General features: G+C 38.9%; 8 protein-coding genes across 12 annotated transcripts in view; 3 read left to right on the top strand and 5 right to left on the bottom strand.

Moving 5' to 3' along the window:
* The window catches only part of calm1a (calmodulin 1a), a 19,556-nt gene extending 4,947 nt beyond the window's left edge, over positions 1-14,609 (bottom strand). The window contains exon 1 of the mRNA XM_041812340.1: positions 14,481-14,609. Within this exon, the coding sequence (XP_041668274.1) occupies positions 14,481-14,483 (3 nt within the window). The 5' untranslated portion in view covers positions 14,484-14,609. The remainder of the gene's footprint in view (positions 1-14,480) is intronic.
* A 3,506-nt stretch (positions 14,610-18,115) lies between these two features.
* nrde2 (NRDE-2, necessary for RNA interference, domain containing) lies at positions 18,116-34,365 on the bottom strand. Its single transcript, XM_041813517.1, has 19 exons — positions 34,253-34,365; positions 33,319-33,424; positions 32,128-32,331; positions 31,872-32,012; positions 29,801-30,066; positions 29,186-29,412; positions 27,653-27,880; positions 27,343-27,532; positions 26,976-27,109; positions 25,535-25,655; positions 25,212-25,384; positions 24,926-25,097; positions 21,851-22,071; positions 21,210-21,708; positions 20,696-21,111; positions 20,413-20,552; positions 19,338-19,479; positions 18,628-18,699; positions 18,116-18,461 (listed from the first exon to the last, which is right to left on the bottom strand). The coding sequence occupies exons 1-19, from the start codon at positions 34,311-34,313 to the stop codon at positions 18,336-18,338; spliced, it is 3,639 nt and encodes a 1,212-aa protein (XP_041669451.1). The 5' UTR covers positions 34,314-34,365; the 3' UTR covers positions 18,116-18,335.
* A 2,042-nt stretch (positions 34,366-36,407) lies between these two features.
* Positions 36,408-40,646, top strand: LOC121526033 (tubulin beta-4B chain). The gene is made up of 7 exons (XM_041812306.1): positions 36,408-36,541; positions 36,751-36,859; positions 38,261-38,371; positions 38,578-38,822; positions 38,924-39,246; positions 39,337-39,681; positions 39,862-40,646. Exons 1-7 carry the CDS (start codon positions 36,485-36,487, stop codon positions 40,007-40,009), a joined length of 1,338 nt encoding a protein of 445 aa, XP_041668240.1. The 5' UTR covers positions 36,408-36,484; the 3' UTR covers positions 40,010-40,646.
* A 7,686-nt stretch (positions 40,647-48,332) lies between these two features.
* Positions 48,333-88,637, bottom strand: si:ch211-266o15.1 (zinc finger MYM-type protein 4). 3 transcript variants are annotated; one of them, XM_041812273.1, is made up of 30 exons: positions 88,505-88,637; positions 88,261-88,375; positions 85,777-86,317; positions 83,191-83,243; positions 82,963-83,106; positions 82,651-82,717; positions 82,227-82,423; positions 81,859-81,983; positions 81,245-81,467; positions 80,930-81,145; positions 80,576-80,726; positions 74,954-75,069; positions 74,496-74,849; positions 73,974-74,124; positions 72,137-72,312; positions 71,800-71,971; positions 71,209-71,322; positions 70,575-70,618; positions 67,158-67,296; positions 57,485-57,630; positions 57,245-57,365; positions 56,853-57,104; positions 56,376-56,449; positions 55,281-55,395; positions 55,005-55,156; positions 54,792-54,906; positions 53,086-53,343; positions 50,821-50,935; positions 50,656-50,724; positions 48,333-50,275 (listed from the first exon to the last, which is right to left on the bottom strand). In XM_041812273.1, the coding sequence occupies exons 2-30, from the start codon at positions 88,297-88,299 to the stop codon at positions 50,161-50,163; spliced, it is 4,554 nt and encodes a 1,517-aa protein (XP_041668207.1). In that variant the 5' UTR covers positions 88,300-88,375; positions 88,505-88,637; the 3' UTR covers positions 48,333-50,160. The 3 variants fall into 3 exon arrangements, with proteins under 3 accessions (XP_041668207.1, XP_041668209.1, XP_041668210.1); XM_041812275.1 differs by lacking the exons at positions 88,261-88,375; positions 88,505-88,637 and adding an exon at positions 87,999-88,034; XM_041812276.1 differs by lacking the exons at positions 85,777-86,317; positions 88,505-88,637 and having other exon boundaries at positions 88,261-88,345.
* A 4,778-nt stretch (positions 88,638-93,415) lies between these two features.
* Positions 93,416-99,085, top strand: adprs (ADP-ribosylserine hydrolase). The gene is made up of 6 exons (XM_041812622.1): positions 93,416-93,860; positions 95,393-95,489; positions 95,621-95,828; positions 96,374-96,561; positions 98,043-98,143; positions 98,228-99,085. Exons 1-6 carry the CDS (start codon positions 93,674-93,676, stop codon positions 98,611-98,613), a joined length of 1,167 nt encoding a protein of 388 aa, XP_041668556.1. The 5' UTR covers positions 93,416-93,673; the 3' UTR covers positions 98,614-99,085.
* A 92-nt stretch (positions 99,086-99,177) lies between these two features.
* Positions 99,178-116,135, bottom strand: zmp:0000001267 (b(0,+)-type amino acid transporter 1). 2 transcript variants are annotated; one of them, XM_041812621.1, is made up of 6 exons: positions 115,366-116,135; positions 105,952-106,085; positions 105,400-105,529; positions 101,961-102,085; positions 101,775-101,862; positions 99,178-101,679 (listed from the first exon to the last, which is right to left on the bottom strand). In XM_041812621.1, exons 1-6 carry the CDS (start codon positions 116,062-116,064, stop codon positions 101,449-101,451), a joined length of 1,407 nt encoding a protein of 468 aa, XP_041668555.1. In that variant the 5' UTR covers positions 116,065-116,135; the 3' UTR covers positions 99,178-101,448. The 2 variants fall into 2 exon arrangements, with proteins under 2 accessions (XP_041668555.1, XP_041668554.1); XM_041812620.1 differs by lacking the exon at positions 115,366-116,135 and adding an exon at positions 109,758-110,523.
* Positions 116,136-123,925: 7,790 nt separating this feature from the next.
* utp25 (UTP25 small subunit processor component) lies at positions 123,926-134,734 on the bottom strand. Of its 2 annotated transcripts, none has more exons than XM_041812618.1 (12): positions 134,597-134,734; positions 131,269-131,308; positions 130,982-131,168; positions 130,651-130,899; positions 130,405-130,493; positions 129,899-130,309; positions 128,673-128,889; positions 128,309-128,511; positions 127,693-127,875; positions 127,222-127,331; positions 124,880-125,125; positions 123,926-124,580 (listed from the first exon to the last, which is right to left on the bottom strand). In XM_041812618.1, the coding sequence occupies exons 1-12, from the start codon at positions 134,695-134,697 to the stop codon at positions 124,325-124,327; spliced, it is 2,292 nt and encodes a 763-aa protein (XP_041668552.1). In that variant the 5' UTR covers positions 134,698-134,734; the 3' UTR covers positions 123,926-124,324. The 2 variants fall into 2 exon arrangements, with proteins under 2 accessions (XP_041668552.1, XP_041668553.1); XM_041812619.1 differs by having other exon boundaries at positions 130,988-131,168.
* An 8,914-nt stretch (positions 134,735-143,648) lies between these two features.
* tmem151bb (transmembrane protein 151Bb) overlaps positions 143,649-143,867 on the top strand; it is a 7,126-nt gene continuing 6,907 nt past the window's right edge. Inside the window, exon 1 of the mRNA XM_041813390.1 lies at positions 143,649-143,867. This exon is cut by the window's right edge and continues 59 nt beyond it. Coding sequence (XP_041669324.1) covers positions 143,849-143,867 — 19 coding nt within the window. The 5' untranslated portion in view covers positions 143,649-143,848.

Here is a 143,867-nt window from a genome sequence, read left to right as displayed (position 1 = left end):
GTTGGCTATTTAATTCATTTTGATATGCATCTGTGAATCAGAGTACAACCTTTATATCATCAAACTGGATATCTGTAAGGTCTGCCACCAGCTTCATTGCTTTCGGTTCTGGTTTTTTCACATGTCCACCTCTGCCTCCAATCCCTCGTCCTCCTCCATCTAGCCTTAACCCGGCACCTCCTCTGCGCTGCTTCAGATCCACACCTCTTCCTCCTGAGCCTCCTCCAGTTGCTCCTGCTTTTACACTGAGGCCATCCACCGCCCCCCGCACCATCACCAAGCCTTCAGCCAGACACTCGGTCCGCTTGCTGTTCTGGACACCCTGTTTTTTAACCTCTGCCAGCTCGGTCTTAGTTGTCTGAAGACAGTTCCTCAGGTCCTGCATCTCTCTGACCAGACTGTCCATTCGGCTGGATGATGTGTCCATCAACATCTGCAGGAAGGCTCTGTAGTTCCTTTCCTGCTGCTGAAGGAGCTCAGTGAAGTATTGCTCTTGTTCGTCAAGGAGGTCATAGACAGTGGACAGGCTCACAAAGTCATCCTCAGCAGGAAAGAGAGCAACTTTTTGAGGCAGCATAATGTGGGGGTTATGGCAGTAAGGGCAGGAATGCTGTCTTAGGATGGGAGGAATAGGTGAATGAAAAAAATTATAGCCAGACATCTATCAGTTGCTCCTGATTTGAAAGAGAATAAAAACAGGAAGGTGAACAGCAGATTCTGACATCTCCAAATAGTCACATTATTGGAGAAGCAAGGGAAAATATACTGACTTAAATTTAATAGTCCTCTAAAAAAATACAAAAATCAGCTGACTGGATAATTGCAGGACTTGTCTTTTGATTGGTCCAGAGTGAGTACTGCTGGATAGGTATCAGAAGTTTTCACAGGTCCTCCAAAGAAGCAGTGGACAGTGGATCGGGACCGACCTGACAGCTGATGTCTCTCTGCTGGAAGCAGGTCCTTCCATGGATGTCGTCCAGGTTAGTTGTCTGTCCCTCAATAACTCTGTCTGCTGTTAAACCTGGCAACCTGCTTAATGGTTAATCTCTCTTTCTCCTGGTCTTGCAGCAATGTGAGTGTACGTGACCAGACACCCTTTCTCTCCGACTGTACCCGATTCCAACAGAGTGAGACCTTGGAGGACTGTGCTCCCTGTGCCTCCATGTCAGTGTGAGTGCTTAACTGTCACATGTACAGTAAAGATGGACACATGAAGAGGTAACCACCTCCTGCTGTAGTTCAACAGATGAAGAGCCTTCAACACTTTGACAGCGGAAGAGAATGCGTGTGTGCAGGGGCCAGATGGCCTTGCCAGTGGAGGTCACTCAAATGTGTCATGAAAATTAATTGAAGATGTGTGAGAGTAACAGTGTCCAGACTTTGGGGGGTCACAGGGGTTTTGTGTGCGTGTTTATAGGCATACGTTAGCTGGTTGCCTTTCATCCAAACACTACAGTTGCCGCTCCTAGGGGGGATCAGTTGGCTGGTCATCTGTCCCCCTAGATCATCATGGGTCAAACCAAATGCCCCCCACCCTGACAGGGGCCCCTATAAACACTGTTTCACCGATTTTCTTACGAGGAGCACACCAACTCAAACAAACAAATCTTTCCAGCAGGACATCTGAAGGAAAAAATACATCAACTGGGCTGTGGAAGTTCTTATTTAATGCTTAAATCAATGTGTATTTTTTAAATTATTAAAAGTTGTCCTACATTTAACACACAAGGGTCCGTGTCCACAGACAGCCCTTTCTACGCTGGCAGAGCCCACAAACTCTGTTTCATAGTACTTCTCACCAGTAAATTACGACAAACATCAGTCAGATAAATGCATCAAGTCATGTCACAACAAAGTTTTTTGTTCTCCTAGTTTCCCTCTTGTTTCAAAGGTTGTACCAACTATCAAAGCTAGTTTTAAATACCACAACATGGGAAAAAACTTTTAGCTACACTACAGTCCGTTAAAAGCAACAAATTTGGTAAACCTAGGACATTAAGTCTGGGTTTTTATGTTGCGTTTTTTCAGCTGAACTGGTCCTGTACCAAAACATGACCCAAAACTGAGATATGAGCTGTGACCTTGTTTTGTGAACCGTTACACCCCTACAAGCCAGGTTAGTTCACTTCCCACCACTGTTGTTATAAAGGTAGCATTTTAAGTCCCATCTCATCTTGATTTTGATTGATCAGTGAGGCAGAAGTGATAATGACAAGCCAAAGTGCTTTACCCAAAGCTGAGCTTTTTTCCAACTAGGAGTGTAACCAGCTGACACTGGTTGCATTTTTGTACTCAGGACAGTGAGCAAAAAAAAACAAAGGAAAACAGGGAATTAAGCTAACTGGTACTCATATGTAACATTGCCCAAAGGCCTTCATAATCAACACTCGGGTTTGATGTACATTTCACTTTCTTATGAAAAAAGCACTTCAGTCAAATTAAGTCCACATTTAACAGTAGATTCTGTTTTTATTTGTCAATTCTGTGGTTCTGTCTGCAATTCCATGATTGCTGAAATCATCGGGTCCTGCACACAAGCCTTTTTTAAATAGCAATAGTTGCAAAACTAACATGAAATAAGTTACTCAGTTATAAAAGAGGATCATTGCCTTGTACTCATCACTGATTGAATCAAGCTTTCACCAGTCTTATTGCTTGTTTACCTTGCCACGGTAACTTTGCTTAGTATAGCCACATACTGTGCTCATGGTGGATTAAAGTTTTATCTTGTTTTGTAGCTAATATAACAGAAAGGTGATTCTACACCTGGCGTTTTTGTAAAATGTCTTGTGAACATTTAGTATAGAATGGTGCTTTACAGTTTAATAAAAAATGATTGAAATTCAATTCAGAATAGACAGCTATAGTATCCTCAGCCACCGGCAACATTTAATATTCAAAAATTACACTGAACTGTGAACCTTCTCCTTTCTTTCCATTTTGAAATAATCATCAACTTTATCGATATGAGTAATATTTGCAAATTAATTGCTGAGAAAAAGAAGCCCCACATTAAAGTATTTGTTTTCACAATGTTATATCATTAAATAATGACACTTAGAAACTTGAGAATGATTTCTATATGTCAAAAAAATATAATAACTGTACTGTTAGAATAGATGTCCGAACCTTGTAAAATTATGTAAGCTATTTTTCTGACCTAAACAATAGAGAAAATTCTTGTCAAAAATCAAAGATTAAATCTATAAAGCATTAAAACTGTCAGGTAATAATAAAAAGGCTATAAGAATTTTTCTAATGATAATGACATGGATGATCTGCGTGCATTTGTGTGCTTTATCCATGGTTAACAAGCTGCAAACCCCTCTAATACCCTGGCCAAATTCCTCACAAGCCGCTCTGATGCCTAGCAATTCAAACCATGTTCCTGTTAGTGCAAGTGTGTCATGGAGCCCCTTAATTTACTCTTACGAAACTGAACAGAATGTAGAAGATAAGCCTTTGACTTGGAAATTAAAGGTCTTTTTAAATGTACTGATCATTACAGCTACTATTACTGATTGGTCATTAACAGATCAAAATGTGCTGACTCATTGCTATGATCACATTTATTTCCTTATAATCACTGCACCATAAAGAAGGTGGAAATGTAGAGACAAAGGGAAACCTGCTTTGTGAAAATGTACACATATGTTCAATCAATCAGCACTTTCTTCTTTATATAGTACAAAATCATTACATTATCTCAGGACAGTTTATGTAGACATGGTCTAGATGACCCTATTTGCTCACATTACAGTTATCAAAGCTGACTGCGCAAACCATACAATTTCTGGTTGGTTTCCAAAATATTCTCACTTAAAATTGGCTCCACACACACCCAACAACAGTAAGGCAAGCCTCCCTTCTATAAAACAATCTCACAGATTAAAAGGAAACATGATAAGTGCAGCAGGGATGTCTTTAATCCTACTGACTACTCCAAAGTACGGTCCTTTTACAGCAACATTGCTATAGCAACTGCACACAATCTGTATCTAGGGTGGTTTATTTAACCAACAGATAACTACAAAAATGTATACTACAGGTTTGTGAATGACCAAAATACCAAACACAAAAACATTTTAAAAAGGGCTCTTTGAGTGAAATAATGTCAACTTTGGCCCAATTAACTTGATAGAGCGTTACTTAAAAACTCCAATATCTTATTTGTATAATCTATTGAGTAGCTAAAAAAAGGCCATGAGTCACCACCTTTTAGGATAAAAGGAGCAAATAATTAATGGGGTTCTAGGTTGGACCAATAGAGCTAGGTCAGCTGAAGTCTTTTTCTTCATTCGTCATCATTTCTTACACTTTAAAGACATTTGTTCATCCTCAAATTTCAAACTGCATGTTCTAAGGACTGAGGTTCTGGTCTAAATGACATAAATATCAGTATCAGCTCAAATGAATTGTAAATATACTATCAGACATCTGCAAAAATCTATGGTTGCGCATCCCTTCTAACCAGCTATTCTCTAAAAATTTCGGGTGGCGTCACTGTCTCTTTTCATTCAACGGACATCTCAAACTCCACATTTAAAACAGATTAAGCATGTTAGTGAACAAACTTCTAGAGGCAAACAAAGACTTTAGATTAATACTCCAGCAGGCCAAGAACACTGGAGAAGGACAGATTTAAAAGATTTGAACTACTGTGTTATTCAGTTGGTTTGAATTAAAGGGTGTTGGTGTTTCAATTGAAATGGCTCACAACACTACCTTGAAGGTGATGAAAACTGACGGACATACAAATTTTAAATCGGGCGAATCTCATCAACAGCAGCTCAGCTGGCTGATACACCAACTTAAATCATGAAACTAGGGATGCACCATATTGGATTTTTGCCGATATGTTGATATTTTAAAACTCATTTTGGCTGATACCGATGTTTAATTGTATTTTTTCCACTGTAAAAAACACCAATTCCATCCTGTAATACAAGTATTTTTTAAAATATTGGTCTATTATTTTGGAAACAGACAAAACATTTGATTTTTATCAGAAATTAAGGATGCATTGCTTTTTTACACCAATGAAAACTTACAGTAATGTCTTTGGGTTACATGTGCATTAAATGCTACATGTATTTTTAACAGTACAACCAAAGTCATCTGCATCTTTGAGGGCAATGAAAAGCAGCAAAATAACCTCCTGACACTGAGCTCCACAGTGCAAAAAAGAAATAGCTTTTAATTTAGATCGATTCTAAATCAATCTGATTCTGCTTTAAACAGCACTAACTAACTAAGCAACCAAGTTTAATGGGTATTTCACTGTAAACAGCTCTGTAACAACCCAGTGACACCCACATTTCCAATGCTGTAGACACCTTCATGCACCATGCACAGGAGACTTGGCACACAGAAGTCCGTCGTTACTTTTGCCATGTTTCACGCACTGTCATGTAGCACGACATGCATGTTCTTTTTCTCTATTTCCACATCCGAAACATGTTCAACATGTTCATGATCAAAAACGGCTGCAACTGCGGCTGCTGAGTGAGCAGGACTGTGAGTGCAGGACAGGCTTTTTAAGAGTGAAATTCTAATCTATCCACTGAGGCAGTGAGGCTCAACATGCTAACAGGATGGACACTTGATGTCCATATATCCATGGTGAAGCTAATATGTTCAGCTTTAATGAGGAGCTTCTCTACATGACTGGAAACAAAGCTTTGCAGTTCAGGTAAGGCTATAAGCGCCTGCTAGGTATAACGTAGTGGGGCTTTAAATGCATCATTAGCCCGTGGAAGCCCGTATATTCCACCACGCTGAAAGGCTGATTATCAAGAACTATAAATTCAATGATTTTCCTGTTAAGATCTTTACCTTTGGGTGGTCGCGCTGCATTTTTTAGCTTTGTTGAATGACGTTAGTAGAGACTGCTTATGCGCTTTCCCTTATGCTTATGCGCAAGTTTCGTCATTCTTTATCTTAAAGTTCTTGTACTCATCAGGGTGATGATTCTTTAGATGCAAAATTAAAATGGTGGTGTTAAAGGCGTGTTGTCGTGCTCCTCCTTGCACCACGTTTACTTTACAAGTGATGCAAACTGCTACTTTGCTGTCTTGTTCCCAAACCTCAAACTTCTCCCCCACAGCTGACAAGTTGAGTTTGTTGTCCGCGCACGTCCGGCATCATCACATGCACTTAATTATGGCGTCAAATTATCGGCCATACAGAACGGCATAAATTTTATTATCAGCCGATAACAATAATGAACTTTTAAAGCTATTATCGGCCGATACCACTATACTGCCGAGAATATCCTGCATCCCTACATAAAACATGCTTTACTCTAGAATTACGTTCATAATGTCCAGCAATATCAGATTAAATATGGTGATACATACCAGTTTTATCAACAAAATAAAAGTGATACAGATCTAACTTTCTCAAACCCTTTAAACTATAAAGGAACAGCCAAACAAGTTAACATAAAGACACATAAAATAAAGACATTGCACATTTCAATTGTAACAACGCTATTATACTACATGTATCAGTACTATACTGTTTGATAGCAACTAAAACTTTGGTTGAGGCAACCATAAAGCTATAAATTACAGCTGTAATTAAAAGATGGTACATTGCTAAACTCTGTAGCCATTAAAAAAGAGAAAAAGATGAAGAAACAGTCAAAATTGCAATCATTTCCACAAAATGGCATAAAAACCATACTGGTAAATAATTTTAGCAGTTATTCCTCTGTATAAATTAAAGTCTGGAGCCAAGTCCACAATGCACTAGCAATAGTGTTCAAATCTGGACAAAGCATTGGACACAAACCATTCTGTTATGCAGGCAAAGAAAATGTGTCAAGAAGTATGAGCCAGCAAATGAGAATCAAATTAAACTGAATGACCACATTTTACTTAAGATACAATCAAAAAAATCAACCAACTAAAAACAAGACTTTAAACAAATTGTTGCTATAGGATCTGTTTATTGGTGCCGATATGAAGCTCAAAGTTTAATGAAGCTAAAAGCTTTCATATGTAAGTGAAAGCTGCTTCTTCCACCCAAACAAACCACAAACCATGACAACACTCCCTGAGGACTTTTGCAGGGACAAACAAGATCTGGTACCAGAGGTAGGAAAGGGGTAAATATCTAAAAAAAAAATCTCTTTTCTTTAAGGAATGAAGAAGTTTCTGTGATAATGTTAAACAGTTTCCTGAGCCTTCATTCTCTCACTCTGGTTCAGGACACTCAATTCCAATCATGGGGAAGACTGATGGACTTGACAATCACTGATACCCTTTACAAGGAGGGTAAACCATATAAGGCAATTGCTAAAAGGACAATCTGTTTTTAGAGGTTGTATCAAAGCATATTCATGGGTAGTTGACTGGAAGGGAAAAGTGTGGTAAGGAAAGATGCACAAGTGTCATGGATGAGTGCAACTTTTAGAGGATTGTAAAAAAAAAAAGCAGATTTAAGAGTTTAGGGGAGCTCCATGAGGAGGAGTCAGTATATCAAGAGCCACAACACAAAGATCTGTCCAGGAAATGGGCTTCAAGTTTCCTTTCCTAGTGTCAAGCGATCCTGAATCACAGCAACATTATCAGCATCTCATCTGGGCTAAGGAGGAAAGGAACGTAGCTGTTGCTCAGTGGTCTCTCCTCTCCAGAGTCTCCTTTGTCTTCTCTGTCAAAAAAGAGTCCAGTTCCTCCAGATACTCCAGGGCTTGCTCCATGTTCATATTTCTCTGTAGTCCGTCTCCAAAAGTAAATAAAAGAGTCTGGGCAGGCACAGTTATAGACAGCATGGTGTGAGAGACGCACCACCTTCTGATTGGTTGAAAATCCTCCTAAGATGCATTGCATGACAAAATGACCTCTCTGCCCAAAACAAAGATGGCAGCCCCTGCAGAAGAAAATCAAAACACGATCGAAAAATGGATTAAAAATTGATAAAACAGCATTTATAATCGGCTCCAAAGTGGTGGATTTAATCTTTAAAGACTCTGAAAAGTCACCGAAGTTCCAGGCTTGCTAGAACGGCATCCTTTAGGGCTACAAGGATGTCCAAGGTAGCAAATGAACGGCAAAACTGTCAGCTTTCACGAAAAAAAAAACAATAAGCGTCTATCACTTATTGTTCAAAACCTATTAATGGTTTTATAAACTGTGCACTTTAATGTCGTATACGACACTGACGTTCCTTAAGAGTTTTAAAGTAAATTTTGCATTTCATTTGGAAATCAAGGTTCCTGAGTCTGGAGCATTGATCAGAGAGGCTCAGTTTTCACAGTCAGTGATGGTTTCAGGCAGGATCGTCCCGATCCTGATTGTATGTCTCGAATCGGAGCTGATATAAGCATTTTAATTGATAAGAGATCAGAAATTTGATCCGATCAGCCCAGCTGATCATTTACCTCAGCTGTTGTAGACAGAGCACAATTTATGACTAGGGACAGGGATTGAAACCCGGGTCTAAGGACCCGGTTCTGTGTTTTTGAAATACCTGAAAATCAATAACGTTTCAGCTTATCGATACTGCTATCGAGTCTCACAGGCTCTGTGATGTAACGTCATTTTAAGATATAACTGTTGTAAAAACATACATCAGTTCTTTCCAGGGGAACATAAACTAAAAGCACAATCAATTGTGCATCATCAGAATGAAGTACCTTTAACTGTCAGTTTGAGGAAAAAAGACGCTGATAAGACAAGACGCGTGCAATAATATCTGCCTGCGCTGGGATTAACAGGCTCTCATATCCCTCTTTTAGCTGCTTCAGGACAGTTTTCTTCTTCAGCTGCTCAGATAAATGCTTAAAGTGTTCCAAAACTTTGTATCAAGTCCTGTTTATTAAAAGTAGTAATCCAGTGTAGAGATCTGTGGTTGAATCAGCAGAATTGAAGTTAATTAGCGAACTTAACAGGCTGAAAGACAGAAAATATGATGCGTTCAGGTAACCTCAGTAAAGTAGACGACTGTATACTATGTGTTATGATGTGTTCAAATGCCTCATAAAAATGGAAAAATTTAGTTTTTGACGAGAAACCTTGATAAATACATTTGTGGATATGAAGAATGTTTTCATATTTGAGGGTTATACGATAGATGGTATAGACTGAATCATAGCATTTTAACTCAAGTGCTACTAAGCTAAAACCACTTCGAGTGTAAATATTTGTCTCCATTTTGTTTTTCCACCAAACTATAGAAAAGTATTGATAGTGGTATCGATAAAGACTCAGATCAATAAGGAGTATTGATAAGGGTATCAATATCAATAAAAATTACTAATCCCCATCCCTATTTACGACAGGCCATAAACACACCAGTAGCAGTAGCAACATTAGCATTCCTGTGTTAAAAATGTCGGCAGTGTGGAAAAACTTCAGCCGTGAGAGTGAAAACAGTTTAGTGGCTACTTGCAGCATCGGTAACACAGCAGTTTCACGAGGTGGTGGCAGCAGAGCTGCGTTTAATGCTACAAATTTGATCCGTCATCTCCAAACTAAACATGCAGCAAAATACGGGGACTTCACTATACCAACAGGCAGCTACACCGAAGCAACACACTCTGGACTCTAAGAGGAAGGACAAGTACCCTTGAGGGAGGGAAAGATAACAGAAAAGTGGTTGAATTCTTCACTATGGACAACCATCCCATCTCCATGGTGGAGAATTTGGGGTTTTGTCGTCTTCTTGAGCTTTTGGACCCACGCTATGTCCTCCCGTCTTGACATTACATTATTGACACTGTGTACAACAGATGTACAACAAAGTACGTGACAGCATACTAGAGAATTTATAAAAGCAACTGCGCTGCCGTTAATGTCACTACAGACATTTAGAGCTCTGATGTTTGCCCCATGTCACTGCTGAGTCTCACTACACAGTCCTCCACCCTCAAGTTAAAGTGTACAGTATTATTTTGTGGGTCTCACACAGCAGAGCATGTAAAGCAGGCCATGCTGGTTTTCCTAAACAGTAAGCTACACTTCATCTTAAAGTAACAGTGGGTAAAGAAATAAAAGTGAATCTCTTGAATCTGTATGATTCAACACAGCATTCAAACAGCATTTGATTATACCACAAATAACAGATGACTCCTTTTCACAACACCAACATTCAGTCATTAAAGAACTACATGAATTGCATGCACATTATATTCAACGTGTATTCACAGAAACGGTAAAACCAAACATTATCTGCCTGTTAGAGAGCCACTAACAGCACTGTAACATGCTGAAGACAGATAGTCAGCTCTGTAGAGCATTAATAAAATGCACTCCTCTCTTATGGAGCTTATATTTTCAAATTAAAATTAATTAACAAACAACTTTCAGGTGGTTCCCTGAAACAGTCCTGAAAAAGAGCTTGAACAACACACAAAGTCTGCCTTCAAGCTTCACAAGTGCAAAATATTAATCTAGCAGTAGTTCCAGACCTAAAACTTCAGTCCTTTGAACCCACTTTTAAGTAGAAAGAAATAGGATGATGACGAAGAAACTCAAGCTTAGACAGGTTTCTTGATTCCACTTTAAACCCTCTAAATCTGTTGATAGCACAAGCACACATTCTGCCAATATACCTCTGCTGTAAATATAGCCTAAGCAAAAATGGCCATATCTGCCAATGCCAATTAACTTCCAAACCATTATCTGCCAGTATCTATACTGTGCCAATTTGTGCATTTGTAAAAGCCTGCAAAGACGTGTTTAACCTTCAGGCATCACTTTAATTTACTACCCTTTAAAGCCATTATGGACAAAAATGTCCACTTCCAAAAATCTGCTATCAAAACTTTACAGATTAATATTTTTTCTGCATAAATCTCTTTAACAACTTAAGCTGTGCTCAAAACTACCAAACATTCAATCATTTTGAGGATTTTAACCCTTTAAATGCCAGTTTGATTACTTAAAGTCAATGTATTTTTTATGAAAAAAGTGAAAAAATGTGATATCTTCCTTAAACCAAATGCTGGATGGCTGGGGCATTATTTCTAAATCCAGCTTGGATATGTCAATGATTAGCCAAAATATTGACTTTGATGCATTATCATTTTTTGTGTAGTATCTGATTTAAAATTTACTACCCTTTCGAGTCATTAAGGACAAAAACGTCCACTTCCAAAAATTGCAATAAAAATAATTTACATTAATATTTTTTTCTGCTTTTTAGGGTCAAATCTTTTGATCAACTTCAGTTCTGATCAAAATAATCAAATAATAAGGATTTTATCCCTTTAAATGCCAGTTTGATTACAGGATGGTCATAATTTTTCTTTAAAAGAAGAAGAAGAAGAACACAAAACAGTAATTTTCGGCTAATCATTGACATGTCCAAGCTGGATTTAGAAATAATGTCCAAGCCATCCAACATTTAGTTTGAGGAAGATATCACATTTTTTCACTTTTTTTTTAAAACAGAAAACATTTTACGTAATCAAACTTGCATTTAAAGGGTTAAAATCCTCAAAATGATTGAATGATTGTTACTTTTGAGCACAGCTGAAGTTGTTTAAAAGATTTATGCAAAAAAAAAAAAAAAAAAAAAAAGTTTTTATAGCAGTTTTTTGGAAGTGGACATTTTTGTCCTTAATGGCTTTAAAGGGTTGTAAATTTGTTTCACAGTGTTCCCCTGACCTATTAGAGCAATTGAAATTGAAATTTGAAAATTTGCCAAGAAAGAAATTTGTCACAAATAATTAGACCACGTGGACTAACACAACCAAAATGGTGAGCAGATAAAGAGGAAAAAATTGCTCAAATGGACAAAAATGTCCCTAGTGAGGCCTGAGGGTTAAATAACGGGTTTGTACTGGTGAGGGCAAAGGTAGTTCAAGCCAATGTGGTTAACTCCGTAGTAAGGTGACCATGTTTGGGTTGTAAAACTGTATTTTGTGAGCCATTTATGACTGTCAGTTGCTACAGCTGCAGATCTGACAATGATTTCACGTTGTACTTTGATAGCTGTTATCTAAAATTGTAACACACAATGCATAATCCGGTATAATTGTTCATTGAAAGTTTACAATGTAATAGCTGAAGTGACGTGGCCAAAGGCAGAGGTCTTCCTGTAAAACCACCAAACCTCACTCATGTGTATTTTAAGAGTAACTAAAACCTCAGACTTTAGCAGTAATGTTGATCACTTATAAGCCCACGTGTTCACATTTAAGAACAAAGAAATAAAAAGCTACTATCTGTGTAAAGACTGTGCATGGGGACAGCCCTCTACAGGTTGTAACCACCTGCTGCAACTGATTTTTTTCCTGACTTTTTTCACAAAAGTTAGCTTCACATGTAGAAACAAGCAACTGAAATATGCATGTCACAGCAAGCTCCACCAATCAGAGATGTTTCTGTGACACAGAGAGATCATAAGTAATGCAGTGCTGTTGCCCAAGATTGAGAATAAATTTTCAAAATAAGGAAGATGATAAACAAACCTGTGTCTTGTCTATGACCATTATAACCAAAATCTTTTCCCTGCTTAAACCATTAAAAATACATGTTAATTCACTAGTAGCACAAAACGCCTTTGTTTCACAGGTAACAGCAGGCTCAACCAATCAGAGAAAATGCTGTGATTTTCCAGGATTGTGGTGAATTAGTAGTGTAAAGATAAACCAAACTAAATCAACAAACCAGTCCTCTCATCAAAGGTCCAAGTGCACCAGTCTGTGGAGCCCTTGCGCATTACGTTAGCTACAGGTGCTCGCTAGGTAGCTAGGTGTGTTACACGGAGCACTGCCAAAACCTCCTATAGTTCTCGTCTTCCTCAGAAATCATGTCATGTGGATTCTGTATGAAGGAAGGATCATGTTTGAAATGTCTGCCTGTCTGTAACGCTTTGGAGAAAAGCAATTAAGCACAACTGCAGAGTATAAATCTCACCTGTTGAGACAGCAGAGCTGACGTTTAGCTAAGAAGCAAACACTAGCAAACACCACAAACCCGCCTGAATATTAAATACTTTTCTCAGTTAAAATTTGGGAAAGTCTTCAGTTATTATGGTGTCCACATCCTGATTTGTCCCCCAGGCTTACAGCTGTAATGTGTTGAGAATGATTGATTTGGTAACATGATCAATACATCTGAGCTCAAAGATATGATTTTAAACATTCACCCCTGAAGGATATCAACTCAAGAAGGAAAACAGATACAGAGCAAGGGAGATAACGACGCCTGAGCGACATGTAGACTTAATATTCACAATAAAAGCAATTTTAAAAGCAGAGAATTTTATATTTAGAAAGGTGCTTTTTGGTTTACTGTTTACAATACTATTTTAAGCAATTATTCTCTTTGCTTTGCAGACATATAGAGCTCTCTCACTGTGTTTATTCTAAAGTCCTTTACTTGTTAAACTGACTTTAATTTCTGCTTCTTGGGAAAATTCAATATATTTACTTTAGCAGTGATAAAGCTAGTGAAAAGAGTTATGTAAAAAGTAAAAGCTTACTCTTATATTTTTGTGTGTGTGTGTGTATGAGTATATATATTTACGTGTTTTATGATGCCAAAAAGACGATTACATTTACTAGCAGCAGCATAACAGCCAAGTTTCTTGGGTAGCCGCAGATTCAGTCAGTCAGAGACGTCGCAGTGACACTCAAGGATAGTGGAATAAACCATGATTATTTTTAAAATAAAGAGGACAATATACAGACGTGAGTCTTCTACATGAGCATAAACCATCGTTTATGCTCCGGGTACGTCTACATAGTCGTCTGTGGTCATGGCATTATGGCTAACAATCAAATCTGAAAAAGCACTACAGACTGATGTTATCGCTGATGGGGACAGCAGGAAGGGGGGAGTGGGTGCGTCTACCCCCCCTCCCTCCCAGCCCTGTCCATGACATTATAAAGGCATTTTTGGAATTCCAGAATAAAAGCATCCCCACCTGAAACTCCGGGATATAGTTACTCTTCAATAACCAACTTTCCTTCCCTGTGCCGTAGACATTACATCAATCACAAATCTCGGCATCAGAAATAGACAGAGTCATCACAGGCAATCGGCATCACTGTCTGAACAATCTAACGACTCTTGAATAGAAAATGTGAACAACGTTGCAACTCCGAGATGCCGGAAAATCTGTCGTTGCGAATGTGACAGTAGCTGTGATGCTAACTTTGGAAGCTAGCACAGCCAATATGCGGCCACCTGTAACAGGAAGCATAATGTATTGCCAAGTTTAACCATCATTATAATCCCACTGGCGGATGCTGGCGTTATAAGTAAATGTAACAGGGACATGCTTCCCCTTCTCAGAGACGAGATGCACTTGTCTCACCACCACTGAGTTACCAGCTAGCTAATAGGCTAATGTTAGCCATCCCATCGGTACAACCGGGTCCATTCTACTCCCGCGCTCTGCAATGGATGCAACATTACCCTAACAAACCAACTCACAGAGAAACTAAAGAACCCCCACGTGACTATTAATCAACTCAACAAAGTTATAAGTCGTATAAAAACAACAGCTGAATATATACTCACCATGTCTGGTTAAGTAGGAAACGCTGGTCTGCTAACGCTACAGGGAGAGAGGAAATGGACGGTTGCCACTGAACAAGGGTTGCAAGAGGCGGGCGGGCGGGCAAGACGAACCACCGCTCTATGGTGAAGTGTATTCCTCCGCAGTGTGAGGAAACGGCTCCTTCGATGAGGTATGCTCAGGGGCGTTTTTGGCCATTTGAAGGCCCCAGGCAAAGCGCAATACGAGGACCTTCTCTTTTTTGCATAAAGCAATCAAAGCTAGAAAGGATATATTTTGAAGCACCTCTTTTAAGTTTAAAAATGTCATAACTACTTAACCGTAGTATGAAACCAAATATGAACAAACGGAATTTGTTCCTAACGTTATTTAAGAAACAACATCTGAATGGTCTAACATGTATCAGGACATGGTCTATCTTGTAGAAATAAATATAATATTAGCACTAGTGCGCTACAGTTGTAGTATCAGAACCTCTACAACAAATAATGTTTCATCAATTATTTCATGCCCATATAATAAATGTCATGGTTGTTATGTTTTTCTAAACAGTGGATGTATATTAGTATTATTTTCTTGATATGAAGAGATGGTGGGCCTCTTTCAGAGGCCTGGACCTCAGTAAAGGGGGCCCGGGAGTCCTTCACAGGGAATATCTACACAAACAAACCCTTATTTTGATTCTGTTTTATACACATGCAGGGGATCCAGGAGTCCTTCATGGGGTACATTTAGATTGAAACCTTATTTTTTGACAGAGTAGGCTCATATACATTCTCAATACCCATCTTAATTTTAAAAATGATTTGTGATGCATATATTACATTGAATGCACAACTAATATATCTATCCATTCAGGCCCCTTGGTGCACAAGGCCTCAAGCAATTCCCTACCTGTGCCTAGTAAAACCAGACACTCACCGGGTCATGCATGCAACCTTGATGTGCCTTTCTCTCTGGGCTAGTCAGGTTTCACATTATGAAGTTCATCTTTATTTATTCAGTTTGCAGATTTTTTAAACTAGACCCAAATGAGGAGCAGAAAAGAAGTATGATATATAAGTGCACAATAGAAATACGCACACAAAATTAAGGTTGGACCCTACACCTCTTCTCTTGCCTCTGCATGGGCAATAGCTGAGAAAGCCTTTATGTTTTCAGTTTGTCCATCCATTAATATGGGGCATAGTGAACACAATATCTCAAGAACGCTATGATAGATTTTCTTCAAACATTGAACAAACGTCCACTTGGACTCTTGGATGATTTTGATTGATTTTGGAGTTCAAAGGTCAAGGTCACTGGGCTTAATGTTCATCCCTTGCTTTTAAGATTCATATAAATCCCACTACCTCAAAAACCAACCCAACACCTCTTCTTGACAATTGCATACCTCACAGCAGCACATAACAGTCAGTTCAGGATTTGGTATTGGTTTTTAAGAGGTATTTGGAAAATATCTTGTAAGACATAAGAAATTAAACATAAGAGGTCAGTCAGCCAAATTTGGTATCCATCTGAAGGCTAAGCAATGCAAACAAATTAACCAAATTAACCAATCATCTACATTTTTCTTGTGATATGTTGAGTTGAACATCCCAGCACTACATACATGGCTATGGGATGCAATTCTGTATGCTACTCTTTTTAGGAACTTTCTATTATCAGTCTAACACATACAGCTTTTAAACCCATATATGTATGTGGTTATGACCTTAAACAGTCAAAAAGTAAAGAGGGTTTAAAAGTATTTACAATTTAGAGTGAGAAACCACTTGTTTATCCAGTCATTAGCTCAGTGTTTGCTTTCTGACACTGTCTCTACAACTTTCAATGACTGTTTACTTTGACACTAATTTTATCATCCTTTCTGTGGCCACATGTGCCATACACCTGTCACCAATTTTAAAATCTGCTGTAGCCTTGCCAGCTGATGGTTATTATTTCTGGCATTAAAATCGTCAAGTAAATGTGAAGTACCTAATGTCCCCAATAAAACGTTCTGATTTTACTTGTTTGCTTTAATAACATGTTGGCCCCCTGTAAAATTGAGTATCATCAGAAAAAATCAATCAACAACCCAATGAAATTATAGTTATTTCTATGTTTAACCACATAAAATAAGACTCAAAGGCCGTGCACACTGGTTTTGTAGTCATAAAATCTAGGAAAAAAATGAAGATACGATTATTGTTAGGCTCTTTTAACCAGTGAAATACTACAAAGCTGTCATTTAAAATAAGGGAGGATTTCGTGCGAGAAGTTAAAGCCTGAAAATATTTTTTTCTGTAATGAGTCTTTAAAATGGGACCCTTCTCGTCAAATGATTGATTTTAACTGCCGTAAGTAGTTTAGAAAGTGGCGGACTATCTTATGTTACACCGAGTCTTATGCAGGCGGAAGGATACATTCTAATCGTCGCGGTTGACGGCACTGGGGAAGTTGCGGTGGGCTTCTGAAAGACGGATCTTGATTGGACAGAGCAGAACCGCAATACTCTGCACGCTGTACTGCGTATTCTGATTGGCCAAGGCGGATCTGCAATGCGTCAAACCACGGCGCGGCAACGATGGAAGGAGGGAGCGAAGCCACCCGTACAGTGCTATGTGTGTTGGTTAAACGGACGGGGTTGGTAAAAGAAAAAGAAAAAAAAAGAAAAACTTTCAGGTAGTTCCCTGGTGAGGTGTAGTCGCGAACCACAGAGGATTAATGAGTAAAACTTGCTGCAAATATGAGGCTTAAAATCCGTTTAAATTCAAAGTTTTTATACTGATTATTAAATGGTGAATTAGTTTTAGCAGATTTAAATCAAGACGATGGACGCAGCACAATTAACATTATGAAACTAAAAAATTAACGTGGAAAAACGTGACAAGTGTTAACCAGGAAGTTTCCTGTTTTATTTTCTAATTTTGGTTTCTGGGTAAGGTTTATGTCATGACACAAGATGCAGGGGCACAATAACCTCGAAAATAACCATTTTCTTGGAGGGTTCTGAACCAAGGGATGCCCAAATATAGTTGCAAAAGCCCCTGCATTTGAACACTGACAGTAAAATTTTAAAAAATGTAAGCTCATCACAGAGAGCAAAGAGATTGTCAGCTTTTCAATGTGACTTATTAATCAAAGTTTGTGTGCTTTTCTGCTGAAACGTGGAATTATTTCTTCCACTCATTTGAAAAAACAAACAAAACCCCCCACCAAAACAGTTTCTATATCACAAGCCTGTAGCAGGGCTAGGAGGGTTCAAAAGAACCCATCTCTATGGCAAAAGGTCCAGTATTTCTTATTATTATTACTATTATGTCCTCATTTTAAATATTGAAAGCCATAATTCTGAACTTACCCAACAACAGAACACCAAAACAAAACAAAGTCCTATTCGAGTACCTTTGTGATTCTCCTTCCATTTATCATTGTGTTAAAAACTTGTGTGTGACACATCATACAGCCCAGCTGTGTCATCTGAAGCTCAAAACAAGTCTTTAAAAATGATGGGAGATGCTACAAAAAAGTCAACTACTTGGGGGGGAGAACACTCTCCACACGCCTGAATCATGATATTTCAGTGTGCATGAACTATAAGCTCATGTGCATAAACAAACCTGCAGCACACAACACCTTTGAATCATAAATTTATTAACCGTGTAAGGTAATCAAACTGTGTTTTTTTAATAAAAACAAATAATAGCTTTTATGTACAAAGGATAGAATCACGCCCAACTTCAGAGATCACTGCACACTTCACAATTAAACACTGTAGCTTTGAATGTTTAATTTTGAGTTTGAGTGTCTGTCCAGTTATGGGTTGGCATGCTGCCATTAAAGTAAACTCAAGTTGGCGTGTGTTTGTGTGCTCAGTCCTCCAGTAGTATATCCAGTTCTTCAAGTGGCAGTCGGAGTCGTAGTTCTTTTTCCGTCATCAGATCTGCAAACTCCTGGAGATGCTCAGGAAATAGCTGAACTGCATCCATGTACAAACCCTGATTGCACGTGTGCCATACACACACATTTGCATAAATGCAAATGTACATTCAAACACACCCCACACAAATAAAGGCAGAGAGAAAAGAATACATTTGCTAAGTAAAGTTGAAAAATGATGTAGACAAGTCAGCTGCAGTAAGGCAATATCACTCAGTGTCTCACCTTAGCCCAAGGAATATTTTGTAAGGCCTTGTAGAAGATCCCTTTGGCTTTATCCACCTTTCCTTCTGACACCTACAAAAGCACATGTACACATAAAGATTACACACATTAAGTGTAACCAAAAGGTTTTACTGCAGGTCAATATTTGTTTTTTAAATTTACACGACCAGCTTAGTTAGTTCTCATACTTCTTTCTCTAAGTAAATATTTGAAAGATGAAAAAAACATAGGCTAAGGTCAGAGTTCAACAAGCACACTAAACATGAGCACTAACTGAGGAGCAGAAGACTTTCCAATAATTTTAGAAATGCACATTTTTGTTTCAAAATGAATGGCTTTGATATGTTTGGAAAATATTTTAACGTCAGTATAATGTTGTATATTAAATGGTGCTGTAAAGCTCTCTGGTGCTCCATTCCTTTAATTTCAGTGGACTACTGTTCTAAAACCAACATCACAATCTACTTTTGCATACACCCTAAACATTAATATTTTTTTTGCATCACTGTAGGCTCTGATTAGCTTTTTGGATGGTTGTTTCAGACAAAAAGCCAGGCTAAATGAAGTTTTTATCTGTAATCTTATGTGTATAATCAAACTACAGCTAAGAGGATAATACATTTGCCCCTTAATTCTTCACTTTTCCTTAAACTCACCATTCAAGGACAGAAAATGTGATGAAATAAGATGATGATTAAAAAAAATCTTACCAGGAAGTGCATGTACATCCTCCAAAGTAAAGGACAATGAGAACCCAGCTCAGTTGTTATGGCGTTTTCAAACAGTCCACAGATACGGTTGCTGAGGCCATTCTCTGGCATGATGGGCAAGGCAGCGTCATAGCAACAAGATCTATAAAAATGACAAGAATAAGCAAAAAATATAGCTCTTAATCCATTCTTACTTAATTAGCCTTGATAATGCATTTTTATTATTATTATTATTTAAAATAACCTCTTGTGTGTAGAGATTTAGGCCAGAATCCATTAAAGCAATTGCATATCCACGGTTCCTACTCCAATTTTTCCAGGACATATTTAGTGATAGCTTAGTTGATATGACAGAAATAAATAATGCCTATTCACCAGTATGTTCCTTTCTTAGGGAAGTCACATTCAAAAATGTGCACTCTATAATAATGAAATCCTACATGCTGATAATAATGAGCATAACATGTGACTTTAATACTACTGTCCTTAGGCTTCTATAGTGCTTTTCTAGTTGCCTGACAACTCAAATGCTTTTTACAATGCAGGTCACACTTACCTTTTCACACATATTTACATATTGATGTGAATGGCTGTTACATAGAACGACCAGCAGTTTAACTTATCCCATTTCTATTCATTCATTCACATTCACAGGACGCTGATGCAGCAGTGAGAGTAATTTAGGTTAAGCATCTTGCCCAAGAAAATGTCAACAATTTCAATATAGTTTTGTATTTTCAAATGCAGAAGCTGAGGATTAAACCCAAAATCTTGTGGCTGTGAGGTGGCAAACTTGACCTGCTGATCTGCAATCGCCTCTCTAAGATCCTTAACAAAATTCACATTACTGTGTCGACCATTTTTGGTAACACTGATATAAAAATAGGAGGATGTTTGAATTCTGCACCTAGATAGAACAAGATTTTCCAGGACATTTTTTTCAGTCATTTATCCATGACTAGAAAATAAGTCTACTGTTTTCCAAGTCTTTCAGGACACATGGGAACTGTACATATTGTTTTCATACAGATCACCGGTGCAGGTTAACCCCATGCATCATCTGTTCGGCTCTTACCTCTGAGCAGCATCCACCAGCTGCTTCCTTTGTTGTTCAGCAACAATAGCAAAGAGGCGTGGTAGCACCCTGTTGTTGTCCCTGGATACAGAGTGGAAAAAACGACGTGCCCTGCCAGCACTATGGTAACGGTTCTCCACCTGAAACACAGGTTAAATGAGGATCATCATGAATGAGGAGAACAGAGAAGCTCAGAAGAATGGAGGAAGGGAAGTGACTTTCTGATGTGGTTTTGGCCCACAATGAATGTAAGAAGTCATTAAATGAGGAGACAGTAGCTTGCCTGTATGTAGATGCTCCACAGAGGGGCGCTACTTGACCAGGTAGAAAGGGCAGAGGTAAGCATCTGTCTTAATGTTGGCAGTGGGAAAACACGTTTACTCATGTGGTACTTGAGCAGCCTTGCCTGCTGCACTGCTATTTCTTCACACTCTGCAGCTAGCCTGTTGATACAGTGCCTGCTGGTGTGACCTGCATCAGCTGAGGGCTTGCTACCGTCAGTGCTAGTGTTGCTTGCTTCCTTCTCACTACTTAGTGGTTTATCCTCTGTCACTGTGCAGTGAAGATCTTCCATCTTCTCTCTAGCCTGGTTGTAAATGGCATTGGCTGCTTGGATGCCCATGGTGAGGTACTGGAACAGGGCGTAGCAGCCCACCAGGCCTCTCAGCCTCAGCTTCTGCCCTAGCAGGTCCTCTTCACCTGGTGATGGGATGAAATGAGGAGAATAATTACTACTGATCATGGGCTATATACTTCACATTTATGGCTATAGTATTGTTTGGATACTAAAGGTTAACCTTCTCTGTTGACCACAAAGTTTTGGATGTTTTCATCGAGGGCTGTCAAGCCAGCTGTCAAAGTCTGCTCATAAGACTTCCTGGCTTTCAGGATGGAGACTGTAGAAAGAGTCTGTGATGACGGGGATGACTGTGATGAAAAGCTTCCCTCTGCTAGCCTGGTTAACAAGCTTACAGCTGGAGACATGGTGACATCAGAGTGGCCTTCTTTTTGTGAACCCTCCCCATCCTCCACTTCCAGCTGGGCCCACAGCAGGCACAGCTCACAGAGGGAAGGGCTCCTCAGCCCTTTGGCTCCCCCTAATGCACAGGCCGTGGAGAAAACTTTGCGAGCCTCATCAAAATTGCCCAGCATCCATTCCAGGTGGGCGTACTCCCGCCAAAGCACCAATGAAGAGCGGTTGTCTGGTTCCTTGAGAAGTTGCTTGGCAATGCGTTTACTGCTCTTGCCTTGAGAGCGAAGGCGCTTTTTGTTGCTGCCACAAAGGCAGCGCAAAACCTGGGACACACACACAAACAGACAGAGGTTAATCAGTGCAATAGTTAAACCCCTTTAAGTACAATTAAGATCTTTACTTGAAACTATTACAATAAATATTCAAATCTAAATTCAGCATGATGACAGATTAACCAACCCGTACCTTAAGCTTCTCATACTGCATCCAGCTGAGAGACAGGATGGCTCGGTGCTGGGCAGGAAGAACAGGTTGGACCATCCTGAAAACATTGGTAACAAACCTTTCCCCCTGTTTTCCCAGCCCTGCGCACTTTCTTGTTCCCCGGAGAGTGGTCATGTGACCCACAGAGTTTACACCAAGGTCAGGTAGATCACCAGAGGTCAGAGGGCGGCACTGCTCGTTCCCTATGATGTGGAAAGTAAGACATGATTGTCAATGCTACAGTTCAAGTGATGTACAGCATTTAACAATGTGCATATACAACAGGAAACAAACACTGACATACTACATTCATGAGTGGAAGAGAACCAGGGGAGTTAAAACACTGTTTAAGCTCTTTACATGAAATCTGTTCCATGCAAGTTGATAAACTCAATCTATCCTTTCCAACATTCATCAAATGCATCATCACCCTGGAGTCTCAAAATAACATTACTCTGTGCATATTTGCTTTAGAAAAGCCCTGAAGATGAGGTGGCATCTTTCCCAGATACAAACTTTAAACCGTTTAATCTTGATTTTTAAAACTTTTCCCATGTAGTCTCTGATTGACTTCCAGTAATTGTTCATCTCAGAGCAATCCCAGAAGACATGGCAATGATTTGCTCTGACTATCCCACAGCCTCTCCAGCAGGCTGTCTGTCCTTCTGTGTGCTTAGTTCTGGTGTTAAATAAATCAATGGTTTTCCAATTAAACTCCCTCCAGGACACTAAGTTAGTTTTTAAAATATTTAAAATAACTGGCCCAGGGGGTCTTTCTCAACTTAATGTGTCTTGTTGAGTCTCTCACTTGTGCTGTTCTCTGGTGTCTTAGCTCTTCCCAGCAAGGCATTCAAAGAAAGATGCAGCAAGGACAGAGAGGGACAATTTACTAAATGAGAAATGCTTCACTCCACAGTGTCAGTCTGTGTAACATCAGATACTGATGAAAGCTGTACTGCAGAATCATCTCAAACCCAACCATACAAAGGTACAAAAACATTCTTTTAAAAATAATTTCAAAAACCTTGTAGATCATTTTAGATATACTATATATGGTTTGATATCTTAACCTTAAAATGTTTCTATACATGCAACAATCACTGACTTGTATGCAGTCTAAATCATTCAATGTGGCTTCGGTAGAGGTAGTGCTTTGGTTGTTGAATTTAATCATCCTCTGAAATCTGTCCATGTATAGATGCATGTTATTAAGTATGATAACTGAGGCTTTTTGTTGCATCTTATTTTGTGAGCTGCACAAAAATCCACCACAGAGCTCTGTCAGTTCAAATTGATATTGTTGTTCAAAACCAATAAATATGATGCTTTCTCCTCTATAAAACTGTAATGTTTATTATTATGTTTCACTATCACTGCATGTTGGTGGTTAAAAAAGTAATGATGACACCCATCATGTTATGAATTCAGCTAAAAGACTTGCATGAAGTATACTTCTGTACTCTGAGCTCCTTGAGAAGCCTCCCTTCTCCCTGATCCTCACCTCCTCTAGGTGTATGTAAGTATTAATTTTTGCAGCTATTTTAAAATGAGTCCTACTCTTTTTCATTAAAAAATGTCTTTTTACTCCTTATAGTTTTAGTCTCTATTTAGTTTTTTGGTTTAGTTTTTCCATTTTACTTAGCCAATAAAAAGTTGTGACATTTTAGTCACTACTCTCAGTCTTATGTTCTTATGTTTCTGTCTTTAAACCAACTTAATGAGCCAAATTGTAGAATTATTATGACTCTAAAGCACTCATATTAATGCACTATCAACATTTCATAAATTCAAAATAAACTGATATTAAATAGTGACCTTGAATAAACTTTTACATTTTGGGGAATACTTAAACAGCAGGGATGGGATTTTTATTGATGTCCTTATTGATACTCCTATCTTTAACGGGGCTGAACGATTTGGGGAAAATAATCTAGTATTGTAATTGCAATCTAATATTATTTTTAAAGTTCCTCATGTTGTGTTTTTTTCAACAGACAGAACTAATAAATCACGAGATATAACCAACACAATATTTTATAGATTAAACAATCTGGTCTTTCCTGTAGGCCAGGCCTAAGTGTTAAGATTAAATTAGATGATGCATACATCAACATGGATCACATTTTTTATTTATTCAATCACAGGAATGAATTGACCGATCTGAGTAACATACAGCCTTGTATTGAATCATCATGACAACTAGGGCTGAAAATAGTTTTGAAAAAATATTCAACTGCGACTATTTTGACTCGTATTGCAAATGCAGTATCAATTGTTGTATTGAAGGGATTGATCATTTTTATGCCATTCTCGCTATGATTAAAAAAACATAAAAAATAAGGAAAATTGAATTTTTTTGCAAACTTGTCCAGGAAAACGTGACACTTCAGGATTTGCATGATGTCTAGAGCATAACAACTCTGGTATTTTGTAACACGTCAGGTGAAAGCAATATTGCACCCTCTGCGATTTAAAAACTGCAGTAGGCCATATTGCAATGTAATCTAAATTTCAAATAATTGCCTAGCCTCAATCTTAATCCATTATATCAATACCCTAATATATTATATTGTTGAAGGTGAAGCCCAGTTTTAACAGAACTTGTATGACCATTGAACACATCATGTTGACATTCAACTTACCTTATTAGTCTTTTTTCTGAGTTGACTTTTAATTTCACATCATCTAATGAGCAAATGAGCTTTTATCTAGCTGATTTCAACATGGATTTCAATAGTGGATTACTATTCTTAACTATCTATACTGAATTTTAAGTTTAGGTGTGTCTACCACAGCAGTTTGGAGCAAGGATGAGGAGGACTGTCCTGCAGCCTCAGCTTATGTTTTGTGTTAGTAACAGCACTAGCCATGGAGTTTGTCAACTTTTCTCAGCCATTTGAAGGTAGCTACTGCATTTAGTTTAATTCAATGCAAAAACTATCACTGGCAAGAAGACAGAAGAATTACAGATTGAACCTACCCTGGAGTATAAAGTAACCGATTACATTTTCTCACAGCACTGTCACTCTCTGTTACTCTCACAGTTGTAATTTTTACCCTGAGTAAGGAGAGAAAGGTTCTCCAGGAGCAGGCCAGGCTGGCAGGGGGCAGCGGAGAGCATGGAGTCAACAGGCAGCCCCAGGAATGAGAAGAAACGGAGAAGAAGACGGAACTGGAGCTCGGGTGAAGACAAACAAATAAGGGATGGACCGATGTCGTCAAACAACACCTAAAGTTAAAGAGACACAATCAAACAGAATTCTAGCTTCTATTATAGCTTCATAACACCAGGTTGTATAACATGTAAACATCAAACATGAGCAGAGACACCTTGATTCAGTACCTGTCTGTCAGGGTCCTCACAGTCTTCTTCTGATTGACCCTTGGCTTTGTCAGGCCTCCAGGGCAGCCAGTGGTCTGCTTCCCGAGATGACTCCACATCCAGCCAGATTCTCCATCTTGGCTGGCTTCGATCCTTTACCTCCTCCTCCTCCTCTTCCTCATCTTCATCCTCCTCTGTGGACACAAAAGCACACAGATGACAACATGGAAAACATTTTTAAATGATTCAAGCCAAATTCATTTTTCTTTATTTACTGTTTTTCAACAATAAAAGAAGTAAAGGCAGTCTCATACTGTTAAAATGTTAGTGTGCCTGTGTTTTACCTGCACTGGGCTCTAACCATCCTCCCCGCTCTTGTTGTTGCATCCAAGCCTTCCAACCTTTGGCCCCAAGCTCTCCTACTCGCGCCTCCCCGCTGTCCCAAAATGGCTCAAAGAATTCAACCTGTAAAAGCCAACAGAAACACACACTTACTACAAACAATAATTCTTCTTGGTTTAATTTAAAGGGGATCTGCTGTTTGTTGACATTTTTATTGGTATTTTCTATGTCAGTGTTTCCCAACCATTTTTCCTTGGACCAATGTTGTGTATGGATGTTGTCTCAAGAAACAATCTAGGTTTCTATAGTTTTTAGGTAAATTTGAAAAATAATTTCTAAATTAAGGCTGGCATTTTTGTGCAATGCATTCTGGGTAGTGATGCCATCTTTTATTGCTTTTTGTGCCTCTTTCTTGTTTTTCAATTCAAATCATCTCTATGGTCAACTATAACATTTTCGTATTTTATTCTCACCTGCCTTTTTTTGTTTACTCAAAATGTGAATTGTCTACAACAGATTATTTACATGAATAAATAATGACTTTTTCCTGTTTATTTGTATGGTGCAATAGAGAGGGTGGGGAATGAGGGGTGGGTGCCCTCACTGAAAGGCAGAGCAGGTAGGGAAACCTCCTGGCATATATCTATATAGTCTTTTCATTGTCAGATTGCTCACAAATTTAATTCTTTTGGTTGACATTTATACTAAGTATGACATTTGGATGTTACTAAACGTCATAGCATATTATACAGTGTTAAACATTTTGTCTACCGGATGACTGGAAAAACGTTCCTTCATTGTATTTCTACAAGAAGCAATTGTTAAAATATGATATTTCATGTTTCTGTTCAAATACTCAATGAATTGCCAGATTAATGATTCCACATTACATCCAAAATTTGACGCTGCATTATTCTTTTAACTACAAGTGTCCCCTTGATTAAACAATCTGGCTCAAGATTCATTTTTGCTTCTTGGTTTTGCACTGCGCAGGAAAAAGAGATTAGATGTGACTTTTTAACTCCATCAAGTAAACATTACAGATTCAGCCCATGGTAATTCTGTAGGTAGATTTTACACAAATGACGTTTTTACTTTTTATTTCAGATTAACACTTTTACTGGAGCAAATTCAATCAGTTCAGTCACTTGTACTTTTTCCAACCCTGCAAAAAGATAGATTGTGGCATCTGCAGCAGGTCATATACTAGAGTATTCCTCAGGCTGATGTCGCCTTAAAGGCTCATATGGACCAAAAGACTACAGGAAGCAGACAAGAAAGCAAATACTTGCACTGTAGGATAATCAAACTACAGATTTTGATCCAGATTAATGGTCAAAATTATTTTTGGGGTTAGGATAAGTCTAACTATTTAAATCTTGAAATTAGAATAAAAGGAAGTGTCAGTGCAGTTTAGGTGCTTTTGTGTTTGTGTTGATTTACCTGCTGCTTAGTGGACATTTTTCGTACACTGTCAGGTTTGTAGAAAGTAAAGTCAATCATGGCCTGAAACAAAGCAATGGCCTTTTCTGAGTGACCAGCTTGGCGCAGGAAGTGACACTGCAGGGTGAAAATATCTGCACAGACACAAACAGACAACATGTAAGATGTACAAGTTTTCATAACTACTGACCAAACAACACAAAAGATTTCTTATTTAAAAAAGCAAGAATATCGTGTAGTACATGCACAAAAAAAGTGTCTGTGTTTTGAAGGGTGGTACACTTATTTAATGAGTATGTCACTGTCTTCCTTAAATGGCCTCTAAAATCAAACAAAACTGGTGAACATTGAACTACATTAGTGTTACCCAACATATCCTCCTCGATCCCTGGCAGAGCCGGATGAGAGACCATGCTGCCATCACGCACAGCACCAAGCGTACTGAGACATTTCCCATAGGCAGAGTTCACCTTCGACACAGTGAAGTTGCTGAAGTAGCTCTGGGTGAACAGCAGATACTTTCTCCACAGGGGGGCACTGTTTGGGTGTACAAACACCTTAATGCAATAGAAAAAACTTCTTGTTAAATGACCATAAACCAGAGACATAATCATACTTAGGCATTTGATGAACATGAAAGTGATTTAAATGAAGGCATATAAAGACAGCAGACATACCAGTTTCTTCCATTCTTTAGCCAGAAGTGAGGGCTCCCACAGCTCCTGACAAATACTGAGCCTCTCTAGTTGTAGTTCGATGCAGGTTGGGTTTGTGGCGACTGCGCGCTCTGCAATGCTCAGCTTTTTCTCCAGGACTGCTCTGTAAGAAGACTTGCGACGCTCAGCCAAATCACTGCCCTGTTGTCGCTCCTCTTCACCTCCAAACACTGTAGCATTCAGCTCCTCCTAAAGGAGATGATACAGATAGAAAGTATTGATGCATGGGAAGAACAAGGTACTAATATTTCCAGACTTCAGTACAAACTGGATGCAAAAAGTTTTTAAATTGATCTTGTTGGTCTCTTGAGCCTGCAGCCACGCAACAGGCTGTAATGTCTGTATGGCAATCTCTACTTACCTATTCTACAAAGAATTTTAGAATCTATGTTTAAGGGTCTGGATTTTTCAGCATCTAAAGAGTTCTGGTTTCTGTCTGTTGTACGTTTGTAGTGCTAGCTGTATTGACCAATTATGCATCAGCAAGAAAAACAGTCAGCATGGACAGCTAAAGCAAAGTGGAACATTAACCATACTTCGACCTACCAGCTTTCATAGGCAAAATTCTAACAATGGTTTATTAATCTCTTTAAATTAGGGCTGAAAACCTCCAGTTGGTTGGCCAGTTTGTTGGTCAATGAACTCTCGTCAGACCAAAATCTTGTCGGACAAGAACAAAGCTAGAAACAGAGAGGGTGCAGGGAGCAAGAGACTTGACAGAGGTGCAATCCAGTGGCCTACAGAGGGTGAGCATTCATAGTTAGTTAGTTAAAACAGTGCTGCAGTGAAATACGATGTTATTTTCTGATTGTTCCACAGCGTTTATGCAGTAAATGACTTCAAAACACATCAACAGAAATGTACAAGAAAGTGCAGGTGAGCTGTAGCAGTTGCTCTGTGTCCCTCTGCCCCATCATCTAAATACATTTTGTTAAGTCTTATTAAACTCACATTACAATGCACATGTCAAAGTTAGTGCCTGTTACAGACAGAGAGCACATGAAAGAGACAGCAATGGCTCATAGACTCATTTCCTGGACTTATTTTGAATTAACCTCAGTAAATATGTGTTTCATGCTGTCTTGACAGTATTTATGTTTGTAAATTACACAGCACACTGGAAAAAGTGGGTCCTGTTAATCGTTAATGTTATAAAATCAGAAAAAGAAAGATATTTGTTGAGTATAGAATTCATAAGTTACTGTGTCAGATCATGAAAATCACATTAATATCAGTGGATGTATGCTGGTCTGCACTAAGTCAGCTGTTATTACAGTACAACATAATGAAGATAAATATAAATTACTATGCTTCAGAGAGCTTGCCAACAGGTTCCAAGATCGGCTGAAAAGTAGCATTTTTTGCAAACCTACAAGTCTTCACGGATAAAAAAAAAAAGTTATTATAACTTTTTAAACAAGGGATTTCATGGTCTAAAGATTCCCATTTAATGTTAAATAAATGAATAAATAAGTAAAATAATGCTATGGTTACCTGGTATCTTATAAATTCTATCCATAGTTGTGTGTCTGCTGGCTGCTCTCTGAGTCGCCTGTTAAACTCCTCAGTCCTCCCGGTTGAAGGCGTAGCACCATGCTCAGTCTGTGTTTCCTGCTTCTGTTCTTCTGTCTGGTCCTGCTGTCCTTTCCCTTGCAGCCAAAGCGCCGTGGACGAGTCATAGACACCAAGGGGATTGACAAATGATGTCTGCACTCTGCCAACTGGAGCAAAATATTCAAAGTTTGATGTTTTAAACAAATAAATAAAAAGATCAAAATTACAATATACATTATGGCATACAATATCAAATACCTAACAGAAAATGTTCATTCAAATGCTGAAATATTTCAATATAACAGAAGACAAGCTTGATTCCTGGCCCCAAATCAGCGTTGCTTGGACATCTATTGTGGGTGTTTTAACTTATAATATGATAAGAAGGTGAAACCCTCAAGTGCTATGTTCCTTCTACTTTAGCTATAGCCATTAAAATAACTTACACAACCCAATGTTTTTTTCTCCTGGTGTTTATACTTATATAGATTTTATAAGCACAGATTTTAGTTCAATGCTGTTCATCTTCACCACCTGTCATGGCAAATCTCTTACCCATCTGCCCTCCTTTTTTCTCCTCATCATCACCCAGTGGGAGGAAAGAGGTAGGCTTTATATCACTGCTGCTCTCAGGAACAGTTGGTATTGCAGGAACAGGAGGCTCTGACCTCAGCATCTGGCGACTGATTGTAGAAAAGTATCTGTCTGATGCTTTTTTCTTGTCTCCACCTTTCTGTTTCCTGTTTGACTCCGAGTCCTCCCAACTTACTCCCTGTCTGTGAGGGACCAGACCCAGCGATGAGCTTCCTTTCCTCTTATACCTGGCACACAAAGACAGTTTAAAAATATCATTGGAGTGATATTAATAACATTTTGATCCAGGTAAACACCTGTCTTACAACTGTAGTCTGCAAAATTGCTTCAAGCACTGTAAAACCCAGAATATAAGTTGTACTTTCATTCAAGACTCAGTCTGATTATTTAGGGGTATACCGGTAGGTAAAAAGGTTTAAATTGTTGTCCTGTGTAAAGTTTTACATTGTGTTCAGCAGAGTTCACAAGGTGCAGTTTCTGCTGCGCCACTCTTTAAGTACAAATCATCTTCACTGTGTGGATTTTGCACATCTACTAAATGTAGAAAATAACTGAGCTCTCAGATTGAGAGAATGATTATTGTGAAGTACAGACCCTTAGCCTGAGAGCTTTCTGCCAACCTCCACTTATAGCATGTTGTCTTGAAGTCAATGTTTAGTTACTTGACATTATACAACAGTTTTCTTCAAATACAGACTTATATTTTAATGAGGAGGAAAAGCTGGTAAAACGTGGCACCAGCTCCACCAGCTTGGTCTGCAACGCTATGTTTCTAAGTACGTGGTTGTTGATTTGTTTGTTTGTTTTTTTGTTTGTTTTTTCAACATTTTGTCTTTTTTATGCCTTTATTGTAGACAAGACAGTGGACAAAGTTGGAAACTGGGTATAGAGAGAGTGTGATATCGCATGTGGGAAATAAGCCATAGGCCAGATTTGAACCTGTGCTGCTTGCATCAAGGAAAACAGCCTCAGTACAGGGAGCGTGTGAATATAACCACTAGGCTACCTGCTCCATCTCAACATGTTTTGAGAAGTGAAATTCTGCTTGCATTATGCTATAAATGGGAGCAAATTTTCAGTAGCATCAGGGTGTGACCACTGTGTGATACAGGCAACAAAATTTGTAGTCATGACAGGGCATCTCTTAGCATTTTACACAGGTATATTAGTCACATTTCTATTTAGGATGCAACCAACTTTTTGGATTAATTCAACCTTTGTTTAAATTTCAAGGAGTCATTGAGAGCATGCTGTCATTTTTAAATTATGTCAAGAGCACAATAAAGACAACCAGCATGACAGAATTATACAAAGTACAAAAAATGTTTACAACACAGGTAAAAGCAGTCACACACAAATGTGGAATAATTTAGAATCATGGTTTTAAATTAAATGATGGGAACAAAGATTTATAGTTTGAATGTTTGTTGTTAAGTGTCCATAAAGCAGAAAAGCTTAAAAGCAGTTTTTCAAAAAATTAATTGTTTGTCCGTGGAACTCTGAACATCAGCCAATCACTAGATTGTGCTGCGTAGTGATTATGAGGCTGATTTAACAAAGATATGATATATGATGGCATTTTGCCAATCTAGACTTTACAGAAAAATAAAAATCAATGCCTATTACATATCACAGTAAGAGATGCCCTGCCCAATTTTTATATAAAATGCAATGATGTGTAGAGTAACTGTCACCAGAAATAAATCTAAGGGCCGAGTGATAAATGGAATTTAGGAGAGCAAGAGTGGAGGCAGAGGCATTCCTGCCAATAAATAAATCTAGATCGGTTTAAAAAGAAAGCCTCGATGCTAAATTTTCTGCTGAGCATTAGGAAGATGGATTTGTTTCTGTAAAGGAGTTATTGACGTAGCTTGTTGGCAATTGTATAAATGTGGAATTTGAACATAAGATTTTGGTCAAGCCAGGTACCAAGAAATTTATATTAAGAAATTTATATTCAGATGGATGAAAGAGTAGGTAGTAAAAGTGTGTCTTGTACACTTGATTTTTTGATACATAGAATGTTATTTACTTGGCAACATCTCCTCTGTAGAGGGACTTGTACGTCCAGTTGGCTGGATCTGCTTTACGGTCAACACAGAAGAGCTGCTCTGTGGGTGTCTGGAGGTCATCCAACCAGGAGAAAAGACTTCCCAACGGAGAGGACTGGGGACTATACGGATGCAAACACAAACACACCACCCATAAATACATGGAAGAAAACAGGCAGTGCTTCTATGTGCATAATAAAGAGTGTCAGTATGTGGGGTGTGAGAGTGTGTCCCTACCCATCTTCCTCTTCCTCCCTCTTGAGGTCACTGGGATAAATGGTTTCAGAGTCAGAGCCGCTGCTGTCAGAATACCTTCCGCTTTTCTTTTTGTGTTTTTTCTTCTTTTTCTTCTTTTTTTCACTTTTCTTTTTTTTCTTCTTAGATGGCACATGGCTCTTTTCTTCTTCGCTCTGCTCTGCAGAGCTTACATATTTATCAACACTGTGGATAAGACATAAATCACAATTTGATCAAATTCTTTGCAACATTGCAACACTTAACATTGTTCAACAAAAAATAACTACCTAAAGACAAATTTAAAATGTATTTCACAGTTTTTTGAGTTCTTTAAATTAGGGATGGGAACAATTAATCAATGATTGATTGATTGGTTGTTAAGAAATTGGTCGATTGTGGGGAATTTACTGTCATGACATTGTGGGTGGGTTTTAACAAAAGCAATGAGACATCTCACCCATCAGGGGGCGATTCAACTTAAGGAGAGAGGGAGAGGGCAAACAGAAGAAGTACTCGAGCAGTGCAATGCATTATCTCAATTTGCACGAAATTCAAAATGAAGAGAGCGATGCGATAATGCCACAAAAATGGCAGCCAACTAAGGCTATTGTTTGTTGTGGTTGTTTTGGGGTTTGAATAGTTTTTTGAGATGCTTGCATATTTTTTTGCGAATCCCCGCAATAGGTAATACAATTGACCATGCCTTGTTTATGTTTAAGAGCCCTAGGCTTTCGAAGGGTGAAATAAATAAATCATTGGGAAACACACTCATTAGTTACTTGTTTTTGTTATATAGGGAAATGTTATACATATATATATAAGACCATGTATGTATGTTTTTATACATACATAATGATAAATCAATTAATTGATCGTTAACATTATAGATGCTCGAGTTGGCAGGTTTCTTCCAAACGCCCATCCCTTCAAATACAAGTAATCATAGAAAAACAATCTCTAATCAACATATTTTCTATCAGGGTTATGGTTTACATTTCGACAAAAAGACACAGCCTGAAAACAAAGAATAGGAACAAAGAAAAAAGGTGGAGAGCATGTAAAAAGCACCAGAAAATGTAATAAATGAGTAAAATATATTAATTAATTCAAAGCATGTGTTAAACTAAAATAAAAATCAAGAATAGGATGCAAAGTGGAGTGTCTAATGAGCCAAATGTTTTCGAGTTGTACCTCGATTCCTTCTGGTTGTGCCTGTCGATGGTCTTCTCAACAAGCCGATTATGAAGAGAGAGGGCATCTCCAGTCTTAAAACTCTTATTTTTCAGCCAGTCTAATTCTAAAAGAATAGGGAAAAATATACTGATGAAAACAGGGAATAAAGTATTTTGGTGGTGATCCATCATCCGCTGAAAGTCCTTTCAGCCTGTAGGGTGTCAGGATTGCAACATGTAGCCTTAATGTTGTGTGGTTTCATCATATATTAATAATGCCTGAAAAACAGAAAGCGTTTGACTGAAGCGTAAGAAGCTATGTTCTGAAGATAGATGGATGCAGAAGCCTGATTAAACTAAAAGAATATTTTTGATTTAGAGGTGAGAGTTTTGCAGCATATTCCAGCACTGTCATTGTGTACCAGGGAACCTGAGTGATTGTTACAGTTATGTCTGTCTGAGATTATCATAACAATCAAAGTTCTCTTTTATAAATGGAAAACTCTTTTCCAAACATGATCAAAGGCAAAACAACTGAAATACAAATAGAGCATCATAATGGCTTTGCTGTTACTTTGGGTTACTTTATCTTACAGACGTGAAGAAAAGCGACCTTTCATTGTTTTTAACCTGGTAGGAAGATGAATCTATGCTCACGCATTAAACATCGATTCGTTCATCATTTATCCCAGATATATTCTTTAGAAACAAACATTAGATAAGCAGATTCTCAGTCGGTTTCCATTCAGAAGAATAAGCCAGCAATTGACAGGTGAGATATGTAATTAAAGCTAAGGCATGTTACTTAACTACAACGACAAGTAGACGTTGAGGCAGCTAATGTCGGTTTACTTTTCAGTCTGTTGGATTTATCTCCCAAACAAAATGATAGGAACGTATTTAGGAAAAATAAAAACAAATAGAACAACTTTTTGGCTTAAATGAGGGACTACCTTTGGACGAATCTTCAACCTTGTTGGCCGCTTCTTCAGCAAAAGCTGGAAAAAGAGCCATGACAGTAAAGTCGCGTCAAAACAGTCGCACGCTTATGACGTCACTCGAAAAGGCGACAGTCGGCCAATTGAATTAGGGCTCTTTCTGTCTTACACATTTTAAAGTCAAATACTTAACCAAATTTTTAGTTAATATATCTCGATGTTTATCAATGAATAATAATCTTGTATTCTTTCGTTTCACTAATATGTTCTGTCTTTAAAATATTCTGTGAGAATAAGTCTAGATAGTCAGAGTAAGGGAAACAAATTTAGGAATTTTTCCATATAAAGCAGAGGAAGCTTTGAGTATACTACATCTTTCAGATGTATCAGTGTCACTTGATTCTGGGTTGTTGAACTGATATGTCTGTTTTTTTAACTGAGACATGACAGACTGTCCGGCCTTCTCTGGAAAGATTGGCCAACAAAAGAATCACATGCAGTTCAATATTCAGTGATTCACATCTGAATGATACAACAAAATGTTATGAATTACTTTCTTCTTCTTTTATCCTCCTTACCTCCACCATTTTACTTTTTACTCAGAATTAACATACTCTACAAAGTTGAAATGTTATACACAGAAAAATCAGGCTGCTTTGTGTTCTATAAAATGTGTTATTGGACTTCTTAGAACGCTATTTCTTTGTGACACAGGCTACGTAGGTGATAAGAATACAATCTTATCATATATACATACTAATTAACCATAACTTATTTGGGTTGCTGTTTTAAAGCAAAAATCATATTTTATGCTTTGATAATGAAAAACTGATATCACTTTTGGGTCAGAAAACTCTACATCTGTCACGTCAAGCTCCCATGTTGAAGTGCTCTCTGTTCTCAACTTGAATCAGACACATTCTGATATTAATAAACAAAGGCTTGGGCAAAATAGATTTTAAAAAAAGTCCCTGGGAAGGACCACCTGGCTCCAACAGTGACGCCAAAGACCCTCAAAAAAAATCTAAATGTCTTCTTGTCAAGCAAATCATGCAGGCAGAGCCCAGACATAGTGAAAAACCCCCATCTATCTATCTATCTATCTATCTATCTATCTATCTATCTATCTATCTATCTATCTATCTATCTATCTATCTATCTATCTATTCAAATAGATTTATTGAGATGGAAATCAATTGGTTTTATCGCAAAAGCAATTTATAATAAAAACAGTATTAAAAAGCATTAATTCTAGATTAATTAACATGGTATGGTAACATGTTTTTTTGTTAATATATCTTATCAATCTGATATATTTTGTTCATTATCTGTAATAATTCTTAGCTAAATGAGGAAGGGCCTTGTGTTGCTTTTTTTCCTAGGTGGCATTGTATCAGATAAATGCAGCTCTGTTGTAGAGATCAAACAGAGATATTTTGTAAAGGATTACAAAGATTAAAAGAAGAAGTGGTCTGTCAACTGAAGCCAGGGATTTAGACAAATAGACCATACTCTTCCAGCATAAAGGTAATGTCTGTAAAAGCTGAGGTATGTAATGTGGACACAAGTAGTCTAGGTGCATCTAAACCTAAAACTATCAACAAAATTCAGCTGTATGAATATGCCACTTTATCAACTTCAGGTTATTTTTCCTGTAGGTTTAAATCTTACCATTCACCTTCTTGTGGCTAAAATAAATATCCCATGCCTTCCGTGGTGTCCTTTTTTTGTAAAATTACCTAACAGGACACCTTTTAAAGCGCACTTTTATTATTTTATCTCCCCAAACTCGTTTCGTATGATATATCATTAGATTGTTTTGACGTTTTGATTTGACTTATCTCTTCAGTTTCCCCCCCATTAAGCACTGGTGGCTCCCATGCAAAGCTACTTCATGATATTCATTGTGTGTTTCTATTGGACTCAGATGTTTCATTCAAACTTGCATGAACACGCAAGAAATGCAACAAGGTGTGTCCATGTAGGACTACTTGTTTGAATTCTATTTGTATTACCAAGACAACAGAGCCCAAAAGCGCCATCCAATCAGAAGTCGAAAAAGTTTTCTCTTGACCAATCACATTGCTGGTAAGCTTTGACTGACATCCAGGTGGTCCAATCGCGTCTATCGACCGTTTGTATTTGGCACTGTTCCTGTCTTGTCAGGTTAGTCCGTTGCAGGAGTCTGAGAGCGGTGGTAACTTTTTTTCGCGTCAGTCGTTGAGAACTTAAATTTTTCGATTAAAAATGAGGGAAATTGTGCATCTGCAGGCAGGCCAGTGTGGAAACCAGATTGGAGCAAAGGTAAGAAGATATTATTTTCAAACTTAACAGTTAAAGTTATAGTAAAAGAATTTTTAATTTTATTTGGGCGGGCTGATAAACTAGCTTACTTGGCGACAAAGCTAATGATAGCCTGTAGGCCTGCCCAACCACTGAATTTCGCAAGGTTCTTACTGAGATAGACAGCTAATTATACAGTTGTCCTTTTTTTCTCCCTTTTCCTACTCCAGTTCTGGGAGGTGATCAGTGACGAACATGGCATCGACCCGACTGGGACATACCACGGAGACAGCGACCTGCAGCTGGATCGGATCAACGTGTATTACAACGAAGCAACAGGTTAACTCCACTTTGCTAAAGCTTCCGATCTAAACAGTTAGATTATCTAATTTCTAGGGGAGCCGAGGTAATTCAACACCAACTACACGGCTCGATAGTACCGTAGCCATCCAGCAGGGGGTCTTTTTTCCTGGTGGAAGTCACTGGAAACTATGATTGAATCCGCTTCCTGGTTACCGTCTCCATGTAACAAAAGAATCAACAAGTCTTCAGCTAACTAAAGATCCCAAACAATGCACCAGTGTCATGCTTACTTCTTGTCTAAGTTTATTTTATATTACCAGTAGATCAATTGCAAAAACTCAGAATAGTTCACCAAATTAACATGATCAGATCTATTGCCAAAGCAGAAACCATGCTTTACACAGGTTTCATGCCATGCATACATGTTCATAGGATCAGAAATTTGATGATTAATGGTTATTACCAAACAGAAAGCCCCGAATTAAAACTGCCTAACCCAGCTCAAATTCTGTGACATTCATATCTGTTTCCAAGCAACACTCATCTTAACCTTGTTATTAATGTATAAAAATGACAATAAGATTAAATATGGCATGCTTTGTTGACTGTATGTATGTATTGTGAGCATGTATGGACCCATTTCCAGTTGTTAAAGAGGCCTTTTTGTATTGTGTGGTTGCAGTAGGTTTGCTTTATACCATCTGGACCTAAAGCTGCCTTGATAAACTTCCTCTAAAACCTCTAAAAACCTGCACAGCATTTCAATGTTTACTTAGCTATTAATTTCTCAGCCTCTGAAGCAGATAGGGGCATGAAAAAAAACAAAAGACTTGAAGGCTTAAAACCCTAGCAAACTGTGAATAGTGAAGTTTGTTATATAAAGTTAATTTACATTTTTTAAAATCATTAACATCCTCCCTTATCCACAGAGTCCTGACCAGTGGATCCCCAGTCACATAATTATCTATTCTGTTGCCATAAAATGCAGCTGTGTTCAGCCTCTGTGCTGCCCCCTCGCTCAGCTCTGTCACTGCTCAACTTTTAAAACTTCAGCCATCAATTCTTCCATAGTGGAGGATTAAAGAGGCTAATAGAACCAAAACGTTTGTTATCCCAGGCACCTTCCAGCATTCATTTTAGCACATCATGTAGCAGTTTGTCAGTCACTCAACTTGGCATAATGAGGTCATCCAAAGCGCGCCTAAATTGCATTACGTCTTGAAGGTAGAAGCACACCGGCATCTCACCTGGAATAAATGGGTTAAAAATGAGGGCGTGGCAAGTGGAAGAGTTTTTGGAAAGAGAGCAACAAAGTGAGAGAAAAAAGCCTACTTTTATGATAATACTTGCAATAATAATGACTCAAATTATAAAAGTTGTATCACGCACAGTAATGGAAAAAAAGATAATTTAATTTTTCCCCCTTTTCTTCACCAGGTGGCAAGTATGTCCCTCGAGCAGTGCTTGTGGACTTGGAGCCAGGCACAATGGATTCTGTGAGATCTGGTCCCTTTGGCCAGATCTTCAGACCAGACAATTTTGTCTTTGGTAAGAATTTAACATGTTCATGTGGTGTTTTAACTTGAGCAATACTGTAATAAAAGTATTTTTCCACACTTCAAAAAAAGAGAAAAAAAATGCTTAAAGTTTTTATTCAAAACAAACTGGTTATTTGTAAGATAGGATCATATTTCAGATCCAGGAAGTGTTGACTCCGCAGCTGAGATAAATCTGTTTATTTGCATGTAACACAGGCCAGAGTGGAGCTGGTAATAACTGGGCTAAAGGCCACTACACGGAGGGAGCAGAGCTGGTTGATTCAGTCCTGGATGTGGTGAGGAAGGAGGCCGAGAGCTGCGACTGCCTCCAAGGCTTCCAGCTCACCCACTCTCTAGGAGGAGGCACAGGCTCTGGTATGGGTACGTTGCTCATAAGCAAAATCCGAGAGGAGTATCCAGACAGAATCATGAACACGTTCAGCGTGGTGCCTTCACCTAAGGTTTGTATAATATTGTTTAAAGTCACATGTATATCTTCTCTACCTAAAGCCACTGTAGTCTTTAAAAATGACCTCCCTTTGTCATCTCTCTCCCACTCCAGGTGTCAGACACTGTGGTGGAGCCATATAATGCCACCCTCTCTGTCCACCAGCTGGTTGAGAACACAGACGAGACCTACTGCATTGATAATGAAGCCCTGTATGACATCTGTTTCCGCACACTAAAGTTGACCACGCCCACCTATGGTGACCTCAACCACCTTGTCTCAGCCACCATGAGTGGAGTGACCACCTGTCTGCGCTTTCCCGGTCAGCTCAACGCTGATTTGAGGAAACTGGCTGTGAACATGGTGCCCTTCCCCAGGCTTCACTTCTTCATGCCAGGCTTTGCTCCTCTGACAAGCCGTGGCAGCCAACAGTACAGGTAGAGGAGCTTTTTAAAGGCTTCATTACACCTCAGGTTGCCTTTGAATTGAAATGAAATCAATTCTAATTGTGTTATTTTGTCTTCAAGGGCATTGACAGTTCCTGAGCTCACCCAGCAGATGTTCGATGCCAAGAACATGATGGCAGCTTGCGACCCACGCCACGGGCGCTACCTCACTGTTGCTGCCATCTTCAGAGGCCGCATGTCAATGAAGGAGGTAGATGAGCAGATGCTTAATGTGCAGAACAAGAACAGCAGCTACTTTGTGGAATGGATCCCCAACAACGTCAAGACAGCAGTCTGTGACATCCCTCCCCGTGGCCTCAAGATGGCTGCCACCTTCATTGGCAACAGCACTGCTATCCAGGAGCTGTTCAAACGCATCTCAGAGCAGTTCACCGCCATGTTCCGCCGCAAAGCTTTCCTCCACTGGTAAGTAAAAGATTCTTTCCAAGACAGTGAGAACGCATTTTTGTATCCCTTTATAAGTCAAATAACATTCAGGTCATCATCATTAATTAATACACGATCTGTAAGAAGCACCAACCATCTTCCCTCTAGACTGGAGCTCATTTTTCAAAGTGCATCTGAGTAAGAATTTTCTTGTTTCAGGTACACTGGTGAGGGTATGGATGAGATGGAGTTCACTGAAGCTGAGAGCAACATGAACGACCTGGTATCAGAGTACCAACAGTATCAGGACGCCACTGCTGAGGAAGAGGGCGAGTTTGATGAGGAGGAGGAGGAGGAAACTGCCTAGAAAATACCTTTTCCAACTATGCAACAGTTGAGACTGGGCAATGGGATTTTTAGCATTGTGTATTCGTTTAAGAAAATCATTCTGACAACATAGAGTGTTATCAGATGATAAAATTGAATACTTATCCAGCCTTAACTGTTGTAAATGGTTCATCAATAATTGTTTTTTAAATGTTATCTGTTCTGTTTCCACTCTTCCTTAGCTGTCAGGAGTTCTCTTCTCCTTACCTACTTTGGATATAAATGTTACAAACATCTCTTCTGTTGTCCTTGTGTTTATCCATGTTCAAACAAAATAACTTACGTTTTTAGAAGCTGACACACAACTTAAAACCAATTTTCTGTAAATGTAACATTTTCTAAATGTTTTCTCTTTTCATCTTTTTCAAGCTGCAGGTTTGAAATGTTTGTGATGGAGGATGTAACACTGACTAGCTAAAGACACACTTTGTTGGGTTTGACACTGTAATGTCATTTCTCAACATCTTTTAATGTTGAATAGATTAATAAAAAAAAAAACCTTAAAATGCACTTCAAGTCTGAAAGCTTTAAACAGTGCCAGGAGCTGGTTACTGTTACATGTTCCTCCGAGATTACTGACATGTCAAAGAGATCTAATAAAGATTTTATCAATTTGTGCTATGCTGTTTGAATCACTAATGCATTTGTCAGTGTAAAATACAGTTTTTTTTAATTTACTTAGTTTTTAGTTAGATTTTTTGGCTTAGTAAAACAAGATCAGAGACCTCACTAAATGTTTTACAGGTAAAAAACAGCCCAATTCTATGTACTGTAGTAGTACTGTATACTCGATCTTGATCAAAGCCTGTACTTTAATTACCTGTGCCCCTATGTCATCATATGAGGAAATTGCATTTTGTGTCCCCTGCACAGTTTTTCTCAATTTTGCAGAACTTTGACCTTTTAGCTTCATTCATGGACACTTTTATAAGGCAATTACAATATTAGTGTCCATACAAGATGGTTGCCATTCCATCCAACATGCTTTATAGCTGCTCTTGACGAAGCTGTTTAAGGTACAAGAACTTATTCAATGTTAAAATTGAAACTATTTATGTTTGGTAACATTGGCACTTTGCTATGACGTGGCACACCATTAAACAGGAAGTTCTCATATGAGGATATTGGGACTTTTGGGGGATATAAAAATAAGGAACTGTAGCTTGGGCAGATTTTCAGAAGAAACCAACAATTGACAGGTAAAGTGAGTATAAATGCTTATTGCATGTGGTAAAAATTAGTCTACATTGATTTTTGTTCATCTTCCAGGAAATATTTTTCTACCAAGAGCAGAGATTGATAAATGCAATACAAAAAAACTTCTGGTATCTTAATCAGGAGATAGTTCAAAGTTGTTTGCCATTTTATTTTTACACAGCCATTTTCATAAACAGTCCTGTAGACAAAACGAGCACTCGGGGGGTTTGATGTAGTCTATTTATTTTGCAGCACAGCCTAGTTTAGATATTTAAATAAAATAGGGTTGTCCAAAGATAAAACATTTTAGTTGCATTTAATCTTAGGATCTCTGTAGTTAATCACAACTAGTTGCACCAATTTTATCACACCCTAAAATTTTACTGTTTTGTGTTTTGATCTGTTTCTGTGCCAATTTGAATGTTGTTGTTTTTTTGTTTTTTTTACTGTCTTAAACAAATGGACTTCCAGTTTTGATACAGACCAGCATTTATAGGTAGATTAAAGTTTTAACATGAACTTAAACACAGATAAAGGAACTTGTTATATCCTGCAAAGGGAATACTTGAACAACAAAAGAGTCAGTGTTTGATAACACATTGTTCAGGTGTTTTTGGCATTTCCACTTAGTGGCTTCTCTAAACTGAAATGAGACACTGGGGATCAGCTTAGGACTTATTTTACATCATTGTGGCAGTAGGGAGATGCTGACGCACACTTTATTTTTGTTGAAGGCAAAAAATCATGACTTAGCAACATTTGCCCACTCTCCCTTTTAAAAAAAACATATCATTGACATCAGGTCTCCCACATGCATGAAGGAAATGGTCCCATGAGACCAAAATTGAACTTTTTGGCCCTCAGTCCTAGGGCAAAGGTATGTTTGACACAAGAACAATGCTGTACATAACAACCTGTCTCAACAGGCAAAATCTGCCCACTGTTTCTTGCAAGATCACTGAAATCCGTCTGATTACGGGGCATTTCCTTTCACAGCCCCGCTCATGTCTGCACAGGTTTTCAGTTGGACTCTAGATGGGCCAGTCCAAAACTTAACTCCTTCTACTAAAGTCATTCTTTTGTGATGTGAAATCCCTCCTTCCTTCCTTCAGCTTGCTAACAGACTTGAAGGTTTTTTTTCCAAAATTGACCAAAAATGTTTCTGGTCTATAAAATTTTGTTCCAGCTGAGAAAAACAACATCAAAGCACGATGCGTCACTGTGGGTATGGTGTTCTTTCGGTCAGTGGTTCTCAAGTGGTGGGTCGGGACCCAAATGTGGATCACCGAGCGCTGTGCAGTGGATCACGAACAAGTGCTTGGAAAAAAATAGTGACGAAAAGTCTGTAATGTATGGAAGCCCTAAGTGAATACAGATCCTGTGATAACAAGTACATTTCAGTCTCCAATCTCAAGATTTCCACTTATCTATCCAACTTTTTTGGGAAAACAAAGCTAGTTTTCCCAAGATTTAAAGGTAATTACTCACAAATTTACTAAAATTGCATGCAGTTCAGAAAAAAGGGAGTAAAAATAAAATGTATGCATGCATGCCTTTAGTATCTATGCACTTTTTAAAATGTTTGAGTTGTCCTGTCTCTCTGTTCAGTCGTATTTTGTTCTTTTAAAGGTCTTAACTAGAGCATTTTTTAAATAAATAAATTGAAGCAATTGAAAATTTTAAAACATTTGAGTCATGATTTCTGATAAGGGGGTAGTGGTGGGTCCTGATGCCTGACCAGTTGAGAACCAGTGCTTTAGGTGATTGTGCAGTGCTGTTTTTGTGTGAAGCATATCTAAGGATGGTGAGAAAGTTCAACTTTGGTCTCGTCAGAGCTTAACACCTTTTACGTGCTCTTTGGAGACTGGATGCAGGCTTCTGCAAAATTTAGTCAGGCTCGGGTGTTTTTTAATCAGAAATTCCATTTCCTCTCATCCTATAGCTAGACATGTGAAGATCACAGGAATAAAAGAAAAAAAAAGATATTTAAGTAAAAATACAACATACCCAAAGTAAAGCATTATGGGGGAAGGATCATGCTTTAGGGCTGTTCAGCTGAGACTTCTTTTCATCTTTAACTTTGCTATAAAATAAACCTCCATTAATATGTGTGGATGTGATCTGCCTTAAACAATTCTCCCTGGCCTTTCTCTCAGTAACATCAGGGCCTGTGTTGATAGTCTCACCAACGGTTAAATGGATGAAGAGTATCAGACAGCCAAGCACGCCGAAGGCACACCCTTCAAACTGGTTAGACTTGCTCTGTGCCCTCATTACTGGTGCAGGCGGAACTACATGAGAACAGTGTTCTCATTGCCAGCGACACCAGACATCCCGCTCACGGTTAGATGTGGTTAAATCTGCTCATGTGCGTTGGGTGCACAGTGTATGCAGAGGTAGTATAAGAAAAGAGGAACATACCAGCAGGGATCCACTCATTTCATTTAGTTCAAATGAGGTGTTGCAAACATTTTATGCCTGTTACAGCCAATTTGGAGGTCCCCGTCCCTTCTTATCATTTTGAAAATCAACATTGCTTATTTCTAAAGGTTACACTTTGCCTCAAACATGTTGAACTACTGAGATGAGACTGAGTTGTATTATTACCTACTGTAGAGAGTGATCAGTACTGCTTGCTCACATTTGGGTACATACTTTAGTTATGTTTGAAATGCTTCCAAGTATATTTTTTCCTCTCTAACCACAATTACACAAAATAGAGAAAGGCCTCATATCCCCTTTTTGTCTGGAGTCTCCACATGACTGAAACTTGCCCTGATAAAGAGGTTCATTATTAACAGCTCCCTGCATGAGCTTGAATGCCTTTAAAAAGCATGTTAAAATACCAAGGTGTGTCCTTTATTTCTATTGTCATATCTGTTCAAATAAAGTTTTCACACGCACATCCAAACCAAGGTGGGCAGGTGCTGAAAGTTCAAACAAACTGAAAAAAAAAAAAAAAACACTGTCATCAGCATGTTACTGAGGTTAGGAGGTCTCAAAGCATCGCGATTGAAAACAGATGCTTACAAAGAAGATACAAAAAAACGAGGGTGGAAGAGGCTTCCAAGTGTTTTTCTAAGCAAATTCAACTGAATGTCAACAGAAAGCTAAGAGCATTGGCACGTTGTTGCCACTGATCCAGCCCTGAAAGATCATCGGGACAACTCACCTGGAATCGTTTTTTTTGAGAGACCTGCCAACCTCAGTAACATGTTAGAGAGAGCTGACTGCCCTTCCACCCTTACAACATGTCAACCCATGTTTTTTGAGTCCATTTGGACCAGAAAACTTCCAGTGTGATCTATATGCTTAAGTGTCCTTGTGGACTTTTGCAGAATTACTTTCACAATAACTGGTATTATCACAACAACATTGCTGTATACGTAAAAGGCCTTTCTGCAGACATACTATCAACCTCTAGAGTCTCAGTTAAAAACCTGCAGCTCTCGGTTAGATCATTGCATTGCACAGCCTGTTATTGCACCTAAATATTAATTATGCAGCATTTCTATTTACTTCCTGTCATGTCTGGCTAGGGATTTCTGACTATATAAGTATCACCTACAAGACTTACAGAGGCACCTCTCCAGTTTGTTTGTATACTTCTTGACTTCCTCCTGCCTGATGTTTCTCACATCAATCCAAGGCCACCCATAAAGAGAAATAAAGGGGAGTGTTTTCTGGGGCCTGGCCAAACTGGGGGCCCATGGAGGTCAGCAAAGTTATAGTCATTTTTTAAGTTAAGCTGTGATAACTTTACTTTATTGTTGACCTAAATAATATTCACTCTTGTTAAGACAACAAAACACATATTTTACGCTGTAGTGCAATAAAGCCTTCATCTTTTATTAGAACAGAATTTCCTTATTAGTAATGCTAATAATGTGGATGGATGCACTGAACTATTAGAAAAGTTAAGCCAGACTTTATAGCTAAGCCATGATGTGCAAAAATGTCAGGACGCCAGAAAAAAAATATAGAAAAACTGTGAAAACTTTGTTCAAAATTTAGTGAATAGTTGAAAAGTTGTGAAAAGAGACAGAAAAAAATGTTAAATGTGGCAAGAATGGGTTAAAATCTTTAAAGAAAAAACATAAATGGCTTTCAAGTTGTAAAAAGGGCGAAAGTGGCAAAAACTGGTGAAAAGTGAAAAAAATATATTGGGGAAGGTTGCAAAAATGGGCAAAGTGGACTCAAAATGACCAAAAATTGTGGCAAAAATAAGCCAAAAGCAGCATAAAATGGTTAAATGCAGCAAACACTAGCAAAAGTGACAATCTTTATTGATACAGTCTTGGTGTATACCATCATGTCTTCGTGGGTTTATATGGAATATACACCTATTGTGAACATCTAATGTGAACTCTGATACTGCTGACAATTTTGAAAAAACTCTGAATTTTTAAAAGTGTATATGTACATTATTAGGCTATGTTATTACTGGGTCTTATGTTTAAATGTTTTGTCTGAATTAACTGTTGAAAGTTGCTTTTATGATGACTGATGTATCTGGTCATGTGACTGTTCGTGTGATCACCCTCACTTAATGAGACATAAAGCATGCGTCCCTTTAGTCTGCTGAAGAGCTGCGGTGCTTGAAACGTTTCGGTGCAATCAACAGTTTGGACTTTTGGAGCCCTGCAGTGTGCGAGACACTTTTTCTGTTGGTATTGTCATCTCTGTGCGTTTTCTATCTGTTAAATGCTTAAATCTGATGATTAGATTCTATCATGATGCAAAGTAGCTATGTAAAGCTTCCATCCACTCTAACAGATGATATTATTCAGGAGAACAGGAAACAGATCTGATCGTATCCTACATCCTCATCCATCAGTATGAGATACTCCATAACCCTCACCCAGCCACAGATCTTTATTTTTTTTCTGGCCACAATATGAGTCTGTCCTTGGAAGATAGTATACAGATAAATTAGGAAGAAAGAGTTGAGCGCACCCTGTGCAGTGTTAATGACACTCACTATCACATGTCATTATTAGCCATAATTTGCATTTAATTTACTACTTTGATGGTATAAAGACAGCTATTGTGTTTTTAGGAGTTTCTGCTGGGACTGGTACTTTGTGTAACATGAGCGCCCTCTGCTGGGGCCTCGTCCGGGTATCATGGTATATTTTATTTTGCAGACATTTGACTATATGGAAATAAAGAAATTCGATGGGTTTACTCGGGTTCTCTTGAGAAATGACAACGAGACAGAAGGGATGGAGAGGCTTATTTACTACGTGTGTACAGATGAATGAGACAGTTCTGATAATTGGTTTTAACTTCAGCATATCATCTAGACCAGGGGTCATCAAGTACATTTGCACAAGGGCCAGATTTAGTGTCCACAACTCTGGGGGCCAGACTTTCACATAAACAAAAATTAAATCAATATTTTGGTCTGATTGAAATACTATTGGGCATTCTTTGAAAACTCAAGACATTTTTAGTCATGACCAGTGAGATTTATCCCTGTTATCTATAATGCAGCAGGCCACAAGGAGACAAACCTGGAAACAGAATTACCCCCTGAAAATCCCAGAGAATGATCCCTCCACCAGTATTAACCCCTTTTTGACACTTTTAACCCATTTTTGATACTTTACCCCCCTTTTTTCCTCTTTGACCCAATTTTTGAAAGATTTGAACCTATTTTGACCCACTTTTCCTGCATGTTTTATCCCCTTTGAGCCTCTTTTATCCATTTTTGCCACTTTTTAACCCCTTTTGATTCTTTTTGCCTCTTTAACCTTTCTGCCATTCTTAAACCCATTTAAACCACTTTTCCTGCATGTTTTATCCCCCTGTGCCACTCTTTTGTTATTTCTGCCACTTTTATTTTTGCCACTCTTAACCCCTTTTTGTCATTTGTAACCAATTTTTGATACTTTTTGCTCCTTTTTTCCTCTTTTACCAATTTCTGACCTCTTTTCTCAACTTTTTCAGCCAATTTTTTGCCCCTTTTGGACACTCCACAACTCATTTTGCCACTTATCACCCATGTTTGCTTCTTTCTATCCCCTTTTCACCACTTTATCTGGCCATTTTTGCAGCACTTCTGCCAACCTTAACCCTTTTAAATTATCTACTAATGATGACAGTAAATTTCAGTAAAAACAGATCAAATGTTAAGTCATTCTAAAACTATTTTGATGTTAATTGTTTGTGGGATGGGTTTAACAGCTGCAGGCATTTAAAGCCAAATGATACTCTTTAAACCACAACATCTTCTTTTCCCCCTTTTCTGAATTTAATGATCTTTCAGGGGTGGACAGGGAGCTTTGAGGGCTTCATATGGCCCCCGGGCTGCCAGCTGATGATCAGTGATCTAGACCATGTCTACATGATCAAATGCACTGGTTGCTGGCTGATCAGTTATTTGCTTTAATAAGCAGCTGAACAGGCACACGTTAAAAGGTGATTAGTGAGTATGGTATTAAAGTACCAACAAGAAAACTGGGTGAGTAGAATGAGTAGAAAGTGTTTGGACTGTTAACCATTGTTTGCTTGTGCAAATCCAAAGTAGCCCCTAAACACAAACTATTTTACCCAACAACCATTGTATGAATTATTTTTAAGTGTTATACCATAATTTCTGTTGATATGTGCAAAACAAATTTTAAAATCCTTGGGGCAGACAGAGCCTCCTGAAGGGCTCTAGTTCCTTAACGGGTAGTATAATGCAAAAAAGACAAATGTCTATAACTTGAAAATAAAAGTACTTATGTTCTGATATGTGTGGGTAATGCAAACATCTCAGAGACAAGCATTTCTCTGTGGTGGTTTTATCACAAACCATGAGACAAAAATAAAGTTCATATTTCATCAGTTTTAAATCCCTCATGGGAGGAAGGAAGTTCAATCAAGTCATTATCTTTGACTGCAGTACAGTCACAGGGCAAATTATGACAAGAAGATTGTTTATTTTTGTGCATTACTGAGATCAAAACCCAATGTTGAAACAAAACCAAAAAGAATTTAAAAATGGTCACAATGTCAGTATTGGTGCCAGATATAAAAAAGGAACAAGGATATTTTTCTTTGCGTTTTAAACAGAAAGTGCAATTTTTTAAATGCTGAAAAAAAGGTATGTGGGAATCTCTGGTGTGTTCCATTTTCAGAGGAAATCAGATGTTGGAGAGGGGAGCATCACACCCACACTGGCTCTGCCTGGCATCTCAGAATACTTCTTAGATTAAACGGAAAGCCCCATTATTCTTTTTGGTTTTATTTTCAACATTCAGAATTCATATGTTTCAAACAAAAACAAAACTGATCACCCACTGCTGACACGGTCATAAATATCTTAGGCCCACTGTCATAACACTTGATTGTAACCGTGTGCATGGCCAATAAAAAAATACCATACTACACCTTTACATGACACTGGAAACCTCAGCAGAGGATAGAAAACAGAATATAATTTCCCAAAGAAAAATAATGGCACTGTTAAAGAGAAGGAAAAAACCATACGTACATACAGTATACAGCTAGCAGAGGTCCCATTATAGACTCTAAATGGATGTCCATTTATTTAAGTGGTCTGAAAATGCTGCTTAGCTTGATATTTCCAAAGATAACCAGCACTGAAAAATGTGGCTGTTGGTAATGAGTCCTTCTACCATTTCACCTCCACAGACACAAGTGACGGGATACCAGGAAACAGAAGATAAAAAAGGATAAATACAGATTACTGTACAAGTCCAAGAAGCGAGGAAAAGGGAACTTCCATTTTTTGGGGAAATAAGGCCACATGGAATGAAGAAAATAAATGGAGAACAATATCAAAACAGCTAACAACAATAGAATACGATAGAAGCACCTTATGTCTCCTCTATTATTACATGAAGGGCTTTACAGATGTACTGCATACTGATTTAAAAATAGATAAAATCCAATAGACTTTAGTTTAAGGCCATAAAGCAACCAGTCACTATTTTCTTTATCACATTAGTGCTCTTTCTTATGACCAATTTCTAGGTGTTTTTACCTTGACATGCTTAAACTGCTAGCATCCTACAGTCTGATTCAAAAGTATCAGGTGAAGTTGCTGTCATGTGTCTTATCGGAGGAATACTTACATGTTTGGTGATCGAAAATCAGCCATATCAGACCAAAGAAAACCACATTACAGACTTTGAAAAAGTCAAGGATGATCTGTCAGATCAGAGAGAAATTCTGAGGCAGGTTGCTAGCAGTCCAAAAATGTCAAGGAAAAAAACCCTGGAAGCGCTTGTCTGTTAGAACATTCATAAGCAAACAGGCAATGTAATAAATATGATACAGTTTTTAAAACTGCATATTTAAGGTTTCTTTAACCCAGAGGGAAGTGCTTCCCTGGAGGTGAGAACATGGTTTTACCAAGTTTTGTGCAAGCCAGCCGCCACATTCAAATATCTGATCAAAATGTCCTTGTTTTAACTTTTGGTGAGAATAAAAAGCACAAAGTGTCTTCTGACTACAAATAGAGCCTTTAAAACATCTAAATCACACAAAATCTTTTGCTCATACCAATTTGGTAATATGACATCTGTTTCTGTAAATAAAAAACGATGTCTGCCAGGAAATAAACCTACCACATGTGATAAATGGTGGGCATACATATCACACAAGCGAGACACAAATAAAGATGGCCATGATGATAATCATCTACTTCAACACCCTTCATGTTTAAAAGTAACTGATTTCTGTATTGATTTGTCATGGCAGAGTTTAAACTGAGGTAACAAAATATTCCACATTTTTAAAAATGTATCTCATTTCCATCACAAGTCCTTTTAACTCTGTCTTTCTTTGTTCTGCTCATCCTGACAGCCTCAGTCTGAGTGAGTGATGAGTGGAGCTTAAGCTCGAATTCACTGTGAAGTGCTGGTCATCAGAGCATGTTTATTTTGCAGAGTAGATGAGAAGCAGGACGTGATAAACAGATCACTGTAAACCGGCATCCTCCTGCTCCTGGTGAACCTCTCTGACTGCCAGGATGCGTATGAGCATGCTCTGCAGAGTAGTCCCCTCTAATGGTTGAGAAGTGTACCAGTAGGGACTGTAGAGACCAGAAATTAACAGTTAATATGCATAACTAAATTAGTTTTACAGTTCTTACATAGCAGGAAAGCTCTGTCTGTTTCTGCTCAGCTTACAAAGTCCAGCTTATAGTTAAACAGAGACCTCAATTCAAAGTGAGAAGTAAGCAACAGAGAAGGGTGGAGACGAGCAGCTCTGCTCAACTTTTGTTATTGTTTTGATTGAGAGCCCCCTGCAGCTGAATTTACAAACTGTGCATCGAAATGCCAATGTAAGCACTGTGAAAACAATCAACGAAGTCTGAAATTCTTGCAGTTAATTCCAAACAAATACTCTTCTGTTAGGCTCAATGGGCTGAATCAACCAATAAATTAAAAACTGTACATTTTTGCCTCTGACCTGTTTGTGTGCACATTCTGTTCAGGTTGGAGGTAAAACACATCCGCTCTCCTCTTCACCGACTCCGGGCTGAAAGAGAAAAATGAAGCATTTATTCCATTTTAATCGTTGTAAAGAGTTTTTTTTTCCATGAATTTGAGAGGTAAAGCTGTCCTTCTGTCTCACCATCTAGAGAGGTAGAACTCGTAGATTCTGACGGGACAGCGTAGCGGGTTGGGGGCATTTTCAAGCATACACAGGTCTCTCTCCTCTTCGTCTGGTTTCCTTTTTCTCGCTCGCTCTGACGTAAACACGAGAACCAAAACTCAGTTTCTGTTTCAACACGCTTAGCAAGGAATCAACTTATGGAGGTTTAAGGTACGTGATCGGCCCAAGTTCAAATCTGGCTTGTGGCACTTTGCTGCGTGTCTCTCCCCAATCCCTCATCCCTGTTTCCGATTCTATTCACTGTCCTCCGCTGTCATTACAGGCGTAAATAGCCCAAATACAAATCTTTAAAAAAAGAGGGTGAAGTTTTGTACTAGACACAATAACAACTAGTATTTTCTTTAACATACTTCTGTTTCCACTATGTGGACAATAGCCAGCACCATTACATAAACATCCATACACAATAGTACATACACAACTCCATACTCCTTCACTCCAGTCCTCTCCAAACTAAAAACTAGAACCAGAACCTGGTGGTTCAAATTCTCAATAACAGGTAAAAATGCCAGATGATGAAAGTACAGTGGTAGGTGAAGAAGAAGGACAGACTCCTTTTAATGTTCTTGAACAATTGCATTTATAAGAAAGGGATGAACATGAGGCTCATTTACAGTGCTGTGAAAAAGTATTTGCCCCTTTCCTAATTTCATTTTTCTTTGCATATTCGTCATACATAAATGTTTCAGTTAACTAAAATAATTCTTAATAATACAATACATTGTTTTGGAAAGCTGAGTTTAGCCAAAGCCAGACCTGATTACTGCCAGACCTGTTGCATTAAGAAAACACTTGGGACTCACCTATCAACTGGGTTAAAATTTGGCAAACTACATCTTGTGTATCACAAAATCCAAATTATAAACTAACAAACTTAAACTTCATCTATCAGACTTATTTAACTCCCATACGGCGTTTTAGGATGGGCATTGATCCGTCTCCAAATTGTTCTCTGTGTGATTTAAACCAGCTGAGCTTCTTTCTAAACCATTTGGAGTCACAGTAACTTGTTCTCCTGAATTCATGCTTTTGAATGATGATTATGGGCAGAATCTTATTCAAATTCTTATTCATGTTGTTGTGGCTATCAGCATGTCCTGCAGTTAAAAAGATGCTAGCAGTTAGGTGGAAACCACCACACACACTCTCTCTACACAGTAATGAATTTATTCATTGATAGATATCTTGATAATGGAGCTTTCAGTTGCTAGGATAAAGAGATCTATGATGTAACTGTTATATTGCTATCTGTCCTAGCTTATTTCTTTCTTCTCTTCATCCTTGTTATTCGGTTGAAATATGGAATTATTAATTTATTTTTTATGTATTGCAACAATCTTTTGAATTAGATACTGCAGAAAAATACCCACAGGGAAGGGGAGAGTTTGGGTTTTTGAAACTAAGAAGAATAGGTAGTTGCAGGTTTGTAATCTTGTTGTGTATCGCTATTGATTGTAATTATGAATTCATGCAATGTTACTGATACATGAGGATGCACACCTGCTCCTGTTAAAAATAGAAAAAAACAAACAAAAAAAAAACAAAAAACAAAACAAAAACAAGAAAACACTTGAGTTATGCAAAAGAAGGATTATCCGAAACACCAGCAAGTCCGCTATAGAATAGCTTAAAAAAAGGTATTGGAGTGGCATAGTCAACGTCTGGAGTTAAATCCGACTGAGAGGCCATGGTATTCCCTTAAACATGCCGTTTATGCTCATGTGTTGCTGAATTTAATCAATACAGCAAAGAAGAGTGGGCCAAAACTGCTCCTCAGTGATGAAAAAGACTTGTCAGTTTTTTCAAGCGCTTGCGTGCAGCTGTTGTCACCGAGGGTGGCACAACCAGTTAGTAGGTTTAGGGGGAAATTACTTTTTCACACCGGGCCAGGAAGGTTTGGAGGGCTTTTCTCCTTAATAGACGAAATACACATTTAAAAACTGCACTTTTCATTTACTTAGATTATCTTTGTCTCATGTTGAAATTTGTTTGATGATCCGAAACATTTAAGAGTGACAAATACACAAAAACAAGAAATTAGGAAGAGCACAAAAGCTTTAAAGGAGCACAGGACCTCGACCTTTGAGCTACAATCCTTGACTCAGAGAGATTTCACCACTAGCCCTTGTAACCCTGTTTCAAGGGGTAAGATGGCACTCAAAAACAAGAGGAAGGGTAAAAGTTAAAAATAGAACTAAGCCTAATACATCTTTTTACTCCTACCCTTGTCCTCTTTGGAAGCTGTGGCAGTGCTGCTTCTCTGGTGTCGGAGGTAGTGGACTGTGCCCTCTTTGTGGTAGGACCCAGAGCATCGAAAGAAGTTGGTGAAGGAGAGGCTTTGGTGCTGTGCCAGTGTGTTGAAGCGGAAGTTCTTGGTGCAGAAGAAAAGCAGCGTGTTGAGCAGCACTATGGGGGAGTAGGCTCCCAGCTGTTTACACTCCCAAAGGTAGGACTCAGCAACGCGGGAAGGATAAATACGACCTTTGAGAAGAGAGAGGACACAGGGGAAAGAAGAAGAGACTCAGACTCATGTAAGACTGAAAACTTAGAATAACTGCACAATTTTAAGAGTCATGTTAGGTTATCAAACCCAAGTTATAAGGCTTGGATTTCCCAGGCCCCCAGTAGGTAGTCTTATTATCCTGAAAAGTGTGTTTAAAATGGCTGTTTTTTTTTTTTCAAAAAAACCCAGCCAAATATAAATTTGATTCGTCTTTATGCATTTTATTGATATTAAACAAATATATTTGGCCAAATGTTTTAGTTATTACTACATATTTTTTTTCCATAAATTGAAAGGCTATCAGGCCCAATATATTAGTAGTCCCTGATTATAAAGCTGAAAGAGTGACACTATTATCGTTGAAGTGTACATGTTGGCTCTGTTGTCACATAAAAAAATGTGGCTAGCTGGATAGCCCTATGGTTTACATTGATGACTGTGGTATTGGAGATTCGGGGTTCAAATCCCCATCAGAGCTCCGGTGTCAGCCCTTGGCCAAGGTCCTTACACACCAAGAACACCTGTCTCAGATGTAAGTGGCTTTGGACAAAAGCGTCTGCTAAATGCACCGTGTAAAGTAAGAATCAATATTTTATCGAATGGCAAACCTACTTATCAATATATATATAAAAAACTGATACAGTAATTTTCTGCTGTATCTCTTGTGTTGATTTAATCCATATTCAATTCAGCAAATGCCTTTTAATCATCACCTTTCATTATATTTATCTGGAACAAACAGACAGCTATAGTGGTTTGTTTTAAAGCAAAGCAGTGTCAAATGACATGCTGAACGCCCATTTTTATGTGAGGGCACACACAGCTTAAGGCAGAGGCCTCAGATACCAGGCAAAGTTCATAAACAGCCTCAAGGCACGACCTCAGATCATCATCTTTCATGGTCTAAGCGCATCAGTAATGTTATCATCAACATGGGAGGAGGTGTGTCAGTTGTGAGAAAAGTTTCAGAATTTTTACCTCCAGTTGTTATTTAACAAGTCCTTAATGCCTTGGTTCTGTGGCAGCTTGATTTTGGTTCTTAGATTTGGTCCAGTGCTTCAATGACAGACTCTAAAAAACTACAAGTAGCTCAAAATAAAGCAGCTTGTTGTGCTTTACAGTGCTCTTAAAGAACCAATGTAACTTACAGTCTAGATTGGCTAAAACTGTGAGACAGAGATTCACGTATGTTTTGTTAAAATTTCTCAGGAGTATTATTGTGACACACTCACTAAAGTTATTATATGAAAGATTATCTTCTCAGTTTACTCAACATCATTATCAAACAAGAAGTGTAACAGAAAAAAGGTTCATACTATGATAGTGAGAACAGGTTTATTTCAGAGAACCGGTCTGTTGACCCTCTGCTAAGCCCTGCCCCGCTTTGTTACTGTTGCTTTCACATCTGCCCGGCTGAATGCCGTACCATCAGGCAGTAGTTTAGGTTTCCAGAGTTGCAGCATTGCACTGATCTCAGCAGCAAACTGGCTATAGAGCTCGTCAGTGAAGATGTTCTCTATTCGCCCCTTCATGAACAGATACTGAAAAAAGCAAGAGGGAGTCAGAATTGAAGAAACTGATTATAAACACATTAAAATAATCCAAAAGAAAACTGGTGACACAATATGTGTGTGTGTACCTGCTGTATCCCGAGACAGAGGTAGAAGATGCTGTCTGGGCTGTACTTCTCTCCATTTGGCCGCCTCACCTCTTTGATGAAGCGTGACAGGGCAAAGCTCAGCTCAGCAGAGTCACACTGGATCACATCTTCTTTAATATCGACTAGATTGGCTACAAAGACAAGACAATAAATTAACTAGTTCAAAATGAGTTACTCCATAACTAAAGGAACAAATATTCTGGAGAAATAGTTCCTCTTATGAAAACTGTCAAAGGAAAAAGAACTGAGGCTCACATTCTCTCTGTAGTTTGTTTCTTTGTTGGACCCAGCTCCTCCAAGCTTTCACCCCATATACATGGTTCAGTTTGAGGGTAGCTGGAGTCACCATGGCAACCATTCGCCTTCGACCCTAGAAAGAAAGGCAAAGAAAAGTTATTTAGATGATAACAGCTGAATAGTTAACTAGGCATAACTCATTCTACTTAATTTGTGCTGAATCTGCTATCATACCAGACAAGCCACTGGACACAGCTGAGCTACTTGTGCTATAACCTGACATAAAAGTGAAAACCTGCAGGCAGCATGCCAGGACGCATGAAAGCTGTAATGAGAAATCAGTTTTATTTCAGAGAAGATTAACTCCTGAACACTATTTAGAAAAAAACATAAGTATTTTGTTTTTTAAAAAGTGAAAATGAATTTTGTTTGTTTTTGTTGTGGTTAAAAAAACACAGCTTTTTGTTTTCTTATCAATTTTCAGTGAAAAACAGTTTTTAATGGGTTTCTTTAGAAATAAAGAGTGGAAAAACCATACAGCAATGTGAAAGATTGTAGAAGAGCATGTCAAGATGAAATAAGGTGGTTTATGAAAAACAGGCTATTGATTTCTGAACACTTTTAAAGTTGAAACATTTGAACTGTAGTATAGAATGTATTTTGAACATTACTTGGGTTTGAATAATATTGGATTTTTTGTTGTTTTTTAGATATACCTGGTTTTCTATAAGGACTTTGCACAAGCACCAGCTGTCAGCCAAACAGCCAACAAGTCACATAATTTCAGCTGGCTACTTTTTTGCTGTTGTTGAGCCAGGCAGCTCTCAATCAAAGTAATAATACAATATTACATGTAGAGACGATTGCCGCTCAGCTCTGCCTGTCTCTGCTTTTAATTCTTATTTTGAATTGAAGGCACTCTTTAAGGTGTATTTACTAAACTCTAAACCTACATTTTGATTTTATTGATTCTCGTGATATAATGTGGGAGAAAAGCTGTAAATAGGGCCCTGCTGTGTCTGCAATGTTCCCCGCAAAGTCTGAATCTAAATGTGATTTGATGAATCCATGACTGCTCAAAGACTGCTCACTGATCAGGAATCAGACTCGTACCCTTTTCCGGCCTGAGAAAGCTTCTCTGGGTCTCTTTACTCCTCTCTGCTGGGCAAATGGCCGCTGATCAAATTCTGCAAAACACATGGGCAAAACATTGATCAATGGATAAGAGATGTTTGGTATTTTCTCCATTCAGTCAATATTCAATCAAAAATATTTCTTGGGGGGAGCAGGTGGCCTCGTGGTTAAAGGCGCTCCCCATGTATGTGGGCGGCCCGGGTTTGAATCCGGCCTGAGGCCCTTCACTGCATGTCTCTCCCCCACTCTTGACCCTGTTTCTGACTCTATCCACTGTCCTCCCCTATCTAATAAAGACACAAAAATGCCCAAAAATAAATCTTAAAAAATATATAAATGTATTTCTTGGTGCTATTACCCTAAAAGTACACCTTTCAGGTCTCAGGCTGTGTCAAGTTTGTTTGTTTTTTTTTCAGATTAATTATGCTGCACATTTTGATAAATAAGGTTTCTCACCTGACGGGAAGTCACTCTCCAGGTCTGTCATGGGTGAGAGGGGAGGCTTACACTCGGTGCTGGTGGTGGGTGCTTCTCCACCTTCCTCTGGCAGGACATTCATCTGGGGCTCTGTGGACTCCAGACTCTTCTCTGAGTTGACAGCCACTGGCAGCTCAACTTTGGCACATTTTTGGTTCTCATCATCATCATGGGGGAGTATGGGAGTTATTATCTCTGACTTTGTGTCTTCTCTGAATGAACTACTCTGGTCTGTTAAATAAAGTTATACATGGAGAAATTTGGTACATTGATTTTTTTGACATTTGAGCACTTGAATGGATTAATGAAGGAGGATCCCATTTAATTTTGTTGCATAAATCTGGGTAAACATGCTTTTTGAAAGCCATTACCTGTGCTGGGAACAGGAGAATCTTTTTGTTTTTCTTCGGAAACAACTAAAGGATCTAACTGGACAGCTGCATCCTTCATTTCCTTGTTCATCCTTTGTGGGACCATCACAGGAACTGGAATCTGTAAAAAATAAAAATAAAAATAAAAATAAATGATAAAAAAAAAAAATCATTCTAAAGCAAGTTCTTAATACTAAGTATATTCATGATTCATTGGTTTTGAGATGTAAAGGGACATACAGGCATGGGCATAGCCATAGGAACTGGTGTACACTGGGAGTACATGTTCATAGGCACTGGGATGAAGACTGGTACTGGGACTGGCACCACTACAACCTTCACCTTCTCCTCTGCTGCTGAGGAGCTCTCTGATTGATTAGTCTGAGCTGGAAGAGAGATGGGCAAAATCTCAGTGAAATGCAAGCTGATACAGAGAAAAAATATAATCATGACCTCATAGAATCGATAAATATTTAATAAAAATTTCTTTGTAAAAGAGAAAAGAATTAAATTAAAGGCATGACAAAAATATCTTACCATCTGACAAACATTATGAGAAAGATGTAATGAATCTTTTTTAAGAAAATGATTTAGAAAGCTGATCTCACTTTCAATGAAAGAAGATTTTTATCATTTATTTATACGAACAGTGACTGCAGGGCCGTATGCAGGGTTTTTGAAATACCAAGGTCCAAAAAACAGAGCTTACTTAGGAGATTTGAGAGCATGCTACCCCTCAAAATTGTTTTAACTTCCTTGATCTAAATATGTGCATCTTTACCTGTTTTCATCTAAACACATGAGATTTTCTTGCTCATAAAGATAATGCTATAAACTTCAAATCTGGGGTTAAAGCAGGAAATCTGACGTGTATTTTCTTGTTTCATGGCATGAAAGATTTACTTTAGCAATGCATGTGTGTGGTGTGGGGGTCCACATGCAGACAATTTTGAGCTTTGAAAGCTTTATTTTGTGTGGGTTTGTTTTCTTTCTTTACTAAAAATTAAGTAAATTAATTAAAAGTTTTGAGGCAAAATTCTCAAGTTAACTGTTTCCCTATGATTGGAGTCAATAAGGTCAGACTAAATTACCTTAAAAACTAATCAGACCCTCTTTTAGAGTCTAACTGTAAGCCACATTATATTTGTTTTCAGACACATTAGAAACAAATCCAATGAGACCCATAATAAGCAAATCTTCTTAAGACTGAGGAAGGTATGGGTTTGGTATGGGACGAAAAAAATCAAACTACTCCAGCCTGTAGTCTGCTCACACTTCAACTTGTCTTCTTGCTACTAAAGCCTCTAATTAAATAAATGTTTAAAAAGAAAATTTACTGATTAATTTTAAATAACAGATGTGGTCTGCCAAAAAATAGATTTTATGATTTCATTAAGTGCTGAATGCTGCATGTCTCCTTTCTTTCTCTGAATAATCTGAACTATGCATTTTGTAATTTTTCCTCAATATTTGTCCCTAACATTTAAAAAAGATTATTAACTTCGCTTTTTTTTGCTTAGTGTTTGACTTATTTAAATTGAACCCTGCATGTTTCTAAAATGTTCCATCCTTGAAACATTTTCAGATTAAAATCAAGTGGTAGATTTATCAAAGAGGATATTAAAGGAGTAACTTTAATGTAAATTGAGGTGAGTAATATCTGAAAGATGTTAAATGAAAAACAATGCAGCCATATGGCATCACTACCCTAGGTACATTATATTAAAAATGGCAGCCTGCAGGTTAACCTATTTTTCTAAATTGACTCTAAATTGTAGAAACCTAGTGTTTTTTACATACCACATGTATGGAAGACCCTCGTTCTGATTGAATAAAGTCAACAAGTCTTAATATGCAGGGTTCTTTTTAGGCTGTAATGTTAAACATAAAACGTCTTATAGGTCAGATTGCAAAACATCTATGGACAACAAAGTAACTGTGAATAACAATTTAGATACAATGCTGTAATATGATCTCTGTGGAGTTGTATATAATTTATTTCAGTAAATGTATTCAAAGAAATTTGCATGAGGAGCATCTTTTGTTTGAGGAGTACTAAAGCTACTTAGGAAGTCTAAATACTTCAGGGATTTATATCTATGCTAAGTTAATATAAACTCCTCAAAAAAGTTTGGAAATGGTATTTCAGTCAATTATTCCTCCCCTTTAAGGATATTATTGGTATTGTATTTAATTTCCTTGGAAAGCCTGATTAGTCACCTTTACAATGAAGTATAACTTTAAGCATCATGCATTTGTGGAATTAGCAACAAAGCAAAATGTGTAAATAGTGTCGCAAAAAATGTGCCAAAATCAACTGCAATTTTCTCCTGTTGGTATTCACTCTTGTTTTTGGCTTTAAGTGCTTCCAGGTACCAGTCACAGGTGAATGACTGGCACCTGATTAGCACCTGTGTGCATGAGGTTTTGCAGCTTTGTTGAGTTTGTGTGCTCCAAGCACCAACATGCCACGTTGTTCCTTCAGATCAAGGTCTGTGCAGTAGGGAAACTGAAAACTGGTGTTCCTGTATGCGGTGGCGGCATTGTTTGTAGTCACCCCAGGAACTTCTTCCAAACTTAGGACTGATTTCCGTTAGACAGGTTAAGTCAAAGAACCTTAACAACTCCTGGCTGAGGAATGGGATGCTCTCCCATAGCAAAATGTGAACAGGTTGGTGACCATCATGAGGAGGAGGTGCCAAACTGCTACAGAGATACTATGTAAAATGAATAAAGTGTAAAAATGGCCATTACATGTTGTTTTTTCCTTATTACTGTTGGAGAGTTCAATCATCCAATCCAACAAGCAACTCAAAACAAGAGTGAATACCAACAGGAAAAGATTGCAGGGGATTTTGGCATCAGTTTTGGCAGTACCCACATGCTTAGCTTTGTTGCTAATTCCACAAATGCACAATCCTCATAAGTTATACATCGTTGTAAAGGTGACTAATCGGGCTTTCCAACGATGTATAATACAACACTAACTGGTATTATTAAAAGGGAGAAAAAATTGACTGCAATAATGTTTCCAAACTTTTTTGAGGAGTTTACATATTTTTAGGTTTCATGGCCTGACGTAGGTCGTTTCACTTGGACACATAAAACAAGTTTAGCACACAGATACCAAGAAACACCACGGACTTATTATTCACAAATATTTTTATCTTTAGGAAATGTCTGAGTAGAGCTTACAGTATTTTATCCTTTTTTCAAATATACACAAGCTCATATTAAAAATGACATTTTAATAAGGTTTTTAGTGCCTTTTAATGAAATAAACACTGGCTCTATTTTGTTTGATCAGGTGGATTTTCCCAACTTAAAATAGAAGACACGCCATGCGAGGTGCTTTACTTATGGTGAAGCACAGTGCATTGTCAAACATGGTTTTAAAGCTTGATTCTATAGATTTTGAAACAAAACAATCTTGATTTTGTCACACTGATGTTTCTTATTTATTATTTTGTCTAGAGCTAAACAATTTTGGAAAATAATGTAATTATGATTTTTCCTGATGGCAATTTGATATGCGATTATTCCTGAACTTTCTTTAATTCCTAAGACTGAACAATTCTTTATATCTAATCCTGATCATTTTGACTCGTATTGCATATTGGATATGAATTGCTGCATTGAAGGGTTTTTTGCCGTTCTCATATTTAAAATGAAAAAAAGTAAAAAATGAGGGTAGGATTTTTTGTAGACTATTCTAAAATAATGACTGCATGTCATGCAAACATATTTGCTGCAAAAAAAGTTTAAAACTGCTATTTTGACACACATTTCAGGTCAAAGAAATATTGCACCTTATTGCACCATATTGTGATTTAATTTTCGATTAATTTCCCAGCCCTATGTCTGCCACTGGTGTTGTGCCATATGGTCATAATGAATTATGAATCAAGTTCAGTCTTCGTGTTATGATTTTTAATTTTGCCAGTCACCAAAGTTTCCTGTCATGTGTGACTAAAGCCCTTTCAAACTGAGTAACTCTATTCTCAGTCTACAAACATTTTTCTGCTAAAATTCTAATCTAACGCACACTTGTGCAATAATTTCTATTATATTGCTTTTTCCTCTTGTGTAAAAACTGTTTTCAATCCTCACTGTTCTCTTCAGGTGTCTGCATAAATCTAGTGGGCTGTTGTGTGCTCAGTTATACCTTTGATTTGTGTTTGCATTAAATCCTGTGCATGTCAAACCACATTACTCCTCATTCTGTGCTCACTTGTCATCAGACTTTAAAAGGCAATTGGTGGTGTGTTAAAAGAATGGAAAATTTGAGACAAAAACACACATCCAAACAAAAATCTGCCCTCAAATTAAATTTATTGGCATTTTCTTTTTTTGCAGACACAAACATACAGCATCATTTCAGGTAATGATACGAGTAATAAAAACAAAACATACAAAAAAAAGAATGACTTCAAAATGTGGTCCATATCAGTGTAATCCTAAAAATATGGAAAAAAAAAATATGCTAATACAGCAGAAACAAACAAAAATGTAACAGACATTAGGTAATGCAGCACAGCAAACAGCATCAGCATGACTTGACCATGGTGCGGATGACTGCTGCATTAGTGAGGTACAGCAAGGAATTAACTTTATGTTTACACATCAAACAATCATAACCAAACTTTAAAATGTAGCGCAGCAATACAAGTCAGTTAATAACTGAGTATGTCTTTAGTCACATACTTAAAAATCATGTTTGCAGATTTTACAGGTTCATCTCAAGTTTCAGGCAGGACACCAGACCAACAGCCACGGTCTAAAGGCTCTGTCTTCGTTAGTCAACTCATTGGCCGATGTGTGAGAGGACACTGGAACTGAACTCGAACTTCGGATCTCATTGACCTCCTTAGAAAAAATTTCTGCACAATACCACGTCATATCTTTTTTAACAAAATTTGCATCACAGACACAAGCTGCATTTATTCAACCATCACAAATTCTGGCTAGTCAGGATGCATCTTTGAAAAAAATAATTTACCGTATGCAAGATGTCCTATGGAGATAAAATGCTCTATTTTGTTTTAATATAAATGAATGAAAATCCTATGGAAATGCACTACTGTTTTTCAAGGGGTTCAAATTACACAAAGAATAATTTAAGAATATTTCAAGACTTAATTCTTAAAAATTGTAGGTACTTTTTTTTCTTCTTTAGATCCAGAAACAGAGTGGTTTCTGTTGGATTTAAGCCAAACTGTCGTAAGCATTTTAAGTTTTTAAACTACACAAATCAGTCTGAGGTAGACCCTATCGTTGTATGAACCGCTTCATACTAAATCTTAAATGGGAGATGTTTTTTCTATGGGCTCCATCTGTACATGAAGGTTTACCTAAGTAACCTTAATATCAGTAAGGACGAGGCTAAACACTGAATGGCATGTGCTGTTAGTGTTCTATAAAATGTTTTTCAGATGGTAACATAAAGTGATGGTAGTAATTTAAGCACACTTGTCCACCTTAAAGTGTAAAACCCACCAGAAGTAATTTGGCACTGAATCATTTTACACAACACACAAATCAAAAGAATTCAACACAAGAATCATACATTAAAAGATGTCTGAATAATACACAATGATTGGGATCAGCTTTAATGACATGTTACCATACTGAGACAGATTCATTCATGAGGTATTTGACTAACATGTTACAGTACCGTTTGTAGGCCAGTGAAGCACTTAAGGAAGCATCTCAACCATGTCTTGTCCATCCCTTACACTTACAATACTCCCAGAAAATATCAGCGCTTGTGATGAGAAGAGGTTACAGACAACCATGTGAATCTGCTGTGCAGTGTGGATCAAGTATGGGACTCCTAAAAAACATGGTATTTCACCTTGAAACTATTGCGTATGTGATGTGTAGTTCTCTCTGGCTCACACTGCCCCTTAAGCTAAAAGTTGTTTCTTCAATAAAAGTTTTTTTTTTTCCCCCTTAATTTTAAAACTGAACCCACAGGTAAGAACATAACCTTAAGCTAAGGTAAGGCTTTGTTTTTTTAAGCACAGTTACAGCCTCTTCTGGCAGTCCTTCATGTAATGTTTCATAGTCAATGTCTACTGTCCTCTAGACCAGTGGATTTCAACTGCCGATGCTTCAGGACGCACCATCAACTCCTTTGGGAGCAATCTCAAAACAAATCTCATCTTTTTTCCTAGTTGGATTAATTCAATGAAACGTGGTGCTGTTTAGGCTTCAGAATATACAGTACCTGAAAAACACAAAAAAACTGAAGAAAATTCCCCAAAGTTTCTGGAAAAGTATCATAGACAATTCCCAAAAGTTTCTGGGACAAATTTCTAAAAAAACACTCCAAAATATTTCCTGGAAGGTTCCCAAAAACTCCCCAAGTGAAAATTCCTCAAACATTCCTGGAAACCTCCTAGTAAAGACTGCTGAAAGGTTCTGAGACAAGTCCTAATAATACCAATTAAAAATTCCAAAAACTTCCATGTTTTTTTTTAAGTTTCTTTTGATTTACAGGGAAAGTACAAGAGAATATAACCCACAGTTTCTAGGAAAATTTTCCAAAAGAAAACTCCCAAAAATTGGGGAAATTGAGGAAATTACTTTAAGTTTCCCAGAAAAGTTCACAGGAAGGGGGTGGGGTCGAATGAATTAACGCATGCCCAATGTATGCGGGCGGCCCGGGTTCACATCGGGCCTGTGGCCCTTTGCCGCATGTCTCTCCCCACTCTTGTGCCTGTTTCTGAATCTATCCACTGTCCTCCTCTATCAAATAAAGGCAGAAAATGCCCAAAATAAATCTTAAAAAAAGAAGGAAAAAAAGTTCACTGGGAAAGTTCCTCAAAGGTTCCAGATGAATTTTCAATAAAAAATCCTAAATATCCCTGAAACAATTCTGTCAAGCATTATTTTGGTTTTCTTTCTGACATCAAAAACTTAAACTAAAAAAAGAACAAAAAAAGAATTAAAAGTGCCTCATAGACTCTTTGAATATTTTTGTTCCTGGCACACATCCGCAACCCAATGGAAACAGCTTCATGACCCTTTTTTGGGTCCTGACCCACCAGTTGAGAACCACCACTCTAGACCAGTGGTTCTCAACTGGTGGGTTGGGATCCAAAAGTGGGTCATGAAGGTGTTGGTGGAAAAACCTGTGACAAGAAGTCTATGATGTATGGAAAGCCTAAGCCAGAATACATCCATGCATTTCATTTGACTCTGTTATTCCATGATTATAAGTAATTAATAAATTATAATAAATAATACATTTTATATGCATGTATATCAGCTCAAGGTTTCTATAATAGCGTGCTTGTCATTTCTTTTTTTCAGTCACATTTTTTTTCCAAATAGGATACAAACTTTAATATTTAAAATTATCAGAAATTTGGGTCACGATTGCTCATTCAGGAAGTGGTGGTGGGTCCAGAGGCCAGACCAGTTCAGTTGAGAACCACTGCTCTAGACAGAGTTTAGCATGTCTGATTTTTTGTCTCCTCTCTACTATTTGTACTGTCAAGTCAGTGACACTGACCAATAAGAGCACAGGGCGCTCTGCATGTGCTAAAGGCATGAGTGTAAACAAACCAAATAACGAAGAAAAAGAAGAAGACTGATGAAGTTGTGAGATGAACTATCCCTGCCTTTGTGACGTGTTGTTGAGAGACCACAACAGACTGAAAAAAAAAGAAAACAAGGCGAGAAATAACAGACGTACTTAAGCGACCTGTTAACACTATAGCTAGCACATTCATCACAACGTTTGGTTATATGACGTACTGCAAAAACATGTCTGTTTAAAGCCTTATTTCTGGGAATTGTCTTGCCCAAGACACTCTTCCCTTTAACATCATCAAGCTGGTTCAGACATGGCGATCGTCTAATTTGACACAGTGACCATTGTTACAGGCAGAAAGATTGTTTAGTCTGACCTTGGCTTTACTGATGCTAAGAATATGAGAACTTTTCACTTCATTTGTAAATCTGTGGAGATGACAAGTTGTGGTTTAAGCTGTGCTATCAGTAAAGTTTTAAGTCCTTGTTTACTGGGAAATACCTACATCTATATGGTGCAAAATATGTTGACATTTAAATTAACTGACCTATCATCAAGAAAAGGAATTCTTTTCTGAACCCAAGTTTATTTTGCTAAAAATAAGTTTGGATTGTGTTTTAGTGTCACAGACCAAACAATGGCCTCCTGAGTGAGAGAAAACAGCTCCAATGTGAAAATGCACAGCTACATTCAATAAACCCCATTAAGATGAAATACTTTGTCTTTAGGAAGTCCCAATCTAAAATACTGCTTTTTTAGCTTGTTAAAAATATCAAAACACTCCTTTAAATGTCTTCCAGCACATCTCATCCATGCAACTTCTGTAAACTTGTACTAACTCTGCCTATGCTGTTTGTAACATTTTAGGTTCAAGTTAAAGGGACAACCACACATGAGGGATTTAAGGTCACTGAAGTAGTGTAGGTGTAAAACTGGCACTGCAGTTGTCCAGGGCCATGGTAGAAGACAACTTCTGGTTTCAGCAGGTCAGGAAGCTGTGGAGAGAAAAACTCGGGTGACAAACTCGACCCTCTTAAGAGGTAAGTTTAAATTACTCAGGAAAGCAAACAAATGTCAGCAGCTCAGGTCAGTACATTATTGTTGTTAGTATTCTACTAAGTGCACTATGATTGGACCATGGATACAACTGTGGTAAAACATCCACTTTTTCTCAACTTTAAATGTTGCCATTAAAAATTTAGAACATTACTGAATCATGTTTTTGTGTTATTCAGAAGGCTCACCTTATGTTTCCAGCTCAGGAGCCGTTTTGTAGATCAATCTAGTGTGGAAGAGTTCAAAACAGGGCACAGGACAGAGGCTGGGCTCTCCTGAACATGTCTTACAGTAATATGAAGTCTGTCTCTTCAGTATCTCACTCTTCTGCTCACTATCATTGTCACTGTGCAAGTTTTCTTCCTTCACCTCCTCTTCCGTTTTTCCCTCAGGCTCCTCATCCTCTGTCTTCTGCCTCTTCCTCTCCAGTTTCTCTACTTCAGCCCTCTTCCTCTTGAGCTGAGAGCAGACCTTGCAGTCCGAGTCAGTCTCCCTCTTGCCCAGGAAGTGGCGTCCAGTAAGGCGTGCTGGCAAGCCGTTACACGGTTGAGTTTGTCCCTGAGGTTTTGGTGACTGGGCCGGAGATGTGGAAGTCTCAGCAGACGGCTGGTCAGGATGCGAGGAGCTATCCAGCAGAGCTGGTGTAATTATTGAAACAGCTGGTTGTGAACAATGAATAACTGAGTGAACCAAAAAACATGAATGAAAGTATTAGATGGTGAAAAACTACTCTACAAAAGTAACACCAGCTATGGCATGAAGAAGAACAGATTTTTCTATCAGTGCTACAAAGCTAGTGACTGCATTACTATTATTAATGCTTATTGGAGTTAAATGCATTGATAAATAAGTCAAGTTAAAGGCATTTTGTGGTGAATATATTACACTCAATAGAAAGTCAATAGTAGCACACTGTGTCACTGTGCACCTTGTTTAGATATTATACCCATACAGCATTGTGCAAAAAGTATTTCTGAACTTTGATGACAGTTAAGCCTCTTATTAAAAACAGCAACTGTCCAGAGTAATCTTTCAACACACCAAGGAGTTTTGAAGATTCAGCACAATTAGAGAGTGAATGCACCAAGAGAATAATTTCATTATGGTGGAGAGAGTAGAGGATGTACACAACTGTCATAAATAAGTCTGTATAAACACTCTGCAGTAATGGTGAGTTTAGTTATTATTACTCTGGTGTGTTACTGTCAGGAAGCTGATGAGGGCACAACCTGTATACATAAATCCTGCAGTGCAACCATTAGTGTCCTGTCTGAGCCAGGCATAAAAAACATAAACTAGTAAACTTTAGGTAGTTACCTGATGAGTCAGAGGATGGTTCCTGCAGCTTGCACATGCTTTCTTGGTCCAAAGTGAAGGGACGACACAAGACAGACTTGTTCTTCATTTGACGTCGATGGGGTGCAGGCACTCGCATGGCATCAGTCTGAGTACTGGCCTGGACATAAACATTACAAACGAAACAGAAAAAAAAAATTACAATGATTAACATTATGCATCAGACATTATCTTATTTTAGAAAACATCTCAGAAAACATATGATGAAAAAAATCATTGTTGAATACTGTTCTCAGAGCTGTACAGCTTGTAATTTTTTTTTCATTCTTCAAGATTTATTTTTTTAGCTTTTATTCCCCCATTAAAGAGAAAGGACAGTTGACTGGGTCAGAAACTGAGGGGAAGAGAGTAGAGAATGACACACAGGAAAGGAGCTATAAGCTGGACCAGAACCTGGACCACCTGCTATGAGGACAGCATCCTAATGCATGGAGTGCAGGGCAGTGTTAATTTTGGCCGCTATTTTTAATTGTAGTCTCAGTCTTAGTCTTGGTCTTTAGATGAACCGTATTTTAGTTGTAGTCACATTTTAGACATTAGTTCCCTTTTTAGTTTAAGTCTAGTTGTAGTCGACAAAAACTCAGAAACATTTTAGTCTAGTTTTAGTCCATAAAAAGTCCTCACATTTTAGTCTTTACTTTTAGTCCAAGCATTTATTCCCTTGCCTAAATCTGGTACCAAATCATGGTAGTGTGTTCTGTGCACTCTGCCAAACATGGGGTCCCTGCTTTCTACAGCTAAGAGGCAGAAGAGATACAGATGCATTGCATTTTGACAGATTTGCTCACAGCGGAGAAATATCATGGATTTTGAATGTCCAACAAAAACTACATTACATTTTAGTTTCGTTTTAGTCATCCTGCCGAAAAGTAAACTTGCGTTTTGTCAGTTTCTAGTCATCAAAGATCTCATTTTGTTAGTCTTAGTCTCGTTTTTGTCATGGAAAAAAGGCTGTCAACAAATATTTTTAGTCACAGTTTTAGTTGATGAAATTAACATTGGCACAGGGACAGAACCAGTAAGAGTCACAAATTAAAATTCAACAAAGTCCAGTTTGAGAAAACTTCCTTAAGCCAAAGTCAACATGATATCCCCTAAACTATTATTTGGTTTAGTTCATAATAAACATTCAAAAACAACTGTTTTTGGAAACTGGAGGTAATATTAGAGATTACAATAATCAAACAATGATAATAAATTATGAAAATAAGAAAAGAAGATTTGTATTTATAAACAAAATACACAAAAGCAGCTCTTGAAAAGGGCCTATTTAAAATTAAAGGCTTAATTTTAGTAAATGTAAAAAAGCTGAAGTGTGGGTTTCCCTTTCCATTGTTTTATTTTTAGATGTAAATTCACATTGATTTTTCAATTTAAAAAAATATCAAAACATTTAATATAAAATGCTTTTCTCTGCCTTTCTCTTAACCCTTACTCTTATAATTTTCCACTTTTCTTTTCTCGTTCAAAAGCACATCATCTCTACTTCCCCTAACTCACTCAGTTTCCCTGTAGTGTGTCAGAGTTTTTTCTGGGCTTCTCCATGTGTTTCTGTTGTTGGCTATTCTCACAGCCCTTTGCAGTGCCTTGTCTGAGTAAAGCATTTGATTAGCTGAGTAGCGTCATCACCTGTAGTCTCCTTAAACACAAGAGAAGCTGCATGGGTTGAAATAGATTATCGTAAATGGAAAAAAAGCTGTGCAGATCAAAAAAGAAGTGCAAGCAGAATTAAATAATAGGCACGCATGGGTCCAAATAGGATGGCACTCGGGTCTGAACTTACTTCAAACCTTTAACATATGTTAATTTCAGTTTCTGTTAACACCATTTTCAAAGCATGACCACTTGACCTGCTAAGCTTTAGAGAGCTTACTGAACAACCAGCCAAAAGGCACAGGACACTTTCATTGTGAAAAGCTGCTCCATCAACATGACATTACAAACTTCTGGAGCTCAGCTAGAGAAAAATGGTAGTTTCTATTTATTTTCAAGATGATTTGTAGATTTGAAGCAGTCTTGATGTTTCTAATGTGTTAGATTAAATCTACTGGATTTGGATCTCTGGGACCCAAAACAGCAGAACTGTTTTTGTTGGAATAATAAAAGACAATAAAACAGTTTGTGGTGGTGCATCGATGTGTAGGTATGCGCTGATATCCATCCTGTTAACAAACATCGGCCAGTGGTAAAACAATGTGGCATAAACTGATTTCAGTAGCCAGTGTTTATCTGTTGCATCCAGTCAATCTGATGCTGGCATCTAGTTCAACTTACTGCTGAATGAAAGGGGAGACTCTTTTACTCGGCACAAGAATTCACTTTTTGGTGAAACTGTCATGGATAAACATAAGAGAAAATGTTGGCAGAATGGGGGTGTTACGCCAAACCAGTGTTAATTTTGGCAGCTATTTTTAATTGTAGTCTTAGTTTTTGTTTATAAATGAAATGCATTTTAGTTTCAGTCACATTTTACTCATTTCTATCCTTTTTAGTTTTAGTTGACGAAAACTCAAGACATTTTAGTCTAGTTTTAGTCCATAAAAAGTCCTCATATTTTAGTCTTTACTTTTAGTCCAAGCATTTATTTTCCAGCTTAAATCTGGTACCAAATCATGGTAGTGTGTTCTATGCACTCTACTAAACCTGGGGTCCCTGCTTTCTGCAGCTGAGAGGCAGAATAGCCATGGATGCATTGTTTTTTTGACAGATTTACCCACACGGATTTACATTTTAGTTTTGTTTTCGTCATCTTGACGAAAACTAAACATACTTTTGTCAGTTTCAGTCGTCACAGATCTATTTTTGTTAGTTTTGGTCTAGTTTTTGTCATGAAAAAAAGGCTGTTGATGAACATTTTTAGTCACAGTTTTTGTTGACGAAATTAACACTGCACCAAACAAAGTGATGTGACATGGTAATAGTATTTTCATTAGCTAAAGTGTTATTTCAAACACTAGTATGCCCTAATTTTCACAATGGGTTTATTTGTTTTTTTGGTGGTTTGGCAGATAGTTGATTGTGTTGATTTGATATTTAAGTAATTAATGTGGTTGGAATCACAAGAATCATTGCTTTGTAGTGAGGTTTGGCATAAGTAATACACATAAAGAGCAGTTGTGTAAATAATTAAGATTAAAAAACATGCTAACGACTAGGGGAGACTGTTGGACTTTTGACAGGTTTTAATGTTAATGTTATCTTCCACTGAATTTGAACACAACTATGCAATTAACTTTAATTAAGGTTTATTTCTTGATAACAGATCAACAGTTAAAGTTAAATCTTTGATTAACTGTGCTGACCTCTAACTATTCAACAAGGTAATCCTTTTATAGTGAAGACCTACGGCTAGATGTAACACAAACACAGAGTACATACATGGTCCAGACTCTTGCCATCAACATTGGAGGTTGGAAGGGCCCCTGAAAAAGAGGAATAAAAATATTAAAAATTATATCAAAACCCACAGTGAGGATTTTAAAAACATTTTCTAAATAAAAACAATTATTCTATGAACATATATGGGACAGATATCTTCTTGTTAATAAAAATATTGGATGACCGAGACTGTAAGGCATTCAAGATACAGGTGGTGTTCTGTTCTTCCTGGTCACATGGTTCCCACTCAAACACACAGATCTCACCCCAGGCCTTCCTCTGACTCTCATTATAAGTTACAAGTGTGCATTTGCTCTTCTTCACTTCAACAGAAAGGAGCTCCATGAGTACTAAGAGATGTGCCTGTAAGTGTATTACAAATTTCCTGCCAGTGGGTGTCAGCATATGTCCCAAGAGAGACACAGAGCAAGCCACAGTGTTAGAGCATAGACTTTATTCAAAGATGTTCCACTCTCATCCGTTTAGCCTGTTAATGGCACTTTCTCTACATTTGTTAGCATTAAGTAAAATAAAGTAGGACAAATTTGGTCCATGCCCTGGAGAATATCACACCTGTCAGCAGTGTATTTAGAGGTGTGTAAACAGCCATAGGGAGCCTTGTGACTTAACTCACCAGTCAGAGCAGTGTCTGCTGTGGCACTAGGCTGAGCGGCAGATCCATTGGCCAGTGACACCACACCAGCAATAACAGGATTTGTCTTTGAGGAGTGTTGAGGCTGGCTTGGAGCTGAAAGAAAATAGAAACACCCAAATTAAATCACACACCACTGTTAAATCCATTTAAGTTTTTCTGTCCCTAATATTACTAAGACATACAACTAGAGTGGTGCCACAGGTTTGAGGAAGAGGGTAATATTTATCTGTGGATTTCAATAAGGGTTCAGTATTTGAATCAGACTCTAATCACAAGTGAACACTGCCGATTAAATCTGATGAAATCTTTTATTATGAGTCATTCAGGCTCTCTTCTCCAGTTTCTAAGTCTGTGCATATGCGCTGTTTGGGGAAAGGGAAGGGAAGGGAAAACAATCTTATGTAAGATCACAAATACAGTCTTACATTTTTCAAGCACAATAACAAACACAGTATTACAGGAACTACTCATATCTACTCTTATTATTTAGTACTGCTTATCGTCTTTTGTGGTGTGCTTTTCGAGCTATCACAAGTTTGCTGCTGTGCAGTTGTGTGTAACACAACTTACCACCTGGTGTTTGTGGAGAAGTACCGTTACTGCTACCATGCTGGCTCATCTCAAAGTGATGGTAGCAGTACTGCATCAAACAGGGCATGTTGCAGAAATTCCGGACTGAACCCAAACACTGCAGCTTCTCATTCATGTAGCCCTGTTTCCTACAGCTGTCACATCGACCCATCTGGAGTGAAGGCGATGGTAAGAAGGACATAGAAAACACAGGAGAGGAGAGGGAAGAACATTGGAAGATATTTTTAAAAGCTACAGAATCACTTTGAACCTACTATTAGACACTTGATGATATTGAATGGCCTATCACAGAGTAGTCAGACAAATAATATCATACCCCATAGTAGAGTACAGTGTACTGGGACATGCAGTGAGGTCTACAGAACTCCTCCATCCTGCCTCCGTAGTGGCTGTTAAGCATCTTGTGGCTGATGCTGGAGCAGTAGGTGCACGATCGCCAAGGGTGATCCCGGTTACGAGACTGCATGGCTGCTTTGAAGTTAATTTTACAGCCTGGAACAAAAGATGAGTAAGGAATAATAATATTTATTTTAGAAAAAGACCATGCTAAATATTTTTACAATGAGTTGACTAAAACCTACATCAGTAACAGCAATGAAACACTTCCTTAAAAATGCTATTTTAGCAGGAAGGAATCTAGAGCAGAACAGTGGGTATGTTATAGTTCTTTATCAGGTCAGTTCTAACCTGACACACCAGATGGATGAAAAGCTTCAATAGGAAATGTTTGAGAAAGGGCAGAGGCTTTGAAAAAACTCGGAGTGTGACTGGGTGAACTTTCTGTCTGTCAAATCTCTACGGGCCAATCAGAGCAACAAAATAAGTGACATAGCAGTTATTGAGCTGTGCCTGTGCAGCTACTGAGGAATAACGTGAAACATGGCGACTATAGACATGTAAGTACTCGACTTTTGTCGTTTTTGAAAAGAAAACAACTCACTGCTGTTCTTTGTTCTTCTTTTAACGAAGAAATGTTGTCAAGTTCTGATAAAACTGGCGCTTTAGCAGCATCCGCGCTAGTTTCTTCCTCCATAACTGCACCAGCTCTTGCTGCTGCTTGATTACGTCACGACTGCTGTGCCTCAAAGTGCTGCCCCTTGCAGCTGATTGGTCCTGTCACTTTCTAACTGGGCCCAAACAGTTCAGACGGGAGCTTTGCAAGAGTGATTCGCCAGTGAAAAACAAGGAAACGGGTGTATCCCTCTGCTTTGCAAGGTTAGGTATGTTCATGATTCTGTAAATATTTTGTGAAAACCACAGTTTGAATAATAGCAACAATATACACAGAGATTTATGAAAGCGTTGCTCTAGCCAAGCTGCTGTGTTCTTTGTTTCACGTCCTTCATAATTCAGAGATACATTTTTTAATTACAGTCTTAAAAAACTAAGGCCTCTTTACATCTGACTTGTTTTCTAAGTGTAGTTTGCTTACGCTAGTCTGAAAGCTTTTAATCAAACCCTGGTTTGAAACAAACAGCCACAACAAGACTTCTTGGAAAAGTGGGTCTCTGTTGGCTTTTTTCAGACCCTTTCATGTGACCTACCACTAGAAAGCATTTTGTTTCCTTGGATTAAATTAGCAACCACAGCCAGTCACATGTGTTTATGTTCACAGATCAACCTCACAAATCTATGGACACATTTTTGTTGATGGGCCGTTCACAGTTCAGGAAGATTAACATGCGTCTTCTCATGAATTTGAGAGCTGCATCTCATTTTCAAACTGTATTATTTGCCAACAGTGATAAATGCAAACAATATAAAAACCAATGAACAGGGCCAACATCAATCTGTGTAGTTGTCTGTACACTCTGAAATTGACCTGGCCGTGTCTGCCAGGAGTCGACTGGTCTTGGAGCGGTCCAGTTGACAAACACAGTCTTGATAAACACCTACATTTACAGGTAAAATGTAAGGCTTTTAAGGGCAGACTTAACAGTTTGATTAGGAGCTAAATGAAAAAAGAAAAGCTTCAGACTGAAGAGCCAAATCTGAAAAAAAAGCCCTATTTTCTTTGTCTGGTTTTCGTTCACCAAAGTGACAAACTCCAAAAAAATGATTTGAAAGCATGATGAGACACAGTTGTTGTTTGGAAAATATTAAACACATGGAAACAATGGGACCCAATGTAGGGGGTATACAAGGTAACTCACCTTCACTGCAGACTGAAACCTCCTGTTGATTATGGCTGAAGGTATCAAAGGGTACCTTCTCCTGTTTACAGGACTCACATACCGCCAGGATTTTTTTCTGGGTTTTATACTGCTCAGAGCATGGTTTGCTGCAGAACATTGCAATACGACCCTGTGGGAAAACATTAGTATCATCATAACCAGTGAGCTGTCTCATAGGTGCATTGCTAAAATTAGGAATACTGTGGAAAAGATTTTTTTTTTCCCGGAATTAAATCTAAAACGTCAGGCTCATTACAGACCTGGGCATATTACTTTTCATGAGATATAAGCCCTAATGATCAAGATTAAAACAAAAAGATATTCAATGTATTTTACTTTATGTATAATCAATCTAGAATAAAAGTGTGATTTTTTTTAATCTAGGGAAATAAATGAACTTTTCCATGATGTTCTATTGTTTTAAGATGCACATTCATAAAGATATCAAGGTCAAGTATCTGAAAATACAGAGTAAATGTTGATGTGAGTCATTTTCCTCACTTGAAAGCTGAAGAGTAGCGGCTTCATGTTGAACTGTTTGCTGCACTGATGGCAGGTCAGCTTGGAGACGTCACCAGGACTTCCCTCGGCTGGTTTCGTGGGCTGACTCGATGGTGCTTTGGCCTGGGATTGCCCTGGGACAGTGGGGGACGACATGGTCGGGTAAGAGGGCACCAGTGGGGGCACTGAGGAATGACTGGGGTGGTGGCCTGGGTGAGGGACTGAAGATGAGTGTTCTTGAGGGATGGGAGGGACTGAGCTCGCTCCTACAGAGGGTCCCGATTTGGTGGCTTCTTTATGGGAGGGGTCCCTGAGAGAGGAGGTCCCATTGACAGGGTCTGGCTGACCATATTTCTGTAAGGGCATAGAGGGAGATAAAAAGGTTTCAATCTAAATAATTTACACTCAACCAAAAATCTTTGATATAAAATAAGTTCTTGTTAAAGTTGTGCCCTTACCCTGAATATAGTCACACAGTCGTAGGAGCAGAAATTACGGATGGTGCCGTCCACCATGGCCAGATGATACTGAGGAACAGCTGACACCTTGCACTGGCAGCAGGGGAAAGCAGCACCTATAGGAAAAGAGTAACATTAAAATAAACGACTGATAGCATGTGGATGTATGAATAAATATACTTTCTCTGGCTGTGTTTGGAATATATAAAAAAGAAAAAGTCAAATGATTGCTATAGTCAGACTAAAGTCTGAGTCAAACTGAATTTTTCAAAGTCAGACCAACCCTCCTAGATAATGTGGTTGGAGATCTATTTACTCTTACATGTGCTTACTTCAGACTGACCCAAACTAAAGCGGGGCATTTAGTGCATCCTCCAGCACCTCAATGCTGGGCTTTAACCCACAATTTGGACAACATAAATGCTAAGCAGGTATGCAAGGATGTCTGAGTCACAGCTTCAACTGTGACTCAGTAGGTAGAGTCGCTCATCTCGCAACTTGGAGGTTGTGGGTCCCAAGCCGCATGTTGATGTGTCCTTGGGCAAGACAGTTATCCTCAGTTTGCTTCAACTGATTTTAGGATTAGCTAATGATGGGCAATTCACCACAGTAACCTTTGCCATCAGTGTATAAATGTGGAGTGAATGGGTGTGAATAAGTAAGTGTGACCTGTGGTGTTTAAGTGCCATAAGTAGCCAGACAACTAGAAAAAGCACCATAGAAGCTCAAATCCAGTTACCATTACAGCTGTACCAAAAGTAAAGCTGTAAATACTGTGACACAGACTGTAGCATAGGAAATATCCTTACTGAGCTATACTTGACTGTGCATTTTAATGTGCTGTTGTTTGTAGTCACTAATCAGAACCCTCAACTCAGTGCGAGACCATGGCTGCCAAAAACAAAACTGCATATTTACCACTCTTACAAACTACTGCAATTTGTTTTATTTCCCTTTAAGTATTTTCTCTGTCCCAAAAACAAAACTTGGAGCTAACTTTTTGTCTGAACAAATAGTCTGACACAGTAGCTGTCTTGAGTGAAATGCTTTCTAACAGTTTTGTTTGAGTTTCAAGCACAGAAACACAAAAAGATTTCTTGGTGCAGCCTGTTGCTCTACACCACCACCACTACCATCACTAGAAGATGTGCAACCGAGATGAATGAGACGTGTATTATTGCATTCTTTACCAGAGCATGCGTGATATCAGTGTCACATTTGACCAAGAATGCCTGAGCCACAGCCAAGCAAATGTACCAATTTCAGCATTCTCATAGTAATGCAAGCCAAAGTAGATCAGTGATGTGCATCAGCATTCAACCTGTCCACATGCTTGTTTTAAGACTTCTTTGATATCTAACAATCATTATAGTCAAGGAGCCTGTCTGTCTAGGGTCAGGGTAGACTAATTTGAACCACATGCCGAGTTGTTTATCCTTGTAAATGGTTAATCTGTACTGTGATATTTCCCCCAAGCTTCTCTTAAAAGAAAGTCCTAATGTCTTAAGTGCACTGATTCTTGATTTGCACAGTCCCAACTCTGTACTATTTATAAAATGTATTAATTAAGTATGCCCTGAATACCAAGCATGAAGGGAAAAAAAATTCAGCATCAAAATTTCATAATGGTCTGTACTGTCGTTGTGTCTCGAGACCAGCTGAAGCACAACAAAGTAAAAATGGAAGCCATCTTGCTTTTGCACTCTTTAAGTGAATTAAGCTTTTTCCACCACTAGATGGCACAAAAATACCCCCAAAAGAGGACAACGGGACTCATCCATGCTGGTCAAATACTAGAGGAGTATACAGCAGACTTTGATTCAGCCCTTTTGATAATCACAGGGGTGCTCCTGATGTGAGGCTGGTCTGAACAAATTACACACTAAAAGAAGTCTCTTGCAGTGCAAAGGGGAGATATACAGTCTTCATGCTATCGGCTCAATGAAGTGCAATGAACTTCAATTTAAATGCTGTGAGGATGCAGTACACAATGACAGCGAGTTAAACTGAAAGCTTCAACATGATGTTGGTATTTGAGTGAAACTTTCTGTAATAATTCATCTTGAGCTGCTCAATGTGAAACCATGTAGATTTTATTTTATCTACACTGAGTTTATTCAAAGCTTTTCTCTTGATTTGTTTACCTGTGCAAAATGCAATAAATAAAAATGCAAAACAGAAAGCATCTATGTTTTGTTTTTCTGTTGTCACACAATTCTGTGATGTCTTATGCCTGAAATCAGCGTCTCTGAAATCAGTTTACTGTTACAAACTCCAGTCAGGTGTTAATGCATGCACACAAAATCATCTGGGTGTGTGTTTTTATTCTCTAATGTTTAGCAAATAATGTACCTTAAATGCAGAATACAATTTTCACTGGTATATAGACACTGTCTTTTTTAGGAGTCTCCAGGAAGGAAAGAAGGTTTTAACTGACTTCATGTGTGAAGATTTCCATTTCCAGTTCATCAACAATGTGCAAGAGGGTGCAGGGTTTATCTAACTGTTTAACACAATAATGACACCATAGAGTAACAAAATATACAACTTTATTTCAGTGTCTAACAAGACTGTGCCACAAGATAAATCATGTATATATCACATCTTCTGAATGTCCTTTTTGTCTGCACAAACACGTTTTTGAACATGAAAGTGTCAAAATAAATAACGACCCAGAATGTCTGTTTTGTTGCTGTAGAACCATCTATTGATCTGTGTGAAATGCTGAAAAATAGTTTGCAAACATAGCAACTCTTGTGTAACACAAAACTGCTCAATGCCCCTGCTCATTGTCACTTTTCAAGTGAAATACTGTGCAAAACTCTTTTCAATGCCTGAACATGGATGTGTAAAACCAAAGTGCAGACGTACAACATTACAACTGTATGCCTGTGTGAAATGCAGCGTAACAGTTGCGTCCAGATTGCAAGCAGAGGAATACATTGCATGTCACACACCGCACACGTGATTTCCCAGAGCAGCCTTCTACTCTGCAACGCTTAGCGTTTTTCAGGTCAACCACCTCTGGAAGGTGGGCAGCAGCAGTTGTGCGAACTGAGACGCAGGGTATTGGAGTGGCCTTTTGTTTTCTGCCTTGTAGCAAAAGGTGCACATTCTCCTCCTGTACATGTTGGACATCAGCGTCGCGCTTGGCCAAGAATGCTTGAGCCACTTCGATGCGAAACTCAAGGAACTGCATGACACACTTTTTTGGTGTAGCACGTTCACGGTTGTCTTGGCGATACAACAGCCAGCTGTTGACTAAAGCGAGATCAGTGAAGTGCATCAGCATCCGAATTGTCCACTTCTTGGTTCGGACACTCATTCGGTAATAACTCAACATCCTGTCTGCTAAGTCAACCCCAGCCATCTTGGAGTTGTACTCATGCACAATACTTGGTTGTGTGACCGACACATGTCGTTTGGCTTTCTTGCACCACCGCTGGCAAGTGTTTTCTGGCTGCTCAGCATGAACAGCAGAAAGCATCAAGACTGTTTTTTTGTCATACCACTTTACCAGACATACCTTGCCATCACCTCTGGTAACTGATGCTGAGCTGCCTCTTCCCTGCCGTTTCATGATGTAGTCACTTGGTAGCTTGTGCAGCAGGTTGGCGACCCGGTTCTTTATTACTGTACCAGTCAGATACACCTGCTTCACCAGCATTCGATCCACAGCTTTCATGGTTGTGAAGATCTGATCACAGTACACTTTTGTACCAGGATGCAGAGATTTAGCCAGACGTTCAATGACCAAGGCTCCCAAACCTAAGCCCTCCGTTTCCTCAGCCTGTGAACTTAGTGAGAGTGCACCTTGATAGACCTCAAAGTCCAGCACAATGCCTTCTGCTGAAGCCAGCACAAAGTTCTTCATGCCAGCTTGATTGGGCTTTTGTGGCAAATACTGTCTAAAAGGACAGGCTCCAGTAAAAGGGATCATCTGCTCACTAACTGACACACATTCTGGTCGAGTCTGAATCAAGCACCCCTTGAGAATGCGGTCCAGAAACGGCCTTATCTTCCAGAATCTGTCAGTTTCCCGCATCTCTTCTGAAACGTCATCATCAATTACTACTTTCAGATTTTCCCTCAGTTTGAAAAAACGATCACGAGGGATTTTGTCACTGATTGCAGGGATATGTAAGGCATTGGACCAGAACATCCTCAGCTGTGGGTAAGACACGCAAGACATCAAAACCGATGCTCCAAAAAAATGATAAATCTCATCAACTGATGTGTTGAGAGATCTACCACTTTTAAGTAGTGACATAGCATTTGTGCTGTCAGCGATGAGTTTCATCAACTCTGAGTCGATGTACTGCTCCACATAGTCCAGTCGCTGCCAGCCTTCTCGCTCGTGCCTACTTTCATCTTCAGCCCCAAACTGAACCAAGTCTGGAGTAAATGCACCAGACTTCCAGGACTCTCCACATCGGTCTTTGCTTGCTTCTGGTCTGGGCTCTCCACTTCCAACATTGGGTGGTCCTGACAGGGATTCTCCAAGTCCATGACTGCTACACCCTGGCTCATCATCATCGTCTGCTCTTTTACGTTTATGCACATGCTCTCTGGATCTCTGAGAGTGGTTGTCATCACTTTCACCATCCCCACTAAATCCTGGCTCATCATCATCATCTTCAATTCTATGCTGACGTTTACGCACACATCTCCTGGATCTCTGCACATGTTTAGATGCTCTTGGATGGAGCTGTGGTTCACCGTCGCTATCATCAGTGCTCTGCTCTGATGAAATAGGTGGAATATAATCCCGATCAATTAGTCGTTCCACACCAGGATCGTCATCATCAGCACCATCAGAAAAATCCTCCACCTCAGAGTTTTCTCCTATTATTGCATTCAGCAATCTTTCTGCTCTTGAAATATTCCCTGGAAATGTATCCCATAAAATAATTACAATCAATGTAGACTAATTTGTACCACATGCAATAAGCATTTATACCCATTTCTACTTGTAAACGGTGTTCTCAAATATATTCCCTTATTTTTACACCATCATTTTTAATGATGAAAGGATGATAAAATCCCAGTGTCCTCACATGAAAACTTGCTGATTGGCAATATTAGTTTGCTACCATTGAAAACCTGTCAAATATACATGCCACAGCAAACTACTAATGCTAGGGTATTATTTTTGTTGGCTGCTGAACACGTTGATGGGAATGGCAGCCATTTTGAATGCACGCTGATAATTGTAGTGTGCTTTTGTGACCACAAGATGGCAGTCAAAGTGTCCATGATTGATGCTAACATGTCTACGTTAAGCAAAATCAAGTTTACTGGTGCAGGGGGGATGCAGGGTTGTAGGAGGTTAAAGTGCATCTATCAATTTTACGGTAATTAAGTCAGTTAAATGTATCATAAAGCTGGTGTACACCCTAGCTTTAAAAGCCAGTTAATTTGAAAATCCTTGTGAATCCAGGCGTTAAGCAAAATGACCGTAATAACCGTAAATGTAATGTCCCTTTTATCGGGACGTATGATTGTAAAAGGGCTCATGTTATCATACTCACTGACAGCATCAGAAGACTAAAGCCATATAATTATGTTTATGCAGTACCAGCGCACCATAGTATGTGAGGGTATGTCTGTGGGATGTCCTACCAGCGAGAGTGTGTCGAGGAGGTCGACTGCGTTCCACACAATTAGGTGAACAGTAAAGCTGGACTTTGCCCTTCTGGTCTCGCTCCATGATTGTGGAGGACACTATAGCCATCTTGTGACAGTGGGCGCAGTCGGTTGTTTTTCTGCAGCTCTGGACAAAAAAAAAACAAAAAAAGATGAAGCTTATTTTTCCCAGATTTGGTAAATTTGGTAAACTTATGGGTGCTGTTGTTCAAATTACAACTTAAAGACAGCTGGAGCCACTAATCGGCAAAAATCCTAGAAATACTTACATCCGTTAAAGTTTCATCTTGACGTTAGCACTTTGCTAAAAGAAACAAACCTAAAACTTACTTGTTTGAAGGTTCCAATACAGGTAGGACCACAGAAGTTCAGCTGAGATCTATCAACAGTGAGGGTCTGACAGGAACCAGATTTGCTGTTACAGTAAAGTCCACAGCCTTCACAACAGTTCATGGCTAACTGTCGCATCTTCCGCCATGACAAAAAACAAGCATCACTGCAGAGTCTGTGAATACGCCCTTGGTGGGTGACTTCATGTTCGATCACCTGCAGAGGAAATCACATCCAGAAGGAAACGTAAGACATAATTGACAATAGAATTTTGACTCTGCTTATCAAGCATGTATGCAAAAATCTGTCTCTTACCCTATTAGAAATTTTGCAGACACTGCAGAAGGGTTTGTCAGGCAGACGCTCTATGGGTTTCTCGGGTGGCTTCTCAGTAATCCTCTCCGGTCGTTTTTCAGGACCCTTGTCGACTTGTTTCCTCTTGTGTCTATAGACGGACAGACAGAACTGGCCACAAAAGTGCATGAGGGTGCTGTCATCTGCTGGAATTGTGATCATGTCTCTGGGCTGAAGAATCTCCCTGCAAAGAAGTTTGAAATCCACAAAGGCAAGATTAGTTTTAAATCTATATTCATCATGCTGAATCTCAGTTAAACATTATTTACTACACAAGTGTGGCTGCACTAAAAACAAACTTTAGTCTAATAAGCAACTACATACTAATTGCACATCTGGTAGTTTTGTGCACTGGTGCGCCATGAGGTAAATCAAGGTGTGCCATGGGAATATTTCTACAACCATTTTATCGCTACAACTATACAACAAAAGATACTCCAACACGAATTAAAGAGGCAGTTTTGCATGGCTATGAACATGTTGGGCCTTGACTTTTTAGAGTGCTCTTCAGTGTACTTTGGGCAAAATAATCAGAAAACCAGCAGTGTAAGGCAGATGCAGGAACAGTGTTTTACCTGTTACACTGGAAACAGGCTCTGTTCTTTGGGGTTGGAGGCAGATGGCCGGTCAGACAGACGGTGGAGCAGAAAAGCTGAGTCGAGCCTTTTCTTTGGAATGCTGTTTGGCCTTTTAGCAGAACCTACAGATATTTTCAGAATAATAAAACATATAAATAAATAAAAGTAATGACACTACATCAACATGCCTTTGCCAAATTTATCTCCACATACATAAGGAAATATTAATTTGTCAATATTCCTCCTAATAATGCATAAACATGAGTAGTTAATCATGAAAATACATAGTTTCAACTTGAACTGAAGTATTTTGACTATGAAAATATGCACATTATATAGTCAGTTGGGCAGAGACAAAAAAGTACCTTGGAGCATCCACTGCAGCGAACACTACCAGGAACAGAAGGTGGAGGTGGACGTGGGGGCATTGCTTGCAGAGCTGGAAGTGAAGTTGGGACAGGAGCTGGTGGTCTGACAGGGAGAGAGGCCATAGCTTGTAGGACAGTACCTCGACCCTGGATGAAAATGGCTGCCTGAGGTTGGGGTTGGACTGGTGCTGGCACTTGAGCAGATGAGAGAAGAAAGGGTAGTAAGGCAAAAAAATGCTTTAAGATCCCATTAATGACAACAAAAATGCATGGAAAATGTCACATCTTTTCTCACTCCTCTTGGGCATATTGAATCAGTCAACTTCAGCACTTTATAATCCATCTGATCTGACAGAGGTTTTACATTGTACAGTATGAGGAACTTGAGAGTGATCCAAGTATTGTAACTTTTCAAACTCACTGGTTGGAGTTGCAAAGGAGTTCCCGCCACCCACAGAGTAAACAGAGCTGATCCTGAGCTGCTCTTCCTGAAACGAGAACAAATAGGATTGTTTGAGGTTATTAATAATCCCTTCATCATCCTTCAAACAAAACCTTTTATTCATTCATTGCTGGTTAAACATGTGTCTGTGCTTTGCACAGTTTGAACAGATAGCCGGACAGTTTGTCTTCTCCTTTACTCTAAAGCAAGATTTTCAGAGTCAATCTACCCCAACACATAGTGCTGGAAATAAACAACATGATACTAATGATTTTTTCTCCTAACACCAACCTCCTGCTGCTCCAGCTCCTCTTTGATCTTACTGATGGAGTTCTGGGGCAGTAAAGCAGCATCGTAGCCCTCATCAATGGGTTCATCTTTGATCACAGGAGAAGTTGGGAGATTACTGTCCTCCATTGGAGCTCCTTCAGATTGCTGAAACAACAGATCATTCATATTTATCCAGTGATGCCTCAAAAGTATTAGAAAAGCATTTCCTCTTTCTTCAAAGATAACTACCTCCCCCTGCTGGCTGTCTTCGGTCTCCTCTGTCTGGTTCATGGTGCCACCATCTAACAGAAAGGAATTAACAGGTTTCAATAAGCACAGCACACACCGGTTAGTCGACATTTAAAAGGATAAAGGAAGAATGGAAACATTTCGAATCCCTGAAAAACTTAGACCTTTGTTTCCAGAACCGTAAATATACAGTCCTGGCACATTCAGATAGCATTTTTGATGCTTTCCAATTCTAATTTGTAAGTAAAATCCATGCCAGGGAGGATTACTAAAATTGTAGCAGCTAATGCTTAGCTGTTATACACCAAAAAGACCTCTAAGAAATGCCATACTTAAACATTTTGTAGAGAGAAAGATGTACTTGGACAACGACACCTATGAATTTATGTATTAGCTGACCATACAAATAAAAAGTCATCCCCTTTGCTAACAGAATATCTAGTCAGTTAAGCTTATAGTGAAAGTTTAATTCAGGCCCACAGTTTAAGTTAAATGTTAGGTCTAAGCAGTCACATGCCATCTCCACAGATGGGAGGTACAGTCAATAGCTACAGCCACACTACCATAATGCTCTGCTATCCATATGTAAACCAGTGCAGTGGACTGATCGCTTGGAGCACCGAGTGATTTGGTAGTAAAATGGAGATAAAGTTTTAGGACAGCTGTGTCAAGTCAAACTGAAATATAACCACTGGACTGGCCTGCACAAGTGAATAGACTGAAACCTGCAAGTAGAACTGAAGACTGGTGGTGCTGGTAATGTTAATGCTCAGGAGGAGAGAATTTCTGATGTCATGCTCAGGAAAACGATTCAATATCTTTTGCATGCAGGCACTGTAATCTGTGTTTAGCTGTATTAAATAAACTACTCTAACCTTTGAGAGTTGCCTTATCTTTAGACAAGTAGATTAGTCTGAATTTAAATGTGTGTTTTATCAACTTTGAAAAAAATCACCTTGAAAAATTTGGAGTAACTGGCAAAAACAAAAAAGGTTTATAAGAACACAAGCAAAAATGTATCAGCTCTCTAAATCTTCTTAAAAAGTCTAGTTATATTTCTAAAATAAAAATGTGTCTCGGAAAAAGTTGCAACTGTTACTGTTAAGTTTTGCTAGGCAGCAGTATTGATTTATTAGACACAGAAAAGTATTTCATCAAGGCTTTAGGCTCCTGGAGTATTGGGAAAGCTTCTTCAAAGGTAGCAGTCACTAGTAGCCATCTGATGGCCCATTGGCCACACATAACCCCCACTGCTCATGCAATGTGGCCCTTGTGTCAATTTGCAACATTTATAAAATGTAAACATGGAGAAAGCATAACAAAGTTTTCCATGAAGGATTTCAACTAAAACTGCAACAACACCATAGCCTCACCACTACAAAGACTAAATGCATGTAAACTCAAAAAGAAGAAAAAATAATTCTGATTTTTAGCATATGTTTGTTATACTGTGAAAAAAAGCATAAAGCATCAATAAAGCATTACCGAGTGTATTTCTGTGAAATAAAATGTGAGCAAAAATTGTTCATTGTTTTTTAAAAACATCACCATTTTATTTGCTATAATAATGATGCTATTTCTTTATAAAGTTGCAGCAGTTTGGCCCTCTAGCAGTGAGAAAAAAAGTTAACATGGCTTTTTTATGAAAAATATCACCCATCCCTGCTTAACATGAATAAAGCCCCTAGAGTTATAGAGACAATAACATAACTGTTTACACAGGCTGAATGGTATTACATGTGATAAAGTCTCTGAAACTGGTGATCTCACCATAATTGAATGCTAAACAAAGCAATCAGTCAGGGTGTCAACAACACTAGGATTGGTATTGTTTGGGGGTTTTCCGATACCGGTGCAAAATCAATACATTTTAAATGGCAGCGGTGCCTAAATCAATACTCTGAGGGAAAAAGCGTGTGTTTAAAGTCGGCAGGAGACTAAAAGCTGTCTGAGTATCCTAAATAATTTACAGAAATAACCTTATAAGGTGCCAAACATGGGATAAGAAAAGGAAACTGGTATAACTTAACACATAAATCACATAATTTCCAGAACATATTTCTTGCCTTTCATAGGCTGGTAAGGTATCAAAATGAAGTATCGATACCAGTGCTGTAATTCGGGCCAGTAGGTATCAGATGTGTTGGTACCAGTGTTTGATACTCCTCCCTAAACAACACCCTATAAAAACTCTGCAAGTGCATTTACACGCATAGAAAAGTCATGCTCCAGTTATGACTTGAGGAGGCAATTAACTTGACAGCTCTTCTTGTTGCAATGCATGCACACAGTGGGAGATTCAATTTATCGACATTATTTATGTCTGCATCTACTTTGTAAGTAGCAATACTCCCAGGTTAATGTCCAGCATTGAAACTAGCATGCACAGAACCCCTCGTCCCAGTCCAAACTGGGTCTGACTGAGTCATATAGGTGCAAGAGTAAATTGATCTTCAACTGCATTATCTAATTTTAGTCAAACTAACACAATAATTTGACTTTTCTAATCACATGTAAATGTACTGAGTGGTACAAATGAGTGAACAGACACTTTCACTCCAACGTGTGTGAACCAGGCGGCTTTACCTCTACTGTTTTCAGTAGGGGGGTCCTGTGAGGAGTGGGAGGTATTAGCTGACCCACTGCTCCCTTCCCTGTCCTCGTCCTCCCCTCTGGGCTGCTGGGCAGCTGATGGCTGGTTTTCTTTTCTTTTTGCCTGAGCTGCATTGGCATCCTCAAGGCTGTCCAGAGAAAAATGCCAATCCTCATCCTCATCTTCTGGTTCATATGAAGGAAGGCCGTCCAGTGCGTTGTCAAAAGCGGCCCCTCCACTTCCTCCTTCTTCGTTGGTTCTCAAAGTAAATGAGGAGGGTCGGTCAGATGAAGAGGTGGATATGCAAGGAAATGACGACTCTCCTGTCCTGTCTTTTGTCTTTTCTTCTTGCCTGCTGCTGTTGCTATCCTCGCCTTCAACCTGTTGGGGCTCCCCAGTTCCTGAAATTTCATCTACACCCTTTGTCTCATTCTGACCTCCACTCCTGGAAGAGGAGGCAGAGCCCCTGGAGGAGTCTGCGAATTCTCCAAGCCCCATCACTTCATCGAACACTCTAGAGAGGCGCTCTTCATGCTGTGAGGATAGAGAAGTTATTTATAAAGGGAGCATAATCTATTTCGGACTATACCATCCAATAACATAAATCATCAGAGTGGAAAAGATCACATTTAAGCTTACTTCAAACACAGATAACCTCAAACTTTCACAAAACGGGTACAATTTTTCCCTCAAATGAAGCTTAGGAATACAAATGTCTGATGACAACAGTGTTTCAAATCAGATATATGGTTATGACAGCTGGGATCCAGTAGCAGGTTCTCTATTTTCTCTCTCCCTATCAAAGTGACAAACGTTTTAACCCAGGGCACATCTCCCACAACAATTATGTGTTCCGGTAATGTACTTCCACTTTGTCATCTGTCCAGCAGTGTTAAAACTGTTCAACAACCAGGTTCAAAGTATGTGAAAAAATGTATTTGGGGCAGCAGTAGCTAAGCCTACAGGGACTGTGGTTGGGAACTGAGGGGTTGCCAGTTCAAGTCAGTCAGACCATGTCTGGAAATTGGTCTGGTAGCTGTTGAGGTGACAGTTCACTTCCTGAATACCTCTGAGGTGCCCTTGAGTAAAGGCCTGAAGCCCCAACTACTCTCTGTCCTTTGTTGCACCAGCCCCTCAATTTGACATCTCTCCATCAGATCATGTCCATAGGCTCGTGTTTGTGCATGTTTTTCAGACTATAGCATGTTAAATAGGAGAGTAAAAACTGAATTTCCCTTGTGGATTCACAAAGGTCTTTATCTAATGTCGTCTTGTAAAGTAAAATATAAGTGATGGCTCTTCTCTATGTTAAGTCCATACCAATGTGACACCAGGATGCACAGGGCCTGTTTACCTAAATGGAATGAAGCCTCTGTTCGTGACATTGTCTAATACAAATGTGATTTCACTTGGCATCAGTTATTAAAATGACTCAATAAATAAATAAAAAAATTTCAACTACTACACACATCTTACCTACTTTCATCCACTATAGTACAAAACCAGCCTCCACCAAACCATTTAAATACAAAAAGCACTCTCACATTCACATATGGATAGAATTACAACCTGATAGGGGTAGTGCCAGGCACAATTATCAACACTAACTAAACAGGAGTCAGAGATTTCGTAACTGACTGAACAAAATAATCAAGAAAAGAAATAAGCATGTAAATAAAATTATTTTTCATAGTCTATTGTTTGCATGAGGTTTTACTCAATGTTTAGCTTTATGTGGTGTAATATTGGAACTGTGTTTTGCTAGGTAACACCATTGTTAAAACAACGCATACCACAAAAACACCTCAACCTATTTAAACCGGCTTTTTTTTTAGAAACTAGGAAACAGAGGTTTGAGGTGAACAGATGCATTTGTCGGTAATAATGGCTACAGGCCTTCCGATGTTATAAGGATGGGGCGTCCCAACAAACTACTTAAATTCATGATGAATAAACATCCTACGGTTAAAATCAATGTTTCGTTACTCACACAAGCCAGTCACTGCGAAGGTTACTGGATTAGTCGCATAAAACAACCGTATTCTATTGACTCAAACGGCAAAGCATAACTTCAATGAAATCTCCACTTTTGTATTGTTCGCGGCAGCCCTCCGCGATGCAAGGGAGATGCAAAACTACACAACTATTAAAATGAAACACAGATGAGGAGCGTTGGAATACAGATAACATTAGAAGTTCGGAACAATGCCAATACCATGCTATGATGTATGTGTCTGTTTGCTTAGACTCGGGTCGTCGTGTTGTTAAATGGGGCTTTTGCATACAGGCATGCATCACTGCTCATAGCAGCAAGCTAACGTTAAGGGTTGTTAGCTAGCTAGCGTTAGCTTAGATGTGAACATCTCAACCGGAAGCTAGCTCCCAATAAAATGTGTCAAACCATGTTGCTTAATAAACTCATAAGTTTCACTTTCCGTCTGGTGGTGGTGTAATTACATTTCTTGATGTTTTCTTACCTGTAATCTTTTAAGTCTAAATTCCTCCGATTCCGCCATGTTTTAATTATGCTGCAGACGCCGCGCTTCCTTACACCCACCCACCTCTGGGGTTATAGGTTATGAATGCAGGAGGCTTCCAAAAAAAAAAAAGAAAAAACAAGACAAAGATGCTGTTATGAGCTTATTGAAATGAACACTTTCCGGAAATTATTTCTATTAACTAGGTTACTACACAAACATCCCCCTAGGTTTAAAGACATACTTGTTTTAGATGAAATCCCATGATGAAATTTCATTTAAGAATGCAAAAATAATCTTAGAAGACAGAAATATGTGTCGCGTTTGCATAATTAGCAGATATAATTGAATAGCGTAGGTCTCTTTACATGTGGAAGTCGTCCAAGTGCCGAGTAAAATTGGCACATCCTGTTTTTTTTTCAATACAATTTACATAAAAACACACTCTGCGCAATATTCGGGTAATTAAGGTAATTTCAGCGAGGCGCAATGTAAAATGCCAGCCATGATTAATCGCTTCATAGCATTATGGTTTACAAAAGTTGTTTAGAGATAGTCTGGGGATTTTCCACAGTCATCTGAAACGCAGTGGAAATGTTGGTGATACTGAGCAAAAAACGACACAATTTCAGAATTATTTTGCCTTAAATCGAGATTTTTAAGATTAATTTATGATTAACTATGTGACAGCCAATGGGCATACTAAGAATTTATACAAGGACATTATTTGACAGCTATCACAGTTTTTTTATATATATTTTTGAATTTGATATTTTTTAGAATAAAATGTCACAATAACACTGTCTCAAGTAACACTGGAAAATCAAAGCCATATTTTGGTATTACTTGATTATTTGTAGTCATGCGTGACGTAGAATTCAAAATACAATTTGGTATAAGGTAGATATTATTTCTGATTAGTCTGCATGACTTTGCAGTTTGTAATTAGTCGTATAATTCGGGAAGTTCATGTGTAATGCACAAAGGGTAACTCAAATTGATGATCAAGCAATATTACTTAGGTTATGTAATCATGATATGCATCATGTAATATTTCTTATTGCCTAATTTATATTACTCGACAGAGTACACTGCCAGGTGTAGAACTTGTCTTTGTTTGTCACACTGTATATGCTCATGTCACCCTGCAATGAATCGAAGAGAATCATGGAAGTACGCACTTGTTTGTCGGTCATCTTTCTCTTCCCTCTGAATCAGAGACGTTGGCAAGGCCAACTTTAGCATGCAGGGCAAGGCCCACTCTTAATAGCTATCTAACTAGATTTCAGTTATGAAGTGGCGACCAGAGCAGCGACATCGGACCACGGGCTGAACAACAAACTCAAAGCTCCACCTTGCGCGTAAATAGTCAATCCTTCCAGCAGCATAGATAGTTAGGCAGCGGCTGTGAAGAAGAAGTGCGAGTCAAGACTTCCCTGCCAGTCAGCTCCTGGACCAAGAACCACAGCCTTTCTTGCTGTCCTGTTGAGTGCCTTTTTTTTTTCTTTTCTGTCGTACCTGCAATGGGTTAAGGCAGGTCCAAACATAAAGCTAAAAATGTGTCAGTTTCTGCAATCTGTAGCCTTATGGAAGAAAAGTAGCCAGGCGGCACCAAAGGGTTCATGTGTGGGAGGCTAACCAAGGATTCCCAGAAGGATAGTCTAAAGTGAACAGCAACGACAAAAATTCAAACAGAATTTGGAGTTGTGTTAAGTTCGTCGACTGAAATTATGACTATTTGTCGACAGCCTTTTTTTTTTCCATGACGAAAACTAGACTAAGACCAACAAAAATAGATCTGTGATGACTAAAACAGACTAAAACTAAGTTTAGTTTTTGTCACAGTGTCTAAAACTAGAAAGGATAGAAATGACTTCAATGGGACTAAAATTAAAACGCTTTTCGTTTAAAGCCTGAAACTAAGACTAATATTAAACATAGCTGCCAAAATTAACACTGATTTGGAAGATCTGTGCAAAGGTACATGGCCAAAACTAAACCTAAACCAAAGAAAGTAAAAGTAGCCGTACAAGACTTAAGCTGTCTCAGACAGTGGGAGTAGGAAGATTATCTTAGGATAAATAAAACTAAAAAGAGCAGCATAAAAACTGAGTCACTGCAGGTTCAAAAGTAGCAGGGCCAAAACTCGCTGACAGTAAGGAGCAGAAACTCAGCCAAAACAGATCCCCAAGCGCTATCCTGATCTACCCAGTAATAAAACTGAAGGGACAGAAGTGAGTGCTGCAGGCAGTTTCAAGCCATGCACAAGATCAGACTCAGGGTATACGGCTTCACCGCCAGACAGGCAGATGGACGCCATGACAGTGCAGTCACCACTAGGACGGTTTCTTATGTGTCAAGTAGCAGGAGGTGATGGTATCCAACAAGTCCTTGGGACAGGTCAGAAGTGAGAGAAGCAGTAAAGTCAGTAAAGTCAGTGACAGAACCCAGAGACAGAATACAGTAGAGACAGGTTTCTATAGATGCACAGAGAGCTCCTTGACCAAGGTTATAATATTTTTGGATTTTTCATTGGTTTTTTAAATTTTCTTTTCACTTTCTGTGTTTGACTTTAGTTTTATTAGTTTTAGCTAACTAAAACAACCTTGTCCTTGACAGTAAAAAAGATTTGCAGTCTTGGTTAGCTATGGTTCTTTCTGATAGCTACAGATCAGGATGGGTGCCAGTTTGGATGGGGTTCAGTTTCAGCCCACTTTGCAAGTGTATGAGATCAGCTTGCGGCAGCTTCGGCCAGTGTTTAAAACTGTGTGGATGAGAGAGTCTGTAGAGGAGTGTAAGGATGTTATCTGATTCAGTTACAGAAGAATTGAAAGACTGTAGACAGTTATCTGACTCAGTAGAAGCAGACCTAAAACAAGTCCCAGATATTCTTTGGTCAAAAGGTCCGGCAGATGTAGGCAAGCTAGATGTCCCACCCTATTGCATTACTATGAACTCAAACACCATGCCACAGCTCAGGCAATATCCAATCACACAGGAAACACGAGAGAGAGCTTTAAACTGTCTCAGAGAGTATCTGAAAGCGAGAGTCATTGTGCCATACGATAGGGAGAATGCTAACACACCCGTTTATCCCATAAAACAGAAGGATGGGGCGGTATTAGACAAACAGCTAGTTGATTCTGAAACTGAAGCTGGCATCACTGTGCTGTGGTATGTTGATGATGTAATGGTGTGTGCAGAGGAGGATGACCACTGCAGGAAAGGCACGTTGGACTTTGGTTGAGATATCTGGCAGATAACTATCGAGTCACAGAGTAAGGAAAAGTTAGTCATGCGTCCACAGGAAGTAACGTATCTAGGTCAGATTGTGTCTCATGAAGGGAGAGGACTGACAGGGTACAGGAAATAGGCAGCACTGATAGGCAGTAACGCATTAGAAGTAACGCGTTACTGTAATCCGATTACTTTTTTCAAGTAACGAGTACAGTAAGGGATTACAATTGCAAAAATAGTAATTAGATTACTGTTACTTTCCCGCAAGCAGGCTGTGTTATTGCGTTACTACACCGTGATTTCGTTTTGTGAGACTGTCAAGTGAGTCGTGGGAAAATTATGTATGAGCGGTGCGACGTCAGTGGTAAACAGAAATGTGTAGTGATCAACAAGAGACAACATAGCGCGGGAGAGAGCAGGACCATGCAGCGTTTTTATGCTTGGAAGTATCGACATTACTTTGAGTTTGACTCTGTAAAAGATGACAAAAACATTAGCGTAAGCTGTACACTCTGCGTGGGAAGAAAACTTTTATCTACAGCAAAAAATTTCACCTCAAATCTGGGCAAAGCACTTAGCTAGCCAGCACAGGAATGTGAAACTCACTGAAAACCCCCCGAATACCCCCACTGACATGACCGCTGCGGGCCCCTCTCCTGCTAAACAGGTGAAAATAGACTTAAGGGCGACAGGATTTAGTGCCGCTGAACTGAAGAAGCTCGTCGCTGGCTATATTGTCGAAGACATGTAGCCCATTTCCACTGTAGACTCTGAATCTTTCCGACGCATCGTAGAAAAAATACCGACCAAAAGCGGTGTCAAGCTGCCGCAGAGAAAGTAATTTGCAGCATACCTTGAAAGAGAATACGACATAATGGACGCTAATTTGAAGGCTGCTCTCGGAGATGTAGACTTTGTTTCCACCACTGCTGACATCTGGACGGTAAATAATAAAAGTTTCATGGGTGTTACAGTTCACTGGATTATTCTCATGTAAGAGAATAAGAGGCAGGCATTATAGTGTAGTCAGGTTGTGCATCATGTTTTTGAAAAGTAACTAAGTAAAGTAATTAGTAAAGTAACTAATTACTTTTCAAAATAAGTAATTAGTAAAGTAACTGGATTACTTTCTTGGAGAAGTAATCACTAATCAGTAACTAATTACTATTTCCAAGTAACTTGACCAACACTGGTAGGCAGCCCACGACACATCTTTACCGGTGCCTAAGAGAGACTTGTTGAGTTTCATTGGACTTTGTTGTTACTGCAGGGGGTAGATTCCAGGTTTAGCAGATATGGAAGGAGCACTCAGAGAGAAAGGTCCAGTGGACTGAGGAGGGCAGAGCACAGTTTGACAGGGCCAATAATAGCATTTGACAGTAACAAGCCTTATGACCTGTTTGTTGACACATCTGATGGTTACATGAGAGCAGTAATGTAATGTCTCTCCTGAAAAATCATGTGTGCTATGAAACATTCAGCCGTAGCTAAAGGCAATCCGATTACATAGATAATTTTGTGGTCTCAGTACGCATTTGAAAGTATTTTCATTACAAAGGGCCTGCACTTACATTTATTGTATTATTCCTTGTCAGTAGGTCACCACTTTTCGGTCTGATCCACGGTTCTGAGTGAAATATGCATCACTGAATACCAGGCTAAAATGGTTGCAAACCCCTAAGAAAAGAACTACATCGTGATTTGTCCCTAGTTTGTACCGTACACTTCTGTGAAATAAATCTGCTCAATCCAAGTCGAGCTGTGATTATTAGACGCCATGGTCTGGGCTCCTGTCCGACAGGGGGCGATGTTACCAAATGTATAGTATATGTCAATATTGGTTTTCAAAAAGGTAAGTCGCATTTACTGTATCCATTTCGGTATCTGGCGCATGCTTTAGTATAGAATCAGACACATCTGCGCAGGCTGCATTCTGTCTTTCAATACAGACACCGTCTATGTGTGCGTTTCTATGTGCAGGGACCTGGAGCTTTTATCGGGGTCAAACAGGCATCCAAACGTTTTCAGGAAGCGACGGAGAGGAGGAGTCAGGTCAACATTTGTTGTTGTTGTTGTCGACGGGACAGTATCCACGACCTGTCTGAAAGACTGCCAAGTCAAAGGACCGGCGGCACGTTCTCTCGGTACAGTTTCAAGTCTCCACCCCGGTGGATGAATGGCAATGACGGCAGTGAGAGCGGTGGCAGTGGGGGGGCCGGCGTCTTTGTCCCGGTTTAGAGGATCGCTGGTAGCGGCTGTGCTCGGTGACTGTGTCGGTGGAGAGTTTGAAGGAGCGGAGGAGGTTCCCATGGAGAGGGTGCTGCAGCATCTTAACAGCCTGGATGACGAGAGCAAAGGAAATGGTGAGAGATAGCACGATATCTATTATCAGACAGCAGAAAGGAAAGACCAGATATGTAAGTGGTAGATATACATGCAGCTGCATGCTAACCGCTAATATTCGACCTACTTCATTGAATTTATGTACAACTGTAATGTAGAAAAGCTGGAATAGTCTAAAAATCTAAAATTGCATGCCACCTGACCAAAAAATATCTCCACTCATTCGTTATTTCAATATTTCTGCAGGGATCTACCTTTTTACTTGATATGAAGACATTTGAGGCTTTTCAGGGGGATGGGTGCTCCCCAGAAACTTTTTCTGTATACATGTGTTTTGATGCCATTTTATTTACTCTTGTCACTTTATTTACATGTATCATAATCACTGTAAGTAATTCAAGATGTATGCCTAGTGTTTGATGCACATCTAAAATGACTGTGGGCCCTTGGTACTTAAGGGCCCCAGGCAATTGCCTACTTTTGCCTTAAGGTAAAACAACCTATAGAGAAACTAAAAGAGCATGAGAAATGTCAGTATTTATCGGCACGTGAATTTGAATGGACCACGACTGCCCTCTCCCTTTTAATTTCTTATTAGTTTAGTACAGGGGTGTCAAACTCAATCACAGCAGGGGCCGAATTCTGGATTCAGGTCTAACCTGAGGGCCTAACATGGTCCCCTTTTTTAACCATGAACTGTCAACCTTATTTCACCAGTAATGAAATATGGGGGGAAAAAATAACACTGATGATAAATGATTTTGAAATATAAGTTAAAAAGATACGTCTAAAGGCTTAAAATCTGAGAAAAGTAAATTTATTTGTTCAAAAAGGTGAAAACATGAATTTGAAAAATAATGTTTTTAAAGGAAAATGTATTGGAAAGAAAGTTAAAATCCTGAGTTTAAACGGTCAAAATATGAAATGAAGTCTGTAGCCATGAAATTAAAAATCAAAATATGACTTAAAGTTTTTAATTTTGAGTCCCAAAGGTCAAAGTTAGGAGTTGAAAATATGAGAAAAAATTCAAAATAATTAGTTAAAAAGGTCAAAATCTGACTTAAAATTTTAAATTATGAATCTGAAAGCTCAGAATATTTTTTAAGAAGTCAAAATTATGAGTTGAAATTCTCAGAGTATGAAATAAAAAGTCAAAATCCTAAGTTTGAGTCCCAATTGTGAGATGCAAAATTGAAACCATAAAATTAAAACACAAATTAATATTTTTCCCACATTCCTGACTTTTTATCTAATTATTTTTTCATTTTAGAAAAGCTTCTTTTTTGTATCACCTGGTAATTCCCTTTTATTAAACACTGTTGTTATAATGGATAATAATAAATCAAATATTGGTCTGTCCAATGGACATTCAACATAAGAGAAAGTGGGGCCAACATGTGGAATTCGACAATTAGTTGTCAGGACTGCTCCGACTCCTTATAGCTGTAGTTGTTCATGACTTTGTATTTCAGTATAGACAGTGTTTGATTACTACCTATTAAGGCATTCTCACCTCATTAAATGTTAATTTTTCTGTGTGTCTGTGTGTTAGGTATCCTGGAGTACAGTGATGACACAGCTATGGCACGCTGTGTGGTCCAGTCTCTACTTACTCGTACTGGCTTTGATGAGCATGACATGGCTCGCAGGTAGGGCAGCTTCTTTGCTTCTTCAGTTAAAGTGTACCGTGGAGTAAATAATCTCTAAGGACTTGTGAAATACACTACTAGTTAGCACTTAAACACATACTAATGGAAAGCTTGGTATCTGATCTCTGAAGGTTTGCTAAGGAGTACAGTGCATCCCCTGGTCGTGGTTATGGTTCTGGAGTGATCCAGGTGTTGAAGAAGCTGTCCTCCCCTCAGCTCAGTGATGTGTACCAGCCAGCCAGGGACCAGTTTAATGGTCGAGGCTCCTTTGGGAATGGGGGGGCCATGAGAGCGGCCCCCTTCGCTCTGGCTTTCTCTAACCTGGATGATGTTAAAAGGGTGAGAAGTAGATTTCTTTGTGGTCTAACATTCTCTGGTATTTTTCAATTCCATGTATTTTGACCTAAATGTTCAAATGCAGCATTTTTAAGGAGTGTACTATCATTTAACCAAATATGGGATAAAAAGTTAATTTATTCATCAGACTGCAAAACTACAATTCGAAACAAATTTAAACTCAAGTGTGGGGTAGAGAAAAAAAAATCACTTGCCAAAAGTTGAATTGCTTGTGTGTTCAAGTGAACAAGACTCCTTACCTGCTGCTTACAAGTGCTGAAGTCTTATGAAATCTAAATGAAAGCAAGTTTTTCTAACTTAACTACCAATTTTCAACTTGAAAGTTGAGTTTCAGAATGCAACTCAAGACAGACTCAAAGTATTAGCTGTAGATTATAGATTAAAAAACTATTGCATTCAGATTTGAATTCAAGCTACATAAAGTGAGTCTTTATCCCTGCATTTCTGAGCTGTATCTAGCTCAGTGAATTAGAAACAGACCAGCCATGACTGCCCTTTTCTTTCTCTTTTTGTGTCTCTCCACACAGTTTGCCCATCTCGGTGCCATGCTGACCCACTCCTGCTCTCTTGGTTATAATGGTGCTGTGCTGCAGGCGTTAGCTGTGCACCTCTCCCTGCAGGGGGCATTACATCTCCCTCAGCAGTTCATCAGCCGGCTCATCACAGAGATGGAGGAAGTGGAGGCCAACGAAGCAACACTCAATGATGCCAGGATGTGAGTACACTCAAAAAAATAATCATGCCAAAAACCTGGACTTTAAGTAATTAAATGACATGTCAATTTCTGTGTATTTTTATTACATTAGTTCAAGGTGAAATAGTACATTAAAGTAATACGTAAACTTGTTGAGAGAGCTTGAAATAACTAAGTAACTTGGGTCATATTTTGTTGAATACGAGTTATGCAAACCAGTGCAGAAAGGTATTTGCAAACCCATCTGATCCCATAGACTTTACTCAAATTGTTTCAATTGAGGATTTACATTGGGTTTAGTTATTAATATTGAAAAACATTTTCATTTTAATGTAGTTTAGTTACACTTTACTAGAAGATAAAGCTACATTTATATGAAGTTTACTTAATTTGTTTTAATTGAGTTTTTATGAAGCATATTTACATAATAAGCTATAATGATTAAATACGTTTTTTTTAGTTAGTTAAACTTTACCCCAAATAATGCTTAATTATTACTAAGGTCTAGAATTATTTTTTTGAGTGTACTAGAAAAATGAAGCTTTATTCATGGCCGATGTAAAAAAAAAAAAAAAGGTCTGTAAATGTCATTTCTGTCTAGTAGCTGAGGAAGATGAGAATCACAGATAAATATGATAACAGTTGTATCTTGCGTGATGATTTCAGGGGGCTTAGTTTATTTACATGCAAAAAGTGTGTCCACCACCCACTTCTAATGCTGTTTTCTCTCATTAAGAACTCCAAAACATTAAACATCAATACTCAAGGCACCAGAAGCCTTGTGGTAATGTCCGTGCTCCAACTGCACAGAAGTTGTTGTCACAGCTTGCAAAGCATATGGATTGACCAGACTCCATGTCTGTGATCAGGCAAATCCATCTTGCAAAGCCCAGTCTACAACATTTGTGCCAGCTGTCCAATCAGTGTCATTTGGGGAGAACGATGCAGTAGCTACGGGTGGGTTTAGGTGTGCTGGAAGCCGGTGTATACAATGGCGGCTGCCAGTGACGCAGTTCGTTTGGATCTAGCTGTAGTATAGCAGCAGTTGTCTTTATTTAAAAACAAGAGCAAAGAGCCACACTGAAAGCTTTTCCTGACAAAGATATATTTGCAGTTCTTTCTACTTGCCTCTGCATGAGATTTATCCACAGTCGGGCTCCAACATGGGAAAACTTCAACAGTTTTTTTTTTTTGTGGAGCATAGGCTACTAGCAGTGTTACACATGTCTACTACTTCATATTGTCTTGTGACTTTAATTGCACCGTAATGAATGTGTCAGACCAAACATTTGTCCAATAACCTTCTGAGAATTTTATTGAAAAGTTCTGCCTTTCCAACATGTGTTTTTGGGAGGTTTCCCAAATGAAGGTGAAAATGTCAAATGCAATGGCGTGTCACACCCAAATTTGTTGGTAGCTTTTAATGAAATGTGTTTTTCAGGGTGTAGTTGATGTCATATTGTTAACTTCAATCCCCCTTTGATATCGTGGTTTTTTTGCAGCCTTAAAGAAGCAGAGAAACCATTTTGTGAGCGCCTTCACAGAGTGAGAGACCTGATGGACAAGAGCAAAGTCAGCATAGAGGAGGTCATCTCTGAATTGGGTCAGTATCTGGTTATTTTTGACATTCAGCCCTTCCTTCCTTCTTCCTTTCTTTTCCTTTAAAACTTCCTGTCTTGTCTAAAAGGTAACGGCATCGCAGCTCTCCACTCAGTCCCCACTGCCATCTTCTGTGTCCTCCATTGCCTGGAACCACAGGAATGCCTTCCAGAGCACTATGGCGGCGTGGAGAGGACAATAGCGTACAGCCTGGCCCTGGGAGGGGACACAGACACCATAGCGTGTATGGCAGGGGCCATCGCGGGGGCCCATTACGGCATCGAAGCTATTCCACAGTCGTGGATTAAGTGTTGTGAGGGGGCAGAGGATGCAGACATGAACGCAGAGCGACTTCACATGCTGTACCAGTCATTACAAGGTGCAGGAAGTGGGACGGGGGAGCAGAGCAGTGAGGACACATCTGAAAGTCAGTCAGCTTCTAACGGCACAGAAAAGAAAACCGGAGCCGATTGATTCTACAACTAAAGTTGACAGAAGGACTCATAAACACAAACCCCATTTACACACAGAAACATTACAAACAGTTTGTTAACAGAACCTTTGGTTTAGGGCAAGAAATCCAGCACTGCAATGTTGTTTTACTTGTCAAAACAGCTCATAGGTTTACATCCTAAATGTATCAATGGGAAATGCAAAATAAAGAAAGACACCACTTATTAGGAAACAGGATATAGAACCAGAACAAACATAAAATCTCAAAGTCACATCAGACGGAGCAGATTGACTGTAACTGTTCTACATAGTCCATGCTGAATATACATACACAGTTCTTTGTGCAAACACAAACACAGACTTCTCTCCTCCCCGCCTTTTCCTTTTTTGTGTTGAACAATCTTTGTCATGTGAGAGTTGCACTATGAATTGGCCATGTCTTGTTCTATCCTTTTGGATGATAAAAATTATTTAATAAACTTTTTTAAATTCACATTTTATGTGTTTGCTTTTCTTTTTTTTGCTCTTCTATTTTAAAATAAAGTATCTGCTATCAGGTTGGACAAAATGACATGTGCCTTGTTTCAGGATCTTTTCATAACAGGCGTCAGTTTTGTTGATAAAGGTGTGCCACAAGGTTCAGTTATGGGTCCTATTCTCTTTACTGTTTATATCAATGACGTTACTTCATGCCATAGCAGTGTGACAGTGTAGCCTGTCAGTGAATTCAACAAGCAAAATGGATAACATCCAGAATTTGTTGCTCTTTCTTCTAAGTTGTACACACTATGCACTGGCATTGGCACTAAAAGCAGCCTTGAAATGACTCTCTGATTTCAGAGTGTCTAGCTGCACCTGTATGGTCCAATAGGTATGCTTCAACAAAAAGGTGCCGAAAATTAGGAAGGTACAGATCAGTTCTTTTCGAATGTTTTCCAACTTTTAGCAGTGGCAAAAAAAATCATACTAAACAAAACTGGACTGCTTGGTGGAAATGCTGCCATAAATACAGTTTGTTGACACACAGTTGTTGATGCAGTATTTTATCACAATCTTGCTTTACATATACATTTTTAACTGACACATATTTTATATAAAACAGCTGTTCTTTTTAGAAAAAAAATCCTCAGCTTTATATTGTCCTTGCAGCTGCAATGTCGCACCCCTCAGATTTGATAACAGCGCCCAAGGACTTACAAAAGAGTAAATTCTGGACTTTTTAAAATAATATTAATATTTATTATATTATAAACAGCAAAATGTTCTACACTGTATGTACAGATATATCTCATTTTTTTGTGGAAAAGTTGTTTTTTGTGTAAATGAATGCAAAACATGAATATTTTATATTCTAGATCCATAACAAACAAAGTGAAATATTTCACACCAATAAATCAAGACTAATCAAAAAAGGACTGTAATACAGAAATGTTAACCCTCTGAGAACATGTTTATTTAGAACAGTGGTTCTTAAGGTGGGGCCTAAAGAGGGCTCAGAAGGCTAAACAAAGACCAATGTACAGCGTTTTGCTCTGCCAACAATATGGTGATGGTCAGGAAAATGTAGGTTAACCATGACTCTACACCAGACATCCCGACTATTAGTCATATTACTGATCACCTCCATGCTACACTGCATGGACAGAGTAATTCATGCACAGGAGCAAGTAACACTTAATGATAATTTTACAATTTAACCATTAATAAAGCAGTAACAAAGCATGAGCAAAAGAATTAAATATTAATTATTTGTTAATTATCAGTACTTAATTCATCACCATCATTAAATCATTATTATTTAATTGTATGCCATTTATAAATTAAATAATAAATGGTTAATAATTGCATTAGAAATTGGTATGTCATCATGTATAAAAGATTAGTGATGAATTTAAAATTAATCTGATTGATTTTCTACATTAGTAATGCATTCCTAACTCTCCCTGATGGCGCCCCTTTACTAATGTTTTACAAATGCATCAATAAAGTGTTTATATTTGTACGGAAGAGGATTAGGGCCATTAGAAGGAGAAAATAAAATTTCAAATTCATTCTTGTCATTTTTACTTTAATCTTGACATGCCCAAAATTATTTTCTCCTTCGAATGTGGCTCTAATTCTCTTCTTTAATATCTGGGTTTGTACATGACTTATAAATCAAGTAAGAGTGCTTTATAAATATTTTTCAATGCTTCACAAATGCGCCAGTAAAGCTTTCATAGCAGTGTTTGTAAATGGCATAAAATTAGTTAATAATGCTTTATTTTAAGTATATACTAATGCTTTACCAGTGCTTAATAAAGTGTTTCAAAGGGGCCCAGACTAAGTACTGAAATTTTACACTTTTGTATTATAAAATATTTTTCATAAATAATGTTTTATTTGAAATACTATATTTTGATTTTCGGGAGCTGTTAGCCAACATCTTAAAAATCAAAACAAAAAAGGGCTTAAAATATTTCACTTTTTTAAAATACTGAGATATTTTTTTTCAAATCAAGTGTAACACTGAAAGGTTAATTTTTGTACTTTTTTAATGTGGAGCATATGTGTAAACCGGAATCTTTTTAGAACAAATATTTATAATAAAAAAACTATCAATACAACACAGATTATAAGATCTTGATTTCATATAGAAAACAACATGTGCTTCTTTTTTTGCATGAATCAGTCTTACTGTATTTATGTTTATTGAAATTGCCTCATGTAATTGCCAGGCAGATTGTGGTTACCTGCACCCCTCTGCCGATGTTAAATCTGTGTGCACTGTTTTAATAGAAATGGGAGGAAGGACTGGGTGCGTAATTTCAAACTAAACCCAGGTGCAGTTGAAATCAATATAACTTCCTGCCAGAATTAAAGGTTTTTCTCAGCTGGAGCGACCTCTAAGAACAACTGAAGGAACACTGTAAACTTTGTCAGAAGTCCTGGGCAGAGCTTGTAATGGATGAATGGTACGTAGACTATAGCTCCACTTAAGATAAACAAAGACACGTAGAGGTATTCAATCTGAGGATCATCTATGATGGGTGCCAGCACCAAGAATATGGCTGCAATGAGGACCAGAATGGGGAGAATAATTGGGACCTGTGGAGAGAGGAAGGCACACAAGCTGAGTTTCATCCGGGCACATGTTGTTCTCTATTGATGGTGTTTGAAGAGCAAATGTGTGTGACACAGACCTTGTACGGCCTCGGGAGCTCTGGCTTCTTGATCTTGAGGTAGATAAGTCCCGACAAGGTTATGGCATAGAAAAACCAAGCAGTGAAACTAACAGTAGAAAGAAGATTGTTAGATGAAATATGATTAGGTTGTGTGTGTTATTTTTACAAAACTATAACATCATGAAACGTAGACTCAGCTCTCACCTGAAGAAGTTGACGATACTTTGAAAGTCTCCAGGGATGAGCACAATGAGAGAGATGATGGTTGTGAAGATCAAGGCTGGAGATGGAGTCAGTCGGCGGACGTGAGCCATGGCTAGAATATCTGGCTGCAAAAAGATAAAAGTTTGGATGAACCTCTGTGAAATATTACACAAAACAACCTATTTGAAGGGACAGTTCAGTATTTCTAAGGTTGAGTCTACTACTACATGTAAGATACTGTATGTAGAAGTGGCATTAGCCTCCAGTGATTTCAGGGGCATTGCTCCTAGGACTTGCTGGTTGTACTAGCCAAGAAGGTAAGCTATACAGTGTAACAGATTGGAACAAATTTGTTAAGATTTGAGATTTCTGCATGTTGTGCTTGAAAGAGTTGCAGACACCTTGTTTATATCCATCAAATTTATTAAAAGGAAAAATAACATTAGAGAGAGAACGCTTTTTAACTGTTCAACCTTGTCATGATTTTTATGGTCTTGGTCTTGTCCTGGCCTCAGCTCGTCTCGGTCTCGATTCGGTCTCCACCCCCAAAAGTCTTGGTCTTGTCTGTGGTTCTGAGAAAGTCTTGGTCTTGGATAGTGTGGTCTTGGTCTTATACAACACTATACAACAGATCAGACTGCATACAGAGGTAAGTCTAGGATGTTCTCACCTGGATTGGTATAAACACTAGCATGCGTCACAGACCGCCTTGTCAACTGATGTGATCTGCAGCATTTGTTTAGTTAACTACAAGCATACCTTCATTCATGTCCATCTGGCCTCGCTTGGGGTGATGGGAATTGTGGTTCTTTTTAGAGAACCAGACATTTTGGGTCAGGTAAACATAAGAGCCAATCTTTTCATTTAATTCTACTTTGTTTTTTCATATGACAACGAAGCTTGAAAAAACAGAAACCCTCATTCAACCGGTAGCTGGCTCATGTAACTCAAAAAGGAGTATCCCACAAGATTCATTTGCTAAATATGACATCAACATGTCTTTTAAAGGCATGTTTTGACAAAATGAGGGATAAAAGCTATCAAAAAGAGGCACTGCTATAGCCTTTTAGCTCGCGGCAAAGACGAGGATGACTTTATTTATTTAAAACTGCTGAGTAATAACAATGATAAACTTTATTTATAGAGCACTTTTCAAAACAGAATTACAAAGTGCTTCACAAGCAGCAGAGACAACCAAGCAGATAAAACACAAGTAATATCAGACAGCAAAACAGGTGAAAAAGATCAAAATATGTTAAACTCAAATAAAATCAGGTAAATAAAAGCAGTCAAAACCCAGTTAAATTAGAAAGGTTCTTTGATAAAAGTAGGTCTTAAGATTTAAAAGAGGTCTCTGACTCGGCCAATCTGATTTCCACAGGCAGGATGTTCCAGAGCCTCGAAAATGCCCTGTCCCCTTTAGTTTCCAGCTGGGCCCCTGGGACAGCTAAAAAAACCCTATCTGAGGATGTCAGAGAACATGCTGGCTCATAAAGGGTTAATAGTTCCAAAATGTCAGGGAGCAGGTGGCCTAGTGGTCAGAGGCGCTCCACATGTACACGGGCGGCCGGGGTTCGAGTCCGGCCTGGGGCCCTTTGCCGCATGTCTCTCCCCCACTCTTGACCCTGTTTCCAACTCTATCCACTGTCCTCCTCTATCTAATAAAGGCACAAAAATGCCCAAAAATAAATCTTAAAAAAAAAAGTTCTAAAATGTAGTGGGAAGGTGGGCCACTGAGAGCTTTAAAAGTTATCAGTAAAATCTCAAAATCAGTTCTAAAACATATTGGGGGCCAGTGTAGAGGATAAAATTGATTCAAAGATCTCCTAGCTCTAGTTAAAAGTTTTGAACCAACTGTGGATGGTAAATGTCGTCTTTTGCTCAGGCAGGTAAAGAGGGCTTCTACAATAATCAAGGTAAAAGGAAAGCATATAAAAGTGTTTTTGTGTCTTTGAAATCAATCTCATTTTTAGATACTTCTTAGATGATAACAGGACCACTCAAGTTAAATAGTATTTTTTTTTTTTACAAAAGTTAAATTACTATCAAACAACACACCTAGATTTTTTTTGTGACAAACTTTCTGTTATTAAAAAGGGAACCAGTAGAGAGCAGCATTTTCTCAGTGATGAGCTGTGACCCAAGACAGGTATGAAAGTTACTTGACATCCATCCATCTTCACATCACCCAAACAACTTTTTCAGGTGCTCAGCTTACCCAGGACTGATGGATTTACTGGTATGCATAGCTGGGTATCATCTGCATGGATGTGAAAGGAAATGCCATGTCTGTCAATAATGTGCGGCAGGGAAAACATATACACCATGTTCCAAATTATTATGCAAATTGAATTTTAGTGTCATAAATATTCAATTTTTTGTTTTTCAATGAAACTCATGGATGGTATTGTGTCTCAGGGCTCTTTGGATCACTGAAATCAATCTCAGACACCTGTGATAATTAGTTTGCCAGGTGAGCACAATTAAAGAAAAACTACTTTAGAAGGATGTTCCACATTATTAAGCAGGCCACAGGTTTCAGCAATATGGGAAAGAAAAAGGATCTCCCTGCTGCTGAAAAGCCTCAAATACTGTAATGCTTTGGACAAGGTATGAAAACATTAGACATTTCACGAAAACTTAAGCGTGATCATTGTACTGTGAAGAAATTTGTGGCTGATTCAGAGCACAGACGGGTTCATGCAGATAAAGGCATAATGAGGAAGGTTTCTGCCAGACAAATTCATCAGATTAAGAGAGCAGCTGCTAAAATGCCATCACAAAGCAGCAAACAGGTGTTTGAAGCTGCTGGTGTCTCTGGAGTCCCACCAACCTCAAGGTGTAGGATCCTCCAGAGGCTTGCAGTCGTGCATAAACATACTTTTCAGCCACTCCTAACCAATGCTCACAAGCAGAAACAGTTGCAGTGGGCCCGGAAATACATGAAGACTCATTTAAACAGTTTTGTTTACTGATGAGTGCCGTGCAAACCACTTCAAAATCAGGCCGGATAACCCTGCCCAGTGACTTAGTCTTTCTAAAAGGATACTATGATCCACTGTCAAATACTGCAACAGGATTGATCTGTTTCTCAGTTTCCTCACAAGGCCCAGAACAATATTTCACAAATTAATATTTTTCTTTTGATATTTTTATACAAGAAAAGAATCATTTCATCTCTTAACAAAGTGATAAAGCACAAATGTTTGCAGAGACATGGAAAAATCAAGCCACTTGAATAGTTCCCATTAGGCTGTTGAAATGTAACTACGCCCATTTAAAGTATGCTCTTCAGCTTAGTTTATATGAAAACAAATGGTAGTGTATTCCTCCAGGCTATAATTTTAGAGCCTGTATTTGTCCATGTTCATAGGTAGTTATATCCTGACTTTTTTGGCAGTAATTTCACAGGATAATCATAAACCACAGAGATTCTTACCATATGTCCTTCCCTGGCAGCAACAAAGCACACACGTCCACCGCTGAAGAATGTGCCGTTCAGTGAACCAAAAGCAGACAGCGCAGCAGCCAGTGACATGAGCCACCCCCAGCTTCCTAACACCTTATTCCTGGGGAAAAAAGCTGCAGTTTTCACAAAAACTCCCACAATTTCCTCAAGTTTCAATAACCATCTGATTGATCTTTACTACTGTTTTGGTTTTTATTGATTTCTTATTTCTTTTCCAAATACAATTTGTGCTTATGTGGAATACAGATACAGTATATACTTCACACACGTTGACCTTTTTTGCTGCTTTGTGAATAACATATGACTGATCTGGAAAACTCTTTTAATATACTAGTTTTACATCCCAATATCAGGTTAGCTTACAAAATAACAGTATTTAAATTCTGATTTGCTAACATTTAACGAATTAGTTACATAAGATCCTAAACCACAGATTCAAATAGTTATGTTGATTTTGCCTTAATAGCAGAAAATGCATTGTTTTCAATTTCTCTAATTGTACACATCAGGATGTGGTCTTACCCCCAGGTCACTGCGACTGCAGAGGAAGACATGAGCTCTTTAGGCGTCATTACTGTCAGGTAGCTCACATTAACCAGCAGATATAAGCCTGTCACCAGAGAAATGGCTATCACTACTGCCCGAGGGAGATTCACCTGCAGAAAGAAAACAGTAACATCTTTACAGTCCAGCCCAAACTTAAATTATAGGTATTTGTTAAAGCAATGCTTGCATACAAATTGAGCCAGGAGTTAAACATTTTAGTAGAATGAAATAATGAAAACTTTGAACAAATACCACAGTTTTTCTTTGAGCATGCTGATGATTATAAGAACAAACCATCTCCCAAGAAACTGAAAAATAAGAATCTTCTAGTTATGAAGTAAATCTTTTATAGATATGGAATTATCCGAGTTCTTTACGGTTTTATGGATTACCTGTGTAATAAGGTCGACTCCTTAAAGTTGTTTAAGTCCAGATCTGCAGTGTTTTTCAAGATTATGGCACTCAAATCTTTATATTTTAATGACACTGTATGGAAAAAGCCTAACAAAGGAAGTGAATTTAAAATGATCTTTGCTATAATCTTAGTTTTATGCTGTGTAATGTTACTTTAAACTGAATTATCCTTAAAATTTAAATAAAGTAAAAAAATAAAAGATGTATAAATCATAAAGCAACAATATGTAGTAGCTCAGTTGGATAGGCTTTGATGCTCATTGAAGGTGATTTTCATAAACACAGTAATGTTACCCTTAACCTCACAGATGATGGTTCTAGCTAACAATCAAAGGGGGCAAAGATGAGAAGACAATGTTGGCTGACAAAATGTGGTCATATTAACAAATTTTGCACAAGTATCAATCACTCAATCAGCCTTTGTACAGCGCTGATTCAAAACCAGTTATCTCAAGAAACTCTAAAAAGAGGGTAGGTCTAGACCAGTGGTTCCTGGAGCCCCACCTAGTTATATCTAAATAAAGCTGAGCCCTCTCCAAGACCCATACCAACTAAAAGTGATAGATTACTGTCAAAAATCAACATACATTTTAATTGTTTCACAGACAAAAAACAAAGAAATGAGTTAACATATGTTTGTTATACCAAAAGACATTTGTAAAAACTATTCAAGTAAAGTTTTGCCATAATTTTACTTAAAGATCCCCTGTGATCTCTGGCGCCCACCCTAGGGGTTCCCGCACCCCAAGTTGGGAACCAATGGTTCTCAACTGGTCCTGCCTCAGGACCCACCAGTCTGTCGTACATTCAAAACATTTTCAACAACTCGTGTTTAGCTAATCAAATATGTTGCATTTTAGAGCATGATTGAACCAAAACACCTGATATAAAAAAGAATAGAGACAGAGCTGACAAATTTTATATCCTCTTTCCCCATCATTATGTGTCATTTTGTGCCAATATTCCAGAAAGCTTGTGAAATTAGTTCATTATTGTGGGAAAATTAGCAATTTACTGCCAGAAGAAGAGATACATTAGTTAAAATATTGATCCAACATTAAACTTACCCAATTTCACAGTAGAACAGTAAAAAAAAAAAAAAGATATTGATTCATGTCCGATAAGGACTTCAGGACTTTTGCTACCATTTCTTTTTAGACACCTAGTCGCGACCCACTGAAAACTGCTTCTCGACCCACTTTTGGATCCCAACCCACCAGTTGAGAACCATTGGTCTAGATCCTTGATTCCCAACCTGGGGTGTGGAACCCCGTTGGGGGACACAAGAGATTTCAGGGTCCTTTTGCTCTGAGGTTGCTGAAATAAGGGTCATTCAAACTACCTAAATCCTGAAAACACATGAATGGTTCAAACAAAGTCTTATGGTAACAACATTTGTGTTTTTGGCTTTGACAGCAATAGGTCACTTTTTTCTCATGGGTTGTTGGGGGCCACAGCTCTTCTTAGACATGTGAAGAAGTCAGTGGAAAAATGGTTGGGAACCACTGGTCTAGACCAGTGGTTCCAAACTGGTCAGGCGCATGACCCCCCCCCCCCAAAAAAAAAAACACAAAAAAACCCCCAAAAACTTCATCTATATCATGAATGTTGGTTAATCAGTATTCTTGGCTACCATTACACCATGAGGACAAAAGAACACTCCAAAAATGTTCACAACCAACATGTTAGAAAAGCCCACCATTACAGAGGGATTTGTTTGCATACATCTTGTTTTACTCCACTTCCCCAAGCTAGCATGAGGCTTTGGTCATTTCACTAAGAATGTCCTTGTTGTCTTGGGTAAACCAGCTTTATTTCCCAACAAAAGGTAGATAAATAATTTTACTTGTAATCACAGGAAAACCTAAAAATAATACATCTATGAAATTACTGTATTAGGGCTTCTGTATGAGTTTTTGCCTTATTTTTTTTCCCTGGCACACATTTGCAACCCACTTGGGTACCGACCCACCAGTTGAGAACCACTGGTCTAGACCATACTTTCTGATGTAGCCTATTATTATCAAGACCAGCATTTATCACTGTGAGCTCAGCACTAGCTGTAACTAGCCTCTTTATAGTGGCAAGAAAAACCTTCCCTTTAACAGGCAGCAATCTTGAGCAGAACCAGACTCATGTTGATTGCCATCTACCGAAGTTGGAAAGGGGTGTGGGGGAAAGCAGGAAGAGAGAAGAGGGGATGCAGAAAGAGGGAAAAGAAACAAAAAAACAACAAATGGAAGCCTGTCACGGCCATAAACTTATCTCCCATTTTGTAGAATATGGTTAAACCGTCAATAATGATGACGGTAGTATATAGAGAATTAGCAATAACAACCATGATTGATAGAAAACAAAACAATGTGATATTAGCATTAGCAGTTAGTATCATAATGAAATAAAGGGAACTTTAACTATTCTAGTAATGATAACAGAAGTAAGGATGATGTTGGTAGACAAAGCTGCTAAAGACGGGTGGATCCACAGCAGCAAGCCTTGGATGTGCATGATAACAGGAACAGCCATGTAAACTTATTATTGTAATACAAGCATTATCAAAAATAAGGGGATGAAGAGAATAACATATAAAATATATGAAGGTGATTATAGAAATGAAAGCTGATGCGTTCTAGTAACTGGATTCTTTAATAACCTTGCAAAGCAGATAGATTAGCCATTCAATCTGGGACAATTGTGCCAGTCCTGAAAACTAATGTAAAAATTAAAGTGTACAATGTAAAAAATAAGACTGTTTCTGCATAACACTGCTTTCTCAGGAACACCTAACCTGCAGCAGCTGTTTCAGACATGAAAAATAACTACATAGAAATGGGTATTATATTTATGCTGTTGATCTTATTTGCTTTTGCAGTTCATAAAGAGCCATCAAAACTGATTCTAGTTGGTTTCATAACCAGATGAAATCTCCACACAGGAGCTTTAAATGCCCCCTTAGTTGTTGTTATCACAACAAGTAACTCAAATTCAGCTCTAATTCTCTATAGTCAAGATCTATTTTTGCTACCTGTTGCCAAACTATCCAGGAGAGGCACCTTCATGAAGAAGTGATGTAAAGAGTTTATCCTTTAACTGCAACTTGTTGGTTTATGTCTTGTACTACACTGTGAGCATGAAAACATCACAGGAGGGAAATCACCTTTATCACAGTGAGATAAGAGCACCAAAACAGCAGTAAAACATTTAGCTCTTTTAAATCCAACCTTCAGTGTCGATACGTAACTTATCACTGACACCACAGATAAGAAAACACAGATGAATGTCTTACCATGTAAACAGTCAGTAAATAATTATTTAAAGCAACAATTCCTTGATCCAAATATGTAAAATCCAGCCTCTCAGAGTCTCACCTCTGGTCTTTTCAGCTCCTCGGTGACATAATTCAAGTTGTACCAACCAGCATAAGACCATAGTCCTTGATAAAAAGCCATCCCTAGAGTGCTCAAAGAGTGCTGTGTGCCTTTAAATGCATTTTCAACTTTTAAATTTTCCACAATTGTGCTGCTGCTCTTGGTCACCTCCACTATCCCTCCAATTACAATGACTACCAAGGCAAGCACCTTGGCCACCAAGAAGACCACTTGGATTCTGATGGCAGCACGGACATTTAGGACGTTTATAATGGCAACAACCAGAATCGCCACAGCTGCAGTACACTTCACAACCGTCTGAGGAGGAAGGCAGTCTGCGTAAAAGGGTGCCATGGCATATTCAGCAATGCTTATTGCCATGGCAACAATGCTAAAAGGCCTAACGACAAGGATGAAAGTGATAGCAGCAAAGAAAGCAGGACATGGACCATAGATCCTCAGTATGTAGATGAAATCTCCTCCGGATTCAGAAATGATTGTCCCGAGCTCAGTGTAGCACAGTGCTGCAAACATGGCTACGACTCCTGCAAGAGCCCAGATCAACAGGCTTGCACCGGGGCTTCCCACGTAGCCCAGGACGAACTGTGGGGACATGAATATTCCTGATCCAATCATAGTTCCTGAAACAAGTGCTACACCACCAAGTAACCCTATTTCCCGTTTCATCTTCAGGGCTTCTTGTTCTTTGCCTGCCATGGCCATGTCCATCCAAAAGCATCAGATGCATACACTGTTTTTCTCCTTACAGTTGAAGCACCCAAGAAAAAGGCAGATAAGAAAGAAGACATAAACTCGAATACTGTAGATAAGTAATTTTCATATACAGTCCCTGGCCAAGGGGCACTAAAAACATCCATCCTAACATCTTGAGTTGAATATTAACCAATCTTAAGTTATGATCTGTAAATCCCTCCTTTATCTGGATCAAACTTGGCACATAAATATTGTGTTTCATTAAGCTCAGTTCAACTGATAAACAACAAATGACAAAGATACTTGCTCTTGATTTTGGACTAAAATCTTAGCAGATGATAAATAGTGGATTGCAGAGTCTATTACTGTATTTTGATCATTTCTTGACAGTAAACACTTCTTACTTCTGGATTTTTCAGCTCTTCAGTTAAATAATTCAAAGTGTTCCAGCCATCATAAGACCACAAGCCTTGATAGAAAGCAATTCCAATTGAGTGAACTCCAACATTCGTCCCCTTAAAGGAGTCATCAAAATTTTCAGTGTGTCCCTGGAAAAGCATCACTACACCTCCCAGTATGATCACTGCCAGCGTGAGCACTTTGACCGCCACGGACACAACTTGGATGATGGTGGCTAGGCGTGCGCTGAGACAGTTGATAATGCCCAGCATCAAGAGACTTCCTGCAGCCACGCACTTTAACACCAGCATTGGAGGAGTGCAGCCATTGTAAAAGGGTGCCACAACGTATTCTGCAAAGCTCAGAGCAATCCCTGTCGCACTGGCCGGTCTCATGACAATGACGAAGGTGAAGACAAAAGTGAAGGCCACCACTCTCCCAGCTGTCCGCAGGATGTAGATAAACTCTCCTCCAGACTCCGGTATCACTGTTCCCAGCTCAGCATAGCAGAGCCCTCCAAGCATGGCGACTAACCCACAGCAGAACCAAATAATGAGGCTTGCTCCAGGGCTGCCAATAGTTAATAGCACATACTGAGGGGAGATGAAGATCCCAGATCCCATCATCGTTCCAGCGATGAATGACACAGCCCCCACAATCCCCACTTCTCTCTTCAAACTGAGCCCCTGTTTGTCACTCCCCATTGTCTCAAAACTTTTGCTTCTTCGGAGGAGTTTACTGAGGACACTAGACCGACGCAGAGCCAGCTGCAGATTAACAATTAACTGGGAGCCAAGCTGTTACAACTGTGGCTCAGGGGAAGCAACACAAAGGAGCAAAAACTGATAAGTTTAACAAAGGTACTTTTCTCAAACCTTAAAATTAAGAGGAGTAAAGGAGCCACAGATTTCCTCAAAGAAATTAAATATTAGTATGGCATAGAACAATGTCTTCAATAGGAAAGCTACATCACCTCTCAACAGACCCTAAACTAAGGCGAGGCAGGGCTGCTTGTTGTTGACTTTGATTTATCACTCCATAATCATGTTTTCCATTGTAAAATAATAATTAGATTTTGTCAGTTATGTTTAAAATAACAGATAACTGTTAAGTGTTGTACATGTGACATGCGGTCAATGGCAAATAATAAATTAACTCGCTCTTGTATTGCACTTTTCTAGTCTGACCACTCAAAGCACAATGCATTTTCATGCTCTGCAGATTCTACTGATACATGGCTTGCTTAATGTGAATTATCATCATCATATAGCTTATACATGACACCATCATTTAGTAAGATTAACGGCAGAAATAGTTTTACATCTCTCTGCTCCAGCCAGGTGTCACCGTAACCACACAAAATACTGTCTGGCCTTTGACTCTACGTATTAGACAAAGGTCGATCTTAAGACCTTCTTTGAGTAACAAACAAAGATGACAACTTTGTGACCCAACCTGATACACCAGGTAGACGGTTGTCTGCCTGGAATATACTTCACATCTGTGCAATCGCCTATACACAGTCTTAGGGAAGGGCAGAACCTTTAAAAAATCTTGGAGGATGATTGAACAAACATCCTGGCTGTTACATTTGTTTCAGGCCAATCAGAGCAGCCAGGAGGAGTAAATAAGATAACCCAACCTCCAAAGGCAGCCGTTGTCTTTGTTCACTATCAGTGGAGCCAGTTGGCAAACTGAACTCTTTTCCACCATGAAAAGCTTTCAGTGCTGTTCTTGCTTTCCTTTTGATGAAGACATTTTTGTCCAACAACCGCTTTACAACAGCTACGGCTGCTACAACAGTCTCCAATGTAAGGGCTTGCAATAAAACTAGCCTAAACCACACCAATAGCTACAGCCTTTTCCTCTTTAAATGATTCTGATTGGTCTGTTCATTCTCAATTACAGTTACAGATTGAAGCTTTGTAAGATGGATCTGCCTGATGACAGCCATGGAATCTGGCCAGTCCATCTGCTTTGCAGGGTTATTTGTGACCACCATGTTCTGTCTTAGTTAAACTACATGGAAAAACTCACATATTAGCAAGTTTTTCTGACTGATTTCTGATCATAAAATCACCTTACACTTACAACAAGCCACATGTAACTGACAAGTGCAGACAAACATGTTATCAGTCTTATTCTTAAAACATAAAAGAATAAGGCCTAAATTGTTTGTAAATAGTAAAAATATCTGGCAATGCAGCAAGCATACAGTGCCATGAAAAAGTTTTTGCCCTCTTTCTGATTCCTAATATTTTTGCATATTTATCACACTTAAATGTTTCAGATCATCAAACCAATTTTTATATCTCACAAAGACAACCCAAGTAAAGCCAAAATGCAGTTCCTAAATGATGATTTTATTGATTAAGGGGAGAAAAATCCAAACCTATTTTGTCCTGTGTGAAAAAGTAATTGCCCCCCTGAACCTATAACTGGTTGTGCCACCCTTGGCACCACAGCATCTCAGTTGGACTTAAGTCCAGACTTTGACTTCGCAACTCCAAAACTTTGTTGTTTTTTGTTTTTTGGCCATTCAGAGGTGGACTTACTGGTATGCTGGTATGTTTCGGGTTGTTGTGCTGCTGCATAACCCAAGAGCGCTTGAGCTTGAGGGCATGAACTGATGGCCGGATTTTGGCCTTCAGGATTTCCTGGTACACAGCAGAATTCATTGTTCCACCAATCACAGCAAGTGGTCCAGGTCCTGAAGCAGCAAAGCAACCCCAGACCATCACACTGCCACCACCATGTTTGACTGTTAGCATGATGTTCTTTTTATCAAATATTGTCTTATTTTTACTCCAGATGTAACGGGCCACACACCTTCAAAAAAGTTCAACTTTTGTCCAGTCAGTCCACAGAATATTTCTCCAAGTCTTGAGGGTCATTAAGATATTTTTTGGCAAACGTACGATGAGCCTTTATGTTCTTGTCAGCAGTGGTTTTGGCCTTGGAACTCTCCCATGGATGCCATTTTTGCCCAGTGTCTTTCTTATGGTTTAGTCATGAACTCTGACCTTAACTGAGGCCAGTGAGGCCTGCAGTTCTTTGGATGTGGTTCTGTTTTTTTTTTGGGACTTCCTGGATGAGTCGTCATTGCACTCTTGGAGTCATTTTGGTTGGCTGACCACTCCTGGGAAGGTTCACCACTGTTCCCAGTTTTCTCCATTTGTGGATAATGGCTCTGACCATGGTTCACTGGAGTCCCAAAGCCTTGGAAATGGCTTTGTAAGATTTTCCAGACCAACAGATTTCAGTCACTTTGTTTCTCATTTGTTCTTGAATTTCTCTGGATCGTGGCATGATGCGTTTTTTTCTGAGACCTTGTAGCCTACTTCACTTTGTCTGACAGCTTCTATTTAAGTGATTTCTTGATTCAACAAATCTGGCGGTAATCAGGCCTGGGTGTGGCCAGTGAAATTGAACTCAGCTTTCTAAAAAAACTGTGGTTAATCACAGTTAACTCATGATTTAACAAGGGGGAAATTAATTTTTCATATAGGGCCAGATTGGTTTGGATCTTTTCCCCCTTAATAAATAAAATCATATAAAAAAACTAGGTTTTTTTGTGAGATATTAAAATTGGTTTAATGATCTGAAACATTTAATTGTGGTAAATATGCAAAATTATCTGGAATCAGAAAGAGGGCAAATACTTTTTTTACGGCACTGTATTTTACTCTACTAAAGAAGACTGCAGCCCCCTTTTGTATCTTGACATAACATGTGCATCTTTTTTTTCCAGTTGAATGTGTTACATAAGTGTAATAAACATTTTTGGGACAAATCTGACCCATAAACTTGCTTGGATTTGTGATTTTGCAGAGTACAATGCACCAAAACCCAAATCCCCTTGAACTCTTACCATTCTTAAACTTTCTGTTTTGTGTATTAAGAATATTTCTTATTTTTGCTTTGAGGATGAGGAGTAAGTACTCCTTGGAAATTCACATGCAGTGCACAACCTAAATACTGAGCTAAACTTGCATCCACACATTTAAAGATGTTTTTGGGAGCTTTTTGCCTTTAAAGAGAGGACAGCTAAAGAGAGAGAGGAAAAACGGGGAGAAAGAGTGGGATAATACATGGACAAAGTTAAGATTCAGTGATCTTGTTGTTGATAAGCATAATACTATTTGTAAGAGGTTCTTAGTGTACACAATCTTTTCTTAATCGAGCACTTTTGAAACAGTTCATTCAACATTGCACTCATCAATGACCATCTGAGGCCAGAAGAAATGTATACATTATTTGACATAAACTATACCAATGTAAATGTGTCTGATCCATAAGGTCACACATCAATCATTTTCCCAAAGTATCCCTGCCACTGACCTCTGAAGAAGACATTTATTGTTTTATTGTTTTAGGGTGAGGGTATGGCTGACAATGTCAGGGCCAACTTGACACAGACCTCTTTTTTGTTACTCAGTAACTCCTTTGATGCAATAACACTACCCACTAAAACCCTACATACACTTTTACCCACCTCAGGACGTTTCAGCTCCTCTGTCACATAATTGAGGTTGTTCCAGCCGTCATAGGACCAGAGTCCCTGGTAGAAGGCAATACCAATTGGACTGATGCCCAGATTTGTGTTTTCAAAAGAGTTTTCAAAGTTTTCAGTGTGCCCTCTAATAAGCATCACCACGCCTCCTACTATAATGATAGCCAGAGCCAGGACCTTGGCCACCATAAAGAAAACTTGGACTGACATGGACATGCGCACATTTAGGCAGTTCACAATGGCAAGTAGCAAAATTGTAGCTGCAGCAGTGCACTTCACTACCACCACTGGAGGTGGGCAGTCTGAGTAGAAAGGGGCCACGACATACTGAGCAAAACCCAGTGCCAGACCTGCCACACCAGCAGGTCGAACAAAAAATACAGAGCTGAAGATCAACATGAAAGCGAGGACTGGACCAGAAGTCCTTAGGATGTAGATATACTCTCCCCCTGATTCTTTTATGACTGTTCCCAGCTCGGCGTAACAGAAAGAAATCATTATCACCAGTACACCGCAGGCTGCCCACACCACCAGACTGGCTCCAGGGCTGCCAATGGTCGAGAGGACAGTCTGAGGGGTCATGAAGATTCCAGCTCCAATCATCGTCCCTCCAATGAGGGAAACAGCCCCCATCAACCCTACCTCCCGTTTCAGCTTCAGCTTCTCCGTCTTGTCCTCCATATCCCCGTGGTTAAACGGCGTCTACTGTCAAACACCAGAAAAAAACAACACAATTCTGTGGCCAAAGTCACACTTTCAGCAACTCAGGGAGTTAATAATTATGAGGGCGGCTCACACAACAGGCGGTTTTTATAAGTCTGTTTTGCCTTCACTCTTATCTTTTGGCTCTGCTGCTTACTTTTTTTCAGGAGTTTAAAGGGTAGTCTTGCTGGGTACAAGTGCATCTAAAAAAGTTGGAATACCATGAAAAAATATTTGTATTCACTGTGATTAAATTCAAGAAGTGAAACTTCCACATATTCTAGATTCATCTCATAGAAAGTGAAATATATCAATGCTTAGTTAGTTTAAATGTTGGTGATTACAACTTAACAGCTCACGAAAATAACAGACAACAGAAATGTTGACCTTCTGGAAAATTATGTTCATTTAGTGCTAAACCAGAGTGAGAGAATAAAGGCTCAGGAAACCTTTGCAGGTGTTTAGAGTAATTAGCTGATTAGAGCTCTTTCAAAATTGATATAAATGTCAAAAAAGTAGTGGATTTTTAAAAAATTTCATGACCTTAAGCTGTAATCATCCAGATTAAAACAAAAATAACTTGAAATATATCACTCTGTGCAAGATCAAGTTTTACTTTTTGAATTAAATCATGGGAAAAAGATGGGCATTTTTGTGATATTCTAACTTTTTTTTTTAGATACCCCTGCCCCTCTGACATCATCCAGCTTCTCTTCCCTGGTCCTCCATCTGATGTTTTATCCCTCTTTTATGCATTTTAATTGTTTTGACACTGGAAAACATTTATCCAGTCTACAGACATGGCATCACTTGTTTTCCTTTAGAAGAATTACTGTACATTGCATGTGGACTTTATCTGTGCCTAGATGGCATTTCAAGTATGCCATAACAAGGCTGACCGCTCTGTCCAACATCAAAAGTGAGGCCAAATTTCAGTCTTTAAGCACTCTGATGGTGCAACACTCCCTACTGCAGAATTTTTAAAGAACAGTTCAGTCTGATCAACTGATCATTGTTCTTTCCCTGTGAGAAATCCTTCTGAAATGTAGGTTCATGCATTTTTAATATTAGGCTGGCATAAAGGCAAATAGCCTGTGGCACTGCTGAGGTGTTATGAAAACTCACATTGCTTTGACGGCAGCCTTCAGATCTTTTGTATTGTTGTCATTTAATTAGCCAATCAAGAGCAGTATTACCTTGGCCAGGAAATCAGTTATCAGGTTGGGCAGGTGCCAAGTCCTGCCAGTAAAGGAAATCAACATCTCCATAAAGATTGTCAGCAAACATTAAAATGAATCAAAGGGATTAGGAGATAACAAGGCAATGGACCACTGGTCAAAGGTTTTAAGTCCTTGGATGAAAATAAATTCATTTGAAAATCAAGAAGCCAGAGTCTGGAGGAAGAGTGGAGAATTTGAAAATTTAAGATGATGCAAGTCCAGGGCAATGCTTCCTCAGTCAGTGATGATTTGAGAAGTTTCATGTCATCTGCTGCTGTTGGTCCACTGCTTTATCAAGTCTAAAGTCAACGCAGCTGCAGCAGTAGAAAATAGAGCACCATATGCTCTCGTCTGCTGAAAAGCTTCACGGATATGCTTATTTTTTTACATTAAAGTGCTTAACTGGCCTGACCTGAACCCCATAGAGAAACTCTGGGGTATTGTCAAGAGGAAGATGTGAGACAGCAGAGCCAAGAAACACAGATATGCTGCAGGACACTATCAAAACAATGTCAGCTTCAAAACACCCCCAGCAGTATCACAGGATAATTTCCACAACATCACACTGATGCAGAAATGTATGCACAAGGGGTCCGACTTATTACTGAGCGCATACATAAACTTACTTCTCAGGTCGACATTTCTGTATTATAAATCTTTTGACTTTTAAAGATTCAAACAAGAGCTGACAAGAGATTACATTTCTTTTAAATGCTTGATTTAAGTAAGAATTTTACAGTTAACCACAATAAATCCTTTTCTGTCTCTTTTCTATTTTGAAATACAATAAGGAACTCCATGTAGACCAAAGATTATGACATGAACTTGACCATTGATAAAAAACTTATTTATTTTTGCCATTTTAACACCTATTAACAGTATTTTCTCACCTATTTTGCCACTTTTATTATTTCTTTAACCCATTTTGCCATTTTTAACAAATTTTTTGCAACCTTCTGCCAATTTTTTTGTGATTTTTAAACCATTTTGCTCCTGTGAACACATTTTGGATATTTTGTAATTTCATTTCACCACTTTCTCCACCGATATGTTGAACTTTTAAGCAATTTCGCCACTTTCAAACCCATTTTCACTACTTTTTCAACTCATTTTCTTGCCACTGTTACCCATTTCAGCCACTTTCTGCCTCTTTTTGCTCATGTTAACCCATTTTTGCTTATTACAAGCCCTTTCACCCATTTCAATTACCTTTTTTTGCCAGTTTTAACCATATTGACACAACTTGTTACCTTCATTTCTTGCCACTTTAAACCCAGTTGTACCATTTGTAACTTGTCTTTACCAGTTTCAGTCCATTTTTGGCACTTCTAATAAATTTTTACCCTATCTCAACCCAATTTTTATGCTAATTATCATCCAATACTTGTATTTATGCCCCTTTTTGCTTCATTTCAACCAACATTTGCCAATTTTATTTGCCACTTTTTAGGCATTTTTGCCTCTCTATAATTAATTTTTTTGCCATTTACAACCCATCATTGCAAGTTTTAACCCATTATGGCCACTTAAAACCATTTTTACCATTTTTATAATTCAGCTTCACCACCTTTCCTGCCAGTTACTTTTACTTTACTTTTCCTACTTTTAATCATTTTTTATTTTTGCAATTTTCTACCAATTTTTTTTGCCATGATTAACCCATTTTGCCCCTCTAAAACTCTTTTCACCGCTTCAAATGCCCATTTTGCCACTTTTAACCGTATTCCTGTACTTGTTAAAACCATTCTTGCCACTTCAAATTCAATTTTGACACTTGTAACTGCTTTTCACCAGTTTTAAAGCCTGACTTTGCCACTTAAAATCCATTTTTGCCTGTTTCAACACATTTTCCCGTTTATATTTGCCACTTTTCATCAATTTTCTACCCTTTTTTACCCAGGTTTGCCTATCTTTAAGTCAATGTTGGCACTGACTTTTTGCCATTTTCAAAATCCAACTTTGGCAACCTTTCTCTCAGTTGTTGCCACTTTTAACACATTTTCACCCTTTTCTCCCTATTTTTTTTCTGCCATGAATGACCAATATTGCCAGTTTAACCCATTTTTGACACTTAAACCCAATTTTCATCACTTTTTCTGCCCATTTTTGACACTGCTAACCCATTTTAGCTATTTTCCATCTCTTTTACATCTGTTCACCCCTCTTTGTCCCTCTCAAACCCTTTTCACCATTTTTAACACCCATTTATGACACTTTTAATCGCATTTCCATTACTTGTTACATCCAGTTTTGCCGCTGTCAAAGGGGTTTACATTTTGAAAATGGCTAGATTGAAGAGCATTAACAAATAAAATCATTAATTTGTTGCTTTGATTAGTGGATATTATTAAGGAAAAAGCTCTCCCGTTTATCCACCCTTATGGAAACCAGAGGAGAGGACAAAATGACAATCTGGTATTTTATTTACATTTTGTGTCTCCATTCAAAATGTGTTGGGTGCACATCAGTGCCCCTGGACCCTGTGTTGCCTCTGGCATTTGCCTATCCTGCTAATGCCTATGGCTGGCTCTGTATATAATATCATTTTAAAGACTAAATAACCCTGGCCAGAGACTAATACATTTATAAAACCAGGAAAAAGTTATGACGAGAAGGATTTTTTTTTCTCCCCTCCCTAAAACTCTTTCACCATTTGCAGCAACATGTATTTTGATTGGTCAGATGGGGGCTTATCTGAAGTGAAAGTTGCTACATTTTGAATGGCAAAATCATGTTGCAGTTGTAAAAATCCTGCATTTTAGACCTTTAGATTACTAGATTAGTGTTTGACAGAAATCTACACAGGACATGGAGCCTAAAAATGGGACGGTCCTGGCAAATTTGATTGTGTGGTCAACAGAGAACACCACAGAATTTACAACCTGAATGTGTTAAATCACAATAAAGCTTCTGCATATGTTTTTCTTTCTTTTTCTTAATTTTTATTTTCATTTTTTTAAGTGTGGAGGAAACTCCATTACTCTTCCCTCTGTAAATGTTTATATTTACGGAGGCATTTTGGAGTGATGGCCTTTTTGAACCTCAGCAAAAGAGAGACAGGCTCCATCTCTGGCAATTTCAGGTCCGGCTCTGGGGTTTCAGGATCTTGTGTGCTGTCCTCTTCATTGTCCCTGGCGCTGCCTTCAGGAAGGGACACCTCGGGCACAGAGGGTGCCATTTGCTCCATGAGCGCCTTGACCTCCAGAGACTGCTCAGAGCTGCTTGTCTTTTCCTCAGTATTTTTCTCTGAGTCCATCTCCTGAAATTCATCCTGTGGGACGAGGTTAACACCGTCTAATATTTCGGAGACTATCTCCATCTCAGCTTCAGCTCTGGGTGTCGTAGCCAGTGTAAGCTCTCGGTCAGATGTTTAATTTAGCTTTTTCATAACATCTCGGAGTTCCTCTCTGAGAGCTTCATTCTCCCTCTTTTCAGTCATCAGTTTGCTGTTACAATCTGAGATGAGGTGCTGGAGCTCTTGGATCTTCTCTGTCTCTCTCTCAGAAATCTTTAGTTGTCCCTGGAGCTCATCCACCTTCTTCTGAAGCTCCTTCTTGGCGTTCTGCTGATGGACCAGCTCAGAGGCCAACTTGCTGCCATGGCAGATCCAGCCCTTCAACTGCAGCTCCAGATCCTCAACCTTCAGGTCTCTGGAGACTTTATCCTGGAGCTGACAAAGCAGATCCTTTATTTGGCTGCTCTGAGCCTGAAGTTTGCCATTCTGAGCAGCAGATCCTCTTTGCTCATCTCCTGTCCTTGTCTCAAGCTGCTGGACTGACTCAGAGTTTCCAGCCATTTCTTGAGGATCTTGATCTCATTCTCAGAGGCCTTTCTGCAGTTGATCTCTTTCTGCAGCTTCTCCTCAGCTTTCTCAACCATGTTTCGGTCGATATGACTTTGGTGCTGCAGGTACCAACTCTCATTCCTCTGGAGCTTTAACTGATGTTTTAAGTAGCTCAGTTGGCTGTAAACATCGTGTCCTCCAAATCTTTGTGGCCTGATTCCAGCTCCAGTCCACCTTGTAACAATCTGTGCATGCTGTGCATCAACTCATTATTTTCCAAACTGTGATTGAAGCAAGATGGACTCCACACAGGGAGGATGATTTGTAAAATACATGACAACAAGTTATTCACAGAGATTCTTGCTACTCAGACCACATTTATAGAGGGAGGAGCTGGAGATTTTGCTGATGAATAAGACTTTTATGGGATGTGATGGACAGATACAGAGGTGAGATTTATGGCTCTTGAGTGGTCTGCAGGGATGCATTAAGGAAAAGACAGGAGGGGGAGATAGAGAAGGAGGAAGAGTGAGAGGAGATTGCAAAAAAGGACTAAAGCAGTGGAAGCTAAAGGAAAAAAATGCAGGTGTAGCATCCCAGAGAGCTCAGAATACATTCCTAAACAGAGTTTCAGCCCAGAGGAGCAGAAATGCTTTCAAGCATCTTCAGTTTGCCCTTGAATGGTTGACACAGATTCTGTTCTCAGAGTTTTGAAACAATGCCTTAACTATTCTATCTTTATTCCCTGCTAACAGCAACTCTGTTCTAACCTTTGAGCTCTTGAACTCTTCTGTCAAGCTAGTGATCTGGAGTTTGAGTATCCCTTTGCCATACAGTGCCACACTGCTAAGGCACTGAGGAACGCCCAACCACTTCCTTACATGTGAGTTAATTACGTTTTCCAGCTTCTCTACCTTTGGCATTGGTATCTCATATACTGACATGGGCCACATCAGTCTAGGAAATAGCCCAAACTGCAAACACCATAACTTTAACCTCCCTGGGAGCCCCGATTTATCAATCCTCCTTAATCCCTCCACTACATCTTTTCTAAACTGCTCCACCTGTTCACTATCATTAAGGTCTTCATTATACCAACTCCCTAAGCTCCTTACTGGCTTCTCCCTGATGGACGGTATTTCTTCCTCATCTACAAAAACTTCCTGTCAACAATCTTCCCTTTGGATACTGAGATGCTCCTGAACTTACTAGGTTTGATCTTCATGCTAGCCCACTTGAGCTTCTTATTTAGCCTCTCCAGTAGCCTTCTTGTGCATGGCACTGTTGTGGTGACCAGCGTCATGTCATCCATGTAAGCCCTGATTGGTGGGAAGCGCAACCCACTTGGAAGCTCTAACAATGACTTCCATCGCCATTGTGAAGGCTAGAGGGGATATCATGCAACTTGCCATAATACCTACCTCTAGTCTTTGCCAGCCTGTCGTAAAGTTTGCAGCACTAACATAAACCCTAACATCTCTGAAATACATCTTCACTAAGTTTACCACTATCTCTGGCACCCTAAAGAAATCAAATGCCCTCCAGATAAGACTATGAGGTACTGACCCAAACGCATTTGCTAGATCTAAAAATACTACGTGTAACTCCCTATTCTCTGCCTTAGCTGCCTGGATCTGATGCCAGATCATACTTGCGTGCTCTATGCACCCTGCAAACCTGGGATCCCTGCTTTCTGCACTGTTGTGTCTATTAGCCTATTTACTTGTAAATAACTGGATAACCTCTGTGCCATTATACTGAAGAAAATCTTGCCCTCCACATTCAGGAGTGAGATGGTACGAAACTGGCTCAGATCAGAGGATTCCTTCTCCTTAGGAATCAGGATCTCCACTGCTCTACACCAGACTTTTGGGATAGACTGCTTCTCCCAGACTAACCTTAATAACCACCACAGAAACCTAAGGACATCAGGCGTGTTTTCATAAACCCTGTAGGGGGACTCCATTTGGCCCTGGGGCCGAAGAGGCCTTTGCACGCCTTATTGCATCCTGCACTTCCTTCCACCTTGGTGGTTTAACATCCATACTAAACTCTATCTCCCCTTGTGGTGGAATGTCGGGTGGGAGGCCCAACTCCCTATACTGTCCTGGAGCTGAATGCATTCTTTTTAAATACTCCTCTACCTCTTGCTTTGATGCTCTAAGCTGCCCTCCCTTTTCCTGAACAAAAAACCCTTTAGTAAACTTAAAAGGATCCCTATAAAATGCTGTCCTAGTCTGCTCCTTCTGCTTCCTTTTCCTCCTAAAAAGTAAAAAAGTACAAGACAAAAGTTGTGTACTGGAAGCACGGATGGTCAAGTGGTTTAAGGCGCTACCCATGTACGCAGGTGGCCCGCATTTGAATCCGGCCTGTGGCCCTTTACCGCATGTCTCTCCCCACTCTCTTCCCTGTTTCTGAGCCTATCCATTGTTCTTGCTCTATTAAAATAAAGGCATGAAAAGGCCCCCCAAAAAAAACTTATTTATAAAAAAAAAAAAATGAAGTCATCATGTACTAACATGTCTACAGTTGCCATGGTTCGCGTTATGCAGTTTTATATGGAGTTTATTCCTTGGTAGCTGCGCATGCACACCTCGGTAGCGGCAACGACGTCATGTTTTGTTGCTCTGATTGGCCCGTAAAGATGTGACAGACAGAACGTTCATTCAATCGGCCTCCAAGTTTTTTTTCAAAGGCTCTGCCCTTTCCCGAACGCTGTATATCGAAGGTTTTCCAGATGGATGTGTGGAACAAATCCATCTGGCGTGTCAGGTTAGAGGGAAGCTCCCTTCAAATAAAATTCTTGTCCAATAGTAAAAAGGCAGCAATCCACCGACAAACTTGAAAAAGTCTTATATTTGGTAGACCTACATACAAAAATATGATACAAAACTGACATTATTTCAAACATGAAGATCACTTTCAGGGAAAAGTCTAGATACAAAAGTGAACTCTCATCCTATGATAGGAAGATGATATGATAATTATACAGCGCACTAAAATAAAGCAAACACTCGACCAATGAGTCATACTTGTACAACATATTATCACAGTTATCCCACTCCAAACAAAACATTGTTTTACAATAGACACACAATTGTGGCTTGAGGTTTCTTGTTGGTTTCCACTCACAGCACATCAGTGTCTTTTTCATTTCAATATAAAAGAAAACTTATAATCCATTTTTCAAGAGTTGTGATGCATAACCAGGCACTCAGATGTCTGACAGGTGTCATCAGGAGGCTTTTTCCTCCCCTCCTGTTATAAAAAGGTGAACAGGCTTGTTAGAGTGAAGCATCTGTCCGGCTCGCTGGGCTCCGGTGATGGCGGCTAATTTCTGGGCATCGTAGCGGGAGTAGAGTGCAGTACAGGTCCAGCTGGCACCCTCCCCCTGACCCCCTGCTGCTAGCATGTTACACACCTCACTGTAGAAGTGGGGGAAGGAGGGTAATCCATAAAATATCAGGTTCTGGATCCCTTTAATGGTGTACCTGAGAGAAGACGCCAGGAATTAAAATTTAGTGCATATAGAGGGAATTACAAATGAATAAAACTTTTTCACCTCAGCCTCATTTTTCTTATTTCACAGTTTAAATGACTAATGGATAAAAAGGAATATAAAACTCCATCTCCATTAACCAGAAAGGAAAGCTTAAGAGAAATAAGTCCACTAAAACTGCTGGTTTCTGGCACTGAGAGGCTTTTACCATTGTTCAAGTGTCTAAAATGTAATCTATAGATGCAGGGATAAATCTTTTTAAAGTTTAGAGCCATTCTTTTTAAAACTGACCTCTTGTAAAAGTGGAATCGTTCAGTGAAGAGCAAAAACTGCTTGTCCCCTTTCTGGAAGAAGTGTCTGGCTCTGGACACGTCTGACTTGCTGGAATACTCGCAGATGCTGGTAAAGTTGATCTCCTCTTTCCTCATGTAGTTCCGCAAACGGACAAAGTCGAAGTACGAAGGAATGTAGATCATAGTGTGGGACATTACTGAGTCCCTGTACTGAGGCAATACATTATCCAAAAAGAACTGAAACCTACAGGTAGGGTGGGGAAGCAGTGGAAATGAGAAAGAAAAAAATAGTATGTTGATCAATTTTAGTGAAACTGAAACCAATATGTAAAATAAAATCACTGTGATCGTGAGAAATCCCACAAAAGATATAAAAATTGTATTTATGTGTGCATTTTATCTTCAGAATAGTAAAAAGAATCCATCATAACTAAAGAACAACCTTTAAAGATAAAAAAGACAATATGCCGATTGGGTTGTATGAGAACAGATTTTTAAATTTCAATACAGAACTGGATAAAAATAGAACAATACTGATTACTGTTTCAAAATCATGGCTTCAAAAATATAAGTCTTAGGCAATAATTACTGGGTCATTTCTTTTCATTTTTTCAAGTGTAGCCACTGTTTTTGTGCACTCTGACAGTGTGCAGCAGAATTTTAATTGCATTTTTGGTGGATTCATTCCTATTCAACACACCTTTCATACGAAACAGATGTACTTTTGAAAGCTTAGGTACTTTTTGATACTATTAATCATCAAAATTACACAGTCTATCATAAAAACACTGCATTTAGGAAAGTTTCTAAACCTTAAATGTTTTTCTCAGCTTTACCTGATAGCGTTAAAAATCTACCAACACTTGGATGATGAGTCTGTCAGATTGAAAAACAACAAAATAGAAGTTTTCCACACCCAATACATGGTCTATTTTTTGTGTGTAAACTAATTACTAAAAAAAAATGCAAGAAAACCTTAGCACACAAACTTAATTCCATAATTGCTGGGTGGCATTTTGGTTAAAAAAAAAAAAAAAAAAAAAAAAAATTGTTCAATCAGACAGTGCTCTCCTCACTTGCTGTAGCTTTTGGTTAGATGTGACCCAGAATCTTATCTTCTCTCTATAGCTCTGCTTCTTTTTAGTAACACTGATGCCTGAAGACTACAGACTTTCATTTTAAAACACATGGCATCAAAAATTTTACAACCTTACTGAAACAATAATGAGAGATGTTGAAAACTTAAAGACCTCCTTTGATCAGTTTCTTATTAAATCTCTCTATGCTAAGTATATTTTATTTACAACAGAAAATCTTCAGTTTTGAAAGTGTTGTAACTCAAAGCACTATCAAGGCTGTTCCATCACGAGGAGCAGCTTAGCTCTACTTGGCTTGACTCGGCACGACAGCCTAACCCGGCAGGGGATTTGCTTCTCCACCACAACCAAAATACCCATTTGAGGGTGCATCTAGAGCTGATGATGCGGCAGTTTAATCCTCCTCAATCTCATCTATAGTCTGATCTTTACACTCTCTGATCTGATTGACTTCAGATCATTTTAAAACAAAAAATCAAACTGTGGACTAACAGCACCGCATGCTGCTGTTTCCCCATTAACTCTCTCTTTGTGATTAATAATTCACTGTTATCATAAAAAAGGGAATTTTCCTACATAGAAGTTGAAGAGCAATCTTCTGATGATTGATTTATGGGTCTCCAGATTGCAGACAATGAACAGAATCATATTTTTGGTAACAAAAATGGCATGCTTTTCTAAAGCCAGTTAATGAATTATTAAAGACTGTCTAAATAATGGGCTAAATGTTTTGAACATCTCCATCATTTTATTTTATTTTTTTAAGTGTACAATTTATTTGTATAAAAGAAGGGGAAAGGGTCAAAATTTTGTAATTAGTAGGTACACAAGAAGTTGTAATCTGGTCCATCTTGATTTCTCGTCAGTGTGAGAACACATACATCTGGAGTTTTGGTTGTGTGTCATGAATGTTTCAGTCACACAGTGAATGCTGACATTAGACCACCACTGTTACAGAGTTAATAGTCAGTCCAAGTAGAGGCAGGGATAAAAGGCATCTCCCTGTGGGCTGAAATTTTATCATCAGGGGGTGGAATATCAGAAGCAGAAGGGGTAAATCCCCCTGGCTAATCGCACCCTGTGAACCACTTTGACGTTGCTGCAGTGCGTTTGGAGGTGAGAACACCATTCTCAGGTAAATGGACAGCCAAAAAGATTTGCGTTTTCATCTGAAAATGTTGTCATGTAAACAGGGCCTGAGGCTCATGACTTCTTCGGAAACATGAGAAAAGAAAAGCCTTACCGAGCATCATGGTCCATGAAGCTGTCAGATGGAAACATCTGAAAAACATGAGGCAGCTGCACCAACACCTGGCTGATAGAACCGGTTTGTGGCATATTCTTTGTGGCAATCTGGGGGAAAACATCAAATTAAATTTTCAAATGTCTGTATCTCCAAATAATAATGTCGTAAAAAAATGAAAAAAAATACAACTGACCATGAAGAGTCAGCTGGATTGAGTAGCTACAACAGCTTTCCTGTGCAATTTTCAATCACAAATTTGACTTTTTTACAGTGATGACAACATGATAATTGTGATCAAATGATTTGTCACAAGGTTTTGTTATCTGGTACATTTCTCAGTGTTCATTCTGATATTTTGGCCTAAAAAGTAATTATTTTTCTATTTTTTAAAAAATGTATTGCTGTTATTATTTGTTTTTTCACTCATTTATTTTCATGTTTTGCTGTGAAGTTTAAATTATCAAGTACCTGTCCTCGGTAGTTGGCACAGTGCTTGGTAAGGATGTTGTTGATCTGCGGGTCCTGAATGGAGCTGAACACCAGAGTCTGTCTGTAGTGTCTGGCCCAGTTGTTCAGGTTCCACATCCTCACCCTGGAGAAGTCCACTCCATGAGAGTCCAGCGGCTGCAGGTTCATGTGCTTCATCACGTGCTGTAGAAGAACAAACATTGACTGTGAGGCTGATTGTGGACTGCGGGAAGGTTAATATGTGGAGCATTGTTAAATCTGAATGCACTGTGCACACAAGAACAAGAACATGTTTCTCTTACTGAACAAATTACAAGATTTTAAATAATTAAACACTACAGGCTATTTGTAAGATTATCACATGTGCCAGAGGGAGTAATACACCACAGGATCTAAGACTATTCTGTGTTAACACAGATGTCGATTTATCAATAGGAACTGAAGGTGAGTTTTAATTCCCTCCATTTCATAGTGAGCTTCATAGTGATTGAAATATTTTACAGCAGCTCTCAAACAGCAGATGGCGCCACATCCTTTCCCTGCGCAGAAACATAAAGCTGCTTAACAGATGTTATCACACAGTCATATGCTGGGATGAACAGTTGTGTGCTCTCACCAACACATGTTCCCAGTTCTGCATGAGGAAGACATCTGCCTGGTCCAGCACCAGCAGCTCGATGGAGGAGAGAAAGTCAAAATCTCTCTTACTTTCTCCTTCTGCTCCCAGCACCGTACGGAGGCCCAGCGGGGAGGCGATGATGATGTCTGATGAATAAAAGGGGGAGTAGAGACGCATGCTGCTCCTCACAATGGACACACCTGTTGTGAAGATAAGACTAATCCTCAGACAGAAAATAATGATAAAGCAATCTTTTTTAAAATTATACTTCAACAATGCAACCTTTAATTAAGCAGGTATGTTCCCACTGAAATGTAAATGTCAAAATGAATTGGTCTGACTTGTTTTCATTTAGCTGTACCTATCCTGAAGTGATCGTCCACGTTGCCAGAAAAGAGAGCGTGGTAATCATCTGGTCTCTGCAGGTTGGTCGACTTATCTTCTTCCTCCTCTCCAAACTCTTCTTTGAACCTCTTCTTGTTGTTCACCACGATCTTCTTTCCTTTTGTCTCCAGCAGGCTAATGAGAGTCTGGACGACTCTTAGAGCTCCGCCTCGGAAAGGGACCAGAATCAGGACCTGAACGATTTATTAATGACACAAAGTACAAGAAGTTAAAAAACATATAGCAAAAGAAATTATTTTGTAAATAATTCTCAATGTTACTGCACCATGATCACAGAAACCATATGCACAATGGTTGGCTATGACTCTATTGTTGTTTAAGCACAACATGAGGTTAAATAATTGATTATGCTGCAGAAAGTTTGTTTCTTTTTAAACTGATTTAAGCTTGGCACACATTACAAGATAAACGTGATGATTTCCTGCCTGATTCCCTCCTTCCAATTAAAGCCAGCAAAGGCCTGATTATTGGATGGTTCTTAAGATTATTTTGCCAGATCTTCTTGTGATGTTTGGTGTGTCAAGAGTGATCTTCCCCCTCCTGATCTGGCTGGAAGATGATCTGGTCCACTACGACTTCAGATTATGAATATCAAACATGTTCTATGATAACAATCATAAATCCTATTGTGTGGGGTGAGCACTAAGGACAGCTGAGCAGGCATGAGGAGGATTATTACGTGAAACAGAGCAGTACCCAATCAGGAAGCAATCTAACCAAAGGAGGAAGCACAACAAACACAGCCAGGGCAACGAAAGTAAACGTGAAGCATTAGGTTAGATGGAAATCAGAAATACAAGACCAATCCAATCCATCCATTAAGCCACATCCATTTCCTGAGTGGGGCGTGGTCAGGGGGCGGAGTCAGATAGCTCAGTAACATTTAAAGCCACAGACACAGAAACAACTTGTTCTGAGCAGGGCTGAAAGCAAGGAGTCTTTAGACATGCAAAAATCCTATACTGGAGTGTTTTTTCAGCAACAACCTTTACAGGCAAGTTTTGGGGACCTCTGAGACCAATATAAACTTGTCTTAAAGGGGTAAAATATGTGACCTTAAAAAGATAGAATATAAGTTTATGAAACTGAGGATTTCATTGTGTTAGATGAGTCAGGTCAGGTTGATATATCTATTTGTCTTCATATCAGAAATATATGAAGACAATATATGTCTGAGTTTACCTTTGGCCGGGTCAGGCCTTGGTCTCTGGGTTCGTCCTGAGGCTCAGCTCCAGGTTTAGTCTTCGTTTTCTGCTCTCTTATTTGTGCGTTATGAGCCAGAACCTGAGAGTTTGCTTTTAGCACGTGGTTGAGGACATGGAGGCAGTACGCACTGCGGACCTGAGGGCTCTGGTTCAGAGGACAGGTCTCAGAGTAGTAGAGGTCCTTGTAGGAGCCCATAAGAGCAAGCAGCTCAAGCTGCAGTGAGCTGACCTCCTCGGTCATCCTTTTAGGGTCAGAGATCTGGTTCAGATTCTTCCAGTTTGACTCCAAGAGCTTGTGGAAGACAGGGAGATTTGTGTCTTTCTGTTGGCTGATGGATCCAAACTTCTCCAGTGGATTAGTGCTGATCAATGTGCCCACTTTTGGCCACTAGATATGAAAAAGACAGTAAAGCAAGTGAATAATATTCAAATTTCATTTCAAGCATCAAAGTTTGTCATTTCTGAAAAATGTGCAAGTAATACCGTTATCTGAGACTTTGCTTTGCTGCCAGATGTTATCTTCTGCACATCCTCCTCACTGAGTTCTGTGTCCAAATGCTGTGAAAACATGTCTGCATGTGCAGAAGAAATACAGTCAAATATGCATAAATCTTATCTTACCTTATGTCTCTCAGTTTCTAGCCAAGTAAACACTTTGCTCTCTAAAAATAAAGTAACTACGAGAACATCTCATGATTATTAGCGGACAAGTAGGTTCATTTTTGTTACCTTTGCCGTCTGCATGCTCTGTAGATCTTTCAGTATTTTCTTCTCCTCCGTCGTCTTCCGTGAAGTTAGTCTCCAGACAGAACTGGGACTCATTCTCCTTGTCTTCAAACTCTTCACCTCCTGCCTCCTCTGTCTCGACCATCTCATCTTCTTCTACCTCTTCAGTCAGAGCCTCCTCTGCTTCATCTGGCTCTTCCTCTCCAGCTTCCCCTTCTTCATCATCCTCACCAGCTCCATCACTGTCCCCTTCTATAAAAACCAACACAATATCTAGTCAACTTTAGAGCCTCATCTTTACATTAACTCAATATGCTGGAGATAAACACCTCACCCTCACCCAAAAGTTCATCGTCATCTTCCTCTTCATCATCACTGCTCTCCTCTTCACTCTGCTCATTATCCGCGGGTTTGCTGAGGGTGGAGAGAAGTTTCTGATAGGCTGTTTTCTGCTCTGGTTCATCGTCCTCTTCCTCCTCCAGCTCATCAGGTTCATTATCAGAGTGTTCTGGGCTTCCAGGCTGTTCCAACAATTAGAAATAACATCAATAATTTTATAAAACAGCCTGGAGTGAAACAATGACTGGATGGTCCGTGCATTGTTCTGTAATTCGGACTTACCAGTTCCACTATTTCAGTTCTTTCAGGACCCTCATTAACACTGTAAATGAAAAAAGATAATAAAATCATAAATCTAAACTTAGCAAAGGAGCTACGTAGACAAAAAGCTCCTTGGTTCTTAACAGGTGAATTTCCACTAGGGCTGAACAATTTGGGAAAATAATCTACTTGTAATTCTTTTACCCAATATTGCAATTGCGATTTGAAATGCAATTAAGTTCCTCATCTTATGTATTTCCCAACAAATACAAGCAATAGGCTAAAGCATTCTGCACAACAACCAACACACTATTAAACTAAACAAGGGCTGAACAGCTTTGAGAAAATACCTTATTGTGATGATTTTGACTCGTATACGTATGTATTGTACTCGTATTTAAGGAAGTGATCTTTTTTATGCCATTCTCATGTTTAATAAGAAAATAGCACAAAAACGTAGAAAGTAGGATTCCTTTGTAGACTATTCAACAACAATTACACTTGAATGATTACATGATTATGTAATCCATATCACCTCTGCTGCAACAAAAGTTTGGTATATTATTTAATTGTCAGATTTTAGAAATTTAGCACTTTCTGCGATTTGAAAATTGCAGCAGGCAATATTGCGATTTAATCTAATTTTCGATTAATTGCCCAGCCCTTATTTCCACTCAAAAAATTTCTGTAAAAAGACTTTTCTGCGCCTTTATTTTGAAGGACATATGTTTTCAACAATGCTCTGTGTGTGCACTTATAGAGTAGTACGGTAGTTTGTTAAAACTCGACTGCAGTAGGTGATAGAATTGCACCGTAATGCTGAATGCAACTTCTATTTCATTACAATAAAGACAAGGGGCAGAAGCGTAACATTTCAATTTCATGCAGTTTTACATCGCAAAAATGTACAGGGGACATGGATTGCACGATATTTTTTTCTTACACTGGGACAAGAAGATGGCAAATGTGTTTTTTTATGAGCCAGCATTCAAAAACAAGAGCCTGCTTACAAATAAAACTATTGTCTACAACTTTTGCAGTGCTATATTCATGATGCTGATATAATTTTACAATATATGGATTAAAAATAGACAGAAATTTGGTTTGTCATAGTCATTAATGAGGTGATGCGGATCCTGAAGCTCTAGGCCAGTCTAGAACATCTGTTAAGATTTCTTTTCTCACATTTGACCACATACCTCCTCTCTTCTCTGCTCTCCCATCTTTCCATGAAAGCTATCTTGAAAGATTTCTCAGTTTCCCCAATGCATCTTCAAGATCCTATGAGGAACTTTTAGTTTCGATTGATCTTGTTGTCTTGCTGTGGATAAAGTTGCTAAACTTCTGATCTTTTTTCTGATTTTATCCTCTTCAGGCAGTGGCCATCTTCCTTGCTTAAATAAAAAAAAAATCCTACTTTTAACAGTCAAACTCATCACTTACTCTGAATCTTTGCTGTTAATTAATGAAAAATAAAGGGTGTTTTGTTCTTGACATAGACTAATCAGTTATTTTGACTGATTCTGAGATCATAATTTTGCAAGCCATTTGCAATATTCCAGATCTAACTCCCCAAAACCAAAGTAGTTCCATATGATGGATGTTCAGTAATATTCTTAAGCACTCTTGATTTTCAAACAAGCTGAAGAACATGCTGTGGCTCCTTCTGTCCCTTATTTAAAGGAGATGTATTATGCAAAAATCACCTTATAGGGCTTTTCTAACATAAATATGTGCCCCTGGCCTGTCCACAATCCCCCTTAAAGTACCAGAAAAATCAATTCCCTCTTCCCCTCTCTTTCACCACCGTTCAGAAAATGTGTGCTAAAACAAGCCGTTCTCAGATGTTACACCTAGTGACCTCACATGGGGAGTAAGCACCCGCCCAAGGTTTGGTTGGCCCGACCCCACTTGGAGGAAAGCTCCGCCCTCCTCTACTGATCCTCTCAGCTACCAGCTGCTGGATAGCTCAGTGGGTTTACCTGCTGATTACGGTCTGGGAGATTGATGGTACGAATCCCAGTCAAGTCGTAAACTTTGGATAAAGTGTCTGTAACATCAGGAGTACTTTCCTGAGAGGGGCGGAGTCAGACAGCTAATTACCATTTAAAGCCACAGACACAGAAACAGCTCATTCAGAGAAGGGCTGAAACACAAGGGTTTTTAGACATGCAAAAATCTAATACTGGAGTGTTTTTTCAGCAACAAACTTCACAGGCATCTTTTGGGGACCTCTGAGACCAATATAAACTTGTCTTAAAGGGGTAAAAAATGTCCCCTCTAAAATAAAGTGGGACCAGTTGGTGGGAGGGGTAGAGCATCCACTGGGCTGTTTAGCAAAAACATGAAAAACCTATGGTAAAAATAAGTCCAACACCGCATAGTGATCTTTTCATCTCAGTTTTCATGACTGTGGAAAGCCAAAATTATTTTTGAAATCAATATTTGATTAGATGCCCAACAGTGTTTACAGAAATAAAAAAGCCTACATAAAAATCCTGGTTAGTTGCATAAAGACAAAGTGATTTTAAGTGACAACCGATCTCTCTGTGAAAGATCTGAGTGCATACTGCGTCATTAAACCAGTGCACTCAAACAGTGTTGTGATGTATTACTTTTCATACAAAATCAGCTGTTGCATTTCACTTTAGGGTTAAGTCACACCCTAAGATAAGCAACCTGGTTGGAGATTCTTTTGTTATCATTACATATTAAGGAAAGATCAAACTTTAATGTGAAATCCCATGGGGTAGCCAAAAGTAGCTATTCAGTACTCGATACAGTAAACTTTAAATTACTTACTTTTTACTTTTACTTGAATAGATTCACAAGATGAGTACTTTTACTTCTTCTTAAGTGAATTTTAACCAAAGTAAAGTTACTTTTACTTGAGTACGATAGTCTGGTACTTTTACACATGTAAGGATGCTTTAGTACGACTTGGCTACCATAAAATGTTTAAGAAACTTAAAACTAAAGCATGACACGTGATTATTTAAAGTATGAATTAAATCAGGATAAATTCATTAACAAATGATCATGCCAGTATGACTTACTGTGACTTATTCTGTGTTTAGACATAAGGAGATTTCTGCTTTTACACTTATAAGCATTATGCAGGCTGGTTTACCGTTATCAAGACATTACAAAAGGTCATTCTTGTTTATGATAAAAACTCCATAACAAAATATAGGGATCGTTAATAGGCTATCGGCTTCATGCTGATAATAAAACATAACTGTACCTGGCACAGAGCTAGCATCTGTGTGAATATCTGAATGAAACTTAGCTAACATAAAAGTAGCTTAAATACTCCTCGTGACAAGTCGGAATGTGTTGGGCTGCTTACATGTCATGAAAAGGATGCTCCTCTCCAAACTCCTTCAAATGTTTCTTCTGTTTTTTAGATAAATTCGTAAAAAGCTGTTTATTCTGCCTTCTTTTCCCCATGTTGACACTCTCTCACACGTGTGGTAGCTCTCCAGCTCCTTCCTCGCTGGTTGTTGTGAATAGTAGTAGTCTGAGGTATCACCGCCTATAGGCCAGGAGTGGAACTGCAGTTTGGTAGTTTGCTTCAACAGAGAAATGAAGGGTCGGTGCTTCAAGCTGAATACAGCACAGACTGCAGGGATTTTTTTCCTTACCATGAAGTAATAGATATTTATTAGGTTGGCCACATAGTTGTTTTAGACCCTTAAATAAATGTCAGCTTCCAGAAAAAAATACAGGGCCAGAAAACAATGAGATCTTTGAAAATATCTCAGGTAATTTGCTAAAATGATGATTAGTTTCTCACAATAATTTAATAAAGTGCAAAATAATCAGTATTATTTTAAGTCATATCTAATTCTATCATACTCATGCCATAAAGTTTACCTGATATGGCAAAGTTAATAATTATTATAAGTGTTGTTTTTATTTTTAAAATGTCTTATGTTGGAAAATATAGAACACCTTTACATATGATATACTACACTATACAGGCAAAAGTATTTGGCCACCTGACCATTACACCAACAGAGACTTAATGACATTATATTCAAATACATGTTCTTAGATATGGAGTTTATCCCCCTTGTTCAGCTACAGCAGCCTCCAGTCTTCTTGGATGATGTCTCCCCAAAATTTTGGAGTGTTTTAGTAGCAATTTCATTCTATAGAGGATTGATAAGGTAAGGCTCTGTCGTTGGATGAGAAGATCTGGCTGAAAATCTCCATTCCAGTTCATCCCAAAGGTGCTTGATGGGGTTGAGGTCAGATATCCGTGAGGGCCAGTCAAGTTCTTCCCCACCAAAGTCATCGAACCATGTCTTCACTGAGGTACAGTCATGTTGAAATAAAAAACTGTACCAACCACAAAATTGGAAGCATAGCATTGTCCAAAATGTCTTGGTATGCTGACTAAGGCTGCCCTTCACTGGAGACAAGGGGCCTAGCCAAACCCTGTAAAACGACCCCATGCCATTATCCCTCATCCTCCAAATTTCACAGTTGGCATGATGCAGTCAGGCACGTAAATTTCAAAGAAAATATTTAGACAAAAATGTTTATTTTGTTAATTCATTTAACAGGCCTGGCCCTCACAGTGTCTGCATAGACATAAGCTGGCCCCTGTACAAATGTAGTTGATGACCCCTGTGCAATAACGTGACAAAGTTTACAGTGCATAGAGAGCTTCATGGAATGGGTTTCCATGGCCAAGCAGCTGCATCCAAGCCATACATCACCAAGTGCAATGCAAAGCGTCGGATGCAGTGGTGTAAAGCACGCCGCCACTGGAATCTAGAGCAGTGGAGACGAGTCCTCTGGAGTGATGAATCACGCTTTTCCATCTGGCAATCTGATGGACGAGTCTGGGTTTGGCGGTTGCCAGGAGAATGGAACTTGTTTGACAGCATTGTGTCAAGTGTAAAGTTTGGTGGAGGGGGGATTATGGCATGGGGTTGTTTTTCAGGAGTTGTGCTTGGCCCCTTTGTTGCTTCAGCATACCAAGACATTTTGGACAATTCCATGCTCCCAACTTTGTGGGAACAGTTTGGGGATTGCCCCTTCCTGTTCCAACATGACTGTGCACCAGTGCACAAAGCAAGGTCCATAAAGACATGGATGAGAGAGTTTGGTGTGGATGAACTTGACCAGCCTGCACAGAGTCCTGACCTCAACCTGATAGAACACCTTTGGAATGAATTAGAGCGGAGACTGAGAGCCAGGCCTTCTCATCCAATATCAGTGTGTGACCTCACAAATGGGCTTCTGGAAGAATGGTCAAAAATTCCCATAAACACACTCCCAAACCTTGTGGAAAGCCTTCCCAGAAGAGTTGAAGCTGTTATAGCTGCAAAGGGTGGACCGGCGTCATATTAAACCCTTTGGATTAAGAATGGGATGTCACTGAATTTTGTATGCAAGTCAAGGCAGGTGAGCGAATACTTTTGGCAATATAGTGTTTTTCTGATTTTTTTTTTATGGCACTAATTTCGAACCAGTACACCCAAGAAGTATTCTAAGAGGTATCAAGGAAAATCGGAGCAACTGTGTAGTGTGCAAATAGAGACAGACATACACGCCACTGATTACAGTAGTAAGATGTCCTGGTTCTAGCTGCCCAAAAGTCTACGTAGTTGGGTTGGGGAGGCCTATGAGGGCAATGAGATAGCACAGGGAAGTGTTTTCACGACTTTAAGCTTGCATGTACAGCGTACAGAGATTTGGTTTGTTAAAGGTGATCTTGGCAACTACGAGCCATAAAGATTATGTCACTCATCAGTAGACCATAGGGGCATGATTTATGTCAGGGATATCTTAAGAGAGCTCATCCATCCAGATATGTTGTGTTTATTTCAGATATTTAGAAGTTAGAGTATAAATGTTGAATATCATTTTTAGAGGAGGTTGGCAAGTTTTAGAGAAGTTTGTGTAGCTTTTTCAAAAGATAAAAAGTGTTGAATTGCACAGATGGTACCTGTTTACTCCTTTTAGTTTAATTATCAGTTATTGCTTGCATAATAGAGCACCTTGTGGGTCTGTATCCTCTAATGACCAGACACAGGTCTGTAGTCTGTCTGCTGTTAAACCTTGATCAATAATTGAACATGGTAATATCAATTTACTGTTTGCCTGTTTTAGCTGTTACCATGGCAGAGCCTCATCTATTATTCACCAGATTGGTGTCTAGTTTTTGTACTCAGGGTATTTTCTGCTCATTTTGACCTGTCATTGGGGATAATATTGAATGATAATTACATGCCACTATGGCTTAGGCTTAAAGAGCACACTGGCTTTCCTGAATGGACAGTTAAACATGTGAGACATTCTTGTATTTCAATGGAGAGGCCAAAAGGGAAACAGGAGAAAGAAAGGGCCGGAAAAACGGTCCGGTTCAGAGTAGCATCTGCCAACAGCGGCCGGGTCCTGACGGAGGTGTTCAAGGATGAAACAGCCTGGAGCAGCTCAGTGTCGGGCTCAGTGGACTCTGACTACACCAGCAGCCCAGAGACAGAGCAGCAGAGCTCACCTGCCAGCAGTGAGGCCAACAGCCACCTGAACGGTCTGATGGAGGGGTCTGCTCCCGAGGAGAACGGCTGTGAACCTGATGACCTGCTTCTGTACGCCAGTGCCAAGAGAGAGATGCTCTTCAGCAACAAGAGGATCAATATCTGCAGCAAGAACGGGACCATACGAGGAGTGAGGAACAAAGTTAGTGCTGGCCAAGTTCTCTTCAACAACCTCTCAAACATGTACTCAGTAAGTATTCTGATGAACAGAATTTCAAAATAAAGTTCTCTCATGTCAAATTTCTCCCACTCTTCTTTGTCTTCTCTGTCCCACAGGAAATCTGCCTCACTATGCATAAAAACTTTGCACATAGGTCCACTCCAGTGTGATTTAAATGTTTCTTTTCTGCAAATGGTCTAGCCTTTGTGAACAGCTCTTATAAACATAGCTGACAGTTTTCCAGTGTTTATAAAAAAACAACAAAAATAATGTGAAGGTAGATTTTAAAAACCAGGATTTTTGATGCTGACGAATGGTAACTTCTTGCTGAAAATAATCTGCTAATTTATATTTTAGGATTAATAATGAAAACAAAAAGCACAAAGTTGCAAAAATTGTATTTTCATTCGTCCTTCTACCCCAGTCTCATCATCAGGAGTGTTCAGGTAAAAACAATTATAGCACGTAAACAACATATTTTAAAGTATTTGTGGCCTTGAACAAAGTCAGAGAACCACAGGCCATACTCAAACATGAAACTACTCAAATATCTACAACACCCCTGAAAGAGGACCATAACTCAGACTCACCACATCTTTCTTGGCCAGGTGGAGCTCACCATTATTAGTGCAATATCCATTCCTCTGCAAAACATCTTGCATTTTTATTAAGTATGCACCATTTTACCACACATGGCTATGTTGTTATTGTTTCAGTATGTCTGTTTGCTTGATGTGAAGAAATTTTGGGTCTTCTTTGGGGGTTTTGACATTACTGTTGGGGCCAGAAATTCTCCCCAGGGATTTTTTTTTGATAATCAACGTTAAATCTGATTCTATTTTGTTCACTCTCATGCCCTATTTTTTATTCAAAATACACGTTGTCATCATTTAAATTCTTCATGTATACCTCATATTTGACACACACTTGCACTGTGTTCCAAATTATCATGCAACTATGATTCCAATTAAACAAACATCTGATTTTTAATTTTGAATTAAAGATTTCAATTGTCTCCTGTCAGTTTCCATCACTGACATCAGTCTCACACAGGTTTGGTCATTAGTTTGCCAGGTGAGCCTAATTAAAGGGAAACTACTTAAGGAAGATGTTCCACATTATTAAGCAAGTCCCAGGTTTCATGCAACATGGGGAAAAATAAAAATCCTTCTGCAGATGAAGAACCTGAGACAGTGCAGTATCTTGCAAAAGGTGTGAAAACTGGATATTTCAGGAAAAATTAAGAGAGCTCATCATACTAAAAGGGAGAGAAAATCATGGTGTTTCCACCATCATCCCCTGACTCAACCCCTTTAAGAACCGGTGAAGCATCCTTAAGAGGAAGTTATATGATGGTGGACGACAGTTTACCTCAGAACAGCTCTGGGAGGCAATTCTGGCATCCTCAAAGGAAATACAGACAGAAACTATACATGGACTATTCAAGTTTAATGGATGACAGTTGTTAAAGTGCTATCTAAGAAAGGCTCCTATTTTAATATGTAATTTGGTCTGTAAAGATGTTAAGCTTTAAAGTAAAAGACATTACCCCACTGCAAAAAAAAAAAAAAAAAAAAAGAAAGAAAAAAGAAAAAGAAAAAGAAAAAAATGCAATAGATTTCTGTTCAGAATCCTTTAGAAACTGGTGTGTTTTTAAACTCTGTTTTGCATAATAATTTAAGGAATAAAAACTAACTGCTAATTATGCAGACCTTAAGTAAAAATAACAAAAACAGTATGCATAATAATTTGGAACAAAGTGTAAAAACTTGAATTATCTTCTTTTTCTTTAAGGGTACCCTTCGTCATCAGAAAAGGAGGCCGTGGGAGAAAGAGTGAACATTTTCTATGAAACAGTTCCAGGAGGATTGATCAACGAGAGGAAGCAGTTTGGCTGAAGATCCTGATGTCTTACATGTGTTTCATAAGACTCTGCTCAGTTTTTACATACGGTATCACAGGCTGGTAGCCAGCCCAGTGGGGGAGGGGTTCTTTCTCCAGAAAAAGGTGGACTTTTTCTTGTGTCCCCTCATTTTTTAAAAATTGTTTTGAGTTTTAAATTACATATAGCCGTGATGTACTATTTTGTCTTACATGCAGAAGTTCTTCACACAATCAGTAAAGGATGTAAAATTTTTAAAAAGTGGTGCTTTTAATGATATCAGGACTTCTGTTTAGTGGATCAGTGGCTCTCCACTGGTGGTTCTGGACCCAGAGGTGGGTCATGGAGCTGTTTCCAGTAGGTCACAAAATTATTGAACAAAAAGTCCTGAGCTGATACACATCCATGTATTTCACTTTCTTCCATTTTGTCACAGTTTATACACTATATTGCCAAAGGTATTCGCTCACCTGCCTTGAATCACATATGAACTTAAGTGACATCCCATTCTTAATCCATAGGGTTTAATATGATGTTGGTCCACCCTTTGCAGCTATAACAGCTTCAACTCTTCTGGGAAGGCTTTCCACAAGGTTTGGGAGTGTGTTTATGGGAATTTTTGACCATTCTTCCTGAAGCGCATTTGTGAGATCACACACTGATGTTGGATGAGAAGGCCTGGCCCCCTGTCTCTGCTCTAATTCATCCCAAAGGTGTTCTATCAGGTTGAGGTCAGGACTCCGTGCAGGCCGGTCAAGTTGATCCACACCAAACTCTCCCATCCATGTCTTTATGGACCTTGCTTTGTGCACTGGTGCACAGTCATGTTGGAACAGGAAGGGGCCATCCCCAAACTGTTCCCACAAAGTTGGGAGCATGGAATTGTCCAAAATCTCTTATGCTGAAGCATTCAGAGTTCCTTTCATTGGAACTAAGGGGCCAAGCCCAGCTCCTGAAAAACAACCCCACACCATAATCCCCCCTCCACCTGACTTTACACTTGGCACAACGCAGTCAAACAAGTTCCATTATGCCAAACCCAGACTCGTCCATCGGATTGCCAGATGGAGAAAAGCGATTCATCACTCCAGAGAACGTGTCTCTACAGCTCTACAGTCCAGTGGTGGTGTGCTTTACACCACTCCATCCGATGCTGTGCATTTCACTTGGTGATGTTTGGCTTGGATGCAGCTGCTTGGCCATGGAAACCTTTCCATGAAGCTCTCTATGCACTGTTCTTGAGCTAATCTGAAGGCCACATGAAGTTTGGAGGTCTGTAGCGATTGACTCTGCAGAAAGTTGGTGACCTCTGCGCACTATGTGCCTCAGCATCTGCTGACCCCGCTCCGTCATTTTATGTGGCCTACCACTTTGTGGCTGAGTTGCAATCACTTCCACTTTGTTATAATACCACTGACAGCTGACTGTGGAATATTTAGGAGCGAGGAAATTTCAGGACTGGACTTGTTGCACAGGTGGCATCCTATCACAGTACCACACTGGAATTCACTGAGCTCCTGAGAGCGACCCATTCTTTCACAAATGTTTGCAGAAACAGTCTGCATGCCTAGGTGCTTGATTTTATACACCTGTGGCCATGGAAGTGATTGGAACACCTGCTTTCAGTTATTTGGATGGGTGAGTGAATACTTTGGCAATATAGTGCATATTTTTTGAGACCAAGTTATTTATCTTGCTGTCATGGGATACAAGCTGGGGTAAAGCTGGTGATGAAAATCTGTTTATTTTTCATGATCTCTAGAAACTTACATGTTCTCACACGAAACAGATTGAAATAAAATGTATGCATGCATGTCCCTCCAAGGCTTCCATACTGATGTACATTTGCTTTGTCCTGTCTCTCTATACAGTTATACTCCTGTTCCCTCTAATGCCCAAACTGCAGCATTTTACTAACAATCAATATGAGTGGTTGAAAATTCTTGCAAATTTCTGTCATGATTTCTAATCATAGTGGTCCTAAGGCTAGAATAGTTGAGATCAATTGGTGGAGATGCTTCTTTTTGTTAGAGTAGTTGAGAAATATTAGCTTTTGTTATTCAAAAGGGACACATTTGTTTACAAAATACTTTAATTCTGGACCTCTGGCTGTAACTGATGATTCATTTAAATCCAGCAAGTCCCCTTGGCTCTGGGTTTGTATCATTGTTAAAAAAGTCCTTCCCCACAAAATGTTACTTGCAGAACTAAACTAACAAACTTCCAAAGTAATGTTGACTTTCTGGGACTTTAAAATGGTTATTAGGAAGATTTTGCTTTTTTAAAGACCTTGTATATGTAAATCTGCCCTGAATTTCATATGATTTTGATATTTGATGGAGTGTGATTCATTACATAAAAGCCGAATTACTCAAAACATCAATATTTTTCATAGTATTTTTAATAATGTTCACGCTGTTTATGTTGTGTTTCATATTATTCATTGCTCCATTCACAAACCGTTGCCATACTAACTTTACTTCCAGAGGTATAAATCTCTGTCACAGGTCTGCTGCAGGATTAGGATTTTATGAAAAAATATTTCAATAAGGCAGCTGTTTATTCTTAGTTATTTACAGGAATAATAGAGACAAGTGTAGGTAATCAGGGGCAAGGCAGACACAGAAAGAAGGAGCAGGACCTGGAAGACAGAGACAAGGTTTAGTAGGTGATTCTTACCTAAATTCATTATTCCTCAATACATTAGCCCCCAGCCTGGTGTCTGGGACCCCCAGGCGGGGTGTCAAATATTTCAGGTGGGGTGTGAGTCTGTCTGCTCTGAGGTTGTTAGTATTTAATTGGACTTTACTAAGATCATGGCAAAAAAACAAACAAACAAACAAACAAAAAAAACCCATATAGACATATTTCCTTTGGGGTTTGTCCATTTACAATTAAAATTGATGCTGATTTTTGACAGTATTCTATTACTTTTAATTTCATGTGGGTCTTGGGGCTGGGGCTTTGCTTCCTTAGATACCATACTGTGTTACGTTCATAGGTCAGAAAATATTGGGACTCCTGTCATGCTGAAGCATGCCAGATAAACTGTTTCATATATCCATTGTATAGGATATTAGCTCCCAACCGGGGGTCCAGGACCCCTTGGGACCCCTGTGGTCTTAAAACACTGCTTTTCTCTTATGCCTTTGACTGTTAGATAAAGTAAAATATATTAACATTTTGCCTGTGTACTCTAAGGAGCACACATGACTTGCACTGTACGTGGGTGTGTGTGTGTGTGTGTGTGTTGGTGTGTGGGGGGCAAGTGCTAAAACTCACTTCTGCATTTTAGGACTCATTCCTGCATCACTCTATTCCCCATCTGCATCCTGACATGTAAATGATTTAGAATGTGTAATGCTTGGTAAAATGTAAATTGAAAATATTTGCAACATTTTGGGAAATTTTCACAAATGGGAGGGGGGGGGGGGGTTTCTCCTGTTGAGTAGAAAGCGTGACAACTAACCCCGGTCTCCCCTAAGTTTTAGAGCGGACTTTCCCTTTAAAAAACAGATTTGTGCATCTCCATCTCACCGTGCACCTGCTTCAGCCAGCACGGTGAGAAACGAGCTTCCACAGCTCGGCACAACCCTCCAGCGGAACCGTCACCTCCTGCATTCAGACACAAACACAGCGGGCTCAGAGGGGCAGGACATGCTCTGGTTGTAGAGACTACCGGCTAATAATCTCCCATCATGTTACTGCGGCACTGACTGCTAACAGACGGCAGGATGCGGGCTTCCCAATAGACACCCACCCGCTTTTTTTTTTATTTCTCAGCCACAGGAAGGATCCCTTTGACTGGAGCTGCACCGACCAACATGCCTCCGTCGCCTCGTCTCGGGTTTTTCTCAGGGTGGAGTGCCTCTAAATGTTAGCAGATGTAACACGCCAGGCAAGGAGCTCGTCTTGCTTGAGGGACTCTGCAGAGCAAGGTAGTGAAATCTCTTCCTCTTCCTACTCCACGCCCTGTCATTATCATCAATAGCTGCCCTGGCAACCATGTCCCCCCCAGCATCGG

The sequence above is a fragment of the Cheilinus undulatus genome, linkage group 18 (assembly GCF_018320785.1).
Source record: "Cheilinus undulatus linkage group 18, ASM1832078v1, whole genome shotgun sequence".
In the NCBI taxonomy this organism is placed as follows: Eukaryota; Metazoa; Chordata; class Actinopteri; order Labriformes; family Labridae; genus Cheilinus; species Cheilinus undulatus.
Note: the sequence above shows the minus strand (reverse complement) of the source record. Positions and strands in the feature narration are given on the sequence as shown.

Bases quoted from the DNA above. Each gene is read 5' to 3' on its own strand.
- zmp:0000001267 (XM_041812620.1), bottom strand. From the start codon at position 110,486: ATGGACATGGCCATGGCAGGCAAAGAACAAGAAGCCCTGAAGATGAAA. The intron at 105,530-105,951 runs GTAAGACCACAT...TTTTTTCCCCAG, and splicing joins GCAGTCGCAGTGACCTGGGG to GAATAAGGTGTTAGGAAGCT. The intron at 102,086-105,399 runs GTAAGAATCTCT...ATCTTTTTGCAG, and splicing joins CTGCCAGGGAAGGACATATG to CCAGATATTCTAGCCATGGC.
- nrde2 (XM_041813517.1), bottom strand. From the start codon at position 34,313: ATGGCTCTTTTTCCAGCTTTTGCTGAAGAAGCGGCCAACAAGGTTGAA. The intron at 33,425-34,252 runs GTAGTCCCTCAT...CTATTCTTTTAG, and splicing joins GGTTGAAGATTCGTCCAAAG to AATTAGACTGGCTGAAAAAT. The intron at 30,067-31,871 runs GTAAATAACATT...TTTGTGTGCCAG, and splicing joins TACAGAGGAGATGTTGCCAA to GTATAAGAGGAAAGGAAGCT.
- utp25 (XM_041812618.1), bottom strand. From the start codon at position 134,697: ATGGGGAAAAGAAGGCAGAATAAACAGCTTTTTACGAATTTATCTAAA. The intron at 130,310-130,404 runs GTATTACTTGCA...TTTCATATCTAG, and splicing joins AAGCAAAGTCTCAGATAACG to TGGCCAAAAGTGGGCACATT. The intron at 127,876-128,308 runs GTGAGAGCACAC...GTTCTTCTACAG, and splicing joins AGAACTGGGAACATGTGTTG to CACGTGATGAAGCACATGAA.
- adprs (XM_041812622.1), top strand. From the start codon at position 93,674: ATGGCAATGACGGCAGTGAGAGCGGTGGCAGTGGGGGGGCCGGCGTCT. The intron at 95,490-95,620 runs GTAGGGCAGCTT...TGATCTCTGAAG, and splicing joins GAGCATGACATGGCTCGCAG to GTTTGCTAAGGAGTACAGTG. The intron at 98,144-98,227 runs GTCAGTATCTGG...CTTGTCTAAAAG, and splicing joins GGAGGTCATCTCTGAATTGG to GTAACGGCATCGCAGCTCTC.
- LOC121526033 (XM_041812306.1), top strand. From the start codon at position 36,485: ATGAGGGAAATTGTGCATCTGCAGGCAGGCCAGTGTGGAAACCAGATT. The intron at 36,860-38,260 runs GTTAACTCCACT...TTTCTTCACCAG, and splicing joins GTATTACAACGAAGCAACAG to GTGGCAAGTATGTCCCTCGA. The intron at 39,247-39,336 runs GTAGAGGAGCTT...TTTGTCTTCAAG, and splicing joins CGTGGCAGCCAACAGTACAG to GGCATTGACAGTTCCTGAGC.
- si:ch211-266o15.1 (XM_041812273.1), bottom strand. From the start codon at position 88,299: ATGGCGGAATCGGAGGAATTTAGACTTAAAAGATTACAG. The intron at 50,936-53,085 runs GTAGGAGTAAAA...TGTTTACGTCAG, and splicing joins AGCTTCCAAAGAGGACAAGG to AGCGAGCGAGAAAAAGGAAA. The intron at 50,276-50,655 runs GTCAGAGGCAAA...TGGTCTCTACAG, and splicing joins CAGAATGTGCACACAAACAG to TCCCTACTGGTACACTTCTC.